A 144,179-nucleotide genomic window follows, 5' to 3' on the forward strand; every position below is an offset into this window, starting at 1 on the left:
CTGTAGTCTAAGAATCTTGCTATAAAAATACAATTGTTTGATTAATCAAAAGAAAGCCAACTGTCTTAAATAGGCCTAATTATGTAACTGCTATTTTATCTAATTGCAGAGATATCTACGTCTCTGCCAATTGCTATCAGAATAAAAGTGTAACTACCGGGTAGAGATAGGAGAAATAGCATTGGCTAACCGGTAGTATATAAATAGGACAGAGATAATAATGACGTCAGGGATTTCCCCGTAATTTAAAATAGCTTTCTTCCGGAATGCCAAACAATATGTCATAATGGCTAAAATGTCTATCGATTTCACAGTTTGCAATGAAAACGTGGATTTTATGGGAAGTTTTGATAGAAGAATCATGTGGGCCGTTACTTATATCACAACATAATAAGGTTAATAAGTGTGCAAAATAAAGGTTTCAATTAAAAGGAACTTAAGTGTGTCAAGTGCGTGGGTGAACAATTAACAACTCATGTTAAGTAGAACTAGATCTTCTTCAGAACTCCAAGTTATCGGAATATAAATCTGAACTAGCACATATACATTGTGTAAATACTTCTTACTCTTGTTAACAGCGCAGTAATACTGATATAAGTATTAGACGTACCGAATAGGTAAGTGAATATTCTTAGTTTTAATGAACATAAAGGGCAGAGTACTGTATTCGCCCCCTTGGCACAAATTTATACGTTGTTACAATTCTCGAACGAATCGATTTTCTCATATAATTAGACAGTTATTATCACCTATCATGGGAATGCACTTGACATAATTATACATGATATTATTAGTTAATCACAACGTGTCTGTCTGTGTTTACTACGGAATACCGTAAGGGCCATCGTGCATGTTCAGCGAGTTTTTTTCCCCAATTGGGAAAAGTACGTGTAACATGCCAGTACCTGTACCATGTCAATTGAGAAAAAATAGCACGAAAAACCATGAAATTTGGAAAATTCGCGTCGTGAAATCTTCCTATTGGGAATTGTGTTTTTTTATTGCTTGGTATCAATAGCACAAATCAACTCAAATAGTGATTTAAATTCATTTTGGCTTTAAATGTTCAGTGTCAGTGCTAGTTTTATTTGTTAACTTGCAGATAATGCACTTTTGGAAAAAATGTATGAAATTTTCCTTTCCTTTGGGAAATTTTTCAGACGGCAATTGGGAATGTTGTAGTTTTTCTTCAATTGGGAAAGTACCTTTTACGGGTACTTTATAAAGAAGGGACAAAATCACCGATGTTACAAATTAAAATCCAGAGGGCGACAATGCGATAGTACGATGGCGACAATGCGATAGTACAACGGCGACAATGCGATAGTACGATGGCGACAATGCGAAAGTACGATGGCGACAACGCGATAGTACGGTGGCGACAATGTGACAGTGCGACAATACGATGGCGACAGTGCGATAGTACGGTGGCGACAATGCGATAATGCGATGACGACAGTACGATAACGCGATAGTACGGTCGCCATCGTACGGTTTTCCGTAGTTTACTGTATGTCGATCTGTCTCCGTCAGTTTATCGCTCTCAGTCCATCCGTCCGTCCGTCTGTCTGTCAATAAACATGTCTTATGTACATGGATACTATGGCTTGCAAGTTAGTATCATATCTATATTTCATTAAGTCAAACCAATTACGACGACTTAGTAATCCTAAAGAAAAAAGGAAATATTTGTGAAGTCAACATTAAAAAGGTCAGGAAACATGTTTGAATACAAGGGCAATACTCTTCCTAGTAGTTGGAAAGGGCAGGGGCCTTTCTTGTGACAAGGGCACTGTACCACGCACGGTCATATGTTCCCTGTGGAATATGTTCAATGTTATTTTTTATAGTATATTTCGTATTACATGTATTTTTATTCAAACTTGGTTTCTCTTATAAATAACAATAAATTCACCTTGTTGTATAAAACTTGTATCAGATAAACAGAGCATGGTGGGGGTCCGTAGGGGCAGGATTGAATTTTGGGGTGGCAGGGTGCTCGCCCTTCCGTTTAGGCCAAACTGAATCACCGCACGGAGCGTATCTCTCATCTAGAGTCCGTGATCACCGAAGGTCATCATATGAATAAAATATCTCGCTCTTCTAAAATCGACCGAGCTTTTCCTCCAAAAGTATAAATTTGGACTAAGAAAAACGAATACCGTAACTAGAATTATTCACAAATCATTCTTAAAATCTTCCTCAATTAGCAACAAGTCATTTTAAAGAGCTACGTTTTAACTTTTACCAGCCACATTTACAACGGTTTCGTCATATTGCTCCTGATAAGGTCGCTCAAATTGAGTGTGTGGTCCATACATATGTGTCTTGTTCTGACAGAACTGGGCATAATGCATGTGCGTAAAATGCCGTCCCAGATTAGCCTGTGCAGTCCGCACAGACTAATCAGGGACGACACTTTCCGCTTAAACTTGATTTTCGGTAAGAAGGGACTTCCTTCAAACTAAAAATACCATACAAGCGGAAAGTGTCGTCCCTGATTAGCCTGTGCGGACTGCACAGGCTAATCTGGGACAACACTTTACGCACAAGCATTAAGCCCAGTTTTCTCAGAACAAGACACAAATAAACAGTGTAGCCCGTCTTAACCGGATCTCCTGGGGCGACGTAAACAATCCAGTAAAGTGACGATTCCGGTAACACACACTAGTTCAGCATATTTTTAAATTCAATAATACTTATTAACCATTTTCATTCCACGGCATCAATGAAATGTGAAGTTATTTATAAATGCGAAAGTTATTGCATTATAAATATTGAAACATTATAATTACGAATAATTGAGTCACTCTGATCACTTATTTTTTTCCACAATAGAATATTAAGTCAAAAAATGTCATTTTGTCAACTCCTTTTAAAGGGGCCTTTTCACAGATTTTGGCATGTTTTGAAGTTTGTCATTAAATGCTTTATATTGATAAATGTTAACAAAGCTCCAGTAAAAAATCAAAAATAACGAAAAAAGGTAACCCTCAGCAGGGTTCGCAGCAGAGTTCGAACCACTCACCCCTGGAGTCCTGGAGTACAAGATCTCCCACATAGACCACTCGGCCATCCTTCCGAATACAATTGCAGGTGTATTTTATACTTCATATTACAGAACTCTCCAAATTATTAATTCGTTGCAACGCTTTATAATTTTCGGGTTTTTAAATCGTCAAAAGATGCATATACTAGTAATGGCTATTTTAGAGTATGGTATATGTTCAGTATTACTGTTTCCTCTCAAATACCATAACTAAAACGAAAATTCACGAATCTGAAACAACTTACTTCAATTTTGTCAATTTACCAAAACGTGAAAAGACCTCTTTAACAGTTGGGTTTATTTTCTCAAACTTTCTGTTTTGAATTACCTCCTTGTGCAGATGAGTATACATTTAGGCTTCGACGACTTTTGAAAAAGTGATGACCCTTTGTCTGTTGTTTTTTCACTATATAATATGGGACATGCTCTGTTAAAAGGGGATTTAATCCATGGTTGTCCGCACAGGCTAATCAGGGACGACACTTTCCGCTTTTATGATATTTTTCATTTACAGAGAGTATCTTTTTAGCAAAAATCAAGTTTAGGCGGAAAGTGTCGTCCCAGGTTAATCTGGGACGACACTTAACGCACATGCATTAAACCCCATTTTTCACAGTGCACGTCTCAAATATAGTCCTATGGCGCGAGTCTCACTCTTAACCTATTTATGCCTAGCGTCTACAAAAAAGGTCTTGGCAAACAGCGTAGACCCAGATGAGACGCCGCATGATGCGGCGTCTCATCAGGGTCTTCGCTGTTTGCTTAAATTAATTTCTTTAAAAAATATTTTAAATATAGAAATAACTATACCAGACATCCCTAATTTTGGAAATAAATTGATCCAATTTAGAAGAATGGGACAGTCCACTAGGCAAAAATGGGTTACGGAAGAAATTCGGCTACATAATTATTAACTGTTGTCTGTCTTCAAATACAAAATATACAGTTCCAAAATTATTATTTTTCAACTCCTCGTTAATTATACAATGGATCTTGCTTAAACTTTCACAGTTGAATAACGCCAATGTGTCTAGAACCGTTCAGAAATGGAGTTTTTCCTGCGATGAGTTCTGGAAGAATTATGGTCTTTAAAGTTTAATCTGTGTTTCCATAATCGAGTACATGTTCCTAATTGTTTAACTCGTCCGGTTTAGAGATGATACGGTTTAGAGGGTTTCCGTCGTATGTAGAAAATAAGAATGGCTGTTAATAACATTTGAAATCGTGTCCTTGTGGCAAGCAAGTTCGATGTACATGCACACTCCTCAATCGGGACTCCTCGGACAATTCCGCCATAACGGCGACGGTGTGGTGTAGCCCACTGTCCGATGCGTTCAGATTGGCACACTCCTGTTTTCTTGTCGCGATAATGTTTGTCAAAATTTGACAGCTAGCTCCAAAAGACGCCGTAAGTGGTATGCCGGATAGTAAATAATGAAGTAAAGAGAAGTTTACTATATGAGCCTCGTTTTGGTACTACTAGGCTTAATGCATGTGTGTAGAGTGTCGTCCGGATTAGCCGGTGCAGATCGGGTACGACTTTTTTTGGTTTCATGTTATTTGTTCGTGTAAAGGAAGTCTCTGCCAAACGATAATCCAGTCTGGGCCAAAAGTGTCGTTCCTGATAAGCCTGTGTGGCCTGCACAGGCTTATCTTGGACAACACTTTACGCACGTGCATTAAGCCCAGTTTTTCAAGAACAGGCTCAAATGATAAAATCAAATTATTTCATATTTAAAACGCCTTCATGATTTCAAGCTTGCATTAGCAACAAAATTACTCGTATTTATTATTGTTTTACAATACCATAGTGTAATTTAGACATATTTCAATGATAGTTATATTCACGCTCTTGCACATATTAAAAAACTAATAAATTAAAAAAATCTATAAAAAAACACCAACATTAAACGATATAATATTTAAAAGGATCTTTTCGCGGTTTGGGAAATTGACAAAATATAAAATGTTGTTTCAGATTCGCACATTTTCTGTTTAGTTATGATATTTGTGAGGAAACAGTATTACTGAACATTTGCCATGCTCTAATATAGCCAATATATGCATCTTTTGATGATTGATGATTTAAAAACCTAAAAATTATAAAGCGTTGCAATGCGAAACGATTGAATAATTTGCTGTCGTTTAAATTTGTAAAACTACGAAGATTGCTTATATAACGTATACAATACGCTTCTTATGTATGCTTGGCAGGATAGCTCGCTCGGCTAATGCGTTTTTACTTATGGATTCTGGGGGACACTGGTTCGAGCCCTGCTGCGGGCTACTATGTTTCCTTTTTTAAATTGTATTTTTGATTTTTACTGGAGCTTTTAAAATTTAATGTTTACATTTATCAATATAAAGCATTTAATGACAAACTTCAAAACATGCCAAAATCTGTGAAAAATCCCCTTTAATGTGGCTAGTACTAGTATTTCACTAAATGACCGCTGACTGTTAAAAATGGCTGACGGTTGTTTCTGTAACCTTTTAACGTAATTAATGAACTTAATTCTGAATCGCCAGAGTAAAGATTACAAAGCCTTGCAGGTCTGGAACTGAAAGATTATTGCATCTATTTAGACAGTCGATATTTTCAAACACGGCGTTTGATAGAAGTATTTTAATACAAATATTTACAAATCAGTTGCCAAAATTTCGCATATACATGTATTCAATATTGAACGGCTGCTAGACAACAAGAGCTCAACTGTTGTGATTATGTGTTTTGTATTAAAGCTTGGTCTTTCCTTATGATTTTGTGTATAAAGTTCAATATACGATAAACCATTAACTCGTCACTTGTCGATCACTTCATATCCTACGGCCACTTGTTTGTCCTGCCGTTAGCAAAAGCCGTGTACGTGAGAATTCAATTAACGACTGTCTTCCTTAAATTATTTTCTGTATGTAATTAGACGACGTGAATTCGTTACTGTACATATGTATATTGATGTTTATAATAATATTATTGTTACACTTTTTTTTATAATTTTATGTTTTTGTTTAAGTTGAAGACAATACGTAAACCGATATGTAAATTTAAGTGGTTTGTATGGAAACGGAATATAATCGGTGACAGAAATAGAAAATATCGCAAGGGATTTCTAGGAATAAGAAATTCCATTGGTTGCTTACGAAGATTATTCTACAGTCACGTTCTAAAATCTTAGTGCATCGAACTTGATAAATCATATGTGAATTTTAAAATAAAACCAGTAATGGCAACAATGGCGGAAGTGGACATGTCAGATTTTTTTATCTTTGATGAAAGTTTCATAAAGAAAGGTAAGATACGCCATATCGAAATTCTACATTCTAATATTTAGTAAGATTCGTGTTTTAGAATGTTGTTGAGCATAAAATATACACATTTGAAGTGTTTTATTATTATAAAAGAGTTAAAGGAATATTAAGGTAAGTATTGCCTAAAATGTCAAAAGTAGAACAAAAATTACGACTTTTACATATACATAATGAACTTACAAAACGTTCATGTTAAAAGAACATTCTAATACAGTAATTAGAAATGAACTTACTAACTTACATAATATGACATTGGTGGGTAAACAACACAGAATAATCGCTAGCACTTATGTGACAGAGTGGCTATCAGCTATAATGCTGTTATTATTTATTGAAAATAAACTAAAATGGCAATAGATTATCTTACGTACGCCATGTGGATTATTATGCTATAATAATAAAAAGATATAGTCCACATACTTTTTGAATGGATTAAATATGCAAATTTAACAATCAGACGCGTCTGTTTTACATCTGTTTACAGATACACAACTATTTTAAGTTGGGTAAAATAAATGTGGGCTATGGTTCATCTAACAATAAAAATAAGAGTCATTATGCTAATTATATTAGCATATATTCTGAACAAATGCATTATAATTATATATAAATAAGATATAATGAATTAAATAAATACAATTAAACAAAGAATTAAATAAATAAAGAATTTATTAAACCCGCGGAACATAACGATTCGGCTGGCCGTATTCTTATTCTGAACAACATGAAATATGGACTTTCTTATTAAAAGAGTTTCTTTAACAAAAAAAAGATAACTTCATAACTTTTTTAGTACATGTTCTCATAAGGCTTAGGAATTTATATATGTCGTGTTCTGAGAAAACTGGGCATAATGCATGTGCGTAAAGTGTCGTTCCAGATTAGCCTGTGCAGTCCTCAAAGGATCATCTGGAACGACTCTTTCTGCCTAAATTGAATTTTTGCTAAGACGAGGCTTCATTTAAACGAAAAATGTCATAAAGGCGGAAAGTGTCGTCCCTGATTAACCTGTGCGGACAGCACTGGCTAATCTGGGACGACACTTTACGCACATGCATTATGCCCAGTTTTTTTCTCAGAACACGACTCATAAGATTTTACGTATTTTTTTTTATATCGTCGTAACAATGATGGATTAGCATACACTAGTATTCGTCTTCTATGTCACGTGAGTTACTACATAAACCATACATATTTCTTCCCTAGCTATGCGATTGTTACTACCCGTTTGAAATTTTAATGGATGACATGACATTCTTTATCCACAGAAGTAAAATCTGAAACTTTAAGGTAAGGCATCTAAATATTTATGCCCCCCTTCGAAGAAGAGGGGGTATATTGCTTTGCTTATGTCGGTCGGTCTGTCGGTCGGTCCGTCCACCAGGTGGTTGTCAGACGATAACTCAAGAACGCTTGGGCCTAGGATCATGAAACTTCATAGGTACATTGATCATGACTCGCAGATGACCCCTATTGATTTTGAGGTCACTAGGTCAAAGGTCAAGGTCACGGTGACCAGAAATAGTAAAATGGTTTTTGAATGATAACTCAAGAACGCATACGCTAGGATCATGAAACTTCATGGGTAGATTGATCTTGACTTGCAGATGACTCCTATTGATTTTGAGGTCACTAGGTCAAAGGTCAAGGTCACGGTGACCCGACAAAGTAAAATGGTTTCCGGATGATAACTCAAGAACGCATACGCCTAGGATCATGAAACTTCATGGGTAGATTGATCATGACTCGCAGATGACCCCTATTGATTTTGAGGTCACTAGGTCAAAGGTCAAGGTCACGGTGACCCGAAATAGTAAAATGGCTTTCGGATGATAACTCAAGAACGCATACGCCTAGGATCATGAAACATTATAGGTAGATTGATCATGACTTGCAGATTACCCCTATTGATTTTGAGGTCACAAGATCAAAGGTCAAGGTCACGGTGACCAGAAATAGTAAAATGATTTTCGGATGATAACTCAAGAACGCTTTTGCCTAGGATCATGACACTTCATAGGTACATTAACGTGACCCGCAGATGACCCCTATTGATTTTCAGGTCACTAGGTCAAAGGTCAAGGTCACAGTGACAAAAATCGTATTCACACAATGGCTGCCACTACAACGGACAGCCCATATGGGGGGCATGCATGTTTTACAAACAGCCCTTGTTTAATATTTGAATTGCATTTAAATTCAGTGAGAAATGCATTTTTTTACCATACTTCAGTACACGTTCCCAAGCCCATTATCATTTTTGGATATAACAAACTGTGTTACCCGATTTTTCTTCCCATTAATACAGTCTCTATTAGCATCTTTATAAACAACACTTAATATAATAGTATCGCTGTCTTAAATTGTAAACAATACGTAATTATTTTAGTGTATCTGTGGAATATAAAGTGGAGATCTGCCGAGTTCACCATAAACTGCAGCTGGACACATATTGCTTATTACTGTTAATAATCTTTTACACAAGTTAAGATGATTTACTTCTAGTTCCTTTGATTTTGGTATAAACCCAAACGTTGCACGAATAATTATAATATTTTATTAAGTATTGGTGTTACACAGGCATCGAATAGTTGACAAAATATTTTGGGCGGAATATCACAGTCGTAACATTTAAAAATAGAACATTCACGGAATTTAAGGATTACCATTGAAGTGTTCAATGTCTTAAATTGATACTTCGATTGGTTGGCTTTTGTAGGTCCATTTTTCGTTTGTTAATAACGCCCCACGTTTTCGGAAACCATTATTTTCGTTTTTGTTGTATTAACGGTTAGACCCCATGTACAACAATATGAAAACAAAAGATCTAAATTCATCTTAGTTTCTTCAGGAGTTTTACCAATAATAGCCATATCAACAGCGAACAACAACAAAATCACAATTATATCATCAATACTTAAGCCTGATCTATGTTACACTGTAAGTAAAGCTCTAAATCGTCAATAAATAATGAAAACAAATCAGGTGACATCACAACCCCTTGTTGTAAACCTCACAACGTAATTGAAATATTCAGAATTAGAAGAGAATACCATAACACGTTTTGGTACATGTCCACATATATATATATATATATATATATATATATATATATATATATATATATTGCAGTTTATACTTTGTTGCACTTTAAATCAATCACATTAGGTTTTAGGCGCAGCCAATGTTTTGAATAGTAAGGGATTTTTGCTGCCGCGACAATTCTATTACATTCAATTGAAAGCATACATTGGTGACTTATTTAGTTCTGTAAGGACCGTTTAGGCACCCTCTAAATGTGGATTCGACGAGGCGCATTATTTCTTTAATGATATTAAGACAATATATGCAACTGATTGCAGATTTGCACGAATTCTTACTTCCTTATTGCAATGCAGTTCTTCTGCGTAACTGTGACGACTGTCTGTACGTATATTGGTAGAGGTCAATTGCTACTTAAATCAAAATAAGATCGTTTATGCTACTATGACGAATATCGGGCCGCATATTAGTAGGGAGTCATTACTCAAGAAATGCAAGTACAACATAAAATCTCCCTTTTAAAAAATTTGGTCGTCGTAATAGGGACAAATAACTCTTTTTTAACCCAAGTGAAATCAGCCGTAAAATAAACATGGGAAAGCATGTTCCCTGTCAATCTGCACTCATATAATTGTCCAAGATTCATTTTTTGTTTGAATATACATCTCAATGATGGATTACGGAAAATAACCGAAATGTTACGATGTGTTTTCCGAGTTAACAATCGTCTAGAAAGTGTGCTTGACTAGTTCGCGGCTTCTAACTTCTAACTTCGAAAGTTTAATTGTATTAAAGTGATCGTAGTTATTTAAATAACACATACGTATTGAACACAAGTTAATTAGCTGTTTACCTTTTTCTACTGTTAATAATTTTTGTTTTAATCTTTAACGTCGTTTTTGAAAATCATTTAAATGCCAGACCAGTAAGTAATTTTTGGTATCTTTGTTATAAAAGAGTCAACAAGGATGAGCAGTGCAGTATTCAATTTCAAATGGATTTAATTCAAAATGTAAAAAAAGTACGAATGAACAGAATCTTATGACAGGATAAGCAATTAAATATTGACTAATTTTCTTGGAAATTTGGTGATTTGTTGTCGCGTAACGAGCGAAAATGAGTTAAATATATGTTGAAATGCAACTACCATCTTGGTAACGCGGGCATGCCGTTTTAAGTGTCCTTTAATCAATATAACAAACGCGAATGACCAAATTATTTAAATGAAATGTCCTTTTATAAATATCATTTTTTTAGTCCCCTACCGGTGAAACCGTATGGGACTTATGGTTTTCGCTCTGTGTGTCTGTAACACTTTTCTGGATCCTGCGATGACTTCAAAAGTTCTTAAAGATTGTTCATGAAACTTGGAACATGGATTGATGGCAATATGGACATTATGCACGTCATTTTATTTTGTTCCTACGTCAAGAATTCTGGTTGCTATGGCAACAAATAGTCTATAAATACTGCTGAAATGGTGTTTTTTTCTGGATCCTGCGATAACTTAAAACGTTCTTCATATTTTGTCATGAAACTTTAAATATGGATAGATGGCAATATGGACATTATGCACGTCATTTCATTTTGTTTCTACGTCAAAAATTATGGTTGCTATGGCAACAAATAGACTAGAAATACTGCTGAAAATGGTGTGTTTTTTCTTGATCCTGCGATAACTTTAAAAGTTTTTATTATTTTTTCATGAAACTTGAAACATGGATAAATGGCAATATGGACATCATGCAGGTCATTTCATTTTGTTCAAACGTCAAAATTTCTGGTTGTTATGGCAACAAATAGACTTGAATTACTGCTAAAAAATGGTGTTTTTTCTGGATACTGCGATAACTTAAATTCTTAATATTTGTTCGTGAAACTTGAAACATTGATAGATGGCAATATGGACATTATGCACGTCATTTCAGTTTGTTCCTACGTCAAAAATTCTGGTTGCTATGACAACAAATATAAAAAAAGAAAAAAAGATAATAGTGGAGCCGGTAGGGGACAAATATTGCCTGGCAATAGTCTTGTTTCTTATATATTCAAAATAAATATTTTATGCCGTTTTGTGCACCTACATTTCCCAACAGTTTCTTATAATGAAAGTGTACGTTACATCTTTAATTTCACCGTACAAGAAGATTAAACAATATGTTGACTGTTGATTGATTGCGTATTATGAAACATATCTTACGAAATATTTTTATGCATCTCTATATCATTACGATTTGTTCATAGACGATAAGCTTTAATAAATATTTTAGGGGCATTTTGACAGTTGTTACAGTATTTAATAAAATGATATCATTTTTTAATGGTGTTTAAATGTTTTATTGACACATATTTCTCGTTTTTAAAACGCTCAATAAAATATATACTTTCATAAAAATTTTAGCGTGCGCGGGAGGGAAAAAAAGTTACTGTAGCAGTAATAAAGTTATGACAGAAATATACCGCTTTATGCTTGCGCACTATCCATAAGGGGAGTGAAGTGTAGCTGAAATTTCGCGTCAGTCCTCTGCTTAGGTAAAGCGCGTGCTATTTTAATATCAGAGGGTGGGGATTTTTTTTTTTCGTTTTTTTTTTCATTTTTTCTCTCATTAAACATGATTTTATATATTTATTTGAATATACTATCCAGGGTACAATACTTCCACCTGTGTGAAGAATCAGGGGGATCGAAAACACAATTTTTTTGGCATTTTATATTATTTTCTGGCACGATTTTCATAAATATAACATTGTTACTAGGTACCTAATTGCAAACCAATATATTGATGGATCTTTATATGAAGGTGGAAATACCGTCGATAGTCACCGAAGTTTATTAACAGTTTTTTTTCGCCATGCTAAATAACACATGATTTTATCCAATGCCAATTTACTAATCTTTTTCGTTTCCTTTTATAACTAAATTACACGAGTTTATGAGCAAGTTAAATGTATATTCACTCGGATTGTTGTAAGCAAACGGCGCATGCAACTACTCATCGTTTTTTCAAACCTCCGCAACAATCTAACCTAATTAGATAAGGATTTATATCTCTGCGATTCACTGGCAGCGAATAAAGTTTGTTCACAGACCCACAGTGGAGTTTGTTTTTAAAATCGTGACAAACGCCGGTGCAGTCCCGTGAGTCACTGCGCAAATATCTGAGACACGGGCTTAAAGTACGATAAGCATCATGTTTACGATGAAATACTGTGAAGTTTCACGCGTGCACAAGTATTTTATTGAAAAAGAGGCTTTTTAAGGGCGGCAGGTCACAGATTTGAGACGATTCGTCTGTTGTAAAATATACAAAAAGCTATTTTTATTTAGGTCTAGACGCATGTATTTTAGAAACATGCAAGTCGTACTAATGTCAGCCATATCATTTGGTGGGGGTGTTTAAAAAAAAAATAAACATGTCCCGTTCGCATCTTTGAAATAGTATTGTTCATTGAAATTACTTTAAATGGCGATTGAACTATATTTTTCAATGTTATGAATCGCATATGTGGCATTGAACAATTTGTTACAGGGTTTAAAATAGATTACATTTAAGCTCACCCTAGTACAAAGTGTTAAATGGTAAGCTATTCTGGTCAATCATCATACGTCGTCGTCGTCCGCTGTCGTAGTCATCAACAATTTGCTTCAAACAATGTTCTTATCTGAGCGCGCTTGGAATATATTAACAAAATTGGGCACTAATGGTCTTTGGGTACACATCTACCAAAATGTCTCTATATCTACTTATTTTGATTTGATAAAAGATTGCCGACAAGGACCTGGCCTTATTTCCCGATATGACTTATTAGAAATAGTTGAAAATTTCATTTGAACAACAGAACCAGTTTGCAAGAATCACCAATGGATGGTCCTCCTCCAAATACACTATATGTTTTAGGTGTTATAATATGGCCGAAATTGAACTAATTTTCCTTTAATAATTATATTGATAGCAATTCGGAAACTTTCTAGTAACAACTCAACGGTCCGATTTTTAAATTATTATTATTTAACGGAGATTCAGATTTTATCAACCTGTTGATTTAATAGACTTTGCTAATTTTGTCCATCTAAAGAATGTACGTTGTATACTGACCATGCAGATCCAGCATATGTTAACAAGCCATTTCATTCTAACATTTAATCTTGATACCATAAACTCTGGGAGAAACCTAATGCCATATCGTCCCACTTTAGAAAAAAACCTGCTTACAATGTGTTTTTTGTTTCAATGACGGTTTATTACATTGAATGATATTTATTCAAGAATTAATGTCACCCTTTGAAACACCATCCACTCAGTTTGGCTTAGTAAAAACTATTTCAGTTTAATAAACCACAAGAATGGCACGGCGTCTCTTTGGCCTGTTTCAAGTGCAAAGCGCTCAAGTGAGCAAGATTGTCAAGCAACTTGGATCACAAAGTATACTCGGTAACGACATTTCATGCATTATTATCTATAAAGTGGCTGATGGTATCACTTACACATAATGGGACACACTTAAACCAAACATACATGCGTATACGTCATTATTGTGGCTCTTGTGTTCAAGGATACCCATCAAAGATCACACGTTTCCCCGTTTAAAGTGTTTTGCTGTCCTATAGTTTGCTACATAAGCAACATGCTTAATGTGCTTAAATTGATTTTACTTGCCGTTACACTCTGCAGTGTGTGCTACAAAATATTACTATTACTTTTGTATTAGTTTGTTTACATAAGTTAAGCTTAACATTGTTTTCTGCACTTAATTTAGATGATTAGTTTGCATCGCACTGCATTCTGTCCTACAAAATCTTACTGTTAGTAGGTTTACGTAAGTTAAGCATAACCTTGATTTCTGCACTTAAGCAGAGACGTTATCTACGTCTCTGACTTAAGTTAGATGATTAGTTTGCATTTAATGGCTGTCGTGTCGGTTTTAATCAGGTACCAGGTTGAAGCTAGTCAGATAATACTTAACACACAAATTAAATCTCAATTCGACAATTGCAATTTACGCGCCCTCTGGATCTCTTAGTTACATCTTTCTTGGTAGTTAAAGTTTAGCGGTATTACCCTTATGTACAACATTAAATGATATTTGTTAATTACCTAAACTCCAGAATGCACATGAGTGTTTATGCAGTCTTAGTAAAAACTTAACTTTTGATTGGCTTTTCGAGACTACTCAGAACCAATCGAATCTTTTGTATTCAGATTCCAATGAAAGCTTATCTTGGATAAGCCAATCGTTGTCAACGTCTTTCACAAAGAACGCTGGTAATAATAAAACTTGCCCTGGATGACTGCTGTTATCGTAAACAGCTGGTTTTCAGTTTATTTTCTTCTGCAGTGGGTCCCACACTTCTGACAGATCCACGTAACCAGAGACACTGACTCTTAAGACTGGAGGCATTTCGTCTCAAAATGTGTTTTCAAGTACGCGTGTATTTTTAATGAAATACGAATTAATGACGGTTGTTTATTGAAGAAAGATTTTCCCCTTGTGACACTTGAATTTTACAGTGCCGTTTTATTTGAGTATGGCATTTTCCATTATTTCAATATTTTTTGCGAAGCAATTTTCATCATCAGTCTTCAATGTTAGTTAGATAATTATACTAGTAAGAACGGGAATGTTGTATTTAAATGGCCTTTGTCCATCGCGTTTTTGCTTCAAGCCCCTGTCATGCAGCATCAAACTAGTAATACATTACTAGTTGTAACAAAGAATATATCAATTAGTTTATATCTGTCTGAATTACCATTTTTGGCTGGTCAAACGAAAATTCAGCCATTGACTACACATAATTATACTATTCTTTTAAACTTACCAAGTTGCAGTACCGCATTTCAAAACATGCAAACAGCAGACAATACATTTATAAGTTCATAAAGAGGTACACACAAACTGAATGAGAAATGAAAGGCAACTGTACCGATATTTAATATAGTACTGCCATGTAAACTGAGATCTATAAAATTATGGGGCTCTTAGTATTAATATTTATATGAATCAAGCTTAATTAAGAGCAGTTTTTAAATTTAAATTTGTTAATACTCCTTTCACAATTAAATAGCTATATCATGTAAAATGATAAAACTTATTTTGTGTCAGTTTTAACACAATTTCTTAATTCATCAAAATGATGAGATCCCTTCAAGTACAAAGCATGTACGACATTTGTACAGCAATATCAAAACACTCAAAGAGCGACCGCCCTAATTCCATGCCAAAGTGTACTTACATCATTTGGAATTAATCGTTCGCCAGACGAAGCATGTTTTGGGCGATATTTTTTACGCTGATACGTTAACTGCAAAACGTATCAAGAATGTGGCTCCACGAGCTATTTTAGTCGCTGTGGTTACACTTGCTTACTACGACGTCTGGAAACATATTACTCAGGCGCTCTTTGTTTACGAAGATTTTGTGTGAAAACTGTTTCTTTTTATAAAACTCAGAACATTTTGACATGTTCGTGTCGCGTTGCTTGGGGCGCTGTAATGTTTGGGCTGGAAGTGTCATGTCATAATATTGTTTTGTTTTTATTTCAAGCGCTTTATTTCTTTGTCGTGTTTGTTATGGGAATGAACAAATAATACTCACGATATTACTACATAATAGACATTTGTGTCATTATTTTCAACTTAACTGGATCTGTACAAATTGTTGCAACCGTTTAAGGATGATATTAAAACTGTTTTCGAGATTAAATGTGGCGAAACTACAAAGTTAGAGACTCGGAGCTTAACATTTAGATTTAAATATAAGTGTGTCAAAAGGTAGCCGCCTTCAGCCCTGGCGATGATTCCGCTTTCCCCGGGCATCGAGGGGCTGAGTCCCCCGCCATACTGCCGATGTCATCGCTTTATATTCTATCCGTTCCTTGCAGAACCCTCGTTCTGTCACGTGACGTCAACTTACCCGGATCTGACGTCATCAGTGGACTATGAGACTGGACTTGCCACATTGGTGGAGTCATCTGTGGATTCATCGCAATTTCGATGTAAGTGTTAGTTGATTTTTGGTCTCTGATATTATCTAGTTTTACATAAATTAACATAATTATTTGCCAGGAGCAATGTTGTTAAGCTCATGTTTGCAAGAAATCACTTGTTTTGGTTTCATGTATGAGGCATTAGAAAACTTAATGTTAACATGCATTTTTCGAAAATGCAAATTTCAGCCAGGTAATATGTGAGTCGTGATCAATGTCCGCGCTTTTACAACTAAAGTGTTATATTGCTTAGAATGTGTTTACTCCTCCGATGACAAACGCATCAGTGATAGCGTACGAAGAGTCAATAAAAGTAAATTATCAAAGTAAATGTCCACATGTGTAAGTCCAATCCAGATGTGGAACTTGCTGGATGTTGTTTTAGATAGTCTTAAACGCTAACCATATTCAAAAGTGCTAATAAAGTTATTTAAACAGGGTTTTATTGTCAACTCAAAGTTGGGACACTAAAATCGTGCTTGTGCGTACACATATTCTGTACGCAACGTCTCTTTTTACTTCTGTGTGGATTCCTCTTAAACGTTGATTACCCAATGGTATTATTGTGAAAGTGATCGTTAAGGAGGACATATATGCTGAGACCGTTTTGATTTTTTGTCTCTTTGTCTGTTTTCTTCTAAAATATATTGAGCCTGGCTCGGGGAAAACGGGGCTTCATGCCTGCGTGTATAGTGTCGTCCCATATCAGCCTGTGCAGTCCGCACATGCCAATTACATGTAGGGGCAAAACTTTATGGTATTTTTCGTGTTAAGGAAGTATCTTTTTAGCGAAAATCGAGTTTAGGCGGTAGGTGCAGTCCATTATAAGCCTGTGCGGACGGCACATGCTAATCGGACGGCACTTTACCCACATGCTTAAGCCCCCTTTTTAGAGCGACACTCTATTAAAAAATGAAATTGTAGTCATTATTCCTCTGTACCTGGTTGATGAATTAGGTCATTACTTCACTGCTAAACACCATAAAAATAATAGAAAATGAAGAAATTGCAGTGCCAACGAATTTTAAGGACTTATATTTATTTCCCGAGTAGACTATATATCGAAAATATGTTGGTGGTCGTGACCGCAAGCCATTCATAAGGATGGATGAGTCTGCGTCCAAACCAGGGTAATGTGGGCATCGATGTCTATGACACATATAATTTTTGTTAGTTTGCGCGTCAAAACAAGTTTCATATTGTTGACGATAGAAAGTTGTTGATGGCGTCACTTCAATTTAAGCAAAAGCAAAACCATTTGGTTTGTCAATTAATATAAGTTGATAGTATTTAATTCAACGCGTTTGGATTTTATATTATTTTAGATATACGTTGAATGGGCTAAACTTTACGTGTATCATGTTTTTACCTTTGCATAATAGTGTAACACAATTTTTTGTTGTTACATGTTTTAGTAATGGAATCGAACGTATTTTGTGTCATATTTCAGTAATGGATTTGGACATAAAGCTTTGTGTCATGTTTCAATCATGGATTCGAACACAACGCGTTGTGTCATGTTTCAGTAATGGATTCGAATATAACGTTTTATGACATGTTTCAGTAATAGATTCGAACATAACGCTTCGTGTCATATTTCATTCATGGATTTGAACAACATGTTTCAGTAATGGATTCAATCATAACGCGTTGTGACATATTTTAGTCATTGATTCGAACCATACATTTTGTGTCATGTTTGAGTAATGGATTCGAATCTAACGCTTTATGAAATGTTTCAGGAATGGATTCGAAAATAACGCTTTGTTCCATGTTAAAGTAATGGATTCGAATATTGCGCTTTGTTTCATGTTTGAGTAATTGATTCGAACGTAACGCTTTTGTCATGTTTGAGTAATGGATTCGAATCTAACGATTAAATGGATTCGAACATTACGCCTTTTGTCATGTTTCAGTCGTGGATTAGAACATAACGATTTGTGTCATGTTTTAGTAATGGATTCGAACATACCGCTCTGTGTCATGTTTAAGTAATGGATTCAAATATAACGGTCTGTTTCATGTTTCAGTAATGGATTCAAACATAACGTTGTGGCAGTTTTTACTGGACCTGTTGGTAAGCAACAAGCACAAAGAGCTTATACAGTGGACGAACAATGAGGGCGAATTCAAACTGCTCAACCCGGAGGAGGTTGCCCATCTCTGGGGACAGCGCAAGAACAAACAAAATATGAACTATGACAAGCTTAGCAGAGCGTTGCGATATTATTATGACAAGAACATCATCAAGAAAGTGATGGGACAAAAGTTCATGTACAAATTCGTGTCTTTTCCCGAAATTGTGAAAACTGAAACAAAAGTGCCTTTCAAGCAGAAAATGGAGACTCTGGCCCAAGAGTACGGGCAGCAGACGTACCCGCACCTAGCGTCATACAATTCGGCCGCCGTGAAGTCGTCTGCACAGAACGCCATGAGCGGCTATATAAAAACTGAGGACTCCTCCTCGAACGAAAGTGACTCGTTTTTGAAGACCTCCGCGCGAAAACCACATTCATATAATGGGTATTTAAAACAAGAACAGCTCACAGTGAATCAATCTCAGGCTGCTCAGGATTTCTCGTCGGCCTCGATGCCTGTGCTGCCTATTTCAGTGGTATCCACTCATTGTTCTGTGATAGCCAGTTCATCGCAATCTTTTAACAATTATACCGAAGCAAAATTTACATCGGTTGCATCGCCACAAAATAATCAAAACATTTCGAAATCCAGTACAAAACCTAAACCAGGACCGCTAACATTAAATGTGTCCGCGAATCCTACACCGCCTCCCCCGCCTCATCCTGTAGTGCAGACGACAATTACCGAGCCTTCGCCTGGACCAATACTCAGTCCGAAATTTTTCCCGGTGCATACGCCGTTTGCGCTGTTTCCCCCTAGAACGCCGCTACCGTTACATTTCTGGAGCTCCCTAAGTCCTATCATTACCATCAGCCCTAGAATGCCGTCGTCGTCATCGGCGTTTCAATTTCCGAACGGAAGTGGAGCGCAGTTGACTCTCCCAAATTTCAGCGCCATAGAGGGCTTGCATTCGCCGGTTGTGTCTACTCCGAGCAAGAAAATACCCCTTCAGTCGTAACGCCTGTAGAACTGCTGCACTATTGACAGAGGCTCGTCCTGGGAAAACTGGGCTTAACCCATTTATGCCTAGTGGACTCTCCTATCCATCTAAATTGGATCAATTTATCTCCAAATTTAGTGATGTCTAGTATATTTATTTCTATATTTAGAATATTTCTTACATAAATTCCTTTAAGCAAACAGCGCAGACCCTGATGAGACGCCGCATCATGCGGCGTCTCTTCAGGGTCTACGCTGTTTGCCAATGCCTTTTTTCTAGACGCTAGGCATAAATGGGTTAATGCATGTGCGTTAAGTGGCGTCCCAGATTAGCGTGCTCAGTTCGCACTGTCTAATCAGCTACGACACTTTCTGTCCGAACTGGAGTTTCGCTAAGAAGAGACATCGTTTAAAGGAAACATTCAATCATATCTGAAGTTTTCGTCCCTGATTAGCCTGTGCGGACTTCACTTGCTTATATATGTGGCGACACTGGACGCACATGCTTGAAGCCTAGTTTTCTCGGAGCGTGGCTAAATAAGTAATATGTGATTGAAATGCTTTAACATTCAGGTCAGTCATTTTATATGAGTTAGCGGTTTGTGTTGTTGGCGCAATCTAGCCCTTAAAGTGCTAATACCTACATGAAACAAGTGATACAAAAGCATGCCCGATATCTTGTGAATTGTAAATTTGTACTTGCACATTAAACATATTGCCCACATATGAAATGCACAACCGTACGCCCGATATAACATACTACTTTGTAGCGCAATGTGTGGATTGTCAATATAACGTGGGAAGAGTTTGAGATGTTCACTGTCATATGTACAAATTTAACTACATGTATACATTGGGGCGAAAGGCTGTGACGGCTTTGACCAGTACACAAACCGTTGTCCATTTGTAATTAAATAGAGGCTTTTATGATGTCATTGCGCTTTCATGTTTACCTTTTGTCATAACTGTTCAAATAATTTTGTGGAAACCCGTTCATCATTTTGTAAAACACATTTGAGACACAGTTTAAATATATTTATACCATGATTATTTGTTTTCGATCAAATGTCAATTTTTTTTTTGAAACTCAAACAATTTTATTTAAGTAAATACAGGCCACCGGCCCCAAAATGCACAATATACACATGTTATATAAAATATGAATCGCGTCATGCGAAAAAATGGTCTAATGATTCCATCTGCGGCCAATGTAGATGCAGACCAGCCTGCGCATGCGCGAAGTCTGTTCTGAAGCCACCCTGTCAACTGTCACGCAATGTTTTTAAGTCTCACAAGATCACAAGTCGAAGGTCAAAGGTAAAAAACATGTAAAAGTGCAGGGGATGACCCAACTTGTATGGACTGTAACTTCATCAGTGTTCAGGCAATTTGATGTTATGATTTGCCATTAATTTGAAAATATTGATATATTCCTTACAAATAAGTTCTGCTAGGGCAAAGAGTAGGGGCAAGATCTGCCTGGCAGAAAAATGATTCAAATTAATTATAAAAATTATTGTAAACATGCTTAAAACGCTGTCAACTGACATCTGAGGATATTCTTGTGAAGGGTTAGTTAATATGTTTTATTTTTATTTTATTATACATTTTTTATTTTCTAAACACATGTATTTGCTTATATAATATACATGCAGCAATTGTGTATGTTATTTTATAAAAATGTTGACATATTTTAAACAACACTTATATTTTGAGGTATGGAATCTAGATTAAACTTAAAAAAGTGTGAATATAAGACCACCGCCAAATACTACATTAATTTGAGTTTAATTTGAGTTTCACTATACCGATGTGATGTATTCATGCATATTTATTATGAAGTACTACTATTTTCGTGTGAAAACATAAAAAAAATATCCAAAATATTATCCAATATCTCACAAACTCCATGACTGGGTTACCATGACAATTTATGCATAGTTATAACTTGAAAACTATTGTTGTTTTTTCTTGAAAATTTATCAATATTGTTTTTCTTGATGCAACTGTTCTGTTTTAAGTCATTCATAGCTGGGTTGTTTATTATAAGTCCTAATCAGTTGTATTCTCAGGAATCCACCTTAAGCTTTCATTTTACATGTATCACAGTGTGTATTGTTTTACATATTATTTAGCCTCGCTCAGCGAAAAGGGGCTTTAATGCATGTGTGTAAAGTGTCGTCCCAGATTTACATGTGCAGTCCGCACAGGCTAATCAGGGACGACACTTTCCGGTTTTATTTAAATAATTGTTGAAAGGAAGTGTCTTGTAAACAAGCATCCCGTATCGGCGGAAAGTTTCGCATTGCACAGGCTAAGCTGGGACGCCACTTTTCGCATATGCATTAAGTCCTCTTTTCCTAGAGCGAAACTCCTTATTATCTTAAAGTAGTGTTGTTTTTATGTTGCACATTATCCTGAACGATATTATTAGTGCTATCATGTGATTAAACATCATAAGCGACTCGGGTTCCGAGAACTTCAATATTTATTTAAAATGTATTCTGATAACATTGTATTAGGCGTGTTAAAGATTTCAAGGAAGGAACTAAGAAAGAAAGGAGTTGTATTTCGCCCCCTGAATAATAGCGTTCTCACCTTTGTTGAATATGTGAAAAAAATGGAACATTGTCACCTCGACAATCTGTGAACAAGTCACTTTATGTTCAAGTGATTCTTTGCCTCAATTACCGGAGGGAAATTATTTTATTTTGATGGACATTTGACAACACCCATTCTGTGCAATCTATGCGTTTAAAAATCAGTTTGTACCGATATAAGAGACATTCCGTGTCAAGATGACATAATACATTAGTTTCCTGCTTTCTAGGAAACGCAGACTCGCCAGGTAGCGGAAATCGTACGTAGTGAGTTGTCAATTAACAATCGTCAGATACCTTACTTGTGCCTGATCCTCTTACGTGCGAATGTTAACCCTTTCAGCACTGGAACCGAATGTTTAAGGCCTTTGCAAACAGTTTGGATCCAGATGAGACGCCACAGAACGTGGCGTCTCATCAGAATCCAAACTGTTTGGTATTCTGATAGTAATCTTTGAAAAAAAATCGAAGAAAATGCTAATTTTAGAAATGCATCAGACGACATTTTAGCAGACGACAAATTTCCCAGCATGCAAAGGGTTAAGGCGTTACATCAAAGAAATCGTCTGGCCAATAAGATCTCGATCCATTGTCAATCCAGCTCAAGTTCCTTGTTTATGAAAACCCGGCTCTTGACCCGCAACATTTATTGGTGTTTGCATGCATTCCCGTTTACATGATTCATATACGAATGAAAAGAACATTTTCAGGAATTTAATAAACATCAAACCATAAAGCTGCGATTGTGTCCACGTTTCTGTATTTCACCGCCATTACCGAGCGCGTGCTGAGAGGTAAACGGGCCACGTCTTTTTATTTTTGGCGCACGGGTATCGTCAGGTGCTTTTTGGACACACGGGTAACGTCAGGTGCTTTTCAGACCCCGGGTCACGTCAGGCCTCTCTTGGTTGCCGCTAATCAGCTCCCGTGTTAGGTTGAACATTTACCGGCATTGTCATACGCAAAATTCAGTAATAATTTAGCGAGGTTACAGCATTTGATACTATCCATACAAGTCCCGAAACATTTTAATATGATTAAATTATAATAGAAATGATAATATCGAAATATAATTTGAAGGTACACCCATTTATTGCTGAGGTTTATTTAAAATCTTAAACACGTTATCACAGGGTACTTTGGACTGGAAGAGTATACTTGGGAATGCGGCTGATGATTTGCTTTCCCAAACTCACTTAATAATTTTGGTTCTGATGTTTTCTAAACAATAAGTTCACGCACTGTCCGTCAGTCCGTAAGTAATTAAGCTCCTTTTGGTTTCAGCTCTCAAACTTATTCAGTTTTCATCATTGTCACCAAACTTTCTTAAATTTGTAAGGCATAGAATAGAAGCCAATTTCAATAACAAAGCCAATCCCACTTGGCACTTTTAGGTTGCCCCTAAATGGTTGCCCTTTGCAAGTTTTTTTAATATGCTTTGTTTGGAGGATATCTAAAAAACCTAAAGAGATATGAACTTGAAACTTAAAAGATACACAATGTACATTAATCTTCTCATTGATCTCCACCGATAATTAATTTTTTTTATCAACTTGAAGCTCAATAGGATGGTGATCTCATTTCATTAATGTGCAGTGCTCATGAAGTATACACTTTAACGCGTGTAACCCTTTGTGTAGAGTTATTGCCCTTTGTTAATTTGTGTGAAATTGTGTCCGGAGCATATTTTAAAGCTAACGAACGTGTTTAACTTTAATCGCTCTTTTGAGAGCGGAAACTTTACAAATATATTTACATCATGTGAGATTAGGCACCTGCATATTTCTGTTGCTTTCGAAACAAGCAATTTTAGATCAAAATTCCAGTTTACCTCCCAATTCTTAGCTTATGCGATTGCCCTTTGTCCTTCGTTCGTCGTGCGTCTTTCGTTGTTAACATTTGTCCTGTGAACACTAGAGGCCACTTTTATTTTTTAGTGTTTATCAATTGGGTAAGAACATGTGTACTTATGTTATCTTGGCCGAGTTTGAAACAGTGTCACGGGTTTCAAAAGCTAGGTCGCTAGGTCACATGAAAAAACAACACTTGTCAAAGCTCTAGAGAAGCCCTATCGTCATGGAACATGGTAAGAATATTTGCCCCAACTATATTTCAGCCAAATTTAAAACTGGGTCACGTGAGAACCAAAACTAGTTCACTATGTAAACTAAAATAAACTTATTGTCGACACTGAAGAGGCCGCATGTTTTGCCCAATCTACCGGTACATGGAATTATTTGCCTAAAAATATCTCGTTCGAATTCAAGACTGTGTCCACCGGGGGTCAAAAACTAGGCCACTATGTCAAATTAAAGATAGTTTGCGAAAAATCTAGAGGCAACATTAATTGCCCAATCGTCATTAAACCTGTTAAGGACATGTGTCCCTGTGCTATCTCGAGTCAAGTAGAGTTAAACACTAGGTCTAATTACATATACAGCTTGTGAAAATTATACAAGTAGGATTGGTATTGACAATCTTTTATCAAACTTGCTCTACTCTGAACATTTTTTCTAATCATTTCTCCTTTAAGTGAGATATGGCTCATGCTCACTGAAAGACATTACCTCCGGAAGCGGGGCAATTGTCCATATATGGCTTAACCATGTTGACCCTCTAGAAATCCCCCCTCCCCCCCCCCCCCCACACACACACACTTATCGTGAAACTTGCAGAGACTGAAAACAATTGTTGTTCTGATTTTCAACTTTAGTTCGAAAATAAAAAACATGGCTGCTAGGTGGTTGGGGCGTTTTCCTTATAGTTTTCTCATTCTATTGTGAAATCTTGTGAAAACCACCTGCTCAGATCAGTTCAGTTCTTTGTGAGCGCCTTTGGACATTTGACCCTCTTGTTTTTATGTTGGACGCGTGTCATCTCTGTTTACCTTAATTGCGTTACATTAACTGTGTTATGATAATAGTGCTTTACCACCATAAACGACTCGTTCCGAAAACAGCATATCACTACATATATGTGAATGTGTTATCGCATTGTACTACGTGTGTTGTGTCCCACGAAATCAAAATCAAGTCAAAATTATTTTTATTTTTTTTCTGGACACTTCAACACCAAATCTATGTAATCAGTACGATGTAAAACCGTTTGCCCGATATTTTACCCGCAATATTGATTGGTGTTTGGATGCTTTAACATGTGCATTATTATTGTATGTTATCACAACGAATAAAAGGAAACAGGAATTAATTAAAGATCAAAACAGAACAGCCAATCGCCTCTCGTTTTGGTCCAATATTTACTTGTACTGTCACACGCAATAATTATAATTTAGCAACGGAAGAAAGTTACTAAAGTTCTAAAAAAAAATTATTGAGTTATACCGTCTATTTACCAGTATTTTGAAATACAATTTATATACATGCACATTAATTCAACATGAATCGTCATTAGAATCCCAAATATGTCATCATTTTTACTAGGGGTATTATACCCGGGTATAGAGAAATATTTTGAAATTTAAAACCCGATTAAACCCGTCCAAATACAATAAAAATAGTAAGCATTAATCATTTCTAAATACAGTTTAAAGGTACACACATGTCATAGAATCCCAAACACGTTATAACTAAGTAATTCGAACTTAAAGAAAAAATACGTTATATTTCGGCTGATGATTTACTTGCCCAAACGCATTTAAAAGCTCGTGTGGCAAGAGGCAAAATGTTCACAGGTTTGGGGTTTGTGTCGCCCGAAATGAATGGCGGATTCTTATACTATGTACAGAGAAACAAAATTACCCTTAACGCATGAAAAGCGCCAAATATTGTCGAAATATAGTACAGCGTGGTAAAATATGATGGTAATTTTTATTTCAATTGCGTCTAATTTTTTAAACATTTTGATCAGAGCGAAACTACCGCTTTATCGATGTATATTGGTGTAAAATCAATCTTTTTTGTTCTAATGCATTTTGTTTAATTCAACCGTAAAACTCCAAAACAGTTGTTATTATTTGCTTATACAACGATAATGTATGGTTTTCTTCATCCAGGGCAGAGATGTCGTCAGTTGTTAATCCTTTTGCCGTTTAATATCGTTAAATCATACCTTTTGAAGTCTTTAAAGCAGTTTTGGGTTTTCGGGGGCTTTCCATATTTCACCAATACTTAGTATATCTCTTCCCAAATCGTGACCTGTAGGATTTAAGCTTTCAACGTTGACTGTTGACTGAACGACTCATTTGGTTTTTATTCTGCATAAATACACTCGTATTTTGAGCGTTTAAATCAATACCTAATGTGAGTGTATATATAATGACATAGTCACTTGGTTTCTTAAATTAATGACCTAAATGAATAAAATAGTGACACAACACTCTACTTATAACGACAGGTAGTGATCGAATCCCATACATATCAACTGTTTCCCATACATATCATCTGTTCCCATAACCCTACTTTTAGAAGGGAAAAGGTGGGCAAATAGATTCGCCCGGCCTGTTGTCGGATTTTTGCGTTGCGTGTAACTCGATAAGTAATGCTTCCAGATAGCCGAAACTTAACAAACTTATTAACCCTATGTTTACTTGCGTAACTTTATAGTTTGGTTAGGATGTAACCCTATGTTAACTTTCGCACCTTAATTCATAGTTTGATTAGGATGTAACCCTGTGTAAACTTGAGCAACTTCACACTCTGGATCAGCAGACGATTTATTTCATAAATCAATCTCTGGGTTAATGGTCGCCATCTTTCGAACTACTTTCAAAAGTACAACAACAACAATAACAGTAGAAGACAATTTTAATTGCGAAAAGTTGAAAAATTGAGTACATGTGTCACGGTTGTTGAGTGAAATAGTGTTATTTTCAACTGTGTATGAAGCATGTGAACTGGTAGTGGAATAACCGAATTGTTGGTGGAAATGGAATTTAGAAATATATCTAATAATTGAATTCATCATCGTGTAGAATAATCATCAGCATCATTTCTGTGGAACATTGCACAATTCAAAAAAACAAGTGTTTCATAGCTATGGTGCTTTTGACATAGTTCACTTACCATCAAGACTGAAATGATTCATGCACACAGGTAAAGTAAATAATTGAATTTGTGCAGAATGTTTATTTTTTACAAATTATTATTTAATTTGACCAATTTATTTTAGTTTGATTGCACTGAAACTCAAAGTCTAAAGCTTAGTAAGACACGTAAGCCAGTTTTCTGAGAAGAAACAATACTTGTTCAGAGTATAGCAGGATCATGCAGCCTCTGGTTTATTTATTTGGCCTCGGCCTTTAACCTGGGTCGCTTTGATTTCAGGTGTTTAGCCCCCATATCAACAAGGCTCTCGACCCTATATGTAGTTATTCATATTGTTTAAAGATTTTGAGAACCCTCACTCGGTGCCAGTGGGAATAAAAACAGGGACCTTCTTATAGCTAGATGAATGCATCAAATATGCCAGCAACACTTTATAATCAATAACTTTATAATTGATGATTCTGTTCTTTTAACTACATTACTAATTTACCAAAACAATGTGAAACACATTTTTATGACCCCAAAGGAGGGCATATAGTGATCGCACTGTCCGTCTGTCTATCCATCACACTTTGCATTTAGGTTTCGAAAAAATGCTCATAACTTCTATGTCGCTTCAGATGTAACATTCATATTTGGTATGCATGTGTATATGGACAAGGCCTTCCCATACACACACAAATTTTGACCCCTTTGACCTTGAACTTAGGGTCGGCTTTTAGGTTTTGAAAAATGCTCATAACTTCTATTAAAGCGTTTATCGGGGGCGTATGTCATCCTACGGAGACAGCTCTTGTTTTTGCTACTGTCCTCTGCACAAACCATGATATATCTGCATATATGCCTCCAACCAAATCAGTAAAACTATTTGTCACTTAATTACAGTAAACTTATTGCATGTTAACTTTTCAACAATATATATATACATGTATATATAATTATATATAACAGATCTTGAAAAAAACTCACATGAATTTTACAGGTAATTTTCATACAACAAATGATATTATGTAGTGTAATGATAAAGCATTATGAGCACAAATTATATCTCTTACTAGTGGTGCAAAAATCATTTAAGTGTCACATTTCAAAAGAAAATTTATATAAAAAGGTATTATTAATTGTTAAAACGTTATAAAAGGTTATTTCAATACACAAAAGCATTTAATTACAAGAACAAGTGCATTTTATGTCCATTACAATACATGTAACAGTATTGGCATTGTATTTATCTGCATTTGATGTGCATTTAATACACTTAAAAATGCAGACAAGACACACTTCTAACAGAAACAAATGTATTTTTTTCTGCATTTTTCCAGCATTAATACTCTTCAAGTGTATTTTTTATCATCCCAAATACACTTTACCAGGAAAAAGGTATGTTAAAATGCATTTTTAGTTTGTTTTAAGTATATTTTCAAATGCATTAAGACACTCTTTTCTTTTGCAAAAAATGTTGAACAAAAACTTGAAAATATTTAATATACTAAAGTGTAGTAATAATTAAAGTTTTGTATGAGCATCAAAAACAGTGTCAAATTCATACCAGTGCCTATTTAGTAGCAGTAGGCCTTATATGGTCTACTTGTGGTAGAAATAATGCATTTTGTATAATACAACATACATAAATTAAAAAATATAGCTGCCCATACAGTTCAATACAATGTTCAATTAACTACACTATGCAAAGTTGAAATATGACATCAAGCTTGGAATAATCTTTTCAATAATGAATAATATGCTGTTTTAATTTATAAGTGAAATAGACACTTGCATATAAAAACTGATTTTAAATCAAAACTAAATGTTTAATTTGATTTTTAGCTCCACTGGCCAAAGGTCCTGTGTCCATCGTGCATCCATGCATAAACTTTTCCTTTAAACATCTTCTCCTAAACTACTGGTCCAATTCTGATGAAATTTCTTAGGAATGTTCCTGGGGTGTACCTCTTTCAAATTTGTTCAAATTATGCCCCTGGGGTCAAATTTGACTCTGCCTTGGGGGTCACAAAATTGAAAATTTGCTTAAATAAGGCCTATTTTGTGAAAACTTTCAAAATCTCCCGTCCATAACCATTGGGCCTAGGGCTATCAAATTTGGTATGTAGAGACATCTAATAGTCCTCTACCAAATTTGTTCAAATTATACCCCTGGGGTCAAATTTGACCCTGCCGCGGGGTCACAAAATTGAACATATGCTTATATAGGGTATATTTTGTGAAAACTTTACAAATCTTCTCGTCCATAACCATTGGGCCTAGGGCTACCAAATTTGGTATGTAGTGGCATCTTATAGTCCTCTACCAAATTTGTTCAAATTATGCCCCTGGGGTCAAGTTTGACCCTGCCCCGAGGGTCACAAAATTGAACATATGCTTACATGTATATAAGGCCTATTTTGTGAAAACTTCAAAAAAATTCTTGTCAATAACAATCCGGCCTAGGGCTATCAAATTTGGTATATAGTGACATCTAATAGTCCTCTACCAAATTTGTTCAAATTTAATCCCTAGGGTCAAATTTGACCCTGCCCCGGGGGTCACAAAATGGAACATATGCTTATATAATGCCTATTTTGTGATAACTTAAAAAAAAATCTTGTCCATAACCATTAGGCCTAGGGCTACACAATTTGGTATGTAGTGACATTGTATAGTCCTCTACTTAGTTTGTTCAAATTATGCCCCAGGGGTCAAATTTGACCCTGCCCTGGGGGCCACAAAATCAATTATATGCTTATATAGTGCCTATTTTGTGAAAATTTTAAAACTCTTCTTGTCCTTAACCATAAGGCATAGGGCTACCAAATTTGGTATGTAGTGACATGTTATAGTTCTCTACCAAGTTTGTTCAAATTATGCCCCTTGGGTCAAATTTGACCCTGCCCAGGGTCACAAAACTGAACATACGCTTATATGGGGCCTATTTTGTGAAAACTTTAAAAATCTTGTTGTCCATAACCATTGGGCCTAGGGCTACCAAATTTGGTATGTAGTGACATCTAATCAACCTCTTCCAAATTTGTTCAAATAATGCCTCTGGGGTCAACTTTGATCCTGCCCCGGGGGGTCACAAAATTGAATAAACGCTTTTAAAGCGCCTATTTTGTGAAATCTTTACAAATCTTCTTGTCGAAAACCATTTGGACTATGGCTACCAAATTTGGTATGCAGTAACATCTTATAGTCCTCTACCAAGTTTGTTCAAATTATGCCCTTTGGGTCAAATTTGATCCTGACCCGCATGTCACAAAATTGAACATTATATACGCTTATATCTTTCTTATTTTGTGAAAACTTTAAAAATATTCTTGTCCTTAACTCTAGGACCTAGGGCTACCACATTTTGTATGTAGTGAGATATAGTAGTCCTCTACAAAGTTTTCTCAAATTATGCCCCTGGGGTTAAATTTGACCCAGCCCAGAAGGTCACAAAAGTGTACATGTGCTTAAATAGGGCCTATATTTAAGTATTTGCACATGCAGAGAAATTTGTTTCAGCCTTTTTTTCAGCAGTGGAGTGATACAGGGCCATCATGGCCCTCTTGTTTAAATACTCAAAAAATGAAACCGTGTTCATGCTTGCATGAACACAGTTTATAAATGCTGTCAGAATTATAAAATATGCAATTACTATAAATACAAATGCCAGGGAAAAGTGCTTTTTGTACTAAAAAATTCGAATAAATATTACAATAATACATTTTGAATACTTTAGTATGTAATTAACAGTTTTTGTCTGAGAAAATCACTAAATTTTATATATTTATTCAAATTCACATACCGGTAAATCATATTTCAAAAACACATCATTACTTCAAATCCTTTCACACAATACTGAAAAAAAAGCACAGTTTCTGATTGTTATTGATTCTTTATTAATTAATACATGTACCATTTTTTAATCTTGATGCATCCTCAATTGTATAATGCACATCTTAATCTGTTTTAACAATTATAATATAAAGATTAAGGCTGACTCAGTAAAATAATAATCCATGATTTCTGCAGTACTTGCAGACAAAATAGAAATACTGCTGTGATATTATCTATCTATCTAATGGGATATTAATTTGGCTTCAATAGAAAAAAATCAAAGCATACACATGTATAAAATGTGTATGTATATACCGGTAATAGTTAAACTTAAATTGATTGACCATCGATAAAAGATATTATAATATATGTATGTATATATATATCCTTGTAAAACTAAAAATTAAATATTTATGTTTCGATTACATCATAAAGGACTTTTATTTTCAGACAAAGTACAGTGAAGCTTAAAACAGTATCCAATTGTAACAGTCAATTTTGGGAAAATCAACCTTATAATTATTTTCTGTGTTGGCCAATGTCATAATTGGTATAAAATGTATATTGAACTGGAAGTTCTCTTTATTTTAAATGATAACATTTGCTTGGTCAGCCATAATTGTCACAATCAAGTGGTCTTTTTACACTGTAGTTTTCTCACTGACTATGGGTTTGTTCTGAGAATGAGCCACACAAAGTATCGTTGGGGAGATGAGTTGTCAATTTTATGTTTATCAGTCTTTCATAATCCAGTATACTTGTAAAAAGGGAATTTGTAACTAATAATCACACAATATACACAATTAAAATTGTATGCATTTAGATTTATTTAGTACTGCACATTAATCATTTTCCAAAAATATGTAGCAACATTACATTATATAATGCTGCAATACTAAAGTAATTTACTAATTAAAGGTCGCTGATGTGTAATGGATGTGGTGTCCACCTAATGATCTGGAGGTCACTGGTTTTATCCCCAGTGTGGGAGCATTCTTAAGAAATCTCCAAGAGACACCCAAGTACTGGTTCTAGGCCCAGGAAACGAACTCAAGAGCATTTCACATACATGTACGTAGTTAGTACTTTAAATTTTATCGAACTAAAAAAGGGTTAAAACTAACAACTGAAACCCTTATTAATACATTTTATTTTGAATCAAGCAAATGTGGAAATTCATTAAAAATAATGAGTAAAATTTAAAAATTCTACTTTAAAGTAATCATGATAATTTAGATCATTTTCAGAATATTTAATGATGATAATGATACAATTATATATTCCCTAAATGATAAAAATAAAACATGTAATGTTAATTTATGAAAAAAAAAACGTTTTAATTTTATCAATATCATGGTAATTACAACTAGATACAGGCAATTAGATCAGAAACGTGCATTAATTATATTAACCCATTCATGCCTAGCGTCCTGAAAAAAAGGACATTGCAAACAGCGAAGACCCAGATGAGACGCCGCATAATGCGGCGTCTCATCTGGGTCTGCGCTGTTTGCTTAAAGAAATTTCTGTAAGAAATATTCTAAATATAAAAAATAGACACCCCTACTTTTGGAAATAAATTGATCCAATTTAGAAGGATGGGTGAGTCCACTGGGCATAAATGGGTTAATGAACAACCCAGACATTTGTAGTGATTTATGGTCACTATTTCATTTGATTAACGTTCTATACATGACCTGTCATAAAAGGTATATTTTAGCCAGTACTACAATCGGCAATGATAGTCTGTATTGCATACATATTCCAACGTCTATTATCGATTCGCTTCCTCAAACTGAACAAATATTTAATGTTTACATCGTGAAACGTAATGCATCCAGTTTCACTTTCGGTTTGGTTGGTTTTGTAAACACCGTAATTTCATCTTAAAAATTGGATGATAGGGTGATTAAATAATAATGGAAAAGTAAATCACTTGGATAATAGGTCAAAATGCAACACAAATGAACGTTAATAGTGCTCTTAATATCAAAGTTTCGGTAAAAAGTTTGGCGCTAGTTCAACGCGCATGTATACAGCCTCATAACAATAGACTGACAACCTTTTGGGTAGTAAAGTAGTAATACAAGGCAATATGGCGACCGTTAGCCACGAGGCCTATCTTACGGAGGAATCCGAGATAGCCGATGTATCACGATTGGCAACTTCATAGTTTGGTTAGGATGTAACCCTAATGTCAACTTGCGCACCTGTATAGTTTGGTTAGGATGAAATCCTATGTTAACTTGCGCACCTGTATAGTTTGGTTAGGATGCAATCTTTTGTTAACTTGCGCACCATTATAGTTTGGTTAGGATGTAACCATAATGTTGACTTGTGCACCATTATAGCTTGGTTAGGATATTTTCGTCCCAACCGGAATTATGGCCTTAAAAAAAACATTTTGTACTGTGGTTCGCTTGTAACTCAAAAAGTATTGCTGATTAAGAGCTTTATTCGTGTGAACATTCACACAACCAGTTTTTGATTTGGAGATTCTCTAAACAACCAAACTAATGGCCCTAAACCACTTTGATACTTGGCGAACATATTAACTTACCATGTATGCTCTCCTGTCTCTTATGGTTCGTTTTTCTCGACATAAGTGAAGTTTGCAGAAAAAGTCAGGGTGTGGTTGCACTCGTGTTCTACGTGTTCGGATGTCTAACAATTAAAATACATAAAATATGTTAACCCTCGTATTTTTCAAATGAGTGCAACATAAAATACCAGTTGAACTAAGTTTCTAATTTAATGTGAATATGAAGAGTTATAAGATGCAATTGGCGGACTCAGTTTTGACGTCAGAAATATCAAATCGCTACTTGACTTAATTCTGCACAATAATCATTTCCTTGCGTAGTTTCGTTCATTGTCGCGCGTGACCTGTCCAATGCAGGTAGTTCCATTTAATAAAATGACGACATCTGCTATTTTGAAGTCCGTTAGTTTTCAATCATGTCGCGTACGGTATTCTGTGCGCGGGTTGGGGTGGAGGTGGGCGTGAATGATTTCTGAAAAAAATATTTAAGCGGATGCGCAAAATCATAAGTGTAATTGAAAGGATCTTGAAAAGACCATCAGTTTATTTGTATCGGCCGACAAAACGTTTAAAACAATACCAAGAACGCGTGACCTTTTGTGAAAGAGTAAGTGTCACTTAACAAATAAGGACGCTCAATGCGCACGCTCTAGTTGCAGTTGAAATAACGCGTTGATCTATCTGTGCACTGAATGCCCCGCTTTGATGTTTTAAGTGTGTTTTGTCATTCGAAAGGGACAAATTACATCAAGGTCTACATGTATCATTAAATTAAAAGAAACTTACGAACTTTCCAAACCTCATTTGCGTATGTTCATTCTCAATAAGGGAGAGACGTCAACATCATTGGATTCTACACATATCAAGACAGTTAACCGAGAATTGTTTCGTCATCAGAAATTTTCGAAATAGTAGCAAAGACAGTTATAATATTTACATGGTATTTTACCGTAATTAACGGCGACAAATATTCCGAAAAATAACCCATTTAGCATTATAATAAAGGCGGTCAGATCTTTAAAAAGAACGGAAAACATTACATCAAGGTCTACACGTATCACTGTAAAAAAAAAAACTTGCGAACTTTCCAAACCACATTTGCATAAGTTCATTCTCAATGAGGTAGAGACTTCAAAATTATCGGAGTTAAAGGGGTCTTTTCACGTTTAGGTTAATTGATAAAATAAAAAAATAATCTTGTTTCAGATTCGCAAATGTTCGTTGTAGTTATGATATTTGTGAGGTAAAATTAATACTGTACATTTACCATGCTCTAAAATATCCACTATATGCATCTTGTTACGATTTAAAAAACTGAAAATTATAAAGCGTTGCAACGCGAAACGATTGAATAGTTTGGAGAGTTCTGTTGTTGTCGTTATAGTTTGTGAAATTACTAGGATGTCTTACATAAGGTATAAAATACATCAGTCATCGTAAGAGCACGGACGGCCGAGTGGTCTAAGCGGCAGACTCCATGGGTCCGTGGCGTGAGTCCTGTTGAGGGTATCTTTTTTTCTTTTTTAATTTTATTCTTGATGTTTTACTGGAGCTTTTTAGATCCAATGTTTACATTTATCAATATAGAGCATTTAATGACAAACTTCATTACAGGCCAGAATCTGTGAAAAGGCCCCTTTTAAACATGTCAATACAGATAATAGAGAATTGTTATTTTTTTTTCATCAGAAATTTTCGAATACAGTAGAAAAGTCAGTAATCTTATTTACGAGGTATTTAAAGTCGGCCAGGTCTTTAAAATGAACGGAAAACGCATAGAAAACGCAAAAATAGTCTGTTTCATTTCGATGACGGATAAGTCGTATCTTACTTAGAAATCTCTAGTGGCCTTTTAAGACCAAAAATTAAATAAAACGAAAAGCGGAAATTATGACATTTATTAAAGGTTGCGAGTTCGTGTGGTTTGTTTAAATCGTTCTACATTTCTTTAAATACCGGTAGTCATGAAGATGTGTGACCGACTTTCTGAGTGGTTACTGCGGTATTCATGTATATTGTGATCGTACACAACAATACAACATTTGGTCCATTCATTGTTGTTCATATAAAACAGTAAGCACTTAATAATAAAGTGGAAACGTGCGTATTTCGGATCAATGTCATTGGTTGGCAATCCGAATGTGAAAGGTCGACATTCAGTTGACTATTGTAACAGTTTACGAACTTGTTCTCTAACCGACTTTTGCACTAAGGTTCCGGAAGTAAAAAAAGTTGCAAATCACTAGCGTAAACATATCATAATTGACCCGCTGTGACCTACTTAAAGATTTTCTGTGAATTAGGAATGACAAACGCGAATCATTTTGGTTTCGTATGAAACTCACCTTCTCGGTATGTTTGTACAAAATGTTACACGCAATCAACATAGGCATCACAATTGTTATGTGCTGCTTTCTAAATGTTGATATATAAATATGATTATTTTTCAGTCAGATTAGAATCGTGACTGTATACCAACAAACTTTATGTTATCCAGAGATAAACAGATGTTCTTAGTGTCAGTGCCATAAGGCCCATATATAATACCCCCGTCACACCGGACTGGCGTCCTTACTGCGTCCTTACGGCGACCCAGGTCGCAGTGAGGACACCATAGACGCCGGAGGAACGCAGTAAGGACGCAAGATGACGCAGTGAAGACGCCGAAAAATGTTCAAAGTGGTCGCCGAAGTCCGGCGTTTTTACAGCGTTCTGTTAAGGACGCAATAGTCGTAGTAGGGACGTGGTAGGGTCGCTGTAAGATCCCATAGACGTCGTGTGGTCGCCGCTCAAAAAAAACCAACAGACAATGATAATTGACTGCAAGGCGACCGTTCGGCGACCTTATTGCCACTTTAGTACGTTTATTGCGTCCTCAGAACGACTATGGCGTCCTTACTGCGACTTCATTGCGTCCTTACGGCGTCTGTCGGACCGTATTTGGTACAAAAACGAATATGGTACATTTGTACCATATTCGGCCGAATATGGTACAAATGTACCATACTCGGACCGAAGATGGTACAATTTTCGACCGAATATGGTACAAACATTGTACCATATTCGGTTGGAATAAGTTTTTCTATGCTCGCCAAAACGTATTTGGTACATACCAAAAAAACTCATAAAAATGAAAATGGCCTACGTATATGGTACATAAATTATGTATTTCTTAATAAATGAAATAGTCTGCCGATGTGTAAATTTTTTTTCAAACTCAAATACATTGTATTAACCTAATATTGGAAGTGACAAAAGTATCATCATCATCATCATCATCATCATCATCATCATCATCATCATCATCATCATCATCATCATCGTCGTCGTCGTCGTCGTCGTCGTCGTCGTCGTCGTCGTAACTAGCAGTAACAGAAACAGCTAACCTAACCACAGTTTACATGGATTTTAATGGTTGTGTAACTGTTTCGCCGGCGAGCTCAGTCGGTTGCGCGTCAGATTGGCACGCAGGGTTCGATTCCCGGGCGGGCCAGATACTTTCGTGGAGATCATTAATAGCAATTTTCAAATTTTCAAAACTTTTTTTTTCGAAAGTGTATTTTCACCAAAATCCGATTTAAGAGATTTTGAGCTCTTTTAAATGAATATATCTCTCCAAAAATAAGGATGTTTGACTGGCTGCTTTAGACAGGTGTGACTGTATTCCTAAACATTACTTTGTAAAGTTGATTTGTCGTTCCGACGTCATATTGCTGAGAAGCCGACAAAGCTTTGAAGTTTCCGATATTTTCTTTGATAACGTGCCGCTTTAAAAAGGCGGGAATTTTGCACACGAGTCTTACTCAGAAGTCAGTAACCATATTTGACTTGGCGGTCGGCAAGAAAAGTTGTGATTTTCGACTAGAAAGAATTGAAATCCAAACTTTCTTCAAACTTCAAAAGAATTCTTGACAGTAAGTACTGTACATAATTTTAATTTTCAGTTGTCTTAATATGCATTGATGTTTTAACATGCATTGATTTTTATGTTTTATGCCCCCCCCCCCTCAGAGTGCATTTGCAGTTGTCCGTCCGTCTATCCAATTGTCCGTGGCATTCCTTCCGGGTGCGTAACTCCTAAACTGCTAAAATATTTAAGCTACAGTCATTTTTTCGAAAGTGTATTTTCCACCAAAATCAGATCGAGCTCCTGTAATCTGTAGATTTGAACATTTTAAATTTTATGGAGTTTATAGGTCTTTGACCTTCGAACCCTGCCTAGTCGTGACTTCTGGTGAGCGACCTAGGCCCCCAGGGCCCCTTCTTTATATCCCTTCCATCCACGTAGCATTGGTTTCTACAGACCGTTTGTCCGTTGACCGCCATACGTTTGCCCGCTATTTTTCCCCTGAATTTGAATTCGGTTGGATTTCAATGAAACTTTACATGAAGTACTTGCTACTTTCATTGCGCATATTGCCCGGAAGTTCGGATTGTAAATTTTAGCGGAGCTATCAGACGAGTGATTTTAGCTCAGCTCATGTCGTGAGACATTCGTTTTCGACACGCGGTGTTCAATACAAGCTCTATTAACTAATGAAGTATAAATGTATAATAACTTATTATATTATTTCAGATGAAGGAAGCAATTAGGAGAAAAAGGAAGCAATAAGGGTGCTTGCCCAGGTCGAAGTACGACATTATTGTCAGATGTTTAAACGGATCGTTCGATGTCCCTGTGAAGAAACGGACACCTGAAGAGAATAATTGTTTGGCCATGATTAGAAAACGTAAGGACTTCGAGCTTGGTGACCGGGGTTCTTTATTGTGTGGCGGAAAGCAAGTCCTTGTGAAAGAAGATCTTCCTAGATTTGTTGAGAAGATGTTCATGGAAAACAAAGGATGTGGAGCAAGGGTTATTTACAACAAACTGAAAGTAAATTACACGGGGTTCTCGGAACAAGCTATCCTTGAAATACTGTACAATAGCAAGTATTACCATGAGAAGTATCCGAGATTTACAAACAAGCCAAAGCCAAGACAATTACAGAAGATGAACCAGGCAAAATATGGCAGATTGACATAATTAACATGAAAAATCAAAGTGTTAGCTACAAGGGGTCCACATACAGTTATATTCTACAAGTCGTGGTCGTTTATTCTAGGTACGTTATGCCAAAACCCCTGAAAACGAAGAGTTCGCGTGAAGTTGCAAAGGCATTAGAGGACGTGTTGATGGTTAACCTTGCCCCTGACATCATCCAATGTGACAACGGACTGGAATTTAAAGGCCCTAGTATGAAACTTTTGTTGAACAAGTACAACATCAAAATGATCAATAGTAGGCCGTATCATCCTCAATCACAGGGCAAGTGTGAAAGGTCAAACAGTGTTATAAAGGCCAAGATTCTATTTGCCATAAGTTTGCCCGCTATTTTTCCCCTGAATTTGAATTCGGTTGGATTTCAATGAAACTTTACATGAAGTACTTGCTACTTTCATTGCGCATATTGCCCGGAAGTTCGGATTGTAAATTTTAGCGGAGCTATCAGACGAGTGATTTTAGCTCAGCTCATGTCGTGAGACATTCGTTTTCGACACGCGGTGTTCAATACAAGCTCTATTAACTAATGAAGTATAAATGTATAATAACTTATTATATTATTTCAGATGAAGGAAGCAATTAGGAGAAAAAGGAAGCAATAAGGGTGCTTGCCCAGGTCGAAGTACGACATTATTGTCAGATGTTTAAACGGATCGTTCGATGTCCCTGTGAAGAAACGGACACCTGAAGAGAATAATTGTTTGGCCATGATTAGAAAACGTAAGGACTTCGAGCTTGGTGACCGGGGTTCTTTATTGTGTGGCGGAAAGCAAGTCCTTGTGAAAGAAGATCTTCCTAGATTTGTTGAGAAGATGTTCATGGAAAACAAAGGATGTGGAGCAAGGGTTATTTACAACAAACTGAAAGTAAATTACACGGGGTTCTCGGAACAAGCTATCCTTGAAATACTGTACTATAGCAAGTATTACCATGAGAAGTATCCGAGATTTACAAACAAGCCAAAGCCAAGACAATTACAGAAGAGGAACCAGGCAAAATATGGCAGATTGACATAATTAACATGAAAAATCAAAGTGTTAGCTACAAGGGGTCCACATACAGTTATATTCTACAAGTCGTGGTCGTTTATTCTAGGTACGTTATGCCAAAACCCCTGAAAACGAAGAGTTCGCGTGAAGTTGCAAAGGCATTAGAGGACGTGTTGATGGTTAACCTTGCCCCTGACATCATCCAATGTGACAACGGACTGGAATTTAAAGGCCCTAGTATGAAACTTTTGTTGAACAAGTACAACATCAAAATGATCAATAGTAGGCCGTATCATCCTCAATCACAGGGCAAGTGTGAAAGGTCAAACAGTGTTATAAAGGCCAAGATTCTATTTGCAACAAAAAGTAAACGTGGATTTAACTGGGTCGAAGGGCTTCAAGATTTAGCCTATGCCATAAACACAAGTTTCAAACGAGTTCTTGGGGGTCTCACGCCCTTTGAAGCCTACTACGGAAGAAGTCATGTTTTTACCAAAGAACGTCATAGTTCTCGTGAAATAAAGAAAACCATACGGCGAGCAAATAAAAAGGCTTACAGGTCGCTGTTGAAAAACGCAACTTCCCCAAGCAAGTACAAAGTAGGAGAGACAGTATTAATTCGCTATCCCTTTCGAAAATCCAGGGTGCCAACCAAAAGATATGTTATCGAAGGCAAGGTAGAAAAAGTAAAACGAAATGGTGTTTATATCGTGTCATTTCAAGTACCGAACAAACCCGAACTTGGATTCGTAAGCAAATCGGTTGGGGTCGAAAACATGACTAGCCTAACTGTTGCGTTAGAGAAACAACGAAAAATTAAAAAACATTCATTGAAACAGAACCGCTCAGAGAAACAAAATCACAGAACTAAGTACTATCATGTTTTAACACACCATGAAAATCTGCAGTTGTTGGATGGGGTGAATATTGCCATGGACCCAAATCCGGATGGAAATTGTCAATTTGCTGCTATATCGCATCAACTTGGTAAAATTGGTATATACAAAGACGTAGATGCTTTACGTAAGGAAGCAGTCCATCACATTGTAGAAAACAGATATTTCTATGAAACTTTTGTCTATGATGAAACATTTGATGAATACGTTAAGAATATGTCTAAGAATGGGACATACGGCGACAACCTCACGCTCATTGCACTTATGAGAGAATATAATTTGCAGTGCCTGGTAGTTTCTACCCGAGGACTAGAACACTCATCAATTGTGTCAGCAGATGGAAAGTTCGATGGTGATGTTGGAACAATTGCATTGGGGTATTTCCCAGAAGGATTTGGCATGCATTACGTTAGTATCCGTATCAATCAACGCGTGTACAAGGACATAATATCACGCTTAGAACAGTCGTATGACAACGGTGACTCTGGCGACAGCGCTGCGTCTGGCGACAACGCTGCGTCAGGCGACAACGCTGCGTCTGGCGACAACGGTGACTCTGGCGACAACGGTGACTCCGGCGACACCGCTGCGTCTGGCGACAACACTGCATCTGGCGACAACGCTGCGTCTGGCGACAACGGTGACTCTTGCGACAACGGTGACTCCGGCGACAACGGTGACTCCAGCGACAACGGTGACTCCGGCGACAACGGTGACTCCGGCGACAACGCTGCGTCTGGCGACAACGGTGACTCCGGCGACAACGCTGCGTCTGGCGACAACACTGCATCTGGCGACAACGCTGCGTCTGGCGACAACGGTGACTCTTGCGACAACGGTGACTCCGGCGACAACGGTGACTCCAGCGACAACGGTGACTCCGGCGACAACGGTGACTCCGGCGACAACGCTGCGTCTGGCGACAACGGTGACTCCGGCGACAACGGTGACTCTGGCGACAACGGTGACGTCTCTGTGTGTTCAGCCCTGAAAGAGCTTCAAGATATGATAAACAATAGGAGGGCACAGAAGCGAACGACTTTTCCATTTCTGATGTTACCACTTCACATTCAAGTTGAAATTTTTAAGTTCTGCATACAATCAAACCCGTCAATCCAGTTTGTGTTGGCGAAGGTCGGCAAACCCTTTAGAGATTTAATAAGGTCAATGAGTTTGCAAACACCTAGAATTTACATTCGGCCGGATATTGGACTAGATACTAGTAACAGGAATCCTGTTAGCGTTCGTTTCCTATCAACAAGAGCGGGCAGAAACAGCGGTCTTATTTCGGCAATAAAAGAAATCATCAAGGGGCCAAAATGGGCAAACGCATGGCTGCGTTTGCGTGTTAGTGGAATCGGTTGGTATGATATCATAGATGTCATGTACAGACATTACAGGTGAAATATACATGTATATCGGTGTTTGGAAACCTGTTATGTTATTTTTGTGATTGATGATTATGTTCTTCTACCGGAAATTTGTTGTCATTTGCTCATTTACTGGTAACTTTTTACGAAGCACATTTGGGATATTTTGGCTGCTACTAAAATGAATGTATATATGTATATTATGTCTTGTCAAAATGCTACAGTTGGATTAAAATTTAAATGCTGTTCTATGTTCTTCAATATTACTTTGAAAAATCCTGTCAGTATACCAATAAATGAAAAAAGTACAAGTTTGTTGAATCTCTTGAATGAAACAAATTATAAAATACAAAATGTAAAATGAATATGTGATGATGATGATGACAAAACATTTGTGATGATGATGATGGTAAAAAAATTGTGATGATGATGGTGGTGGTGATGATGATGACAGTGGTTATGATGATTGGGGTTTGATGATTGTGGTGATGATGATGATGATGATGATAATGATGATGATGATGATGATAACAAACGTTTTGGGATGATGATGACAGCGATGTTTATCGGACGATGATGATGGTTATAATGATGATGATAAGTTTTTAGATGATGATGACGGCGATGTTTATCGGCCGACGATGATGATAATGATGATGATGATAACAAAATATTTGTGATGATGATGATGGCGATGTTTATTGGCCGATGATGATGATGATATTCTCATCGTCGTCATCATCATCACAACATCCTCATTATCGACCGAAAACATCGCTGTCATTATCATCACAAAAAAAACTTTTGTGATCACCATTACGATCATGATAATGGATATGATGATGTTGGTTTTGATGGTGATGATGATGGTGGTGTTGGTAAAGATAACAACGATGATGATCATTGGGGTGTTGATAATTGATGTGATGATGATGATGATGATGATGATGATGATGAGATAACGATGATGATGATGATGATGATGATGATGAGATAACGATGATGATGATGATGATGATTACGATGATGAGTGTGTATCATATTCGGAACGAATGTGGTACATTTTTCATCCGAATATGGTACAAGTTTGTACCATATTCGGTCAGGCATTTTACCCCAAAACTGCAGATACGTATATGGTACAATTAGACAGTTGTACCATATTCGGCCGAATATGGTACAAACTTGTACCATATTCGTTTTTGTACCAAATACGGTCCGACAGCGTCTATTGCGACCCTGATACGACTATGGCGTTCCTACTGCGACCCTGGGACGTATTAAGGACGCCGTGAGGACGCACAGAACGCCATAAACCAGGACGCTGGTGTGACGGGAAGGCGAAAAACAGCATTTTTACATTGGCGCCCTTACTGCGCCCTTACTACGACAATCAGAAATTTACAGAAACGCAGTTTTAGGTCGCCGTAAGGACGCCAGTCTGGTTTGACGGGGCTATTAGATCGAACATCGCAAGTTCTTTAAATTCCTGGCTATTTGATCGAACATCGCAGCTCGAAGGTAATTCCTGGCCGCGAATGTTTCGGCCATAAGGCCATATACTAGTATTAGATCGAACATCGCAAGTCGAAGGCAATTCCTGGCCGCTAAATGTTCGGACATAAAGCCCATATATTTGATCGAACATTTCAAGTCGAAGGAAATTCCTGGCCGCGAAATGTTCGGTCACAAGGCCATATATTAGATCGAACATTGCAAGTCGAAGGCAATTCCTGGCCGCGAAATGTTCGGCCATAAATTAGATCGAACATCGCAGATCGAAGAAAATTCCTGGCCGCGAAATGTTCGGCCATATATTAGATCGAACATCGCAAGTCTAAGGCAATTCCTGGCCGCGAAATGTTCGGCCATAAGGCCCATATATTTGATCGAACATCGCAGATCGAATGCAATTCCTGGCCGCGAAATGTTCGGACATTATGCTGGTACACCATTGGGTCCTTGCTTAAAGGGACCCTTTTTTTTACAGATTTTGGCATGTATTAAGTTTGTCATTAAATGCTTTATAAATAAATGTAAACATTGGATCGAAAAAGTTCCAGTAAAAACAAGAATAAAATTAAAGAAAGCTCAAAAGCAACGATCAACTGGGCTCGAACCACTGACCCTTGGAGTAAGTCTAACGCTTAAACCACCCGGCCATCCGTACTCTTACAATTAGTGATGTATTTATACTCTATAAAAGCAATCCTCGTAGTGTCAAAAAATTTAACGACAACGACAGAACTCTCCAAATTCTTCAATTGTTTCGCGTTTCAACGCTTTATAATGTTCAGGTTTTTAAATCGTCAAAAGATGCATATTATGGATATTTTAGAGCATGGTAAATGTTCAGTTTTACTGTTTCCTCACAAATATCATAACCTCAACGAAAATTTGCGAATCTGATTTTTTTTTTAATTTTGTCAATTTACCAAAACGTGAAAAGGCTCCTTTAAGAATCCCAGTCGTGATAAATAGGTTTCTAACATATTCAATTACTGTATGCGAACCACATTGGCCGCGCTCTTGGAAAACGTGGCTTAATTCATATGCTTAAAGTATCATCCCAGGTTACCATGTGCAGTCCACAGACACAGACTAGGCAGTCCACAGACACAGACTAGGCAGTCCACAGACACAGACTAGGCAGTGACGACACTTCGCCAAAATTGGATTTTTGATAAAAGGATACTTTCTTTAAAGGAAAAAAACCCATAAACAACGGAACGTGTCGTCACTGATTAGTCGGTGCGGACCTCACATGCTAATCTGGGACCACACTTTAGCACATGTATTAAAGCCGGGTTTCCAATTGCGCGGCTTATTTTTTTTTTTTGTATAAATACATTTTTGGTCACACATAAATATCATGCGTGGGACCCTCCCTTTCACATCAATATGGTAACTCTTTCAGTGCTGGAACCGAATTTTGAAGGCCTTTGCAAACAGTTTCGATCCAGATGAGACGCCAAAGAACGTGGCGTCTCATCAGGATCCAAACTGTTTGCTATTCTGATAGTATTCTTTGAAACAAATCGAAGAAAATGCTAATTTTAGAACTTCAGCAGACGACATTTTAGCAGACGACAGATTTCCCAGCATGCAAAGGGTTAAAATCATAAACGAACAGAAATATTATAGTTCCGAGTTTGATTGCATTTTGTTTAATGTGCACACATGTTCTTTTACACAACATAGTGTACACTTATCACGAATCATTTTTATATACATCTAAAGAATGCATTGGATCTTTGTAATATTTTGGACATTATATATCGTTTCTTACATAGTTAAAGTTTTTGTTTATTGTTTTCAATATATTTGTGCATTTCATAATACTTTCAGAGCAAATTAAAAAAGCGATTTTATTGACATTTTCTATAAATTACAATGCATCACACATTGGTGTACAAAAAACAAACACGTCAACGTAATTTATAAACCTAATTATATTTCCCTAAATACCATTAAAAAAGACAAAACATGAACCACATAACAAAAGAAATAGATACTCTGTAACAAAACATTATTTTATAATGAACAACATTATAACAGTCGTATGCGTTGATTTAGAAAATTAATTAGCAAAATAGTAGAAATGATGTAGGTAACATGATAGGTTATGAATGCAGTATATAAGGTATGGATAGTACAGTACTGACCGAGTAGTAAACATACATCAGTCAAGAACTGGAACTCAGGTATATAAAAAGCATTTGAGTTACTCCCCTTTATGTTAGAAAGAAAAATGTTTAAAGAAACATTTCCATCATGTCGTAAAAACAACAAAACTCCACATCTTTCAAGTGTATGACACAAAAGAAGAAAAAAAGATGATTATTAAATAGATGAAAAATAAGTGCTAGTAGAAACCAAATATTCCTAATAAAACTTTAACACTTGGTCACTTGAAAAAATTATTAAATATTGAAATATCCACACCCAATAGGTCAATCACAACAAAATATGCAGCACTATTTGGCATTATATCATCATACCAATGTAAACAAAGTTTTTCTGTGAACATTTTCCATGAAATGAGATCACATGTTACCTTGATATCACAGACTGCTAAAATGGCATTATATAAATTATGTAATAAACTCGGACTAAAGAGAAATCTTTAAAAGGAAGTTCATCGGTGCATTGAAATAAAAACCTTACAGTATTGACTGTAAAGAGTTGGCAATGTCAGTGCAAACCCTGCAGGCTAATCAGGGACAACACTTTCCACTTTAATAATGTAACACTTCTTCTAAAAGAAGTCTCTTATAGCTGAAAATCAAGTTTACTGGTTGGTGGAAAGTGTCTTTCCTGATAAGCCTGTGCAGACTTCACAGAATAATCTAGGGTGACATTACACTCATGCATTAAGCCCCGTTTTCCCATAATCTAGGATGACATTACACTCATGAATTAAGCCCCGTTTTCCCATAATTGAGGATGACATTACACTCATGCATTAAGCCCCGTTTTCCCATAATCTAGGATGACATTACACTCATGCATTAAGCCCCGTTTTCCCATAATCTAGGATGACATTACACTCATGCATTAAGCCCCGTTTTCCCAGAGCAAGGCTTATATTATAATAGTGCGTGTTCAAAGTTCAAACCATACCCAAAAGGGTTGCTGCAATATAAACCTTAACCCTTTGCATGCTGGGAAATTTGTCGTCTGCTAAAATGTCGTCTGCTAAATTTCTAAAATTAGTATTTTCTTCATTTTTTTCAAAGAATACTATCAGAATAGCAAACAGTTTGGATCCTGATGAGACGCCTCGTTCTGCTGCGTCTCATCTGGATTCCAACTGTTTGCACAGGCCTTAAAAATTCGGTTCCCGCACTGAAAGGGTAAAAGCGTGACAGAATCTGAAATGCTGTATTATTTGGCATGAAAGGCATTTGTTTGGTAATTTGATTTTTTGTTAGTAATTTTATGAAATAAAAATGATAAACATAATAACTTAACAGCATCTGGTAAAATGATGCATATAATTTCAAAATGAATTTCTGGTTTGTAATCACCAAGCTTTTGTATATGTTATGATGTTGCTTAAGGCAATATAAATCGTAATATAATTTTTGTAAGCGTACTGAAATACTCACTTCTTCATGAAAAAATGTCTTGCTGATTGAGAAGAGAAGTTTAAATTGCTTGTCAACAAATAATGATTCATAATAAATCACTTAAATATGTTGTTAAAAATTGGTGGAACTTAAAGTACAGCATAACAAGTGCCCATATAAAATTCTTATAAAAATATAAACAAAACTTCTCACTGCATAGTTATTTTCCACAACACAACAGCTATAAAACAGTACACATTTTGGCACTAATTAATGTATATATATATATATAAATATCTTCATACAGCTAATTCTTATGATAAGCTAAACTAAAAAATATACCTGATATATAGTTGATATTTACAAAATGTAAACAGCCATGCAATAACAGTAAGCTGCATATATAACAGAACCTGAATGAAATAAAATAATTGAGACAGAGACAAATTAAAGACAGATGTAATGTACGCTGTTTGATTAACAAACTCATTTAAAAGAATGTGAACATGAAATGGCAGTTAAATTTATAATCGTTTAGCATCCTGATCGGTAACAAAACCCAATTAAACAAACAAACAATGACGCATAACTGCATTTTTTGCAAAGAAAACAAATACATCAAACAGTTGTCATAATAACTTTTTCAAATTAACCAGTTAAAAAGTCAAGTATATTAAATTCCTAGAAACTAGGAAGATATTTTTTATATTTTGTGTTTTTTTTTTCTTTTCCTCTTCTTTTTTAAAATTATTTTATAGGTTGTTGTACAAATGATATAATGAATATAGAATGTACTCAATACTAACCATTTTTGAATGGAGTAAAATGATTCATGAATTTATCAAGTAACTTCATATGGAAAGTGGAATTCCAAACACAAATTCATTAACAAGAAAATGATGAAGTTTTAGTTAAATGGATTTCAATGGATTTTTACATACATGTACAAGTTAAGGAAAGCAGCATCACAAATTCTATGGTTGCGGTAGTAAGTGTGGTCACAGACACGCAGAGTTTCTTGCTCACATGCACAAGCTTCAAAGCCTAATTTCCTTATGAATCAGCGAATCAAGTTGACTTAATAAAAAAAAAAATTTGAAGTTTTTATTATTTTTTATGAACAAAGTTTTTTTATATTATAGATATTAGATAGAAAAGATAATTAATTTCAAAAAGACATATAAATTGCTCAAGTGAAATCAAAATAATTTAACATTTGTTAAGATGATTTTTAATTGTATCCGAATTGAAAAGCAGTAAATAGCATTTGATATAAGAGCAGTTTACACATAATTTATAAATGTATATCAAAAAGGTACAATAACAATTTAACATGCTTGTCAGATTATGTCATGGTATCATGTTGCATATTCAAGTAATTATCATAAAATAAAATATCTTACACACAAACAAAGTTAAGAAACCCATACCCAACAATTAACTATAATCAAAGATTATCAACAAAAAAAATCCAAATCACAGATATAAAGGTAATGCTGGCAGTTATTGTGGAATCATATGATTTTTTTGGGCAACAGACTCATCAGCAGTATCATGTCCTTCAGTCACACTCCATATCTTCAACAAACAACTTCCGAAATCACACACTCTTAAAAAACCGCAGGCAGTCCAAAAATGATCACTGTCGTCCCATAAACACCAACAATGGTGACAAACACCAATCTGCATTGCAATTTCACACAAAACAATCTGGCAGAGCTGGCAAAAATGGATCTCTTGCAGACTAATGACCAGGCACTAGAGGTTACAGGATGGTGAGGTTAGCAGACTTAAAATGTCTAAACACATTTGCTCATCATTTCTTCTTCTTTTTCTTTTTTCCGCCTTTCTTGCCCTTTTTACCCTTCTTGCCTCCCCCTCCCCCAGACTCCCATCCAAAGCCCCTCATCTCTAGGGCCTGTGGCGCGTCATGTGCAATATAATACAGGTTCTCCATTGCTGCCTGACTCATAATGTCCACCTCAGTTTTCTCCCCTTTCACTGCCTTCGCTGACCCCTTTGCTGATTTCTTCCCTCCCTTCTTTCCAGACTTCTTGCCGGATTTCTTGCCGGACTTCTTTCCCTTCTTTCCGCTTTTCTTTGGCTGCCAACAGGAAATTACATTTCAGTTACAGTTTTTGATAATCCTTTTGGGAGTATGACCTATAACCTTGAACATTGGAATTTTAGAGTCAATTAAATCTAAATTGGATTTGTTAAAATTGTTTTATTATACATTTGAACAATTTGTACTAAAACTGTAAACCAGTTAATTCCAAACATAAATCTGTAAAATGGATATTACAGCTACAAAACTCATGATTTCTATATTTATCATCGTAATTACTTATCATTAACAATTCTAACAATCAATTTGGATCAATTTGGAATTTTTGGATTTGGGGAAAAACAGTTACTTTCTGCTATCAGGAATACGACCCAATTGAATAACAGCAATGCTATGTGGCATAAAAAGCCCTTCAGTTACTGAATAGTTGTGATGAACAATGAAAACTCAAGTGTATCAAAGTCTGTACAGGGGATACTAAAAAATTAACACGTATTCAACCAATTAGATTTTTTTTTATAAGACCCCATACAATAAATGCTGTAATTTCAAAAGCCCCAGTAACAAAGTTGAGGAATTTATGTAACACTTCAGTGTATAGACAACATGTCTGATATTTGTCACTTCAGTGGATACTGTAGAACTATAACTGAAAGAATTCCTACGTGAATAATCTTTCTATTCTACTTTTGATAAAGAATGTGATTAACAAAAAATAACAACTCATGTTGTAAATTCTTAAGCATTTTAGTTACCCTTTATACTGTCATATTATCAACATTTTAATAAATTATAATCTTATCACAAGAAATGTATAGGCCACTTATTGTACTGTTTTACATTTTTAAACATTAAATGATTTACAAGAACCTTTGAAATTTTTATTAACAGAATGACAAATATTGGAAAATGTTACTGAAGCAAGGAATTATAAATTTAGCCAAATGGGACCACTGCCATCAGGGCTTTTCAAACATTTCGGTAAAGGGCCCAATGGCCACCCAATTAGTGAAAAATAAGTCACACATTTTTCGAAAAGTGAAAGCATGAGTCATTAACTGTTTGAAATTGTGTAGAAATTAGTAGGGACTTTTTTTAGTTGTGATTGCTTTGGAAACTTCTAACAATTGTTACAATTTGAGTGTATTAGTTCTCAAAATTGTTAAAAATGACCATTATCTAAGAAGGAAAAAAGCCACGAAAAGGTTTGGAAGCATCATGACATACCATGTTGGCGTTATGACCTGGTCGAGTGTTGAACTCATCAAGTGTCAAAGCCATAGAGCCGTCTACATGAACACCAAGCACACCACAAGGGGGAACAACTCCCCTGCAGCCGCTTGCACAGTTGTCTTCCTTGTCCCGAGCACAAAGGTGACAGCTAACATCATTAAAGGCACAACTGCAACCAAAAACAAGAGCACTGCATAACGGGTGCCACGCTCGACTGCGAAAGCTTGTCAGAATTTTTTTTTTTAAAGGTCACAGTGACCTTGACCTTTGACCTAGTGACCCGAAATGGGTGTGGTGTGTAGAACTCATCAAGGTGCATCTACCTATGAAGTTTCAAAGTTGTAGGTGGAAGCACTTTGATTTTAGAGGCAATGTTAAGTTTTTTTTAAAGTTTTATATTAGAGGTCACATTGACCTTGACCTTTGACCTAGTGACCCAAAAATGGGTGTGGCATGTAGAACTCATCGAGGTGCAACTACATATGAAGTTTAAAAGTTGTAGGTGGAAGCACTTTGATTTTAGAGCCTATGTTAAAGTTTGATATTAGAGGTCACAGTGACCTTGACCTTTGACTTAGTGACCCAAAACTGGGTGTGGCGTGTAGAACTCATCAAGGTGCATCTACATATAAAGTTTCAAAGTTGTAGGTGGAAGCACTTTGATTTTAGAGCCAATGTTATGGTTTTAGCACGATGCCTACGGCGGACGGCAGACGTCGGACGAGCTGGCTATGACAATAGCTCGGGTTTTCTCCGAAAAAAGCCTCGCTAAAAATGAATTGCATACTTAACGTGCAGGACCTGACACGTGTTTGTATTTGATGCCCTAAAATTAATTAAATTTATTCATGAATTTTGTTTTACCTTTCCCACAAAGATACGTGTTTTTACGCATTTGTAGTCCCTTCGAAAGTTAAATTTAATTAAAGACCTTTCTTTCTTGATTTAAGTGTTAAAAGCTTCATTTCCAACTTAAGATACTGATGACCAGCAAACAGCATAAAACCTGAACAGACTGCGAGTTGCTAGCAGGCTGTTCTGGTTTTATGCTGTTTGCACATACATGTAGCCATTTTCACTTTGCTTCTGAGTGGAAAAGAGTTGAGATTAAAGTTGCAGGTCATGCTCATTAGTTTCCTTAATCCTTTATTTACAACCAGAAATGTGAATAGTGTACAAAATATAGAGTTGTAGGATATAAGCTTAATTTTGACTCCAAGAATGTCCAATACATGTCAGGGCCTAAATTTTATGATGACTTTACAAATATTGACACAGTCAGTGAAGTGTCAGATACCTATAAAATAGTCGCTGATAAGGCAAATATAGCTCACTGTTGATACCTCATAATTTATTGACTTAACCATCTATAGTAAGTGTTGTGATACAGAAATGCTTGTTGTTCAAATATTCACATGTCTTTATGTGAGTTTATGAAAAGAAATGCAAATGATGAACAAAACCATTGCTGGTGCTGTAAATTTGCACAACTTTGCACCTTTACACTGATTTTAGTCAAGTGACAGTTAATATTAACTTTTTTTATCTCAGTTTTATATTTGTTTACATAGATTAGATGACTACTTTTTCATAACAATATTGCATGATTATAAGGTCATTAGGTGTTTATATGCCAATAACATCTGTATAAGGTTTGTGATCATAAAATAAGTACTTCCAGAACAGCATTCTCAACTGTTACTTTGGCTTGCACAAATACATATTGACAATTCTTTAGGTGAGCATACATAATTTCCAAAAACCATTGGGTCTCTTGTCTGCATTAATAAATTGGTGTGGCAAGTGCAATATAAAATATCATGCAGATTGCAGTATCCCAAAAGGAAAGTCCTTAGAAGCATATCATGTTAAGGAAACAGAAAAAAAGGCATAAAAATAAGTGAAACAAGGATATCAGTGAAACTGATGGATGCTCCCCAATGATGCCCTTTGTCAATCTATGTGTTAATAACCACCTAAAAAAATCTTTTATTAGCCTCTGTGACCTTGACCCCAGTGACCTCATCAAAAGGTAGAGGCCCATGCAAGGTACCTACATGCCAAATATGAAAGAGATCAGTACAGTATTGAAGATGCTATGAGAAACTGTTACAAAAGTGTGATGGAAAAATCTATTATTACTTTTATTAGCCTCGGTGACCTTGACCCCAGTGACGTCATACCTCATAAAAAGGTAGAGGTCCATGCAAGGTACCTACATGCCAAATATGAAAGAGATCGGTAAAGTATTGAAGGTGTTATGAGAAACTGTAACAAAAGTGTGACAGAAAAATCTATTTTTAGCCTCGGTGACCATGACCTTAACCCCAGTGACCTCAAACCTCATCAAAAGGTAGAGGTCCATGCAAGGTACCTACATGCCAAATATGAAAGAGATCTGTAAAGTATTGAAGGTGCTATGAGAAACTGTAACAAAAGTGTTACGGAAGTAAGGAAAGACAAACTGGCAACTACTACTAAATGGTAATAGAGTTTTTAAGAATAAAATACAGAAAAAAGTTCTTACTGATGGCCCAAGTATTGGCTTTCAAATGTAGATTTTAATACATACAATAGCAATATGGTTATCATAAAAACAGCACATTTTATTACAGGAGGCTTTCATAACAAGGTCATTACAAGGTCTTTCTTTATGGTATCTTCAGGACTATGAACTGTTTATTTGTACTAAACACCAGTCATTTTAATGGAAACCAATAATACGATGGACCTACTTTTCTTCTTTAGTGAAGTATTCCAATTAATTAAATAAATAATCATTTACATTAATTTAAATACATATTAGGCTCAAATCGCCCTATATTGATTGACTTTTGGATTTCTAAATGAATACACAAGTTTGGGTCTTCATTTTAAATTCAGTGTATTATATAAATTGATTATCAGTCTGTATATTAATATCTGAGATACATGTACAGTGCCTAAATTTCCAAATATTATCTTATCGTGATTCATTAAGCTTTGAAGTCATGTAGACAGTCATTAATACAGGACACACAAATTTAACAATAACTGCTAACTTGGAGTCTTCCGGGATATGCCTTGAAAAAAAACATTGGACAAGTCCTGATTTTATCTACTTGCATGAAAACATTACCGGTTACCAAATTTTTTAAAAGAGACATAATTTTACTAAAATGCTTGTCACATTTATGGAACTTTTTCACTGAATTAACATTAGGACCCAAAGGCAGGTATACAAGTTTAACAGCATATGTTAGGCATAATATAGAGATATGGTACATACTAGGGAAAATAAAGTATCTTAAAAAGATAATTATAAATTTCTATTACCGGGCATGTAAATTTATAACTTAAAACAATTAGAAACAAAGGTTAAAAAATGCATTGCAAATGCAAGTGACTCACATCATAACACAATTCATGACAAGTGTTTTTTTTCCCCCATAGGACCAAGGTCTGTGAACTTTGCAGGGAAAATGCCCTTTACTCTATGAAGATTTCAGTCTTGCATCAGGTCAAATGGATTCTGAGTATTTCACACAAGTTGTGTATCGTGTTATTTCTTAAAATTTGACCCAGCATTTGAAAAAATATAACAAGATATGTACATTTCCAGAAAGAAAATTCAATTCAGCTTAAATAAGACTGAGTTCGTGGAAACCGCTGCACAATTGATGAAGTTATGGCTGTTCAAAGCAATGCACCTTGTTTTCTGGTCATTTTTAGTTGAATACCTTGTAATATACAATATTTCTTTGACATCTCACTGTCAATACTTTTATTGCACAATATTGTATAAATCTTTTTTTTGCAATGACAGCGCAGGGCTTGAATTTAACTTTTTTTACTACTTGCAAAACATTGCGAGCAGCTTTAATAACAACTCGCAAAATCAAAAACATTCTTGCAAATTTTAGTTTAATATTAAGTTATTTTCTCCAATTTTTACTGTTTTCATAGAAGGATTTAATTTCTGTTTTTTCCTAACTCAAAGGTTAACTTTGCTTTATCTTTCGTATCGTTATTTCCGTCTGTGGGCAAAAAGAAACTAGTTATTTTTTCGCAACTAGTCTGTTTAAATTAAATGAACACTTGTGAATAGTAGACTGTTTCACATTCTTTGTACCAATACCATCCGCGTATCTGTAATATAAGTATACCAGTCTACATACAAAGTGTGTGCTTCCGCATACGGGTATTTGGACATTCTATAAATTGACCTATGGTTTATTGTTCATGACGTGGAGCGCATTTCATTATTACTTGTGTTGTTTTTTTTTTCACTATTTCTTTACTCGCAAAAAAATACTAGAGGCTTAAAAGTTAACTCCTAATCAGTATTTTTCACTCGCATTTTGCGAGTGTGCGAGTGTTAATTTCGAGCCCTGCAGCGGGATCTGTCAATTATACCCAAAAGGGGAGTTCAACAGTATCTGAAGATAGATAGATATTTGATAGTGAATTTTTGTTTTCAGAAAGTTGATTTTTTGTTATAATTTTATTATTTTTCATTCAAAATGATGTTTTTACCAATTAATATCATAGCCACACCGTAACAACCTGTGGTTTGCCCTTGGTCATGTGATAGTGGAATCATTAATTATAAGACAAAGGCAGAAATTGAAGGGTACCTTTGAACATTTTGAATGAAAGTGGCATTTAAATTACAATTTACAAATTAAATACATAACAAATGAAGGTACAAAAAGGATCATTGAATCATACAGACAAACAAAACGTCACACACAACTTGTAACACTAACTGGCTGTGATATTAAATACTGTGATTCAAATTTTGCCGAGAGACAACTGAATCAGAGTATCAAATGTTATAAACATATGAAATGCCATCCTTTAATAAACTTTTAATACTATGTTAAAATATCTAAATGTTGAGAATCTAGCAAGACCTTATGTATATAAAATAAATACGGAATATTGTTAAATGCAAAAGCTTAAGGAGTCCATATTATATGACACTCATAGCATTGCCTTCATTTATAACAACTCGCGAAAATATGTCATAATCGTAGTTCGTAGCATGAATACAGAATTTGAAAAATTAAACGTTGAAAAATATTATAGCTTTAAATATAAATCTCTCAGATTTTAAGAGAAAACGATTAATAGCAAAACAAATGTAGAAAACAAACCATTTTATAACTGCTAATTGTCCACTTCCTGAGAATTTCCAATTAGGAGTCAGGATGTCTCCATGACTACCATTGTTTCCTGTTATACTTTATCGGAGTTATTTAAGTTTATCTTAAATAAACATTTCGATAGTTCATTTTTATAAAACAAGTAATTTATATTTAAGAAAAAAAAATAAGTTTATAAATTAATATTATTTATTCAAGTTTGAAATGCGCATGCCTAGTATTCGTATCCGGAAGAAGACAGAGGGACCATTTCAAATGATCTTTTCATTTTGACAGCTAGGGGTCGACAGATGTAAACAAACTTTATTTTCGACAATTTTACTTTCGTCATAGTGTTTGGTAGTAATTGAAGTTTAACTGCATACTTTAAAGTTTATTAACAAAAACGTACTGTACCTGTGTATTTTTCTCCCCAGGTCAATGGCGTCCATATAATTTTATTAGCATTTGTATTTTATATTATTATTATTGATTGTGTTCATTGATTTCTTTTAAAATTTGATATCACCTGAATATGACAGTGTTTTAAAATGCAGATATAAAGAGCATGAACAAAACTTCAATTTGTTATTGTAACCAACAAAATAATCTGACTTTTTTGTTTCCAATTCCATACACATTTGGCAAACCTTAAACCTTAAATATTTATCTATGACATCACATGTAGATGGTATTGTCAGGAGTTTTTTCCGCTTTATATTTTACAGCATGTGCCTTTTTGATTGGGGAAAAAACACGATAGACCATGAAAATGGGAAAACTAAACATTATTAAATGCTTATAACTATAACAGTATACCAATATGAATTGTTTATAAGTGCATGTTTAAGTCAAACTGCTGGCTAAAATTTATATTATAAAGATCAGGTCAGAAGATTGGTCTCAATGATATCTTGGATGAGTTCGAAATTGATTATGTTTGCTTGAAAAAGTGGCTTCCAAGGGGCATGGGCATTTTTCCTAAAATGGCCATAGTAATATCTTGTTAACACTCCAGAGGCCACATTTACTGTCCGATCTTCATGAAACTTGGTCAGAAGATTCATCCCGATAATATCTTGGACGAGAAAATGGGAAAACTAAACATTATTAAATGCTTATAACTATAACAGTATACCAATATGAATTGTTTATAAGTGCATGTTTAAGTCAAACTGCTGGCTAAAATTTATATTATAAAGATCAGGTCAGAAGATTGGTCTCAATGATATCTTGGATGAGTTCGAAATTGATTATGTTTGCTTGAAAAAGTGGCTTCCAAGGGGCATGGGCATTTTTCCTAAAATGGCCATAGTAATATCTTGTTAACACTCCAGAGGCCACATTTACTGTCCGATCTTCATGAAACTTGGTCAGAAGATTCATCCCGATAATATCTTGGACGAGTTCAAAAATGATGCTGGTTGGTATTGCTGCCAGGGGGAGGGGCATTTTTCCTTATATGGCTATGGTAAAACCTTGTTAACACTCTAGAGGTCACATTTATTTTCCGATCTTCATGAAACTTGGTCAGAAGATTTGTCCCAATAATATCTTGTTATGTCAGGTGAGCGACTTTGGGCCTTTCAGGCCCTCTTGTTTAATTTTTTCAATTGGGAAACAGCCTGTACTAGGCTGTATTTTTGGGCGAAAAATCACTTATTGCACAATAACAACATCTAATAGAATAAAGATAATAAATTAATGTACAACTAAATAATATTAAAGAATTGATTCTGAATAACCATTTGACAAACATAACTTATAATATATAAAGTTCAAGGTGGTCATTGATGACTAAGAAACATGTTTTTTTAGTAATATCATTATGATCAAATAAAATGCACACAATGTTGTGTTGGTCGTATGCATGCCATTATTGAAATATTGCAAGTTAATATTTAACTTTGCATACAGTTGTTGATTATTAAACCATCAGTAAATGCCTTAGAAACATTCACCAGGAAACCTGCATGTCCTGTCACACGATATTTAGTTTTCCAGTTTGCTAGTTCTAGATTAACCCCCCCCCCCCTAAACAAAACCTACAATGACTTGAGAAAATACACTAGATGCTTTATTGTTATCCAAGCAAAGTATGGGAATGTACAAAATTAGTGGTAAATATACCAAAATGTACTTTTTATCTCTCGCCATAGGCGGAGGGATATTGTTTTTGCGTTGTCTGTCCGTCCAGCACTTTTGTGTCCGGAGCCATATCTTGGAAGTGCTTTGGTGGATTTCATTGAAACTTGGTATGAGTATATATATGGATAAGAGGATGATGCATGCCAAATGGCATTGTACACCATCTGTTAATAATAGAGTTATGGCCTTTTGTATCTTAAAAAAAAAGCTTTTTTACCTGAGTGTCAAATGTAACTCTTTTGTGTCCAGAAGCATATTGGTGGGGGATATCAATTCAACGAATTTGCTTGTTTATTAGGAATTCTTGATGTAATAACAAGGTTCTAAGATTAATAAGATACAACATCTCATCATTGCTAAGTCCAGATAATACACTATTATAATGAGTCAGCTTATATTGCACTCGATTCTTGTCACCCTAGGAAGACTTCAAGCCGATTCATGTTACCCTGGGGTGACTTGAAGCCATTTCAGATCGACAATGACCCAATGAGCGCTAGTATAGTGCTTTGTTAAATACAGTTGCTTTGTCAAGGTAATACACTTTTATTATAAGATTCTATTACACAAATATCAGCATAAATATGTCTCTAAAGTTTAATAGAACCTTGTTAAATTTCAGGCGATATTCACAATGACTTCATATGGTCTCCTAGATGATGCTGCAAGCCCTAATCTGCCTATTCTTTCACCTGAACCAGATCGGCCTTCACTCCATCAGGGCAGTTCCCTGGAGAAGAAATCAGACTTCAACATTCTAGAGAAATTGAAGCATTTGAGAGATGAAAAGAAATTTTGCGATGTGGTCCTGGAGGTGCGAGGTGTGAAATTTGTTGCTCATAAAAATGTCTTGGCATCTTGGAGCCCAAAGTTTGCTGCAAAATTGTTCAGCGATAATCCAAATGTTTATAAAGACTACATTCTTGTGTGCTATGACAACAGTGAAGTGTTCTCGGACTTGTTAGACTTCATGTACAATGGATATGTTGCTCCGAGAGAAACTAACTTCCTCCAGCTGCTTCACTTAGCCGTGAGCTTCCAAATTGAAACACTGAAAAATTATTGTGAAGAGTTCCTTCGGTGCAACTTACACTTGGGTAATTTTGTCAGCACATATTTCTTAAGTCGCAAATTCAAACTGGACACATTAGAAGAGTACATTGTGGGCTTTTTGCAGTTAAATCTTTCAGATACGGTCAAACAGCCAGAGTTTCTGTCTCTGAAGGCTGAAAAATTCAACACTTTCCTGTCCGAAGGATGTATGAAGAAGATCAAGCCAGAAATCAAACTTTTCCTCATTATCAGTTGGGTAGGTTATGATGTTCAGGAAAGGGAGAAATACCTTGTGGTTCTACTTGGTCACATCAACTGGTGCACTGTTGCCAATGACTTCCTTCTTGAAATCAACCGCACTGAAAACTTTTTCACCTCTCACGAGTCAAGCCTCTACTTGCTGCTACAGACCTTGTACAGTGCTGGAATTCCTTTAGGGCCCTACAAAAATGTGTTCCCTAGGTTACGGGATACTCATTCAGCCATTCTTAAAGAAGTTGTTCATACTAGCCTTTTAAAGCTTGACACAGAAACCTTCTGCCCAGTTACAATAACTGTTAAAGAAAGGCCACATCATAGGGATGCATGTGTCAGTACTAATGTAAGATCGCTGCCTTGTGTTTTTAGAGATGCTGCAATAAACACAAATGTAAACAGTCTGCATTTCCAGGAGTCTGAATGTCATGGTTCTGAGGAAAATCAGACATTTACAAACAGAAATCAAGAAGTACCTGTCTACACACAAGAAGCCAAATATGATCAATTTGAAACTCTAGGAGAATTCATTGAAGCAGAAATCCATGAAATTAAACTGAGAGAGTCGCAGGCAAAAATGTCCTTTGAAAATCACCTAGAGACAAAAAAACCGAGTGTAATCTCCACAATAGAAGCCAGCAAACCAAAACAGCCTCTCAAAAAACATAGATCAGTTAGTCAGGATCATGCTTTTTTTAAACGGGTTAAAATGGACGAAATTAGTGGACAATTCAATATGGAAACAAGAAAAAGTCAAAGAACAATTGTACAAGAGAAACAATCTATAGTAGTTGAAAATTTTGAAGTACTTCATGAGCAAGACACTAATCCCAAAGATAATTATGACATTAATAGTGACCAAACTCACCTAACTCATTTTAATGCTGAAGTAAGTGAGGCTGTAAATAAAGAAGATGCACTAGATGAAGAAATTCAAGATAATACTGGAAATAAAGTCAAACCAAATCAAACAGTGGCGAAAAATAACTCAAGGGAGTGCAAGAAAGAGGTTTCTGAAAAAGAGGTTAAACAGCTGATATGCCAGTATGAAAACTGTGCTTATATCACCAAGTACGCACAGAGAATGGAGAAGCATATCAAGACAGTGCATGAAACCACGTTTGAGCTGCAATGCAACCTGTGTCAATTTGAAACGAAAGAAGTGAGGAAGTACAATGCGCACATGAAAACCCATTTTCCAGGACCGCCATTCAAGTGCGACTATCCGCGATGTACGTACAGCCACGAGAAGATCCAGACCATGCTTATTCACAGACTCGTACATACAGATGATAGGCCCTTCACCTGTGACTGTGGAATGAGGTTTAGAACCAATAACACTCTCATTGCTCACAAGAAAACACATTTAGGTATGTTATTAGTTAAACCTATATATTTAAGCTCGAAAACATGGAAATTCTGAGACTTATTGAAAAGCTCTTGATTCCGTTCACTGTGTGGAACTAGTACTGTCTTGGTGTCTTTATGGCAGATCTAAAGAATGCCCCGACAGCTGGGCTCAAACCTGTGATCCCGCAATGCCAACACAATATCAACTATGCCATATTAACCTTAGTAGGATATGATGAGACCTATGCTAGGCTCTCCATGGACAACCCTTTTATATACCAAATTTGTTAATCATAGAAATATCTTAAAAGAAATATCAGAAATGTCTTGAGCAATATATTGTAGCAGTATTCTGCAACCATGTTGCTCCCTTTTATTAAGCGACTCGCAGCTTTTCTGGACTGGTAACACAAAAATGTTGCACATCTTTTGAATGTAAATTTCTTACTGCAGAAGAGGTGATTAAAGTATGCTTCAAAGATACCACATGTATCATCATTCAACTTCTTATTAACACTCGAAAAGCACATTATCTGATTTTGTCACCAGACTGGTCCGTCTTTCCACTCTGCTCCTTGTTAGCAACACCCTGTACCTTTTTTTGATCTTAGATACCGGTATTCCTTTACTTGACTCAGATTTTGTCGAAATTCTGTTTTCTTTAGTTATTATCCCCCGCCAAAAGCGTAGGGATACAGAAATGCATGGTGTTTTCTGTCCGTTCTTCTGTCACAAAATTTATTTTGGGCGGGGGATATCAATTAAACAAATTTGCTTGTTTTTTTATAAAGTATATACTGGCCAATTGATATACAATGTACCAGTAAGCAATTTAATTTTATTAATTTTGTTATAAAACATTAAATATGAAACATTTTTCTCGTGAAAGAACTTATTACCTATGCTTAAAATTTTGTGTTGTGTATTGATGAACTGGCAGGTGGTTGGGTTGGGCTTTCACTATAGTAAGTCGTACAGCTTTCATTGAAAGTTTACCAAACTTTCTGGAAAGCTATGTTGACATAAAATAGGGGCTTAGTTTGATTACCAGCCACTTCGCACCATACATTAAAGAGTTATTGTCCTTATATGCCCTTTTATGTGTGTAACAATTGGATGGATGGGTGTGCGGTTGGCAGATGGCTTTTTGCTCTCTTAGTCATATTTAAACAAATAAATATTTTCACCCAACTTCTTTTTCGGAAATGTTTGTGGACATAAAATGTTGGTCAAGATAGATAACCAGCTCATACCAGAGTTATTGCTCATTTTTGTGCTTGCAAAGTTCATCATTTCTGCTTTCTTACTTATATTCTTTTAATCAAATCTTCACCAAAGTTTCTGCAAATGTTTGTTGATATAAAATGATGGCCTATTTTGTTAAACAGCCATATTGCGCCAAGCACTTCAGAGTTATTGCACTATGTTTATACAAAATTTGATGTTTCAGTTTTATTCACTCATTCACTTTTCACTGAATATACACCAAAGTTTTCCAAACTTTTCAGGTATGTTGTAATTGTTTGATGCTGGCAATTACATGTACATCTGTCAATTACCTTGTCCATTACCTTGTTAATTTTAGATAAACACGAATTGATGAAACTTTGATAAGGAGTAAAAGACCTTGATTGAAAGTAATTAGAGTGGTGATCCTGTTATAATTCCTTTTGTATTATAGGTGTGAAGGCATACAAATGCCCGGAGTGTGATGTCTCGTTTGCCACACGGAATACCCTGAACCAACACATGGTCACCCATAGCGATGTGCGCCCCTACCTCTGTGACCTGTGTGGGTTTTCAACCAAGTTTCAGTCGCACCTGATTGCACATAAACGTATACATACTGGTAAGGTTCAGTCACACCTGATTGCACATAAGTGTATGCATACTGGTAAGTTTCAGTCACACCTGATTGCACATAAGTGTATGCATACTGGTAAGTTTCAGTCACACCTGATCGCACATAAACGTATGCATACTGGTAAGTTTCAGTCACACCTGATTGAACATAAACATGCACACTGGTAAGTTTCAGTCATGCCTGATAGCACATAAGTGTATGCATACTGGTAAGTTTCAGTCACACCTGATTGCACATAAGTGTATGCACACTTGTAAGTTTCAGTCACACCTGATTGCACATAAGTGTATGCATACTGGTAAGTTTCAGTCACACCTGATTGCACATTTGTGTATGCATACTGGTAAGTTTCAGTCACACCTGATTGCACATAAGGGTATGCATACTGGTAAGTTTCAGTCACACCTGATTGCACATAAGTGTATGCATACTGGTAAGTTTCAGTCACACCTGATTGCACATAAGTGTATGCATACTGATAAGTTTCAGTCACACCTGATTGCACATTTGTGTATGCATACTGGTAAGTTTCAGTCACACCTGATAGCACATAAGTGTATGTCATACTGGTAAGTATGTATGCATACTGGTAAGTTTCAGTCACACCTGATTGCATATAAACATATAAATATTGGTAAGACATTTTAACCAAAATATCGTTGAACATTTTGGAATTAGAAGTAGAAGTATTAACTATGAACTTTATGAACATGAATACTAGGCGATAAATCAATGCCAACACATGTGATGGACCAATGCAAGTAGACAATATTTAATAAATAACAGTATACATGTAGTTCATGATAAACACATGTTGTGCTTTGTTTTTAATTGCAAACATTTTATCACATACAGTTATGGAATGCTTCCATCTACCTACCTACCTAGTCCTTGTTGAGCCCGGAGGCACATAGGGCAAGATGCTTCCATCTACTGAACTAAAACATAAACTTTGTATTATTGTAAAACATAATGATTTGCAGTCTGTTCAGGTTTTATGCTGTTTGCTGCTCATCAGTGTCTAAGAGTTGGAAACAAGGCTTTACAACTTGAATCTGAGTGGTAAAAGGTTAAATATGACTGAAATAAACAGCTTGCATCTTGATCTATTTCAGGGGAGGTGTTCACCTGTACGGTAATGAACTGCAAATATTCCTCACCTAAGCGCAGTCAGTTGAAGTCTCACCTGCGATCACATTACGGCATACGGTCCAACATCTGCGAAATCTGCAGCAAGAGCTTCATAGAACGCAGCCATCTCCTGCGCCACCAGAAACTCCACACAAACGAGCGAATAAACTGTGAGCAGTGCGACTATTCAACAACCAGAAAAGATAAGCTGAAGGAACACATGAGGAAACATCACAGTGGGGAAGGGGCATCCCCGCCTAAAGCTAAGAAGGGCAAGTCCGGTACCATGTCTAAAAATAAAAACATGAAAAAGGTCCAGCCAAATCTGACTGCTTTAGCGATCAGCTCGTCAGTTACTGTGGATACTAGCGCTCCAATCACTGTAAAGTGGGACCATGCAGGATATTCCGTATCACATGATTATACGGACCAATCAACTCACGGGGACGGGTTACTGCCGGAGGACGCCGCATTTGGGGTGCTTCGTGACTCATTGTCGAACAACGAACCAATACAGCCTTTGTTGAGGATCGATCAGATAAATACTCATATGAATATATCCAAGACTTCCCTCGACTCTGGGGTTATTGTTAGTCAGAATGGCATACTGACGGGAAGTATGGACGGAACAATAATGAATTCTTCTATGCCAGTTCTGAACATTTTGACGAATGTGGATCCTATGTCGGTCAGTCAGGCTGTCCACTCCAGAATGGACACAGCTGACCATGCGCATGCTTACTCAATAATCAATTCCACTGCCCCTGTGAATATGCAGCAACAGGAGTTTACAGGGCTCAATGCATTTATGCCTTTTATTTAACCCTTTGCATGCTAGGAAATTTTTCATCTGCTAAAATGTTGTCTGCTGAATTTCTAAAATTAGTATTTTCTTGGATTTTTTTCAAAGAATACTATCAGAATATCAAACAGTTTGGATCCTGATGAGACGCCACGTTCTGTGGCGTCTCATCTGGATCCAAACTGTTTGCAAAGGCCTTCAAAATTCGGTTCCTGCACTGAAAGGGCTAAACTAGGAGTTCTACCATTACAATATTGAGGAATTGTGGAAATAGAATATCAAATGACATAATTATTTAATATCATGAGACTGAAACATTGTATAATATTAATTTCATATCATGTCAACAGAATTATTGTGATAAGTTTAAAATAAATGTCTTTAGTTTATATTGTGTATATTCTATTATTGTATGACATAACTTAAAATTAATGTAAATTATGAATTTTTCCCTTAATGAATTGATATACACGTAAACAATATTATTTTATGTTAAATATTAAAGATATTGTTTTTTTTGCCCTTCATTTTTATTTTGTTTTAGTTGTTAAAGCTTCTGCAAATTAAATATATAGGCATCAGATGTTTTTTTAGCACACCTGAGCACAATGTGCTCATGGCGAGCTTTTGTGATCACCTTTTGTCGGTAGTCCATTGTGCGACGTCAACATTTGCCTTGTTAACACAATATATTGTTCAATCCTCCTGAAATTTGTTCAGAAGATATGTGTCAATGATATCATGGACATGTTTGAAAATGGTTCTGGTTGGCCAAAAAACATGGCCGTCAGCTTGCAGGGCATTTTTCCTTATATGGCTTATTATGCTATAGAAAAACCTTGTTAACACTCTAGTGGCCACATTTATTGTCCGATCATCATGAAACTTGGTCAGAAGAATTGTCCCAATGATATCGTGGACGAGTTCGAAAATGGTTGGGGTTGCTTGAAAAACTTCGCTGCCAGGGGGCGGGGCATTTTTCCTTATATTTCTATAAATCGCTTAAGTTAAACCTTGTTAACACTACTCTAGAGTCCACATTTGTTGTCTGATAATATGAAGCATGGTCAGAAGATTTGTCCCAATGATATCTTGGACGAGTTAAAAAATGGTACTGGTTGGTTGAAAAACATGGCCGCCAGGGGGTGGGGAATTTTTCCTCTAAAAGTACACTCTTAAAGTACATTTAATGTCCAATCATCATGAAACATGGTAAGCACATTTGTTTTAATGATATCTGGAATGAGTTCGAAAATAGATCCGGTCTGTTGAAAAACATGGCCGCCAGGGGACGGGGAAAGATATCCTTATATGGCTATTGTAAAACCTTGTTAGCCCTCTAAAAGTTACATTTATAGTTTAGTCTGTATGAAACTTGGTGAGAACATTTGTTCTAATGATATCTTGGGCTGCACAGAACAGGTAAATTCCTTTGTATCTCAGGTGAGCGACTTTGGGACTTTCAGGCCCTCTTGTTTTTTAAATGTAACATTTTTTTTTATGTTCTTTTTTCAAACAATGGAATAATTAAATTGTCTAATTAATTTTAATAAAAGTAAGTATTTTGTCTTATGAGATAGGTAATTGATTTATAGAATAATTAGCAATTAAGTAAACAAAGCTATGTATTTTTTATGCATCTGGTACATATGTATTTAAGTCAATCTTATACCAACAGTTGACTTAATTATATCCAATTCACACGTTATGAATAAAAAATTGAACTATTTATAGCATGTCTTTTTAATAAATTGTATTAATAAAAAATAGACAGCATTATAACAATCTTTATGAATTTTAAGTGTTAAGGATAAGTAGGCATATTAAAGTTTAAAGGTACAAAACATGTCTTTATCCCCACGCTTTTTGAAAAAAAGGTGGGGATATTGTGGTTATCTCCGCCGTCCGTCCGTCCGTCCGTCTGTCCGTCCGTCCGTCCTGGCCACTATCTCCTCCTACACTAAAAGCACTAGAACCTTGAAACTTACACACATGGTAGCTATGAGCATATGTGCGACCCTGCACTATTTGGAATTTTGATCTGACCCCTGGGTCAAAAGTTATAGCAGTTGGGGTGGGGCCGCGTCAGAAATTATCACTCATTTTTTTAGGTTATTTTACATTTACTTCTTTATTTCTACACCGATTCACTTCAAATTGATACTGGACCTCTCTTATCATGTATATCATGGAGCTGCACATTTTGAGTGGTGAAAGGTCAAGGTCAAGGTCATCCTTCAAGGTCAAAGGTATTTTTATTTTATTTTTTATAGTAAAAATTGCCTTTTACTATAATTTCTTTATTTCTACACCGATTCACTTCAAATTGATACTGAACCTCTCTTATGACAATACGGTCAATCTCAACTATGCATGGCCCCATAACCAACCCTGGGACCCCGCCCACATAGACCACACCCGCCCAAAATTGCCTTTTACTATAATTTCTTCATTTCTACACAGATTCACTTCAAATTGATACTGAACTTCTCTTATGACAATACGGTCAATCTCAACTATGCATGGCACAATTACCAACCCTGGGGCGCCCTACCCACATATGTCACACCCACCCAAAATTGCCTTTTACTATAACTTCTTCATTTCTACACCAATTCACTTCTAATTGATGATGAACTTCTGTTATGACAATACGGTCAATCTCAGCTATGCATGGCCCCATTACCAACCCTGGGGCACACCTAGGTCAAACATTCGGCGTGGGGATACGCGTCGGCCTCTGCCGCGCCATTTCTAGTTTTCAATTTGATTAAAACATTAGTACAAAAAACATTAAGATAATAAATCAATTAAATATATGTTATGTTAATGTTCATTTAATTGATGATGCTTATGTTCAATCAAGATTTCATTCAGTGTAATTGTTGACAGAGGTTGACTCTGCAACTTGTGATGCACTTTTGTTATGAAATTTAATAAGCAAAGAATAAAAAAAACACTATATCAATCACTTGTGTTGATTTCCATTCATGATTTTTTAATGACTCACTGCGTACAAATGATTTACCCTTTCATGAAAGGATCAATGTTGAGCTTCCTTGGTGAGTCTGTTGTCTTTTATCTATCAAACTAACTTTGAAAAATGATCTTTGCTAGTAAGTGGCAAGACATTTTAATTGCGGATTTCCATAATTTCCCTATTTTAACTCGCTGAGGTGCCAACTTTATCGTTATTTGACGGTCTTAAGAACTCCCGTTACGTTTAAACCGACTAACTCATTTGTTATGAAGGTTAATTAATTAATTAGTATCATGTAACCTGTATTTGATCTCGATTTTGAAACTAATATTATGAGGTACCACACGTGCACAGATTTACTTCCGGATATAAACATCATTGTGTAAAATGTCGTTTTTCATCAAAGGAAAGTCAAAACAAACCGGAGTATGTGATTTATAGTCAAAATAATGTATATTCATATGATTCTCGCATGATCTACGTTTTCAAAAAATAGTTTAAATTCACATTACAAACATTTATTGTATGTGTTAGGTTATCCGGATAAACATTTCGGACATAACGCGCATGTCTGTTTCACAAAAAGAAAACTTATCCTATTCCAATTGTTATAATTATAAAAACGGCATTGCATTCGCTATATTCTTTTTGCTATGGAAATATCATGTCCTGTTGCGACTGGTTCATTAGTTGAGCAACTACTGAATAACTTGGAGACATTCTCTGATCTGCTAATGTCACCAATGTAGTTTGTGGACAACATTAAGCTTATACCCCACAATACATTCATCCCCCATTTAAAGGGCATATCCACATTAACAATTATAATTCTACTAATATAACAGTGGTTAATTTAGACTGTAAGTTCAGTTAAAATCTGAAGTCAACTAGAATTTGTGACTGTCACACTGTGAAGATTTTTTTTAAGAAACTCAACAAAACTCATACAAATGTTACAGTCAGAGCTACAGATAAGCTGTGTATTTGCGTAAATACGCAATCAAAAATAGGTGGATACGCATTTTTTCAACATCTGTGCGTACAGGTACGCAAAACAAATCGCCGATACCCAATTTGAGCCGCCTTCGATGTGTAATAAAAAAAACACGTTTTGTTTTGGCCGTTTTTACTCGAGTCATAATCTACAAGCGCTTGTTTTACCTGGTAATGTACTTACCAATCGTTTATATGATAACACATGCGAGTCAAACAAAATGGCGTCTCGAGACAGATGAAAAGTTCCGCAACCCCCCCCCAAAAAAAACGTATAGATTCCTTTCCGTGGTAAATAAATCTAAGTAAATCTAAAACAATTGCAAAGGACATAGTTAATGACATTATTAACTCCATGTTTTGTTCCGTGGACATCTGCGGAAGTATTTAAGATGAACTTGTTGATGGGGTGCACAGGGGGCTGGAACAGTGTTGGGATAGTATAATAATGTATGTTAAGACCGAAAATACCAAAACATCATTTTTAATATAATAATAGTAACCCTAACCCTAGTTCTCCAAAATAAGATTTTCAGTGTCTTGTGCTAAAAGTTGTTATTGTTTATTGATAGAGCTATGTTTTAGCTAAGTCTAAATGCCAAAGTGGTTTATTTGTATTATTTTTTGGCAATGCAACCGGACTCTGATTGATGGATGTCAGAAAATATAAAAAAATGAGTTGAAACCCGTGTTACTATTATTATATTTAATTTTGGTTTTGGGCATTTTCGGTCAAAATACACTATATTATACTATCCAGACACCATTCCAGCCTCCTATGATAGGGTGTGTTGTGTTTCCAAAACGAAAGTACTGGCCCATATTGGAACAAAAACAAGTAGAAACACATTCGATGAGTGGGTTGAGAAATTCCATTGGCTTCAGATTGTTGAATCTGGTAACAGAAAGATGGAACAACCTATACTGCAATTGAATACAAACCAGTGACTTTATGTAGGTACGGTTTTGAGAAGCTTAAATTCATGTTTTATTGCAATTTATACCCAATTCACTTGTTTGTTTTGGTACAAATACCCAATTATTTTTTATATGAGCGGGTATCATACTTTTGGATACCCAATCGCGTTTTGTAATTTCCATTACCCAATTCATTCTTATTTTGATGAGTATTACCCAATTACCAGTCCCTAAAAAGCTTATCTGTAGCTCTGGTTACAGTAGTTGTTAACAATATAATGTTTATGAATGCCTTAAAAAAATTAGTATAAAAAGTGAATTGACATGCAGTGTGTTACTTTAAGTTAATGCTTTACAGCAGAATATTGGCTGCACAACACAGCCAGGGAAACCTCACCATTAATTTCTGACACGATTAACAGTTCAACATTATAAGAAAAGAAAAGTTGTATAATCCTGCAATAGATTTAGTACTGTTAATAAACATGTATTTGCATTGTTCATGATAACATGAAGGTGGCATCAATCAATAAGAAAAAATATAATCAAATGTTTATTATATTAGCACTCTCAACCAAGGGTATCACGTTTAAACATTTAAACGGTCATGTTTCGTGTTTTGCTAAAAAACGTTTACCAAAACAGTAAAAGTTCAAAGACAGTCAATATCAATATAATATTAAGATTGGGGTGCAAATAGCATAGCAGACTAGCCGTACGAAGTATATCGATGGCAAACTGCGAAATCCAGGTATTTGCGGTAAATCCTGGCTACCAAATTCGGCAGTAATTTATTTTTGATTGGTTAGCGAATGGCACAGACATGAATGGAGACTAACGGAAAATCTTCGCTACTTTCCGAAAATTTTACAACTTGGCAATTATACAGTGCATTTGCCGCTTCTTGAAATATTTTAAGTGATTGATTAGCAAAGTAAAACACTGCGATAGCATGTTGAAAAGCAATATTTTAACCAAATAATTATATATTGATTACATTATTGCTAGTCAACTGGTTTTTCATTTTCTGCTGTCAAAGATATGCACATTGTATTTCATGTGGAAAATACACACAGTTTATTTGGAGTGTCGTTTTCGGATACATTTTTTTCATCGATTTTACAACGTTCTTTAAATTGTTTTTATAGAATAACTAATACACATGCGATGATACTGATGGTCTGGTTTATAATATTTTATGGTTTTAATATGACGTCATTTTTTACGTGAATGGGATATGCACTGAATATTACCTCCTGAAATAATTACTATTTTCAGTTTGGAAATGCGATGGTACTGATGCTTTTTAAACGGACATAGGGAAACGGTATCATACCGTTTAAATATTAACATTTTGTTTATTTCATTTCGTTTAAACGTTTAGACATTCTGTTAACGTGATACCTTTACTCTCAACACTGCCCTTTTCAAATCCTGGCTAGATTACTCTCGTTACATGTATGAAAACTGACTTCAGGGATTTCAATTGAAGGCAAGTCATGCTTTTTGATGCAAACAAATTGCTATATAATCAGTTTTGACACCTACAAGTTATCATTTTCATGATTTTGATGCGAATCTTACTGGCGAAGCCTTATCCAAAATGTGTTTTTAAATTGGTTGCATTTCATAGTATTTGACTAAAATGAATACCAAGAATCATTTCAGAGAATTTTACTTGCATGCATAAGCAAAATAACTTCATGCTAAAAGCAGCTGAAATAGGCCTTGGAAAATTTGCTATATGGAAAAATATCAGTTTTTTAGCTGGCACACAAAAATGACTAAAATGCTGTTTTAAATAGTGAAAAATATAAACAAGACGCAAAGATAATATACAATCATGGATCGTTTGAAATTTATTCAATTTATGAATGTCTATTAAAGAAACCAAAATTGCTCGGGGGAAAAAGGAAGTCCACAGAACCATCAAAGTTTGCCGGCAAGAAACAGCGGTTCAGAGGAGCCGACGAAGAGATTGATAGCGACTCGGATGGGGGGGAAGTGAAGTAGGTGTCTTTTAATGTGATAGTAATTAAGATAATTTCACACTCTCAAGTCTGTTTCCTGAGTAGAACCAGTTTCTTAGGGGGGATTTACAGAACGCTCCCACAGTGGGGATTCAACCTGTGACCTCCTGGCTGCCTGGTTGTTAGGCGGCACCATATCCAGAACGCTACGGCAATCTTCATTTCACATTTATGTGAAGTTTGAATTATGTATACACAATTATTAACCAGGTTTTCCGAAGGAAAAAACTGGTTATTAGATTGGCGAATGCGGGCTGGCTGGCTGGCGGGCTGGCTGGCTGGCGGTCTGGCGGAATAAGCTTGTCCGGGCCATAACTATGTCGTTCATTGTCAGATTTTAAAATCATTTGGCACATTTGTTCACCATCATTGGACGGTGTGTCGCGCGAAATAATTACGTCGATATCTCCAAGGTCAAGGTCACACTTTGAGTTCAAAGGTCAAAAATGGCCATAAATGAGCTTGTCCGAGCCATAACTATGTCGTTCATAGTCAGATTTTAAAATCATTTGGCACATTTGTTCACCATCATTGGACGGTGTGTCGTGCGAAATAATTACGTCGATATCTCCAAGGTCAAGGTCACACTTTGAGTTCAAAGGTCAAAAATGGCCATAAATGAGCTTGTCCTGGCCATAACTATGTCATTCATTGTGAGATTTTAAAATCATTTGGCACATTTGTTCACCATCATGGGACGGTGTGTCCCACGAAAGAATCACGTCAATATCTCCAATGTCAAGGTCGCCACGACTAAAAATAGATTTAAAAAAAAAAAAAACTTACAAAGGGGGTTAATTTTTTTTGGTCATTTCAAAAGTTCAGTTTGAGTTTTCTCCCTTTATCAGATTTTTTTTTCACAATGAAAACCTGGTTTTGTGACAATTTTGTCCCTTGTTAGTTTTATAAAATCAGTATTTAAGATTCAGATATTTTTTTATATTCAGGTAACTGTGTCATAATATATAAACATTGTTTTATATTCAGGTAAGTGTGTCTTAATATATAAAAATGGTCTATTTACTAACAAATGTTACAAACACCAATACAAGACACTCTTTATCTCAAGCCACTTATTTAACGGGTGAAAGCATGAACAACCACTAATCTATGTTAATATCAATCAACATTATTTTGAAATTTCACGCATTCGATTTTAACAAAATGTAACAAAACAAAAACAGCGCTCAATTATTTATTGATGTTCTCTGGAATTGACACTGCATAACCATAGAAGGGCCTGTCAAACACATTTTATGATTACGTTAGAATCTTTTCAGAAATGTGGTGAATATGTCGGACGTGTATGTTTGTTTGCTGCTCGCTTAAAAGTTTTCATTCTTTCATTTAATACTTACCACACTTGCGCCACCAGACTTCATTTTCACATTGACATTGACATTCACATACTTTTGGAGCTACAATTTATCAATACTGAAACTTCTTCCCCCGAGGAGTGTCTGCATTTATTTATCTTTATTTTTTTAATGGGTTTCACACATCATCTTTTGTTTAGCAGTTACAATGTATAAGAAAAATTAATGCTACTTTGTAAGAACTTTTCTACAGTTTGAGAATAGAACATACATGTGCGATAGGGCAAGAACAATAGTTGTTTTAAATATTTGATTTAATACTAATGCAAAATAGAATGTTGTATAGGGTGTCATTTGTTTTATTGTACATAACGACTGATACAATTAAAAAAATTGAATGCTTTTTAACGTAAAAACAGCTTTGTGCTCTTAAGTCATGCCAAGACCCTCGTGTTTGTTTCTTGTTCATGCCCTTAATGTTTGGTGTGTGATTCCAGTGATCATCGCCATGACGACAAAGGCTACTCGTCATCTGAGGAGGAACAGGAGACTGCCCAGGAGAAGAAGCTGCGTCTGGCCAAGCAGTACCTCTCCCAGATTGAGGCTGAAGGTAACCATGGCAACTTAGATAGACTACAAGTTTTTCCTTGTAAATTTAGTGCCCATAAAAAGCACTTTCCCAATTTAGGAAAAATTACCAGTCACAATTGCCGTCCAAACAATTCTCCCAAAATAGAAATATTGCATCAATTTCATTTCAAAAGCAAATAATCTGCAATATTAACAAATAAAGTTAGCACTGAAACTGTACATTTAAACCAAAAAGGTATGTAAAAGAATATTTAAATGGGTTTGGGCAATTAATTACAAACCTATGAAAAGACCCCTGACTCCCAATCTGAAGATTTCATGATTTGAATCTCAATTTTTCCAAATTTTTAGAGTTAACGTTAATTTTTCGGCGTTGGCCTTGTAAGAGGATGCTGTTAGAGGAAGTCAGGCGGTATTGTGTACAGTGTGGTACTATTTTTGCATGGAGTGAATTTTGTCAATATTTGGCAGTGACTTACTTAGGCACCAGTGAAAATGATTGCAATGAATGTGGCCCTTTTAAAGACTAAAAACTGATTTTATTTAAAAATAAGTATCTTTATGACGAAGATTAGCTAGAAAGCTTATAGTGACTGAAACAATGTGTACACACTTAGGGAAAATTAAACAACAGCAATTAAATCTTTGATATTTCCTGATAAAAAGACTCTTATATGCAAATATTTTGCACTAGAAAGTAGTCTAAATCGATAGAACATCCTAATATTAATAATGCTATGTATTAATCTTCTTGCCATATAGTAACTTTTATGTGCTGTGTAAAGTAATTATGAATCATTGAATTTAATATAATGGTTTTAAAGATTGAAAAATAAATGTAATTCGAGCTCGACTATTATATATGAAATATATATATAGTGGAGCTATCCTACTCACCCCGGCGTCGGCATGACCGTCTGCGTTAGCGTCTGCGTTAGCATGCAAATGTTAAAGTTTTCGTACTTCCCCATTTATTTTCATTGTCCCTTGACATATTGCTTTTATATTTTGCATACTTGTTTACCAACATCACCCCAACCTATAAACAAGAGCAGACCACTGTATCAAGCATAATTATGGCCCCTTTTACACTTACATAATTGAACATTTTGCTTAATATGCCATAACTTCTTTATTTATGATCACATTTTATTATTACTTTGACAAAACAACACTTACCAGAATACCACAATGTATTCCACCCAAACAATACCCCACGCCCCTACCCAGAATCCCCCCCCCCAACCTCCCCCCCCCCAATTTTTTTTTAAACATCATCTAATACATTACCCCACCCCACATTATACCCCCCTCTCACCCCCACCCCCCCTACCCCCCTACCCCCCTATTTTTTTTAAACATCATCTAATAAATTACCCCACCCCACATTATACCCCTCTCACCCCCCCCCCCCTTCCACCCCCCTACCCCCCATTTATTTTTTAATTTTTTATAAACATCATCTAATAAATTACTACACCTCACATTATACCCCCTCTTACCCCCCCTCCCCCCCCCCAATTTTTTTTTTCCTTTTTTAATTTTGGAAAGATTGTCTAATAAATGACCACAACCCACATTATACCCCCTCTCAACCCCCCCCCCCCCCCCAATTTTTTTTTTTCCTTTTTTTATTTTTTAAAGATCGTCTAATAAATTATTGAATATGAACAATTTCCCCATGATGGCTTACGTTATAATGTCAAGCACTCGAATAGTTGAGCGCGCTGTCCTCTGACAGCTCTTGTTATGTCCCCCACCATTATAGTGGGGGATATATTTTTTGCCCTGTCAGTTGGTTGGTTAGTGGGTTGGTTTGCTTGATTGTTTGCTCCAACTTTAACATTTTGCCATAACTTTTGCAATATTGAAGATAGCAAGTTAAAATTTGGCATGCATGTGTATCTCATGGAGCTGCACATTTTGAGTGGTGAAAAGTCAAGGTCAAGGTCATCCTTCAAGGTCAAAGGTCAAATATATAGCTTCAAAGTGGCGCATGAGGGGACATAGTGTTTCTGACAAACACATATCTTTTTTTTCTGAAAAAATGACTTAATTTTTTGCTTACATTGGCAAAAGCTTTACCAGTTGTTTAAGCCTATGAAAGTCTACTTCTCTTCAAGAATCAGCAATATTGAACTCCAATCTTTTATTAGTAAAAAAATAGTAAATTCATGCAATTAAATAGCAATACATACAAGTTGTATGATACAACATACTTCAATGTTTCTTCCTATTCAAAACAGGGATAAATTTAGAAGATACATCAGCCGCACTCTGGGAAAATGGGGCTTAATGCATGTGTGTTGAGTATCGTCCCTGATAACCATGTGCAGTGTGCACAGGCTAATCAGGGACGCCACTTTACGCTTTTATGGAATTTTTTGTATGAAGGAAGTCTCCTCTGAATGAAAATCCAGTCTAGACAGGAAGTTGTTATTGATAAGCCTGTGCCCACTGCACAAGCTAATCTGGGACGACACTTTACGGACATGCATTTAGCCCAGTGGTCACATGTTGAGGCTCTTGCTGAGCGGTGCACTCCATCTTCTCCTTCTTGTTTCAGAGAGGGATAGTCGTGTGGACGAGGAAGTGAACAAGGACCTGATTTCACAAAGGCTGAAACATGACATGGTAAGCTCTCAGTCCAGGCTATCTGTATCACGAGGACTTCACATATATGAGCGAAATGGGGTTTAACGCATGTGCATAAAGTGGCGTCCCAGATTAGCCTGTTTAGTCTGCACAGGCTAATCAGGTACAAAACTTTCCATTTTTAGCTCACCTGTCACGAAATGACATGGTGGGCTTATGCGACCGTGTGATGCCCGGCGTCCGTATGTGCCTGTGTGCGTGTGTCCGTCAACAATTTGTTTGTGTAGACAGTAGAGGTCACAGTTTTCATCCAATCTTTATTAAATTTGGTCAGAACATTTATCTTGATAAAATCTGGGTTGGGATTGTATTTGGGTCATCTGGGGTCAAAAACTAGGTCACTATGTCAAAAACTAGGTTACATAATAGGTCAAATAATAGAAAACCTTGTGTTGACAAGAGAGGTGGCAGTTTTCATCCAATCTTTATGAAATTTGGTCAGAATGTTAATCTTCATGAAATCTGGGTTGGGATTGTATTTGGGCCATCTTGGGTCAAAAACTAGGTCACTAGGTCAAAAACTAGGTCACTAGGTCAAATCATAGAAAAACCTTGTGTAGACAGTAGAGGTCACAGTTTTCATCCAATCTTTATGAAATTTTGGTCACCTGAGGTCAAAAACTAGGTCACTAGGTCAAATAATAGAAAAAACGTCAACAATTTGTTTGTGTAGACAGAAGAGGTCACAGTTTTCATCCAATCTTTATGAAATTTTGGTCACCTGAGGTCAAAAACTAGGTCACTAGGTCAAATAATAGAAAAAACGTCAACAATTTGTTTGTGTAGACAGAAGAGGTCACAGTTTTCATCCAATCTTTATGAAATTTGGTCAATGTTTATCTTGATGAAATCTGGGTTGGGATTGAATTTGGGTCATCTGGGGTAAAAAACTATGTCACTAGGTCAAAAACTAGGTCACTAGGTCAAATAATAGAAAAACATTGTATAGACAATAGAGGTCACAGTTTTCATCCAATCTTTATGAAATTTGGTCAGAATGTTTATCTTGATTTAATCTGGGTTGGGATTGTATTTGGGTCATCTGGGGTCAAAAACTAGGTCACAAGGTCAAGTAATAGGGAAACCTTGTGTAGACAATAGAGGTAACAGTTTTCATCCAATCTTTATAAAATTTGATCTGAATGTTTATCTTGATAAAATCTGGTGTGGGATTGTATTCGGGTCACCTGGGGTCAAAAACTAGGTCAAATAATAGAAAAACCTTGTGTAGACAATAGAGGTCACAGTTTTTATCTAATCTTTATGAAAGTTTGTCAGAATGATTATCTTGATGAAATCTGGGTTGGGATTGTATTTGGTAAGTCAGGTGAGCGATTCAGGGCCATTATGGCCCTCTTGTTTAATAGAATTTTCCTTTTAAAGGAAGCCTCTTTCATGTATTTACAAAAAGTGATTGCGCAGGCTAATCTTGGACGACACTTAACGCACATTCATAAATTCACATTATTCAAAGCAATTCATACATACAAAATGCAAGAATAAAGTCACATAATAATGGAGACAAAGATAAATGCTGCACCAAATAAATAGTATTCATATTGTTCAATAACACTTAAAAGTGCATGCATATCAATTTGTGTCCGATAACATTGAAAATTGGTTGGTTGAAATCTTATTAAAAATATACTTATCATGTTCTTGATCAGAAACTTTGGTTGGTTAACTGTTTCCATCACAATAAGCATAAGTGATTGAAGAACAACATGTTATTTTTACATAATTATATTTATTTATAAGTTTCTTATTAATTTTTATGTGATGCAGCTGAAGGTTTTTATCTCATAATGTGCGTTTCATGATAACAAATTCATGATGTTCATTTCAGCTGGAACTGACAGGGAAACTCCAAAAGCAAGTGGCTGCAGACGTATGTCCTAACAATTATTTTCTATGTACTTAACACTTTCCCCATTAGAGGCGAAGTGAACATTGCTTTTGCAACCAGCATAAAACCAGATCAGCCTGCGAGTAACTTGCAGTCTGTTCAGGTTTTATGCTGTTTGCTGCTTATTAGTATCTAAGGGTTGGAAATGAAGCCTTTAAAACTTGAATACAGTAAGAAATGTCTTTAATTAAATTTAGCTTTCTAAGTGACTACAAATGTATCAAAATACGTATCTCAAGTGGAAAAGGGTAAAATATACACCCACAGAGTGGGGGTTAATTGGAAGCACTTTGTTGGTCTGTCAATCCATCTGTCAGTTTGACTGCAAGTTTGTTGAGCAAACTGGTTCCACATTCATCTGGTAATCAAATTGAAACTTAAAATAAGTCAACACCATGAAGTGTAGATCTGCAAGATTCTTTTATAATGTAATATAAGCATATATTAAAGGTCTAGTTTAAACCTGCTCCAAATTTTTTTTATTCTAATATCAGGCTAAAGGCGGTAGGGATATATTTATAGTAGGTGTTAACCTGTTCATGCGTGCATCTAGTGGGTGTGCATGCTTAAGTCTGTAACAATATTCTATGCTCAACGCTTTCTACATTTTGTTTTTAGCTCATCTATTTTTTGAAAAAAAATTATGAGCTATTGTCATCACCTTGGCGTCGGCGTCGGCGTTGGCGTCCGGTTAAGTTTTGCGTTTAGGTCCACTTTTCTCAGAAAGTATCAATGCTGTTGCATTCAAACTTGGTACACTTACTTTCTATCATGAGGGGACTGGGCAGGCAAAGTTAGATAACTCTGGCGTGCATTTTGACAAAATTATGTGCCCTTTTTATACTTAGAAAATTGAAAATTTTGGTTAAGTTTTATGTTTAGGTCCATTTTATTCCTTAAGTATCAAAGCTATTGCTTTCATACTTGCAACACTTACTAACTATCATAAGGGGACTGTGCAGGCAAAGTAATGTAACTCTGACTGGCATTTTGACAGAATTATGTGCCCTTTTTATACTTGGAAAATTGAAAATTTGTTTTTATCATCTCACAAATGACCACCACACCCTCACACTATACCCCCCTCCCTACCCCACCCCCCCCATTTTTTTTTATCTGGGCTTAACCCTTTCAGTGCGGGAACCAAATTTTGAAGGCCTTTGCAAACAGTTTGGATCCAGATGAGACGCCACAAAACGTGGCGTCTCATCAGGATCCAAACTGTTTGCTTTTCTGATAATATTCTTTGAAAAAAATCGAAGAAAATGCTAATTTTAGAAATTAAGCAGACAACATTTTAGCAGACGACAAATTTCCCAGCATGCAAAGGGTTAATGTATGTGCAAAACTTTCTTCTCAGATTGGCCTGTGCAGTTCGCAATGGCTAATCAGGGACAGCACTTTCTGTCGATTCAGGATATCCGTTTAGATGAATCTCCCTTCAAATAAAAAAATTCCATGAAAGTGGAAAGTTTGGTACCTGATTAGCCTGTTCAGACTGCACAGGCTAATGGGGGATGACACCTTACGCACATGCCTTATGCACAGTGTTTCCAGAAAGAGGGACATATTACCCCTGTGTTGTTGTTGTTGTGTTCAGCTGGAAGTGCCGTCCACGGAGAGTCTGATCCTGTTCCGTGGTCACCAACTGTCCGTCACGTGTGTGGTCATCTCTGCGGATTCCCAGTGGCTCTACAGCGCCAGCAAGGACTGCAGCATCATCAAATGTGAGAACGCGTTTTGTGTATTTATCATTTCATATTTGTACAATTTTTTTATCGCCCCGGTACATGTATACCGTTAAACATACATCCTATCATCATATGTCCACAATTGCATTCTTCAATCATCACTGCGCCTTCTAGACAGGTTATTGTACTTGAATTGATTAACTCTTAAACACCATTGGCCTGTCTTATTAAATATCCTATGACAAGGTTATGATACAATATGTGAGGACAAAGTTAACAGTAAGCCTATCTCAATGAAACGTATATGTCTATGTATGTTTTTATGCCCCCAAAGGAGGGCATATAGTGATCGCACTGTCCGTCCGTCCGTCTGTCTGTCCGTCCGTCTGTCCATCCGTCTGTCCGTCACACTTTGCTCATAAATTCTATGTCCCTTGAGATATAACCTTCATATTTAGTATGCATGTGCATATGCACAAGACCTTTCCATATGCACACAAATTTGACCCCTGTGACCTTGGCCATGAACTTAGGGTCCGCCTTTAGGTTACGAAATCTGCGTTTTGGTTTCGAAAAATGCTCATAGCTTCTATCAAAGCCTTTAATAGGGGCATATGTCATCCTTTGGTGACAGCTCTTGTTTCAATATTGCACACGTGTCTTATTTGAGGATTATTCTGATCATCATTTGTAAAGTTTTGTACTAAAAATGTAGTCATAACTTAAGTTTGTTGTAAGGTTATTGAAATGGCAGTAATAAGGTCTAACGTAGGTAGCATGCCTGTGATTTTTTTACCCAAAAATGACAGCCTCTTACAGGCTGCTTCCCCAATTGCAAATCAGTATGTATCCGTAGCACTTTATAACATAAATATTAAAATGCAGTTAAACATGCACTTATAAATAAATTGGATTATTAAAATGTATAATCATATTAATGATGTTTATTTTTCCGAATTTCCTGGTTTATTTCGTTATTTTTCCCAATCCGAAAGGCACTGGCTGTAAAATTTAAAATAAAATAAAAATATCACTGCTTGAGATTGCCTCTTGTCCCTGCAGGGTCCCTAGCAGAGCGTCGCAAGGTGAAGATGATACACGGGGGTAGGAAGGGTACAGAGAAGAAACACGTTGGGCATACTGCACACATTCTGGCCATGGCACTGTCTTCAGACGGCAAATATCTGGTAAAAACATTCATTATACTTTACCAGGGCCCTGATTCACCAACACATTTTTAGACTTCAGAAGAAAGAATAGACTTAGAACCATGAAAGCTTACTTCAGACATGGAAGAGATCCAGATTACTTATGATGCTCGTGTAATTATTAAATTATTCTTTTTAAAGAATTTTGTTATTTTAGTAATTTAAAGACAAGTAGGATGTAAAGGCACATGTTTATAGAACATTATTGTTTAAGAATTTTTTTCTTAGACTTAAGCCCGGTAATTGTTGATGAATATGGGCTTAAACATAATTTAATCAATATTCTTACTTAACTTTAAGTTTTTTCTCAATTTTATACATGAGGTTGAGCCTCGTGCTCATCTTGGTGTTAACAAATGTGATTTTGAACGTTGAGCCTGGTTTAATAATGAGTATGAGCAAAAATAAGTAAATATTCTTATAGCTGAGATTTGATATTGTTCCTGATCTGACTGACATTCTCAAGTGAAAACTCAAACCTCATCTGAGTTGAGCTAAAAATTTTAACCATGTTTTTCGAAGGAAAAAACTGGTTATTAGATTGGCGAATGTTGGCGTTGGCAGGCAGGCTAGCGGGCGGAACAAGCTTGTCCGGGCCATAACTTTGTTGTCCATTGAGAGATTTTTAAATCATTTGGCACATTAATTTTGTTCACCATCATTGGACTGTGTGTGGCGCGCAAGAATTGTGTTGATATCTCCAAGGTCAAGGTCACACTTTGAGTTTAAATGTCAAAAATGGCCATAAATGAGCTTGTCCAGGCCATAACTATGTGGTTCATTGTGAGATTTTAAAGTCATTTGGCACATTTGTTCACCATCATTGGACAGTGTGTTGCGCGAAAGAATTACGTTGATATCTCCAAGGTCAAGGTCGACATGACTTAAATATTAATTTTGAAACAAGGGGGGGTAACTATGAACAATCAGTAACAATTCACATTTTGAGTTGTCTCCCTTTATCAGACTTTTTTTAAAATTGTAATCAAGGTTGTCACGGGTAAAATAGATTGAATTTGAAACAATGGGGGAATTAATGCACATTTTGAATTGTCTCCCTTATCAGACTCCAAGGTCAAAGGTCAAATATATGGCTTCAAAGCGTCGCAGTAGGGGTCATTGTGTTTCACAAACAGAGCTATTGTTCAATTATATTCAATTGGAAAACAACAATATCATAATTTCAGCATTCATTTCTAGAGGTGGCTTCTAATATTTATGCAGTCAAAATCCTTTGCCAAAATGTGTAGGGATACTGAAATGGTAGGGGTCAGTGTGTGCCTGTCTGTGCCCCTTCTGTGGTCCACTAATACATTTTGCATGTTATTTTTGTCAAACTTAATTTTGTTATCCTAAAGCGCTACAGTGGATATTGTCACGGTTTTGCAATCTTGTCATTTGTAAAGGAGTTATTAACCTTATTTGAATGACATATATAAGCTTATATGCACTTGTCTCTATTATGACCATAGAACTTTGGCATGTATGAATTGATATGCCTCATAAGAAGAGACTGTACTTTTAAACAAGCAAAACATCTCAGTATATTAAAGAGTTATTTTGGTCTATTTATTTTACCCTATTTGAAATTTGGAAATAGCTATTGGTTGGTGAAATAGAATTTTCATGCGTACCTTGTGTAAAGCTTTTCCTTAGTGGAGTAAAATCTCCATTAGACCTTTTTTCAATATGCTTAATATTTTAAGACTTTTTAACACAACAAATTCTGCAATATTCTACAGTATATAATGATACAGTTATTCTACTTTCACATGAGTAACAAAGCACATAAGTTAAACAGATAACAAGATGTTTTTTATTTGTAATTCCAACAAAGGGAGGAAACAAGTCCTTGTGCACACAGTCACAATTATAGGTCTGTGGGAACAGTGTTCTAGTAGTGAGATGCTTGTCTAGGAATTGTCAAGTCAATGGTTTGAATCCTTCTCAGACCACTTAAATTATTTCTGAGCCACAATTTATCCCAGGCTTGCTTCTCTCCACCCAGATTCATAAATAGGTGCCTGTGACGGACAAAAAGCCAATGGGATTGGGGGTCGACTGATGATGTACCATGGTTAATATATCCGACTATAAACCCCAAACTTACAGTGTGTGAAAGTTCCCTTATTGTATTACAGGCTACTGGAGATGCTAACAAACTGATTCATATCTGGGACGCCGGCCCTATGGAGTTCCTGCACACATTCAAGGGTCATAGAGGCTCTGTTACCGTATGTATTGGGAATCTTGTTATATTCTGTCAATTGGTTCAATATCCATAAATGCTTAGAGAACACACAGGCTCAAGGGCCATGGAGACTCTGTTACTGTATTTGTTGGCATCTTGCAATATCCTGTGTGTTGGATAAATGTCCATTTAACTTGGTCTCAATTTTTATGCCTCCAGTAGGGTGGCATATAGAAGTTGAACTGTCGGTCAGTCTGTCTGTGCGTCCGTCCGAAAACTTTAACATTGGCCATAACTTTTGCAATATTGAAGATAGCAACTTGATATTTGGCATGCAGGTGTTTCTAATGGAGCTGCACATTTTGAGTGGTGAAAGGTCAAGGTCATCCTTCAAGGTAAAAAAAAATAATCCAAACACATCTCTTGTTGTATCATATTTTTGTACCGCTGCCATGTTTGATTATGAGCCAGGTAGCCTTTAACATTTCTTAATTATGGCCCTTGTATTATAAAAATGATAGAAAGATGCCTTAAGATTGAGTCAAATCTGGGACGTTTGAAATCAAAATCAAACTTGCATAAAATCTTGGGCTTGTTACACAATAAATGGGGCTTAATGCATGTGCGTAAAATGTAATCCTAGTAGTGTTTTTCCCAGGCCATTTTAGCGTGGCGAAAAGCCACGCCGCCCTCCCGGATCGCCACGCTGCCCTTTTAAAGGCAAATTTCGCCACGCGCCCTTTTTTCAAAGGCAAATTTCGCCACGCGCCCTTATCGATAACATCTTTATTGCCTTACGATCTTACTTGGTCCGCAAAATCAGCTTCCTTGATTGTCTGTGACGCTCCGACTGTGCTTGATTTACTCGAGAGACGTCAACGTCTAATTGACTATATTAATTGAGCAGATTCAATCTATAACAGTGCTCGATTTAAAGGTAGGTCTTACTGACTGCTCCAAAGCTGTGAATTAGTCATGCGTGAATAACCTCGTGTCAGTATCAATAATGCCGGAGGCTATGTTATACCAAGCGCACTTTTCGCTCGGCAATGTATTACTTCGGAGACTTTTGATGAAAAACTCGATGTTATTCTCGTGGAAATTGTGCATTGCATGCATTATTCAGTTATATATATATTTTTGCGCATAATTACATTTAAAATCACAAACAAATTTATTCTTTATCGTTTTCGTCTTTAAGATAATTAGATCTAATTATTGAAATAATTACTGAGACGTATACTAATTTAACAAAATGCGAATCGCGTATACGATTTAACGTTGCTATGCGCACCTGTCGCTTACATCATTTGACATTTTATCAACTTTACAGAATTAAATTGTGACTCGGCAAAAATGGCAAATAGCGTAGTAAACGATCGAATTAACGATGGAGATTATACATTTAGAAGGAATTAATGAAATGTCTGTGATAATCAACGATGCATAAAAATGTTTTAGATAGCAACAACATTATTTATTTATTTGCAATCTACTCGGTGGATGTATGTCACGGAAACCAGTGTTTGCATATTGTTAGCGATCAATTTACTCACAATGTTATTTTAAACATCTGTCGAGATTATTGTTAGGAAATGGGATAAGACAAACATGGTTTTATTTATATGTTAGTGGATCTGTGTATAATCAGATTCATATGCATATATTGCTTTATTATGTTTGTCGTGATGTACAGTTTATTGAAACAGCATGAAACTTAAATGTACATTGCAAGGTAAATATATTAATATAAATCATTGTAAGTTAAATACATCTATTACCATTAAATGTGCTTGTTTATATGTTATTTTTTCCACAACTGCTTCTGATGCGATTACATGTTTTCCCGTAATTCAGGTATTGAGGGAACGTTTTTGCCCTTTTTTGCCTAAACTGCGCGCTAAAATGTCCTTTTTGAAAGTAATGCGATACGCCCCTTTGCCCTCCTGGGAAAAACACTACCTAGATTAGCCTGTGCAGTCAACACAGGCTTATAAGGGATGATACTTTCCGCTTGAATGGAATTCTTTTTAGTAAACAATGTCACCTCTAAACAACAATCCAGAATTAACGATTCTGCGCAGGCTAATCAGCGTCAATAGTTTACGCCGTTTTCACTGTTAAGCGTCTCATATATGTTTTGGCTAGCTTTGCAAAGCTGCTGACTATTGCAGGGCCTGACATTTAGGAAGGACACTCATGATCTGTACAGCTGTAGCCAGGACCGCTCAGTCAAGATATGGAACGTGGATGAGAGAGCCTATGTGGAAACACTGTATGGGGGATAAACCTAAACCTTTGTTTTTAAAGCTCAATTGCAGTGAAAGCCTTAGGCTTATTTAAATTTTCTTGAGAAAATTAACTATGGATTTTATTCAAAGGCGAAATTCACATTTAGCTTACATGTAGCTCACTCTCTCAGAATGATATTTGCATTCTTGTTTGAAATTTTTCTTGTCCACAAACAATTGAGAATTCCGGCTTGTTTAACCAAACAACTAACTTTGATGATTCAGCTGAACCATTGAAAAAGCTGCGAAGAGTCGACTAAAGAGGAGTCCAGTATCAATATCAGACTATAAACCCATGCCTATACCTTTTCAATGATTCGTGTACAGGTTTGGCCACCAGGACAAGATCACAGCTATAGACAGCCTGTCACGGGAGAGGGCGGTGACAGCAGGGGGCCGGGACGCAACAGTCAGGGTGTGGAAGATTCTAGAGGAGTCCCAGCTCGTATTCAACGCACACAGTCTGTAAGTAGAGGCATACTTTAGACTGGTTTATAATGTTGTAAGCATGGTCTCAAAATAAAGTAATGCAGATAGTCACTGAGGGATGTGATGGATAAAAACATTCTTATTATTAAACTCACAAGAATGTTGGATTATTATAAAAGTTAATATATTAAAATCCATTTGAAAAAATCTTATCAAGTTATTGTATTGATTGTCAATTGTTCTTGGCTGTTATGGGTCTGTTAATTAACCTGACAGAAACCTGTTTTGATATAGCAGTTACATTGATCATATTCCTTTAACTTTTCAGCTGATCTATTTAAATACATTTTTATAAATAGATAATTGTCATTAGTTTTGGGTTTGTATGCTGAAGGGTACTGTGAAAAAGTAGAGATGTTTAAATTAAACGTTGTGCTTAGATATCTTGTATCAAACTGGCTTGGGTTTGTATGGGGGATGGATAGGGTCAAGGTCACAGAAAGTCAAAATAATGTATAATTATTTCCTGAGATAAGTATAAAGAAACACATTCTGATATTGTTATGAAACTTCATATATAGATACATTGATCAAAATCTTATTGTGATTGAATATTGGGGGATGGGGTGAAGATCAAAGTAAGTGAAATTATGAAAAATCCTATCAGCTCAATAACCCTAAATAAATTGAGCTTTTGTATTAAAACTTTGTAATTTTTACAAATTTCTCACTTGGTATTGAATGTAAGGTAGTGGTTTCAATCATCATTACTAATTTACTACACAAATAAATATTTAAGTACAAGTAGTGTTTCGGCTCCATAATTAAAAAAGAAAATAATCAAATGTTACAAAAAATGTGTATTTTGATGAAATGTTTATGTTTTTGTTTAGAACCTGCAACAAATCATTAGGGACTTCAGTTGCTTTATTAAGTGTTGTATATTATAACTGTGTATTTCAGAGTGTCTGTGGATTGCATTGCTTTGATAAATGAGACCAACTTCATCACAGGTGCTGATGACAAGTAAGTGCATAGAACCGCTCTTACATGCAGCCTTTTTATATTGTTTTGGTGTTGTCCGATTTTCTGTCCTTTCAGCACTTTTGTGTCCAGAGCCATATCTTGGGAAGTGCTGTGGCGGATTTCATTAAAACTTGGTATGAGTATATATATGGATAAGAGGATGATGCACGCCAAATGGCATTGTACACCATTGGATAATAACAGAGTTATGACCCTTTGTATCTTGAAAAAATGCTTTTTTTGTATGTCCAGAGCCATATCTTGGAAGTGCTTTGACTTTTGTGTCCAGAAGTATATTGGCAGGGGATATCAATTCAACGAATTTGCTTGTTTCTGATTGATTTTAATGCCTTTGTCCTATCATATTCCTATTGGCGAATAGTATCTTTTTTCCCTAAATTCAGTCCCAAAATTACCAACAGATGGTTTGCTTTCAGATGTTTAAAATAGAGCTTTTAGGTATAGAAATAAAGAGTTTTAAATTGTAATATCCTTTATTGTTTGGGTATTTATTATCACTGTAGAATATTTAGTCCCAAAATTGTGTGTTATCAACTCCTCTTAAACAACTGGATTGATCTTGCTCGAAACTTTCTAATTTGATACAAGAAATATCTTTAAAAAAGATATACTGCGTTGATTGTGGTTGGGGTTTGTGAAAGGTAAAGAGTTCTATGAATGAGATCAAGGATATCGAATGTCTTTTTCTGTGCAGTTCTTAGCTGCATCACACGCAGTACGGGATGTAACGCGGAATTTTCGCGGCTTATTTTACATTATTACATATTGCTGGTTGTAAACCTATAGATACAAAACAGAAAACCAAAAGAAGAATTAAAGTGAAATTAAAACATAATCATAAATGAGTCAACCCGCCACACGCGAAGTATCCGTAAATATTTTAAATATTTATACACGCGTTCTTCAAACAAACCTGTTTTAGTGGTTTGTCTGGCATTTCTATTTGATTCGAGTATTGACAGTATCGAGAATCATCGCGCTCATGCTTTATAATTTAATATTTATCCTTGTATTGTTGAAAACACATTAAGAATCTACTATTGACATACCATAATTATATTGCTGAATATCTTCATTTAACATATGTCTGGTCTAAAGAAAATTCCAGTTCACCTAGTTCACGCGATAGCGTCTATATTACTGTAAAACCATTAAATTTCGTGTGGTACGAATGTTCGTGGATTTTGTTGGTCCGCTGAACCATGAATTCAAGTACCAACGATTATTTATACATTTTAAATCCGAAATCGGACATTTCGGAATGTCATGTTGGGCAATCGTGCTATAGTAGGAGTACGTGTCTGAACTGTTCCCGTTTTCAACCATTTTGAAAGAGACATTGTTTGATTGAGCTATACTAGTTAATACCATATGTTGTTTTCTTGTGTTTGGGTAATAATACTTTTTTTTAATCAAGCACGGTATTTAAACTGTACATCAACGATAGTTCTCTTTTACGTGACGATGTCAAATTAACAGTTTGCAGATGTATCACATGTGTCAATTAGTGCCAATCTAAGTTAAAAGAGACAACGGTTTTCACACGTTATTTTGGAGACCTTATTACTCAATTGTTACTACTAGGTGATCGATTGCGCTGAGAATTGCAAATATTGTCAAAACAACATTGATGGCAATTATAGAGCGGGGAAAAACAAATGCGCCGCTTTATCGCTTTTATTGACAATTATGGGAACACTTTCATGCTTCAGTGCACATTAACCTCAAGTCTTGCTGTCAACACAGATAAACAGATTATGCTTCGTTATTACTCTTGTTGTTTTAATAAAAGTTAAATTATAATGACGGTCAGTCCCCCAAAAAAATGAAATCCACGAAATTACGTGTCAATGAATTAGTTGTTTTTATTAAACCACGAAATTTCATACCGACGAATTACTATACGTTTACAGTATATACCGATTATTTTACTGGCCGCCAACTCAGGTCAGCACATAAGGTAGTCGTGAAGATGCAGCGACTGTAAATAAACTCTGACATTCACACACACTGGCCGCGAACTGACCCTGATACTTTGCGGGTTGAAATGCAATGCATTAAATTCTTTATACTTTTACATGTTAACATGTTGACAGGAATATGGAAGTCAGTACTGAATATGAGAACATAGCCTTTAAGTACAAACACTATTTTGCTAGCAATCCTCTGAAAATTAAAGGTGCACGCACAAACTGTATTGATGTGGAGATTGAGTGTAAAACTGTTCTATCTATTAAGCCTTTTCATTAGTAGCCTTTTATGGTAATGTCTGAAAAAATAATACATTGACATACACAAAATTCGGGTGAAAGACTGAAATACAGTATATGGTTTTATTATAAAACCGATTTCGGTATTTTTGTTTATAATTACATAAATATATGCCAATGTGAAAGTTTTTGGATTCCTTATATTGGGCATCATGAGATAACTCTCTCTTTCATGGGTTTCCCATGGTGAAAAAAGGTGTCACCACTAAATTTCCCTTGTGGCTGTTTTGTGCAAAATGTGGTAACACAATATTTTACCATAATGTACCAAACAAGATTTCATGTTATACAGATAAGCACAGTATACAATTATGGTGTCAGTAGTGAGATTCCATATTTTGAAAAAATTGTCACCACTTCTTGCAAATTTGTCACAATTGTCAATTATTTCGATAAGCAGTGAAACCCCTGCCTATCATACATGTGAATACTCCCAGCTCCCTGTCCCTGTGGGGAGCCATGAAAAAGAAGCCCCTGTGTACTGTGAAGGGGGCCCATGGAAACCGGGCGCCAGACATGAACGGGAACTCCCCTGCAACATCGCCAGGGGACAATTGGATCACCTCTGTGGCGGCCCTACACAACACAGACCTCCTGGCCTCAGGTAGGTCAGGTAGCTGGGAACCAGCATGTGTGGACTTATTGGCCTGTTACCGTGAACATACTTTAGGACTAAATTATTCTGACTTAACTTTGAGATTTTCTCTCAATTTTTAAGATGATGTTGACCATCATGCTCAATTTGGAGCTCACAGAAGGTTTTTTTTTAAGTTTCGAATCTGTCTCAACCCTGAGTTTGATGAAGAATATATTCTCTTAGCTGTGATTAAAATTGCTTGTGAGCTGACCCACATTCTCAATACTTGGCTGAGTTGGAACTCAAATCTCATATTTTGAATTGAGCTAAAAAATTTAGAATGTTCATTTTACTGGACCATGGTTAAGAATATTATTTGAACTTATTATATATTTATATTCCTTAGTCTTATAGGTGTGTATAAATGTATTTAGGATAATAATTGTATCTAAACTGTTTTTGAGATACAAATTGAAACATGTTAAAAGGACAAAAACACATGTTTTTTTACCTTTTTTAGCTCACCTGAGCACAATGTGCTCATGGTGAGCTATTGTGATCGCCTTTTGTCCGTCGTGCGTCGTCAACATTTACTGTGTTAACACTCTAGAGGCCACATTTATTGTCCAATCTTCATGAAACTTACTCAGAACATGTGTCCCAATAATATCTTGGACGAGTTTGAAAATGGTTTCTGTTGATTGAAAAACATGGCTGCCAGGGGGCGTGGCAGTTTTATATATAGCAAACCTTGTTAACACTCTAGAAGTCATATTTATTGTCCGATCTTCATGAAACTTTGTCAGTACATGTGTCCCAATAATATCTTGGACGAGTTCCAAAATGGTTCCGGTTGGTTGAAAAACATGGCCGCCAGGGGGCGTGGCAGTTTTCCTTATATGGCTATAGTAAAACCTTGTTAACACTCTAGAAGTCACATTTTTAGTCCAATCTTCATGAAACTTTGTCAGAACATGTGTGCCAATAATATCTTGGACGAGTTTGAAAATTGTTCCGGTTGGTTGAAAAACATGGCTGCCAGGGGGCGTGGCAGTTTTCCTTATATGGCCATAGTAAAACCTTGTTAACACTCTAGAAGTCACATTTTTAGTCCAATCTTCATGAAACTTGGTCCAAATATGTGTCCCAATAATATCTTTGACGAGTTTGAAAATGGTTCCAGTTGAATGAAAAACATGGCCGCCATGGGGCGGGGAAGTTTTCCTTATATGGCTTTACTGTATGATAAAACCTTGTTAACACTCTAGAAGTCACATTTGTGGTCCAATGCTCATGAAACTTGGTCAGAATATTTGAACTAATAATATCTGGGCTAAGTTAAAAAATGGTTGAGATCAGTTAAAAAACATGGCCACAAGGGGGCGTGGCATTTTTCCTTAAATGGCTATTTACTACAAAACCTTGTTAACACTCTAGAAGTCATATTTATTATCCAATCTTTATGAAACTTGAGTGAGTTTGAAAATTGTTATGGTTTGTTGAAAAACATGGCCGCCAGGGGGGGTGGGGGGTGGGGCAGTTGTCCTTATAAGGCTTTAGTGAAAACTTGTTGACACTATATTAGCCACATTTATTGGCCAATCTTCATGAAACTTGGTCAGAACATTTGTCCCAATGAAATTTTGCCAGAAATGAAGCTGGGTCATATGAGCTCAAAAACTAGGTCACAAGGTCAAATATAAAAAAACATGTTAAAAGTCACTTTTTAGGGCCAAAATAATCTTCATGAATTAACTTGCATTTTTTCAGAATAGTTTAGTTCCTTTGGCTTTCAGGTTAGCGCCTTAGGGCTGATGGCCCTCTTGTTTCATTGATATAGTCATTTTTTTCATACAATGTTTAATTTTTCACCCAAAAACTTATTTGATTAATAAGAATAATATGTTCTCAATGGCTTTAATTAAAAGGCTTACCAGAATCATGGAAAATATATGTTGTTTGTGTCATTTGCGAAAAAACGGCATTTCCTATGTTTTTGGTCGGCCATCTTGGTGGCCATCTTGGATTAAGACCCCGTAGCCATGAAATTTTTCTTTGGAACAAACATTTCCTTTTACCCAAGACAATGTAGAACATCATCATCATTTAAAAAAATGGTTCCAATCATGCTCCGTGTACCTCCGTTCCTACTAGACTATTTCCTTAGGTATAAGAATGATTGGTCACTTCAGACCTACAACTCTTCATTATTCATAGTATTGGCGTAGTCCATCACAAAATTTATTTTTGAAGGGGGATACTTTGCTTGTTCAACCTGAATTTTCAAAGTACATAAAACATGAAATGATGTTACTCTTTGCACTGTGTAACTATGCATTTCTAGGATTAAATCAGATAAGGTCGCGTTACAGTTGAATTTATGTTGACTTAAGGTTAATGTGCAACTGTCAAAGTCATATATCAGAGGCTGTTAATGTGCCAATGTCAAAGTCATATATCAGAGGCTATTAATGTGCCACTGTCAAAGTCATATATCAGAGGCTGTTAATATGCCACTGTCAAAGTCATATATTAGAGGCTGTTAATGTGCCACTATCAAAGTCATATATCAGAGGCTGTTATTGTGCCACTGTCAAAGTCATATATCAGAGGCTGTTAATGTGCCACTGTCAAAGTCATATATCAGAGGCTGATAATGTGCCACTGTCAAAATCATATTTCAGAGGCTGTTAATGTGCCACTGTCAAAGTCATATATCAGAGGCTGTTAATGTGCCACTGTCAAAGTCATATATCAGAGGCTGTTAATGTGCCACTGTCAAAGTCATATATCAGAGGCTGTTAATGTGCCACTGTCAAAGTCATATATCAGAGGCTGTTAATGTGCCACTGTCAAAGTCATATATCAGAGGCTGTTAATGTGCCACTGTCAAAGTCATATATCAGAGGCTGTTAATGTGCCACTGTCAAAGTCATATATCAGAGGCTGTTAATGTGCCACTGTCAAAGTCATATATCAGAGGCTGTTAATGTGCCACTGTCAAAGTCATATATCAGAGGCTGTTAATGTGCCACTGTCAGTCATATATCAGAGGCTGTTAATGTGCCACTGTCAAAGTCATATATCAGAGGCTGTTAATGTGCCACTGTCAAAGTCATATATCAGAGGCTGTTAATGTGCCACTGTCAAAGTCATATATCAGAGGCTGTTAATGTGCCGCTGTCAAAGTCATATATCAGAGGCTGTTAATGTGCCGCTGTCAAAGTCATATATCAGAGGATGTTAATGTGCCACTGTCAAAGTCATATATCAGGCTGTTAATGTGCCACTGTCAAAGTCATATATCAGAGACTGTTAATGTGCCACTGTCAAAGTCATATATCAGAGACTGTTAATGTGCCACTGTCAAAGTCATATATCAGAGGCTATAATGTGCCACTGTCAAAGTCATATATCAGTGGCTGTTAATGTGCCACTGTCAAAGTCATATATCAGAGGCTGTTAATGTGCCACTGTCAAAGTCATATATCAGAGGCTGTTAATGTGCCGCTGTCAAAGTCATATATCAGAGGCTGTTAATGTGCCACTGTCAAAGTCATATATCAGAAGCTGTTAATGTGCCACTGTCAAAGTCATATATCAGAGGCTGTTAATGTGCCACTGTCAAAGTCATATATCAGAGGCTGTTAATGTGCCACTGTCAAAGTCATATATCAGAGGCTGTTAATGTGCCACTGTCAAAGTCATATATCAGATGCTGTTAATGTGCCACTGTCAAAGTCATATATCAGAGGCTGTTAATGTGCCACTGTCAAAGTCATATATCAGAGGCTGTTAATGTGCCACTGTCAAAGTCATATATCAGAGGCTGTTAATGTGCCACTGTCAAAGTCATATATCAGAGGCTGTAAATGTGCCACTGTCAAAGTCATATATCAGAGTCTGTTAATGTGCCACTGTCAAAGTCATATATAAGAGGCTGTTAATGTGCCACTGTCAAAGTCATATATCAGAGGCTGTTAATGTGCCACTGTCAAAGTCATATATCAGAGGCTGTTAATGTGCCACTGTCAAAGTCATATATCATAGGCTGTTAATGTGCCACTGTCAAAGTCATATATCAGAGGCTGTTAATGTGCCACTGTCAAAGTCATATATCAGAGGCTGTTAATGTGCCACTGTCAAAGTCATATATCAGAGGCTGTTAATGTGCCACTGTCAAAGTCATATATCAGAGGCTGTTAATGTGCCACTGTCAAAGTCATATATCAGAGGCTGTTAATGTGCCACTGTCAAAGTCATATATCAGAGGCTGTTAATGTGCCACTGTCAAAGTCATATATCAGAGGCTGTTAATGTGCCACTGTCAAAGTCATATATCAGAGGCTGTTAATGTGCCACTGTCAAAGTCATATATCAGAGGCTGTTAATGTGCCACTGTCAAAGTCATATATCAGAGGCTGTTAATGTGCCACTGTCAAAGTCATATATCAGAGGCTGTTAATGTGCCACTGTCAAAGTCATATATCAGAGGCTGTTAATGTGCCGCTGTCAAAGTCATATATCAGAGGCTGTTAATGTGCCACTGTCAAAGTCATATATCAGAGGCTGTTAATGTGCCACTGTCAAAGTCATATATCAGAGGCTGTTGATGTGCCACTGTCAAAGTCATATATCAGAGGCTGTTAATGTGCCACTGTCAAAGTCATATATCAGAGGCTGTTAATGTGCCACTGTCACAGTCATATATCAGAGGCTGTTAATGTGCCACTGTCAAAGTCATATATCAGAGGCTGTTAATGTGCCACTGTCAAAGTCATATATCAGAGGCTGTTAATGTGCCACTGTCAAAGTCATATATCAGAGGCTGTTAATGTGCCACTGTTAAAGTCATATATCAGAGGCTGTTAATGTGCCACTGTCAAAGTCATATATCAGTGGCTGTTAATGTGCCACTGTCAAAGTCATATATCAGAGGCTGTTAATGTGCCACTGTCAAAGTCATATATCAGAGGCTGTTAATGTGCCAGCCACTGTCAAAGTCATATATCAGAGGCTGTTAATGTGCCACTGTCAAAGTCATATATCAGAGGCTGTTAATGTGCCACTGTCAAAGTCATATATCAGAGGCTGTTAATGTGCCACTGTCAAAGTCATATATCAGAGGCTGTTAATGTGCCACTGTCAAAGTCATATATCAGAGGCTGTTAATGTGCCACTGTCAAAGTCATATATCAGAGGCTGTTAATGTGCCACTGTCAAAGTCATATATCAGAGACTGTTAATGTGCCACTGTCAAAGTCATATATCAGAGGCTGTTAATGTGCCACTGTCAAAGTCGTATATCAAAGGCTGTTAATGTGCCACTGTCAAAGTCATATATCAGAGGCTGTTAATGGGCCACTGTCAAAGTCATATATCAGAGGCTGTTAATGTGCCACTGTCAAAGTCGTATATCAGAGGCTGTTAATGTGCCACTGTCAAAGTCATATATCAGAGGCTGTTAATGTGCCACTGTCAAAGTCGTATATCAAAGGCTGATAATGTGCCACTGTCAAAGTCGTATATCAAAGGCTGTTAATGTGCCACTGTCAAAGTCGTATATCAAAGGCTGTTAATGTGCCACTGTCAAAGTCATATATCAGAGGCTGTTAATGTGCCACTGTCAAAGTCATATATCAGAGGCTGTTAATGTGCCACTGTCAAAGTCATATATCAGAGGCTGTTAATGTGCCACTGTCAAAGTCATATATCAGAGGCTGTTAATGTGCCACTGTCAAAGTCATATATCAGAGGCTACTAATGTGCCACTGTCAAAGTCATATATCAGAGGCTGTTAATGTGCCACTGTCAAAGTCGTATATCAGAGGCTGTTAATGTGCCACTGTCAAAGTCGTATATCAAAGGCTGTTAATGTGCCACTGTCAAAGTCATATATCAGAGGCTGTTAATGTGCCGCTGTCAAAGTCATATATCAGAGGCTGTTAATGTGCCACTGTCAAAGTCATATATCAGAGGCTGTTAATGTGCCACTGTCAAAGTCATATATCAGAGGCTGTTAATGTGCCACTGTCAAAGTCATATATCAAAGGCTGTTAATGTGCCACTGTCAAAGTCATATATCAAAGGCTGTTAATTATTCAATATGAGCCTCCCTCTGGGAACACAGGGTTTATTCATGTGTTAAAAGTGTTGTCCCAGATAAGCCTGTGCAGTCTTCACAGGCTAATCAAGAACATATTCCACTTTGATGGCATTTTTTGTTTAAAAGAAGCCTCTTAAAAATACAGTTTAAGCAGAAAGTGTTGTCTTTAATGAGCCTGTGCAAACAGCTAATTTGTGATGACACTGTTCACACATGCATTAAACCCCGTTTTCCCAGAGCTAGGCTCATATTCACATGTTCTCTTCAAGCAGGATCCAAGGACGGCAGTATCCGACTGTGGAGGTGTGTCAATGACTGCCACAAGTTAGAGGCCCTGTGTGCAGTCCCTGTGGTGAGTGAGGCACTTCTGTCAGCTTATATTGGGTGTATGGGTATAGTGTTCAGGTTGTGGGTAAACATCACAGAATAAGTATGGAAGCAGATAATGTTAGGCCGCACATCTCCTCATGTCGTTAAAATTCTTATATGTGCCACGTTCTAGGAAGACCAAGATGGTCTGTTGTATTAGCATGCTTGACTAGTCCATTCAAGCTACAATTCTTCCAAGATTAAGGTCAGTGGGGGTCAAATGTTTAAGTTTGGCATATACAGCTTGTCTGGAATGAAACTTAATGTTTTTTTTGTCCGGAAAGTGCCTTGGTTGTTAATGCCCCGCTGCAAAGCTGTTAGGAGATTGTAAGAATGCCCATTTGTTTGTCAGTCTGTCACTAACACGTTTGTGTCTTCTCCATATTATAACCTTTTATCCTTTAGCACATTTTCATGAAACATTTCCTCTTATGTTTAGGGCATTCAGTGAATTCCTTTGTAAAACCATGGTATTAAAACTCGTCAATATTATTTTCATTTACCATTAAATGTTTACAAAAAAGAACATTAATTTCAAATGTTTAACTATAGACTCTGTTTCCTGGGTAGAACCAGCTACTAAAGATCTGTTTTTGATGACCTTTTTTTCATTTCAGACTGGTATTGTTTACAGCCTGCAAGATCTGTTTTTATGACCTGTTTATATTTCAGACTGTTTTTTTAAACAGCTTGCAAGGTATATTTTTGGTGACCTGTATTTATTAACCAGGTTTTTTGAAGAAAAAAACTGGTTATTAGATTGGCGAATGTCGGCGGGCGGATGGCTGGCGGGTGGAACAAGCTTGTGCGGGCCATAAATCTGTCGTTCATTGTCAGATTTAAAAATCACTTGGCACATTTGTTCACCATCATTAGACGGTGTGTCGCGCGAAAGAATTACCTCGATATCTCCAAGGTCAAGGTCACAATTTGAGTTTGAAGGTCAAAAACGGCTAAAATGAGCTTGTCCAGGCCATAACTTTGTCGTTCATCGTCAGATTTTAAAATCATTTGGCACATTTGTTCACAATCATTAGAGGGTGTGTCGTGTGAAAGAATTACGTTGATATCTCCAAGGTCAAGGTCACAATTTGAGTTTGAAGGTCAAAAATGGCCATAAATGAGCTTGTCCAGGCCATTACTTTGTCGTTCATTGTCAGATTTTAAAATCATTTGGCACATTTGTTCACCATCATTAGACGGTGTGTCGTGTGAAAGAATCATGTCCATATCTCCAAGGTCAAGGTCACAATTTAAGTTTGAAGGTCAAAAATTGCCATAAATGAGCTTGTCTGGGCCATAACTATGTCATTCATTGTGACATTTTATAATCATTTAGCATATTTGTTCACCATTATTAGACGGTGGGTCGCACAAAAGAATTACGTCAATATCTCCAAGGTCAAACCACAACTAAAAATAGATTGATTTTGAAACAACTATGTAACAAGGAACAATCAGTAACAATGCACATTTTGATTTTGAGTTGTCTCTCTTTATCATACTTTTTTTATGCCCCCCTTGGAAGAAGAGGGGGTATATTGTTTTGCACGTGTCGGTTGGTCCGTCAGTCCGTCCGTCCACCAGATGGTTTCAGGATGATAGCTCAAGAACGCTTAGGCCTAGGATCATGAAACTTCATAGGTACATTGCTCATGACTGGCAGATGACCCCTATTGATTGTCATGTCACTAGGTCAAAGGTCAAGGTCACAGTGACTTGAAATAGTAAAATGGTTTCCGGATGATAACTCAAGAACGCTTAGGCCTAGGATCATGAAACTTCATTGGTACATTGATCATGTCTATCAGATGACCCCTATTGATTTTCAGGTCACTTGGTCAAAAGTCAAGGTCACAGTGACTCCAAACAGTAACATGATTTCCCGAAGATACCTCAAGAATGCTTACACCTAGGATCATGAAACTTCATAGGAACATCGATCATGACTGGCAGATGACCCCTATTGATTTTCAGGTCACTAGGTCAAAGGTCAAGGTCACAGTGACTCGAAACAGTAAAATGGTTTCCCGATGATAACTCAAGAATGTTTACGTCTAGGATCATGAAACTTCATAGGAACTTTGATCATGACTGGCAGATGACCCCTATTGATTTTCAGGTCACTAGGTCAAAGGTCAAGGTCACAGTGACTTGAAACAGTAAAATGGTTTCCGGATGATAACTCAAGAATTCTTACGCCTAGGATCATAAAACTTCATATGTACATTGATCATGACTGGCAGATGACCCGTTTCAATTTTCAGGTCACTAGGTCAAAGGTCAAGGTCACAGTGACTTGAAACAGTGAAATGATTTCTGGATGATAACTAAAGAATAATTCGGCCTAGGATCATGAAACTGCACAGGTACATTGATCATGACTGGCAGATGACCCCTATCGATTTTCAGGTCACTAGGTCAAAGGTCAAGGTCACGGTGACAAAAAACGTATTCAAACAATGGATTCCACTACAACTGACAGCCCATATGGGGGGGGGGGGCATGCATGTTTTACAAACAGCCCTTGTTTTCTAATTGAAATCAATTTTACACAAGGGGGTTAACAATACACATTTTGAATTGTCTCCCTTTATCAGACTTTTTTTCAACTGAAAACCTGGTTTTGTGACAATTTTGTTCCTTGTTTCAGACTGGATTTGTGAATAGCCTTGAGTTTTCCTGAATACATTTCAAACTTGATTTGTGAACAGCCTGCAGTTTTACCGAATTCTTTTCAGACTGGTTTTGTGAACAGCCTGCAGTTTTCCTTGGATGGTCGCTTTCTGGTGGCAGGGGTTGGCCAGGAACACAGACTGGGGCGCTGGTGGTCAAACAAAGAGGCCAAAAACTCCATTGTTGTTATCCAACTTAAATACACTGTCAGATAGGAGCACAAATAAATACATCTTTGTAAATACTTAGTGTTGTTGTATTTCCTTAACATTTCTTACAGAATACAAAAACTTTGAACTCTTTCCAATTTCCGCCAACCCTAATCCGTATTCAACAACATTTTAAAACAAGAAGGCCAAAAGACCCAGCAGAAATTGTGTTCATGAATGGATGCAGAACAACTCTGCTATTTAAAGTTGAAATTTGTGTGACCTTGACCGTGGTCATACGGATATGGGGATTTCATGTGCCTTACTAGGAATATTGTTCTTGTATGTGCTTCACTGGCTGACAATGATGAATAAATACTTAATGGCATTTAAAAATCCCTTATGTAATGTAAAATCCTTACAAAACAAAGGGCAATAACTCTTTTAAGACATTGTAGGGTTATGGTTCTTGTGCATTGCACTTCACCTCATTGATATCTAAACACCCATAAAGTTGTATGATGTAATCTTACATAGTTTCTGAAAATATAGTTTTGAAAAATGTGTGAAGACGGAAGGACAACGCCAACAATATATCCCTTCGCCTTAAGCGGATGATAAGTAATCTGTTTTTAAGTAATCAGCTTTCATGAAAAAAAATGAGGAAAAACTTCCCCACTCACTGGTGTCCATTTGTTCAAAAGCCCCAAAAAATTTCAAACATCCATAATAAACATTTGAAGTGTCAAGATAATTAGGCAAAACTGTGATGTCAAGAGTGTTCAAAAGGTTACCTATACTGATACAAGGAAAAAAAGAAAATCTGCACCAACCACCCCTATGTATTTCAATGAACCAAAGCCATTTTCGAACTTTACTGCGATATTAAAAATATTCTTTGGAAGTTCATGATGATAAAGTGACTTGAAGAGTGTCCACAATAACTGTTTAAGTCCATATTAGGAAAACTGCCCCATCCCCCTGCAGTCGAATGTTTCTACCATTTTTGACCTACAGGTAGTAACCTATTTAAAGCTCTTGTGACCAAGTTTTTATCATAGCTCAGATATCATAAAGGCAAATATTTTACCAAGTTTCATGAGGATCTGTGAATGAATGTGGCCTTTAAGTGTTCACAAGATAAATTTAAATCATGACTGACAACAATCAATGGCTCTCACAAACTCAACATGAGTTCATGTATACTTTGCTCAGGTCAGCTGAAAAAAGATATGGCATGTGATTTATAATTATTGTTTACAAATGATTTTTAGCTTGGCTGTTTTCGGACAAAAACCGAGGTATTGTCATAGCCAGCTCGTTGGCCAGCATCCACCGTCCTAGTCGTGCTAAAACCTTAATATTGGCTCCAAAATCAAAGTGCTTCCATCTACAACTTTGAAACTTCATATGAAGCTGCACCTTGATGAGTTCCACACGCCACGCCCATTTTTGGGTCAATAGGTCAAGGTCACTGTGACCTCTACTATAAAACTTTAACATAGGCTCTTAAATAAAAAAGAGTCCACCTACAACTGTGAAACTTCATATGTAGCTTCACCTTGATGAGTTCTACACGCCACACCCATTTTTGGGTCACTAGGTCAAATGTCAAGGTCAATGTGACCCCTTATATAAAACTTTTACAGGTTCTAAAATCAAAGTGCTTCCACGTACAACTTTGAAACTTCATATGTAAATGTACCTTGATGAGTTATACATGCCACACCCATTTGTTGGTCACTAGGTTGAAGGTCAATGCCACTGCACTCTAATATAAAACTTCTGACAAGCTTTCATTGATTCAAAACTGCACTCACAGCCGAGCGTTGGCACCCACTATGCGGTGCTCTTGTTACTTTGTGAGTAATAAAGTAATGAAAATAATAAAGTTATATGCAAGCCCTTGCTTGATGAGAAATCCCTCAGAACAGTGACACAAACTTGTCTATCACAAACATGACATGATTTCAGTTGACAAAATTTCTAGACTCACACTACAGCTTGAATCACAATAATCATATATTTTATAAAATAGTTAAACAGTTGAGTAGTAAGTAGTAATAAAGTTAAGCAGTCAGTTTAAACACAAGCCATTACATTACATGATTTTGTCCAATTCACAGAAAATGAGAGCTGACTGAAAAACACTTGGAGACAGTTATACCCATCTCAAGGAATAATATATTTGTTAAAATTTTAAGTTTGAGTGAAATCTTTCAACTGAAAGTTCAGAGACAGTGTTTAAGTCCTATTCAAGACTGTTCAAGGGATTTAACTCTACAATTCCTGGGTTGATTGAGCTTATTGTTGAACTCAGACGAGATAACATGTCAACAAACATTTTTATTAAGTTTGGTTCAAATTGGGTTCACATGACCACTGAAAAACTGTTGGACTTTTAGAGACTGTGATTTGCTAATAGGGCAATTTTGACATATTACAGAGTCGACATAACTCCTAAATTTCTAGGGCGATTTCAACGTTTATTATAACGCCAACCAATTTTGAACAGAGATTTTCTTATAACAAACTTTGGTCAAAACTGAATAAAAAATATTTGGAGCTTAAACAGTAAAGGACAATTTAAGATCATTAAAGAGCCATAACAACACAATTCATGTCGCCATTATTTAGTTACAATACTAACTTTGGTGATGATGGATGAAAACTTGTTTATAATCAACTTGATGAATTTCAGATAACAACCATAGGGCTATTTGAGCGGATAACGGCAAACGATCCCAAATGTCAACGATATAAGTGCCAAAATAACTCAGGTGATTTGCGCCATTTTAAGACTGACCACAGTTGTATAATCCCACAGTTTTATGAATATTGGTTAAAATCCGAATTTGTATCAGGAAAATTTGACAAATGGACACGAAACTGTACAATCTGACAAACACGTCGACATAAGCAAACCAATGTGTCAGTAACATTTCACTAGCATGAACAAATATGTAACAAATTGGCCAGACACCAATAATACAATTTATCTAGGAATACATGTAATATGTACTTGAACGATTGTTTAACAGAGACAAGAGGGCCTCAAAAGCCCAAAGTCGCTCACCTGAGAAACAAAGGAACTGATCAGTTATGTGCAGCCCAAGATGTCATTAGAACAAATGTTCTAACCAAGTTTCATGAATAGTGAACACGAAATGTAATTTTTTTAGAGTTCTAACAAGGTTTTATTATAGCCATGTCCTCGCTCCCTGGCGGCCACGTTTTTCAACAGATCGGAACCATTTGTGTACACATTCAAGATATCATTAAAACAACTATTCTGACCAAGTTTCATGCAGATCAGACAATAAATGTGACTAAGAGTGTAAATAAGTCTTTACTTTAGCCATATAAGGACAAATGCCCCACCCCCTGGCCGCCATGTTTTCAACCGAAATGAACCATTTTTGAACTTGTCCAAGATATCATTGGGACAAATCTTTTGACCAAATTTTATGAAGATCACACACATGTGGACTCTAAAATGTTAACAATGTTTTACAACAGCTATACAAGGAAAACGCCCCGCCCCAGGCGGCAATGTTTTTAAACACTCATCCAAGATATCATTGGGACAAATCTTTTGATCATGTTTCCTGATGACCGGACAATAAATATGGCCTCTGGAGTGTTAACAAGGTTTTACTATAGCCATATAAGGAAAATGCCCTGCCCCCTCGAGGCCACGTTTTTCAAGAAACTGGAACAATTGTTGATCTCATGTAAGATATCATACAAACAAATCTTTTGACCAAGTTTCATGATCATCAGACAATAAATGTGGCCTCTAGAGTGTTAACAAGTTTTTACTCAAGCCATATCACGAAAATGCCCCGCCTTCTGGTGGCCATGTTCCTTAACCAAGCGGAATAATTTTCAAACTTGTCCAAGATATAATTTGTACAAATATTCTGACAAAATTTTATGAAGATCGGACAAAAATGTGGCCTCTAGGTTGTGAACAAAGTTTTACTATCGTCATATATAGCCAATAAGGAAAAATTCCCCGCCTTCTGGCGGCAATGTTTTTCAAGCAACCGGAACCATTTTCGAACTCGTCCAATATATTATAGGCACAAATCTTCTGACCAGGTTTTATGATGATCGGACAATGCATGTAGCCTCTAGAGTGTATACAGGGTTTTACTATAGCCATAAAAGGAAAAATGCCCCGCCTCCTGGCGGCACTGTTTTACAACCAACCAGAACCATTTTCAAACTCGTCCAAGATATCATTGGCACAAATCTTCTTACCAGATTGCTTGAAGATCGGATAAACAATGTAGTCTCTAGACTGTTAACAAGGCAAATGTTGACGCTGTACAACGCACGATGGACAAAAGGCGATCACAAAGGCGTACCATTTTACTCAGGTGAGCTTAAAAGTATTGCTTGTATGAGATAAATTATATTGCTTTATTTATCACGTTTTCAATGAAGCTGAAAGTCCTTGTTATTAGCTCGATATAGCAGTCAATGTCTGTGTCACTCAAAAAAAAATAAATATATATATATTCCTAACAGTAAGTTTAGATGGAGTGTATGTTTGTGTGCAGGAAGCTTTCACATAGAACTTCAGGTAGCATTAACACAAATTTAAGTTTCTCATTTGCATAGAATGACTTTTAACGTCAACATCGTCAGGTCAAGGAAAGACAGAGAACTTTTGACCCACTTTGTCATGTGACGTCAGACGCCAACGCCAAGTTTGGTTTTCCTTGCCAGCTCACTGGGAACAACAGTTATTATTACGTGAGCGTGCTTTGATATTTATGCCACCACAGCCTTTAAAAGTCACCGTTGGTAGGTTGGTTTGTCCATCTGTCAGTTTGCAGTTTGGTCGGTCTGTCAGTCTGTTGGATGGTTGGTTTATCGACATCGAATATAGTTAAATTGTGCAGCACTTCTTCTAGATTTCTCTTGTGATGAAAATGATTAAATATGGTTTCAACATAAAGTATAGATATATAGGAACATCTTTTGCTTGCCAAGTGATCTACACATTTCCCAAGTAATTTTCTCTTGATAATAGCTCTTTAAGTGGTGCGGGGCAATGGCAAGTGGTACGCCATTAAAATTACCCAACAACATAGTAAGCACATAATGCCTTAGTGAATACACCATGCAATTAAGAAAGATAATGCGTGTTTTCCCGGCTGTTTTTATAGAAATAATTTACGACAAAGTGTTGGTAATTGCAGAAATTACCATTGATTTGAGTTCCGATGAGTATAGGCACGAGAGAGATTGCCCGAGTTGTTTGATGACAAGAATCGGAACGACAACCCCTTGAATAATATCCAAATAAACAAAACTTTGTCGTGCAGTATTTCGATTCTACCGAGACTATTTAAAATTCGTCTCTAAAATGGTACAACTGTTTTAGTAATACATTATAAAATACATATACATACGCATGCATTTCCGGAACGTCAACACACTAAAACAAATGAAATTGACGCCATATTCATGGATAAAATCTGAGTGAATAAAAATTAAATTGACTCCATGGATATTGTTAACCACGATAAAGCTATTGTGGTAAAAAATGCAAAGTGCCAAGTTTATTGAAACATTCGTTTTGACTTGAAACTAAGGGCTTAACAATGTAGTAACTATTTGTCAAAATCTTACCAGATCACGCGTTTAAGCATGTGCATTTTACTGAGCAATGTCTGAGAATTCCCTAAACTATGTTACAATAGCAAGCACTGCCAATGGTTAATTGCAGAACAACCCACGTCTTTTTCTGCCTTTTTAAACAAAGTCGCCGATCGCGGTAGTATATAACTTAACACACAGTTTTTCTATCGTCTGTATATAGAATACTATAAGCCGGCTATATGTTAGAATCTCAAAATTAATGTCTTATTTGTATTTGCTTATTGGTAATTTAACAACGAAATACTTCAAAAACGTAATATCTCATTGATTGAATTTACTGGATTTTTTTTTCATTTTACATAAAACTAAAAATATTTACAAATACTGGTGCAAATGCCTTTTAACATGAAATGATACTGGGCCGACCGAACGTGTCATATACCTGTCCGAAATTCAGTATTCCGGATAAACGCATGTGATCATGAAATAAACAATCGGCGTCACGCGTCATTGTGGGTACTTTGTTAAATGTATTTCCATTATTTTCGCCATTTGTAGCGTTGTCTAATACAAAAATTACGTCATTGTGGTGTAATAATAGTTATACGGGCAAAAGCCCGCGAAGCGGGCGTTGACCGTTCATACATATGGGAATTTAGACATAAAATTACATAAGAATACCACATATGGATACGTCTCAAAAAAATTTGCCACGCGACATATATTTTCGCGATGCTATTTATGAACTTGAACAAATCAAAAACACGTTGACATATGCTAAATCACATGTAAATACATACCTCAGAAAAAGTTATATCAATGACATCATAATTGTGTAGCGAATCGCACTAAATATTCTCGCAGTATTTGTTTTTCTTCGCAACCGTTCCAGAATTAGGTCATTACTCAATTATCTCCCCTAAATGCTCTTCTTCAGTGGGTATAAGCCGAAGACTGGTTCACTACATATAGTAACAGTCTTCACCGAACACAATTTAGGGGAACATAACCCGTCTTTAATATATTGCCGAATCTCCGATTTCTGTCGAATTTATTTGCTTTGATCTTTTCGATATCTTATTGTTATTATTATCCTGACAAATCACAAACGCTTGTTAAAAAATTATTTGTTTTAAACACTATAGTTGGCATCTCTATTCTTTAAGTATTCTCGCGGTATTTCAATAACGACACCCTACTGTTTATGTATCAGAATTTGTGACGCATTTTCCATTCGCTCCCAGAAAGAAGTTTTACGTTTGATCATGAGCAATATTTTGGTAAGTTGTCGTTGTAACCCACCAGAAACACATTTATTCACAAATTTTTAAGATATTCAGATCTAACTTTTTAGTTTTTTAGCTTTAATTTTTAAAGTATTTTCTCCTCGTCTGCTCGCACTTTACCGATATCCCAAAAGGTTACATATCACTATAAATAGTTTAGGCCTAAAACCACAAAATCCGATACCGTTGGAATTTTCGTACCACAATCTTACGTAAAAAATCTTCCAGATTCGAAATCAACAAAAAACAAGACATTTATAAATTGTCTGCATTATTGATCAAATTTTAAGATATTTGTTGGTTTTCCGTTTTTAGAAGCTGTTCTGCCAAGGCAAGAGCTGGGCATTATACAAGCCATTATATCCAGCAAAACTGACAGTTTTGGTTTACAGAAATCAACAAAGGAGGGATTCCCGAACTATCAAAATGTCCAAGCTATACACACAGTTATTATCTGTGGTGATCTTTATTGGTTCTGTTTGTTTACTTGGATGGAACATGTGTGAACTTTTATAGAACTTTTAAAAGTCTATATATGTCTATCTATAAACAAAAATCAGCTATGGTATAATAAGATCAGATGTGCAAACAATGTCAAAGGGTTGTTAAATTAACAATTTGAAGGCAATTATGCTGAAAAAATATGAAAAGTTTCCATGCAAATTTTGTCTGTATTTCGACAAGTGTCTGCCGATTATTGTCAAACTAGTAATACAAAACTTACCACAAGTATGTAAAAGCACTAAGTACCAGTGATCATTTTTAGTAAGATAGTGTAATTCTAAACAGTAGCAAATAGCTTGTTTAGTAAATGCATAATGCAATTAATATGATTTCCGTTCTATTGTGTAATTAATAAATTGGTTGTTACTTGCTAATCCATGATAAATGTTTTATGGCTAGTGCAAAACCAGCAATGTTAATTTTGTAAAAGGTAATACAATAACACCACTTTGTAATTTCATATACGTAAATATTCTTAAAATGTAGGTGGATGAGTTTTACTTATTTTGTAACTATTATTTTATGTGCAAATAAATGATGTGAAGTGTTTTGTATATCCACACAATACCACATATCTTTTTATATATGTACTGTATTATGTGTTATTTGAATGTTTAAATAAAAAAATATGGATGATATAACATGATGCATTCTAATATTTGCATTCAAATTGTAACTGTAGAGCTAAGTGTATGCAGTTTAGACTGTGATTTTAGAATTGCTACAAAATGGCTAGTTTTTTAGTGGCGACACAATTTAAACTATTCAACAAAAGTTTGCGAAAGAAAATTAGAAACCTGCAAGATACCTGTATTTATTAAATATTTTAATTGCGAAACAAGTATGTTGTTATGCTGTTACACATAATTATACATTGATAATAAATAAGAAGACAATTAGTGGTGTTAACGTTTCCCAACAGTAGAAATCACTCTTCTGATGAAGTCAGTGGTATACAGACGAAAGCTCCAGGTATGGCTTTCAATACGTAGTGTGTGTTATTTGGCAGTCTAAAACTTATTGGATTAAAAAAAATCCTGTCAAATTTGTCAATCAAAATTGATTTGACACATCACATGTACTGTATGCTAAATGCAACTGCTTTAGCAAGCTGTCAAGTTGAATTGAGACATTTGATGAAACAAACTGGTTCCTGGGTAGGACCAGTTCTTAGTGTCTATATGACGTACCATGACGTCGAAAGTCTACAAGACCTACTAGGTAGAACGAGAAATATACTTTGACGTACAGTTTTCACCGACCCTTGAGTGTTAGCCAATCAGAAGACACCTTACATCTGTTGCTTTTAGAGATATTTGACATTGAACATAAGTATTATTATTATTTATACCAAATTATGCGACTATCGACCGCTTACTCAAAGATATTGTGTGTATTTATTAAACATTATTATTATTATAATTTATACCAAATTATGCGACTATCGACCGCTAACTCATAGATATTGTGCGTATTTATTGACCTGGCGTGGCGGAATTAACCTCTGACTTATGCAAGTTATGGTTATCACAAAATACCACCATACATTATTTATCCTGTTAATGCTTGGTAACTGTTTGGTTACCGTTGGGAATTTCCTACACAGTAATGCACTGGACGGTCGTAGTACTCCGCCCCGCATGATCAATAAATACTCACAATATGCTGAATAATTTTAATTTTAAAAAGGTAACAATTGAATCTTCTTCAAATTTGTATATAATCTATTTCAATGCATTAAATACTTGAAACTTCTATGTGTTGTTTTTTTGCCATTCTGATATTTTTTATTCATTTTGTCCTCAATTAAAAGAGATTTTAAACATTTACCGGAATTATGAATAAATCTGAAGGAAAAGCGGCTCAAGAGACTAGTGTTTTGATTGGCTGTTCAAAAAATGTGTATGTCGAAGTACAAACATGTATGTCGAAGTACAAATTGTACTTTGACGTTCAAATATATACTTCGAAGTGTATTTTATATTTATGTCGACGTACAATTATTGTACTTTGACGTACATTTCTCTTTTTAACTTGTAGGTCTTCTTGACTTTCAACCCAAATGGTACGCCATAGTATGTCTTAAGGGTTATCTAAAGAATGCTCCCACTTAAGAGATCAATACAGAGACCTCCCAGTGACTAAGCCAGTTAGCAGACAACCCATCCACTATACCACAGACACCGAACCAGCTATAAATTCCTGTGGCTAGAAAACAAAAAAATATAAGATGCTAGATCTTTAAGCTTGGAACATGTAACTTGTTTTAAGATTGATTTTTTTTGGATGCATTACTTAATTATTGCAACAATTATAATATTTTGAACACAATCATGTCAATATATTTATTAAAAATACATAGTTATCAAAAAAACTTAAAAAGCTTTTGCCCGTAAATTAGGTAGCACCTATAATCATATTAATCACATGCTATACCTTGTTTCCCATGTAATTCAACCATTACATTTTTTTTATATAACATATGTGTAATACAACATTTTTAAGCGTTTTCATTGGCTTAGTTTTCGTTAAATGACCAATCGCATTTTTTTATTTTGCTGAAATGACGTTGCAACGTCAAATGACGTCACGAAATGTAAACAACATTCGGGATTTATCATTATGTTTGCGTAAATATTTATTTAATTTGCTCATTTAAAAGCATGTGATAAAAATATCTGACACTCGTTGTCATATCATACCATATTTTATTAAACTCGTCCAGGAAATTCGTTAGTAAGCTCGCCAAAGGCTCGCTTACTAACAAAATTCCCGAACTCGTTTAATAAAATATGGTATGATATGACAACTCGTGCCAGATCCTATATTTATGACCATAGGTTCTTCCTTATTTACGGGCAAAAACTTTTTAAAATACCTTTATAGGGTACCGAATTTACAGAATATAAGTCATGTATTACACATAATATAATTTATTTGCATCTTGATTTAGTTGCATCGTCATAGAATTCCTTAGTTCATCCCAAACCTTGTGCATCTAAACAGTACTTCAACACGGTAGTCTCGCGGATTATTCATTTGCGTGTTGAAACCATATTCATATCTGAGCTAAATGATTTAAAAGACAAACATGTTTGTCTTTACGTTTTTGGATATTTTCCTTTGAATGACTAAAATCCGTCAATGTTAACTTCGGAAGCAACCAAAACAACACCGCTGTCCGCCATTGTGTTTTTAATTGTCGTGTTATCTGCGGTAAAAAAGTTAATCTGAACTATTATTAACTTTATCCTGAATAGAGAAAGATCTGACATACCATTTAAAGGAACAATAAATTACGTATATAAAAATTCATTACAATGAAACTTCTTAGTAAATTATTCAGACTGCTTTATAGTTTCTCGATTTATGTTTAATGGATTACCTCTGTCTTAGCAAACATTGGCTACCATTAAAGCCTGAGTTTGATATTTACCCATTAATGCCTAGTGGACTCTCCAATCCTTCTCTATTGGATCAATTTATTTCCAAAATTAGGGATGTCTAGTATATATATGTATATTTATATATTTAGAAGATTTCTTACAGAAATTCCTTTAAGCAAACAGGGCAGACCCTGATGAGACCCTGCATCATGCGGCGTCTCATCTGGGTCTACGCTGTTTGCCAAGGTATTTTTTCTAGACGCTAGGCATTAATGGGTTAATGTTTGTTTTTTTAAATACCCTTTTTCCTATTGTGTGTGCATTATAAATTTTTATTAGTAATTAATCATATGAAATGGTTGAAGTAACGTTGAAATCTTATTATTATTAAACACATTTATGTGTTCTCTTAAACTGCATATATCAAACCATGATAAACGCCCTTTGTAGATTTTTTTAAAATTTAAGACGTGTTAAGTAAACTATGATTAACAATGTTTTACGTAGGTTTGTAGATCTGTTACTGACCTCACTTATTCACTGCTTCCCTTTGCTTTTGTGATGCGTATAAATGTTAGGAAAATGTTTAAGTGCCTACTAAACCCAGGTGCTTTAGTAATGTTACAGCTGAAATGTAAACGTGTTAATATTTATATGTATAATAGGTTTTGTAAAATCACGTGTGTAAGGGTTGGCATACCAGAATGACATTTATTTAAACTAATTGTTTACCTCGACAGGTTTTCACTTATTCTACTCCGTCTAATAAGCAGTCAGTTGAGTGCAAAACAAACTGAACTTATTTCTACAACAGAGTCGGTATGGTAAACAATTACTATTGACACCCTTCCATGAAATCGATTGCATTTTCCTTTCAAATGCGGTTTTACTAGTTTCTTTATTGTTTTTAATTATTAAAACAGTTGAACCAAAGACTAGCAGATTGTTTCAAGGATTTTTGTTCGTGGTATTGTGTCTGAATGTATGTAAGTAACAATTACTTACATACATAAACTAAAACTTTAGTAATTGCCGAAATAATCGGTCAAACGCGATGATGCTCCTTAAGATAACGTTATCTAAAAAATTAAATACACTCATGACAGAAACACATACATTTGATCTCATCTTCGCATGTGGTGCCATCTAGTTTATAGGTGACCAGATTTGTCCACAGCTGTCTCCACGTCTTGCGCATGACCTAGGCATCTGTATCCTCGGCTCGGCGCAAGGTGTTTCTAGGCAGCCCTGGGGATCCACGTTAATGATTACCTTGTCTTATTGGCTGCAGACTCGCACCGTAACACATTAATATTTTTCAACAAAACACACTAGTAAATATCGGTTTTTTACTACTGTGAAATACTGATGCCATTGGCTATTTAGCAGTTATATACGCCTATGGTATTATTAGGTACACTGTTGGTAACTGATGGTGTATGGGATATACACCCTCAGTAATTTCGCCAGAATTAAACACGGACGCTACAGTGTGTTAATTTGTTTGTAAATGGCACATAGTATGTGCGATGTACACTTATTTTCAGTTTCTAATTTGGAGTCAGGATGTACCAGGTTCTTTATCAGCATTGGACATCGTAAAATGTTGAGTATAAATAGTGTTTTATCTGAACTAACACTTTAACGAAATCAATGTTTAATCCGATTTACATTAATAGCAACACAATAAAAAGGTTAAATAGTACAGGTTTACAATAAGTGAAAATACTTCAAAACTGAGATTGTATACTTAATTATTATTATGGTGTAAACAGGATATAGAAGTATACATTTTTATGTATAAAATATGAAACACATGAATCAAAACTGGTGAACTGTCAAGTACATGCAAATATAGTTTGAATATAAAATATAATATTGTGACAGTATCCGCTAAGTGCTATGGAGACAGATGAAGAAATTCTAGCGAGACTTAACCACGAGGAGGCGAAGCAGTACGTGGGTGGAGTAGTATTCGTGGCGCTGCTCATGACGGCGGGGATATTCGGCAACCTGCATGTGCTGTATGTGTACGTGTTCCGCATGCAGTCCTCCAACTATCGAGTGTTCGTCCTAAGCTTAGCGACACTCGACTTCATTACGTGCGTGGTGGGAATGCCGTTCATCCTCGTGGACCTCCGCAATCCGCTCACATTCACCCTGGTGGCCGCATGCAAGATCCTCCGCTTCGTCAACTACTTTATCTGCTTGGCTTCCGCCTTCCTGCTGATCGTCATCGCCGTTGATAGGTCCGCTATGGCGACTAAGGCTCGATTGGTCATTGTCGGCTCTGGTACTACTTAAAAGTACCCATGATACCCATAAGTATACAACATAGCCCTGGAATACAAAAAAATATGGCCGTGTGCCTCTAAGCGTATTGTCCGTACCTGGGCACATTGTTGAGTATCGGTATCCGAATACTTTTAAGTACTATCTGAGCCGACAACCGCCAATTAAGCGCGTCTTAGAACTAGCCCATTCATTTTTTAACCGCCGGAGTACGGTTGCTTGATCGGAACATCGGAAATATGTATTTTATTGAGTGGTAATTTTAAAGCGAGGTTTTACGAGTTTTGTCAAATATTAATGAATTTATATTACATGTGTAAAAAACTAATTATAGATATATTTCAATATAAATAAAAAAAGTTATGAAGAACATGTGTCGAAAAATATGAAAAAATCCAGATATTTAATTCTAAAATGGAAATGTCTATACAGTCGACTTCGCCAGCATGTATATCATGCATGTACGATGTGACTCTAAATTTAGTTTAACGGTTCATTTTAAATTCCTGCAACGATATATACGACACACGAACACTTACTTTGATCCTAATGAAAAGACGAATGTTTCGGATATTGTAAGAAAATATGTACGACATATCTTCATCACAATCGGCACGTGACGCTAATTTGTCTTAGCTGCATTTTATGAAATTCGTCTTCAATATATCATTTTTCTTGCCTTTTTTTATTGTAACATATTTTAATCAATGAATTACAATTAAACACATATAAAAATCGTATAATCTCGCTTTAACGTTCGCATGAAAAAACTATGTCGTGTGTACGTAATACTTGATGATCAATGATCTGATGCGTATTAATTAGGCAGCTATATCTAATTACTATTAAATATAATGATCGTGCCAATATAAAATGACATATCTCCCCTTTAATACGGGTAAGTTATCGTGAGTAACACTACATTAAAGGGACCTTTTCACAGATTTTGGCATGTTTTGAAGTTTGTCATTAAATGCTTTATATTGATAAATGTAAATATTGGATACAAAAAGCTCCTGTAAAAATCCAGAATAAAATTTAAAAAAAAAGAGAAAAAAATGTAACATTCAGCACTGACCCCTGGAGATCTGGAGTAAAAAGTCTACCATTTAGACCACTCGGCCATTCATACGAATACAATGTCAGGCGTATTTTATCCTTTATATAAGCAATCCTCGTAGTTTCACAAAATATGAGGACAACAACAGAACTCTCAAAATTATTAATTCGTGTCGCATTGCAACGCTTTATACTTTTCGGTTTCTTAAATCGTCAAAAGATGCATACAATGGCTATTTTAGAGCTTGATAAATGTTCAGTATTACTGTTTCCTTACAAATATCATAACTTTAACGAACATTTACGAATCAGAAACAACTTTTTTCAATTTTGTCAATTGACCCAAACGTGAAAAGGCCCCTTTAATACATAGTTACATTTACTGTAAGACCGATTTGACACAGGTATAGACTAGACTTTCGTCATCTAGGTTAAACTTGATTGTAAAGAGAAATTTGCATGCGCGTATCATAAACCATCAATAAAATACAACGCATGTTATATTAACAGCAAATAAAGCGATCAAAATAAAAACGACAACTACAAGGTAATTGTAAATTAGATTGTGTTTTTTTTAATCTTAGCTAATTAATAATAGAAAAAATATTTACAAATGGGATAAAAGGGAGCTCTTTTATCACTTGTTTCAAGACATTTGTGATTAAGTCTGATTTTGTATAGCAACAACATGGTTTTTACTCATGAAAATAAAAGCGTATTTTGTTAATACGAAAGTTAATTTGTAACCCATCAACATTTGTTCACATTGCATGTCATATAATAGAACTGGTAATGTAGGAATTGTCCGTTCTGTCTGTCTTAACAAACGAATATATTCATATGTGTCTTAAAACGTCACATACGTGTACATCGGTGAAAAAAAAAAATTAGTTGGCTAAATTTGCATATTAAGGGTAAGAAATGAAGAAATTTCTTGAGTATAATTCGTGAGGAGGTCAGTCCGTCCCGGTTCCTGATGTACGTGAAATCGAATATAATCGATTAAATACAATCATGTTCATGATTGCTGTTGCTGTTATGTAATGATAAAGTTCTTTACTGTCTGAAGCAGGAAACACAAATTAAACATATAAGTCGAAATGTATACATCGTCGTTAACTGCTTACAAGGGTCGGCCTTAACAAGCAACCAACAAAACAAACGATGTTGGAAGTTATTGCTTCCAAGAATAAGGATAACCGTAACATTTCTGGTTTCACATGTCAAGTGTTTATTAAACTGTAAGTCTGCGGAAAATAATTACCCGGTGTATCCGCAGGAATCTGCGCTTCTGTTTTTTTTTCAGATACCGGAAGATTTGTGTTCCTTTTGGCAAACAGATGTCCCGAATGGTTGCGAAAGTATCGTGCCTTGTGGTTATCGGCTTCTCCCTACTGCTATCCTGGCCCGCCCCCGTGCTGTATGGGCAGGACATCGTTATGACGTCACACGAGAACATCACGGGCACGCGCTGTTATGAAGAGAACAAATATCGGGGAACACAATACATGGCGTACTTTAACGAGCTTCTTATACTCGTGTTTTTCGTGGCGTTCGTCGTTCTCGTGGTTCTTTACTCGCTGAGTTGGAGGGTCATACGGAAACAAAGCTTGAAACGCGCGGAACGTGAAGGCCATAGGAAGACAGCAACGAAAATGTCGAACGTGACGTCATCAGTGGACCACCCCGCCGCTCAATCGGTAGACAGTGACGACGCAACAAATAAACAGTGCGACAAAAATGTCAAGAACGAACAACCTACTATCAGCCAGTCTGAATTGTCGCGGCGTGGAGACGCCGAAAAAAACAACCATGATCACGCCAAACGGACGACAGTGATATTCGCTTTAATCACAGCAGTCTTCGTATTGAGCTACTTCCCACAACTGTCGTTGAAGATCATCACTTTCCTGAATCCAAACTTCGTGCCCAACATGAGTTTCACTGGCCGTGTGCTCTACAACACTTTCATCTGGTGTTTCTTCATCAACAACATGGCTAATGCTTACATTAACGGTTTCCTGGACCGGCGATTCAGAGCGGAAATAAGACTCCTTTACGGACACCTAATGTTTTGTAGGCGGACATAGATGTGTATCGCTTTAGTATGTCCTAGCAGAAATGAAGGTTAAACATACAAAAGAGTATTTGTAATGGTTTCGTAAATTGCAAATGTCATATTAATGCAAAAATTTTAACATCTGCATGGGCTAACAACACACAAAGAAAATATAATAAGAAAACAATAATACTATAAATATCCAAAATGAAACATTTGCCTTTGACGGGACTCGAACCTGATCATTTTTTAAATCAAAACAAACTGGCATATTCATCAGTTTTAAGCCGACGAGGGAATTTTAAATACATTCATAACGTTCTATGACACACGAATTTTTGAAAAAGAAGCTATTTAATTGTATATATAGTTCAATTGATACATATCTCTTGCTCATGACTGGTATTACTCTTGAATAGACACAGAATGTTGAACTCGTGCCCCTTCTGTTTGTAATGTGGGACCAAGAATTAACATCGCCAAACGGAGTACAAGTTTAACGGCTGAAATGATTTGCCCGAAGTAATGTGGGACCAAGAATCAATATCGCCAAACGGTGTACAAGTTTAACGGCTGAAATGATTTGCCCGAAGTAATGTGGGACCAAGAATTAACATCGCCAAACGGAGTACAAGCTTTGCGGCTGAAATGATTAGCCCGAAGTAATGTGGGACCAAGAATTAACATCGCACAACGGAGTACAAGTTTAACGGCTGAAATGATTAGCCCGAAGTAATTATTGTTTTATTCTCATACTTGAACATGGCTTAAAAATTGCTAGGCTTTGTTAAGGTTTCTGACCATCACTAAAATTACTGGCGACGGATGAAGCTCGTGGTACACTTGCCAATGTTAAGTAGGCCTCTTAAATGTCGCCTCTTAAATATAATATTTATAGCATACTCACTCAACACAATCATGACAAATCTACCATTCTTTTAACTCAAAGAATAAGTGATTTAGGGTCAGGTGAATCGCACTTCGAGCTTACGTTATCATAGTGCAAAGTAATTAAGTGCTCCCCATAAGCGGCGTTCAAGATAAAGGGAGTTTTCAATTCTCTTACTAATTTTGTGGCTTCGCATTAGTATCGTTTTAATGATGCGATTTTAATGAGCACCAACGACATAGGACATTATGAAGATGAAAGGTGTATTTGCCTCGTAAAGACCCCTTCGATCCCGTTATTTAGAGCGCTGCTATAAGTAAAATTAAACACGCTCGTGTTGATCCACATAATCCGTTGTATTTTCATATCTCTTAATCTCAAGTTACCACTAAAAACATGTTCATTATGTAGACAATTGTTTCCGATCGTCACTTTCTATATATATTTTATATAAATATATTTCTTCAGAAATAAGCATTTTAATGTCACATCAAAATTACAAGTATAATATTAATAGTAATAGCAATTTGATTTTTTTGAAAACGAGCAACGCCATCGGTTATATTTCACATGTGTTTGTAGTAAAGGTATGCATAGATTCCCAATGTGTCGCGCTTGACTATGCACATTGCTTCGTACTTCAAAATGTTTGGTAAAAATAACCATAATATACATAAATGCATTTTAGGTAGAAGGAAAAACTCGGTCATCGGAGTGCCCAATTTGTTGAAAGTCTCTGTTATCCGAAGTGTCCTTTATCGGGAATCAAAGTGTCAGCAAGTTCATGAATACTTCCTATAAAAACACGGCCTATCTTCGTTTATATTTCATTGAATACTATCTAAATTTCCGTATCTGAAGCACAGTGATTACTTTTCATGCTGGAATATCAAACAATTTGTGCAATATTTTTAAGTAGTTTTATTTTGTTGAAATGTTTACTGTTCATCCAGTTCATGCTGTTTTCCGACCGAATTTTGTATTTCATATATTCCATTTATGAACTCGACCATGTGCCTTGTCTAAAAAACTAATCTGTGCTGTATGATATTACTTTAACAAAAACAGGAACTTACATTTCGCGCGTGGCTTTTGTTGTTTTCTGTTATCGAAGTGACATCTGTTATCACAGTATCCGCAATAACCAGCGTGTTTTTTACTATTTAAAAAGAGAAAAATCTAAAATATATTTTGGAAATTCGGTGGTTGGTTTGAGCTTGGAACAAGTGCCTGTTTGTAAGTGTATGTATTATACAGCTCGTACTTTATTTCAACAAACAAAAGACGGACCTTAAAAGTATATTCATATAAATGTTTTGCTGTTTATAAGTTTTATAAAAACTTAATATGGCTACTTGGTTATGTTCGAGATAACGACCTTACAAATCATGGGTACTTCTTTATCAAGTTGGAATTTACATTTAAGTTCAAATGAGTGCGGATGAAAATTCCCTCGACTGTTTTTACATCGGTTAGTTTGCAATCAATTGAATCGGAACATTAGGAAGATATTTTCACATCAAAACGTGTTTCACTTGGCGTTGAAATTGTATCATCCAAGATATCTGTAGTGTAGAAATGATATTAAATCGGTCAGAGTTCAACTTTATCATTAATTGTACTACAGATACAAACGTTACAGCATTACTTTATGGTACAATTACAAGACTGAAGTCCGTTTTCAGTTGTTTTTTCTAAAAAAGACGTGTACTCCTCCTGTTTAACTTTTAAATGTGATGTTTAGTACATGTTCACTAAATGTATTATTATAAATATTATACTAATAATAATTTACATTAAATATCGAGTTCGAACGAAAGTCCACATTACATTGAGTTTAAACGTTGAATGTATTCATACATATGATCTACCTAATCGTTTACCCCGTTAATATAATTTGGCAATACGGCTTTGTTCTTGATATTAACATAGATGTCTTTCGTCGTCGACATTGTGCACATAAGCCAAAATGTCCCCGACAATTAATACGCCGATAAAATATCAGGGTAGAATCGAGATTTCCGGTTAAAGGAAAGGGCATAAACGTTGAATATTTCAAACTATAACTGTATGTACCTATTATTTCTTCTGTATGCCTTTTTATCTGTTGTAATAATGTACGTATTCTTTGTTGTCTTTTCAAACTGAAAGATATTTTTTCTCTTTATGTATTTTGTATATGTTTTTCTTTTCAACACACAACATCATATAATTGTAAAGTTTTCAAGACACTTCACTAACTTATATGATTTGTCTGTTGTTGACTACTACTTTATATAACTTAAGATACGAGTTGGTTGCATTACATGCTTGTTTTTTGTTGTGTTGGAATGCAAATCATTATTGTTACAATTTATATTGTATGTGTACTTGTTTGTGATTTCGAAATAAAATGTGTCGGAAAAAATCTATGATCTGTTTTGAAGAAAAATATGCTGAGCCACGTCATGCGAAAAACGGCCTTATGAGTTATGCAGCAAGCGTAGCTTCTGACTAGCCTGGACAATCGCGCAGTCTGGTCAGAGGTTTACCTATCCGGTAATGAAACCACGAAAATATGCATGACATTAAGCGGACATGGTAACTCCTGACTAGAGAGCGCGGATGCAAAGCTGGCCGTATTTGGCTTACTTGTTAGTGAGAAAACACATTAAACAACCTTCTTGAACAGACATTATTATTACCAATACAGTAATACATAATAAATTTATACAAATATTTGTAAAGGTTAAGACCTTCAAAAATAATAAAATATAATTTAAAAGGGATATAATACGGCGATAATTTGATAGAAATCACTGCAATTGTAACAAATAAACATACTTATATTTTTTTAGAAAAAAAAACAACGTTGGTTGCAGATCGAACCAGAACAATATATCTATTTACTAGGGATGTGTCACTAGCTATGCATACAAATTATTTAAAAAATCGGTATTATTTTACTGATTTCATGGTATGTGTTTATTTTGGTTAGTAAAATGTCTATTTGCAACGCTTTCAATATTTAAGAAAAATGTAAATGGACTAATCATTAACAGCTTTGTAAAGTCACTTTACAACAAAAAATTGTTATTGTACATTCTTCATTTTGTATAACACGTTAAAGTTATATATCAAATAAAAACCAGCGAATGAAACTCGTTATATTAGATAGTTATTACTCTATAATTGATTGATTACCGATCGTCGAGTCATAATACGTAAATTTGCTTCAATTCATATTTTATTGCAATTATTATATAAAAAAATGATATAAATAAATCATGTCCAATTTGCTATTAATTACAATGGCACAAACTAAGCCACGCATACTATTCACGTTTCATTTAAAACTGTTAATGAATTTTTTCTACTTGGCACAACTTTTTTCCTTTTATCAAAGTTTCTAAATCAGAATATAATTGAGAACTCAAGAACATTACAAAAGATATAACATGCGATGCGTGTTGATACTCGAGAAAGTATTTTAAAACATAATAACACTTAATTTTCGAATACCCTTAATATTCGGACAACCCCGTTTTGAGAATACATATGTATTCACTCGTTCCCTTATATACAGGTGCACGATGATACTATTGGTTTATTTTAATGTTTATTCCTAATGCATTTTGTTTTCTGTTAAAAACGCTAAAAATGACTTCGAGTTAAATAAAAATCAAGACAACAAATTAAGAATAACTTACGCAAGTAAACAATATAAGCGCACAATGAATTATTACATTAAAGAAAGCACACGAAACTTTGCAAACAAACTTCGTGCCATAAACGACAAAAACCCTAAACAATACTGTTCTTTTTTAACTAAACTTAAGCCCAAAACTAAGATTAACAACACACCAAAACTACAAAAGTTTTACAATCATGTTAAAGAAATTAACAACAATACCATCACTGACCACCGATCGAATCACACAACTCAAATGCCCAACCAACACAAGCAATAGACTAAACAACCAAATAACCAACACAGAAATAGATACATGCATTCAGAACTTCAAAAACCTTAAAAACCCCAAGCCCATTGACGATATCCTTTATGAATTTATTAAGTCTACCAAACACCTTTTAATGCCAGTTTAAATTAAACAATTGTGTCCTCAGGCTTTCCAGTAGCACCATTGAAAAAACTAGGTGAAAACTATGAAAGTTTTTTTTACAAAAAACTAAGAAAAAACTAGGAAAATGTAGGAAGGTTAAAACAAAAACTAGGAGTTATTATTAAGAAATTTATTACCTTTTTGACTTTTCCCTACCTGATTACCACAGTAAACGTACACATTTCATACAACAAGGCAGTTAAGCTGACTAAGTTTTCAGTTTTCTTTTGTAGTTATCACAGAGCACAGTCCAACCTGATTTTTTTTAATTATTATTAAGCCATGAACATAACCAAAAATACAATTTATGCATGAGTTAAAATGAGCATTTAAGAAGTTAGCAGTCCAATTTTAAGTAAAAAAGTAAGTTACATTTCTAGAAAATTGGTAATATGCCTCTACCTATACATGCATGTATATCTAACAAGCAATGCCGTCAGTTCTGTTTACTAAACGTATCTTAAATTAGCAATTGATAATAAGTGCAATATCTATTAATGATTGTGATATTACATTTTAAAAAGCACAGACACACCAAAGCTAGAACATAAATAATTATAAACTACAGGTATTTAAACTATGAAAAGCGGTTAATAACATTTATACATGTCGGTAGTATGCAAGGAATTGTTTAAGGCCATCAACACTATGGGGTTAGCAAGGATAGGCATCTAATCAATAACATAGGTACAAGCATGCTAGTAATGGTATGCTATTTAATTGTGTTCGTTGACCCATCTACCCTTGACACATACAGTAGTTCACTTGTTGTCTTTATTTTTCTTCTTAAAGAAAGAATCAGTCATTCGCATTCTCTTCTTTCCAATGTCATTCCTCTCATGCATGCATCTATCCATGGCAACATTTATTTCGTCGAGGTTTGACTTCGCCACATCTAGTAGACCTTGAGCGATGTTCATTTCCTTAAATTCCTTGTTTTTTTTATGGCCATGACTAACCTTCCATTTGCTTCATCGAAGATTTGTCTTGCCTTTCAATATCAATTTTCAATTCTGATTCATTTTTCTTCACTTCCCGTTCCTTATCATCTAGCTTCCTTTTGCTGAGCTGCTTTTTTCAAGTTCTTCTTTCTCCATCTGTTGCAGTTTAGAGGCCTCTTTTCTTTTTGTCTCAAGCAATAGAGCCTCTGACTTTTCAGCGTTTACTCTCTCTTTGTATTTCTTGTGGGAAAGTCTTACATGACTCAAAAGGTCCATGAAAATATTGATGTCTGAAATGTTCTTGTACATAGAGATTGCATCCCTAGTTAATCTCAATCCATTTACTGATTCTTCAGATAATATACTCCTTTCTGGTGTCAACAGCTTCTTTTTTATTGAGAGACTTCTTTCTACATCAGCATTTCCATATGGTAGACAGAGAAAGGCTAGGACCAATTTCCAAAGATGAGGGTACTTTAGCTCACCACTAGCACTCTTAATACTCAGAACATGGCTCCCCTAATAATCAATTATGATAAGCCCTCCTTCCTTATCATACATTTCGTCCCCTTTATGGTTGTTTCTGACCTGTACAGCTTCCATTCATATGTCACCTTGGACACTTTTACGTTTTCAATTGTGGGCAGTACTGTGCATAATTCTCTTAGCAGCTTTTGTGCCTTCTCCTGGAAGCGCACTTCTGGATGAATGCACTGAACAGATCGTATAACATCATCACTGAGAGGAAGTTTGGTTTGCAAATAGCTAGCAACTGCTTGGGAAAACTTCTCATATCATACAAATGAGTCTTCTGTTTCCCAGAATCAAGACCAGATAACGTTTTCTCAGTGTCTGCACCTATTTCCATGTTAGTTCTCTCCCAGTCTTATTACCAACAGCATATTGCTTAACAAATCTCAACATTACAGGCTTCAATAGACTTGATGTCTCCTGATATAGAAGATAAATCAAGGGCTCTTGTTTTTGGAACTCTTAGATGAAAAGTTCAAACAGAGGACCAACACAAACAAGTAAATGGATTTGTGTAAGATATTCTTTCCCAGACAATGACGGACAAATTCTTTGCTACCTTGTGTTGTTCTTAAGTTGAGCATAAGTGAGATCAGTCTTGCTCCTTTGAGGAAGGTCAGTAAGAAAGTATTTGCGAAGAGCTTTCCAGTGATTGTTAATTTGTTCAAGTGCTGGAATTAGTGTAAGCCAACGACACTGAACATCCCCCAGAGTAAAGCCATAGTCTTCTTTTTGACTTATATGTGTCTTGAACCATTGAAAAACATCAACAGCCATCTGCTCAGCATTTTCTCCATATGAATTTAGTCCCTTGCGAAATGAGTTGTGTACAACATGTAGAGTACAGGGACCAAAGGGTGTTAGTCCTGGTAGCCCTAGGGACATTTTATGGTCATTTATTAACTTCAATATTGTTTAATTTACATTTGGTCCATCACTTCCCAATGACACAAGCAGTTGCAATGGTTGTTCATAGCCCTTCTCTGAAAGTGTTTCTAATATTCCCTCACTCACTATTTCCCCTCTTGCATGTCCGAACATTAAACTTGTAAGATGCAATGTATTTATCTCTCCTTTCCTATCATTCCAGAACCTTACGAGTAAATCACACTGTTTTTTATCTTGGGCGTTTCCAGTTTCATCAAACTGGATTGTGTAAGGGCATCTTGATGTTTGAATTTGCTTTGCAATTTCTTTTCTGAAGAAGGGACCAAGGCCGTCTGATATCAAGTAAGACACATTTGACTCATTGAGAACTGTTCTGTGATTGTTCCTGGAAACATGGCTTTAAAAAGTTCCCCAATAGAATCACAGGAATTGTGAGTAACCACATGATGCAACCTGCAATGCCCATAATGTCTCTGCTTTTGAAACTTGGTCACTTACAAATTTTTTTTGCAGAAAACATTTTGGTTTTCAGAATCGCCACCTCCTTGCTTAGAGGTACTTGTACTGGGTACTGGTGACTAAAACAACAGTTTGTGAGTGTTATGTTTTCGCTGTTTAATTGCATCCCTGTGTTTCTGGAAATTAGCACGGCCAAAGAGCTGTGTTACTCCAGTGTTTGAGCAAGATATACTCTTGGTACATACTAAGCAATAAGCAGCGTAGCAATTAGAAGGATCAGGCTTGCACCATTCAGCTTACTTTTATGAATGCGGAGGCGGAATGGAGGTACGATAATATTTCTAGCAACTTTCTGCTTACAGCGTTCTCTAAGACTGAGAGAAGGGCGCTTTGCTTTGTCTGCGAAAGGACGCTATGCGCGTGGTCACGTGACTCGGACTTCGGAGCCCGATTGGCTGAGCGCTATGCAACATTAGGCAACCTATTGGCACAATTCCAATCCGCCCCGCGTCTTTACATAACTTAGAACCAAGCTCGATTCATAAAACCTTTTATGTGTGAGGCTACAGAGGCGACATAGCCGGCAGAAAACGATATAAAATTGAAATCGCTGCAAGTAACCGCAGATTTTAGTGAATAGAACATAATTAAAATGCTGTTATACAACTTTAACAACAATGTGCAAAACCCGGTGTTTAGGGTTAGAAAATTAAATCCTTGTTGGAACAAGATAAGACCCCTGCTTAATCACAGTGGGGCTTTTGACCAACAAGGACATGAACATAAACAGCATATGAAAGTCCTGTTGGAACAAAAGTAGACCCCTGCTTAATCACAGTGGGGCTTTTGTCCAACAGGGACATGAACATAACAGCATATGAAACTCCCACTGGAACAAAAGTAGACCCCTGCTTAATTACAGTGGGACTTTTGTCTAACGAGGGCTTGAACATGAACAGCATATATGAAATTCTTGCAGGAACAAAAGTAGACCCCTGCTTAATCACAATGGGGGTTTTGTCTAACAAAGACATGAACATAAACAGCATATATGAAACTCCTGTTGGAACATAAGTAGACCCCTGCTTAATCACAGTGGGGCTTTTGTCCAACAGGGACATGAACATAGACAGCATATGAAACTCCTGTTGGAACATAAGTAGACCCCTGCTTAATCACAGTGGGGCTTTTGTCCAACAGGGACATGAACATAAACAGCATAGGAAACTCCTGTTGGGACAAAAGTAGACCCCTGCTTAATCACAGTGGGGCTTTTGTCCAACAAGAACATGAACATAAACAAATGAATTTGCCATCTGCTTCATCACAGTATGGCATTAATGAAAAACTATTTACATGTATAAGTATCGGCACACCATATGTCTTGGACAGAATGCCTGGGAGCCAGGAGCAATGCCTCAAACGGCCAAAGGTTTAACTCTTATGTATTTTTTGTACGCGTTGGAGCGCCAACGACCTAGTTGACGAATTTGAGAGTGCGGCATATTTGAAAGATGAGCGTGCGTGGCGCCTCCTATCCTGAGTGAATGACAGGTGTACTTGTTGCAATCCAAGTGTGCTGCTTTAACTGATTTCCTTAAAATGGAACGGAATTCTACTGTCATGACTGGAGTACCGTCAGGGTGGTGGAATAGAGGACCTTGATGACCTGTTGACTTGCTTAGATACTTTACTAAAGCTCTAACGGGACAAATAACTTGAGGTTGTTGCCTGCACAAGGGAATTGTTGCTGCACGTCATGCGGAATGTTTAAAGGCCCTTGTTTTGATTGTAACAGAAGATACTTTACCCCCATCATGGTTTAACTGTAAACCCTCTTTATGTAAGACGTTGTTCAAACCAGTGTTAGACAGCGAAACTTCTCCTGCGCGAAACAAACCAAAAAATGATACTAAAAACATAGCAGAGTAAAGGACTATATAGTAGCGGCTTTTGCAATTTTCGGGTAAACAGGAAATCACCAGCTGAAGTTCATTTAGATTAAACGGACAGCGTTTATCTTCACAGAATCCTCTACGAAGGCCATATAGTAGCTTTTTAATTAGGAAAGAGTCAGCTGGGTCAGGGAGGTTGCGTATTTTGTGGACATAGGCTATTCCTAAGATTCAAGGATGAAATAAATTGGGCCAGCCTTTCGGTTGGGACTGGCAGCAAGACATGGCCCGTTATAATGAAGCTGGTGGAATGACTGATAGTGCCTCCACGCATTCTTATAGGAAGTAAACGTTGATGGTGCTAAGGACTTATTTAGTAATGAGAGCACAATTTAGTGGATTGCCACATTTCAATTGAAAGGATTTTCTTAGTTTTAACCGAAGGTTGGATAGAGATGTGTGAGTTCTTTGATACTTGCAGGGAGAGGGAGTCCGAATCAGAAGTAAATGGGGAAGGAAGTAGTAAGGACATGTCAACAAACTTATTTGCCCATATTGATTTTTTCAAAGGGGCCTTAATTTGATCTAAAATGGAAGTGCTTATCGGTTCGACATATGGTGTGCCAATACCTGTAATCAAGTTAGTATGGGTAATGTCTGGATCCATCGACTCGGGCTCCGTGTCAAAATTGGAATCGTCGACCAAAAGAGGCCTCGGTGACTGAGTAGAGGGAATGTTGACCGTTGTCACCTTGGAACGCACTAACATTGAGCTCCTTTCTGAAGTGGTTGTGGCATCGTCAGATTCGTCGCCCGAACTCTCGTGAACAAAGGACACAACATTCCCTGCTGACACTGTGTGTCTATGCAGTCTGTTGATTCCAGAGGAACTAGCTCTCACTCCAGGATTAACTGCGGACGACGCCGGGACAGCTGTCTCAGTAGACTGGGTGTTTTGGTGCGCCAAATGTAAGGCGGGAGAAACCAGCGTACGCGGCGTTGGTGATGGTTTCGCTTGTTTAGCTGGCGAAGGGAACACCTCGCAGCAAGAGCAGCTAGACGCTGTTGCCGGCTTCCGTTTGTTCCGAGGCATCTGGAAGTTAATTGAAATTGCATTAATAAACTGAAGTGATACCAAGTAAGGCATGCCTGTGGTGTGCACCGCAAGACGCTAAAGGCCTTACTATTTATGATAGGGTGTTACTGCATGGCAGCTCCCCTAACTAAGATACTCACATAGAAAAAAGGGGAAATCTGCACCATAGCTCCCTTAAATACCATTGCAAACAAATTGGGATAACTGCACCGCAGGTCCCATAAATAATAGCCATTGGCAAACAAATTGGTATTCTGCACCGCAGGATCCATAAATAATAGCCACTGGCAAACAAATGGGGATATCTGCACCGCAGGTCCCCTAAATGATAACCGCAAGCAAACATATTTGGGTAACTGCACTGCAGGTCCCATAAATAATAGCCACCGGCAAACAAATGGGGATAACTGCACCGCAGGTCCCCTAGCTGATAGCCGCAAGCAAACAATAGGGGTAACTGCATCGCAGGTCCCGTAAATAATAGCCACCGGCAAACAAATGGGGATATCTGCACCGCAGGTCCCCGTAATGATAGCCATAGGCAAACAAATTGGGGTATCTGCACCGCATCTCCCATAAATAATAGCCACTTGCAAACAAAACGGAATATCTGCACCGCAGGTCCCGTAAATGATAGCCATAAGCAAACGAATTGGGGTAACTGCACAGCAGGTCCCATAAATAATAGCCATTGGCAAACAAATCGGAATATCTGCACCGCAGGTCCCGACAATGATAGCCATAAGCCAACAAATTGGGATTACTAAACCATAGTTCCCAGAAATAAAAGCCACTTGCAAACAAAAGGGAATAACTGCCCCTACGCCCTTAAATCAATTTAATAGACAAGACGCCCAAATTAATAAGCAGTGGCAAACAACGATGATAAACAAGGGTCAATCCGTCACCTTAAAACGACAGGCAAAAAATACTTAGCTTCTATTTGAGAGATTGACGGTGAGCAGCTATAATAGCTGCCCGGATATTCGACAGTAGCTTGAATTGCCCGTCATCAGAAAGGTGGCAGCCATCTGACGCAAAATTCTTGTTCTTCGTTTCCGGAGACCAGAATCCCTTCATCCTCCATAGAAAAGCCCTGTTGGGAAAGCGGGACTTAAGTGTTGTGTCCGATGATGCATTTAACTTGTCCACTCTGGCATTGAACCAATGCAAATCCACTGGGAACCTAGTCCTGATTTTAGGTTCGCAACGATGAAGTACTTGGCAAACAATGACCTTTGCAACTTTAATGTTTGATAACGCTTCATACACAATGTCACAAATTTGTTCTTCGATGGATTCCACCGAAACGTCCTTGTACAAATCGTTAGTACCCACCAGCAGGACCAAAATCTCTGGAGTATAATCAGCAACGAAATCCATTTTCCCGATTAATGACCTAGCTCGAGCTCCTGGAAAACCGTTGAACTGCACCATTGTCCCGAGTTGTAGGCCCAGACGGTAATTAAGTTCATCTTTATGCCGAATGAAATCTTTCAAACGTGAAACAAACGAATGTCCAAACAATTGCGCCTTTATGGGCGCCGCCATCTTGATATTCCGAACAAAGGAATTCGCACGAAACACTAAAATGCTCCCAAAGTCAGGCTGCCACCGATCATAAACCAACGCAAGCAAGTGAAGCGTTGTTATTAAACAAACGATAACATAAACGATATACCTCGAGTATTTCCACACAAACACACTCACAAAAAAAATTCTTTGTTTATATATATATATAATTGTATTAAGCGGAGGCGGAATGGAGGTACGATACTTTTTCTAGCAACTTTCTGCTTACAGCGTTCTCTAAGACTGAGAGAAGGGCGCTTTGCTTTGTCTGCGAAAGGACGCTATGCGCGTGGTCACGTGACTCGGACTTCGGAGCCCGATTGGCTGAGCGCTATGCAACATTAGGCAACCTATTGGCACAATTCCAATCCGCCCCGCGTCTTTACATAACTTAGAACCAAGCTCGATTCATAAAACCTTTTATGTGTGCATAAAATTTCATTTATCTAGCTTTCTAAGTCATGCAGAAGTAAATTTAGTCTTTTCACCAGGCATGTTTATAATGTTTATTATTTACTGCAAACTGCTAGACTTTTCTAGACCAGAAAAGAGATGATTGAAATTATTTAGACCAGACAGATGATCAAATTCTGAGATGTTTGTATTATTGTACTATCAGTATTATTATTTTTATTCTTAATTGATACTTGTAAGTTTGTTCATTGCATCGTGCCTCATAAAATTATTGCTGTGGTTTCCTCTTAGCATTGAGTAATTAAACCGTACTTAAATTAAGAATTTGTAGTTCTCTTGTATTGCCTTTTAATGTGTGTTAAATCCTATGAGATTATTTACACTTATGTGTGTTTTGAATATCGCTGGGTCATACCCTAGTCCTACAGAAATGATATGCAGAAAAAAATGTGTTTTATGATAGTACTAAAAGAATGCAAAACATCTCAAATTTTATCTTTATTTTGATCATATTATCAGCCCATATAACCTTTTAAAGAACATACATAGGATAAGTATAAATACTCATGCTTTGCTACAGCAACATTGCAACATCTATAAACTACTTGTGCAGGGTCCCAGCTTTTTGTAAGAACGAAATTCCATGATTTTTTCCTGATGGAAAATACAAATTCCAGGATAATAATTTATTTTCCTTTTTCTTGATTTAGACACCCTCAATAAATAGCAGTAACATGTTTTATATTTATGTAATTTTATAGCAATGGCCTCCTATCTCCCCTCACAGCCATCCTTTCCTCACCTTTTCATTTATTTTAATTTAATGTTTGTTTTGCAACAATAATTGGAACATATTGTTGGTAATAAATAAGTGATATTATAACATATAAAAAATAAGTGTTATAGATAGATAGATTAGATAGATTTATTTCGGTATAGGAAGCATATACACAGGTCACTACATAACAAAGAATAAAATAATAAGCAATTATTAAAAACCATATCATGTACAATAAACTATGACATGCTCACCAAACCAAGGATAACACAAAAAAGAGCAAGCCCTTATTTCCATTGTGGTCCTTATTACTGGTGGCATGACAAAAAGAGGCAGACCTTAAACATAACTATGTTGACCTTAAACATAACTATGTTCATAGTAAAATAATTATTTAATGAAATAAAAAATATATATCACCGTTCAAAAGAGATCAAACTAATTATCACAGTAGTGCTCAGAAAATATGACAGGAGCTGGAAACTAAGATCAATTGATAATGTTATCAATTATTGCAACACATAGATATTTTGACAGTTGTAATTTGATGATATGAGGTATCATGAATTATCTAAATTAAATATATTGCTAAAATGTATGTTATGAAGTATGAACTAATAATTATTAAAAATAAAAACCTAAGACGAAGTTAATATCTGCTTATTAAAAGTGAAAAGATACACATATATAAAAAATTAAATATTATTCATTAAATGAATTTTAATGGCAACCTTAAAGCCTTCTAACCTGTTGACCTCTGTGAGTGACTCAGGTAAAGAGTTCCAGAGTTTAATGCTGTTAAAAGAAAAGGATTTGGAACCATGACATTTGACCTTGGGTAAACAATACCCACCCTTTTTACTAAGCCTAGTGCTGTAATTATGCATAGAATCTTGGGAAACAAAGTGTTCACTCAAGTAATCTGGAAAAAGGCCATTTCTTATTTTGAAGAAATGACATAACATTATTTGATTTACTCTCATGTGAACTTGTAACCAGTTGAGGGACTTAAAGTGAGATTGGTCAATATGAACTCTAGAATCAAGGTCAAGAACAAACCTAATTAACTTATTTTGACAGGTTTGTAACTTATTTCTTAAAGACTGAGTTATACTATTATACCAAACAGAACAAGCATAATCATAATGACACTGAATCAGTGACATTACAAGAAGTTTCTTCGTATGCAAAGTAAGGAAATCTTTCTTACGATAAAGTAATTTTAACCTAGAATTGGCCTTTTTCAAAAGAGACTCAGCCATTGAGCAGAAAGAAAGGTTTTGGTAAAGGGTAATTCCAAGATACTTAACGGATGATGTAGAAGCAATGGGTGTTCCATTACAAGATATATCAATGCTAGATTGTGACCTAAGTTTTTGCTTGGACCCAAACACAATTGACTCAGTTTTACCTAAGTGCAATGACAACTTATTGTCGATCAACCATTGGCTAACCAAGTTCATATCATCTGTTAGTGCCTTTTCAACATCAAGTACACTTTTACCAGAAACAAGGATTCCAGAATCATCAGCATATAATAACAATTTATTTTTAACCACAGCTGACATATCATTCACGTAAATTAGAAAAAGAAGGGGTCCAAGGATTGAGCCTTGGGGTACACCACAGGTTATACTGGCCTTAGAAGAAAAGGTACCGGAGACATCAACAAGCTGGTTTCTTTCCGACAAGTATGATTTGAACCAGTTTAAAACGCTATCACTAAGACCGGATGCACGAAGCTTCATGAGAAGAAATGAGTGGTCGACTGTATCAAACGCCTTCTGTAAATCTAACATAACCATGCCAACAATTTTACCTTTATCATTTTCATACCTGATAAAATCTGTTAGGTGAATTAAACAAGTATTCGTGGAGAAGCCACTTCTAAAATCTGACTGAAATTTATACAATAATTTATTATCTTTAAAATAAGATTTAACCTGGTCATAAACTACCTTTTCAAGGATTTTAGAAATAACATTTAAAATGGACACAGGCCGGTAATTACCTACAGACAATTTTTCATCCTTTTTATAGAGGGGAACAACTCTTGCCGTCTTAAGATCATCGGGGACTTGACCTTGTATGAGGGACAAATTAATGATGTGAGTTAAGGGACTAACAATAACAGAGGACCCTTCTTTGACAAAACGCGAAGGTATGCCATCTAAGCCAGTAGCTTTCTTTGTACCAAGTGAAGTTAAATATTTAAGAACTTAACTCTCAGTTACAATGGAAAAAGAATAACTATTAGCATAAACACCCTTATTTGCATAAAAAGAATTAACAAAATTAACACCAAATTTGTGTACACTTTCAGGTAATTTTGCAACAAGTTTACATGCAATAGTTGTATAGAATTCATTAAATGTTTCAGCAATAAGTTTCTTTTCAAAACAAATATTATTATCAATGTTAAAACACATGTTGGAGCCAGATGTTGCTGAACCTTTCTTTGAAGGCAAACCAAGATTTTTAAGAGTTTTCCATAAGGATGATGAATCATTTTTATTTTGATCAAGTACATTGTTAAAATAATCTTTTTTAGCATTGTGAACAAGTAACTGAACTTTATTTCTAAGAGTCTTAAATATGTTATAATTATCTACACTTATATCCTTTTTATAATTGTAAAAGGCTTTGTCTCTTTCATTCATAGCACTGAGAATGTCTGAGTCTATCCAAGGTTCTGTTCTCTGCTTAATTCTAGTCTGTTTTAAAGGAGCTATGTTGTCTATCACAGATAAAAAAGATGTTTAAAAATACACCAAGCTTCATTAACACTATCACATAACAGAACAGGAGTCCAGTCAATGGCTAAAAGACTTGCCTGAAAATCTTCTGTATTATAATTTTTTAAAGATCTTAAAGTAACGTTGTTATGAGAACTAATAGGAATTTTACTAACTTTCCTAGTACAAAATATTAAACTATGATCACTAAAAGAAGTGTAAATTACACCTGACTGAGTAATGTTGTCAATATTAGAAACCAATATCAAATCAATTATGGTTTCAATGGTTGAACAAGTTCTAGTTGGTTCTGAAATCAGTTGTTTGTAATGAAACATATTAATAAATGATTTGAAACACTTTAAAAGAGTATTACATTTGTTCATGGACACATCAGTGTTAAAATCACCCAGTAAAATAGATTCATGTTCTAAAAAATCATTGCATGAAGAGCACAAAGATTCTAGACTGGTATAAAAGTTCTGTTGTAAAGGAGGTCTATACAAAGCACCACATAAAATAGGTTTAGATTTTGGTAATAAAATGTCAATCCAAATAGCTTCAAGATCATCGCGATTCAAATCGGAACGAATATTATAGGATAAGTCCTTCCTGACGTATATACAAACACCACCGCCATGTCTGTTTCGATCCCTTCGCTGAATAGAGTAGTTGTTGATATTTACTTCCGAATCTGGAACAGAGTCATCTAGCCAGGTTTCAGAGACACAAATACATGCAGCCTTGGAACGTCGAGCTACAGAATCAATTTCATGTAATTTTGGTAGTAGACTTCTTGAATTTATGTGAAGAATATGAAGTCCACGTTTATTAAACACTTCATAGCCGCTTGTGGTAGAATCATTTTCAGTGGGGCCGGGACATGGATGGACATCTCCACACAGCAATAAACATATAGGATAAAAACTGTCTCTTCGTTCTATTGCTAACGATGGTTGTTTTCTGTTAGACACGGAACAGTTGATGAATGTGTAAAATACAGATGTTGTCCATAGTTGACAGGTAGAATGTTGACACAGTCCGAAATATAACTAGCTAAAGAAACTTCAGCGTACAGTTTATATAGTATTGACATACCTGTACGCTGAAGCTAACCCCGTATCGAAAGTCAACCAGAGTCGTAACATATTTATGTCACGCTATAAATCAAAGAAAGCTCATTTTCTTGGATACATTTCTACATATATTGGTGAATGAATATAAATTACTGCATCGATGAATATTTAAAGGTTCAAATGTTTCAAATGCATCTTACAATAGATGAAAACAAGGGACAAAATTGTCACAAAACCAGGTTTTCATTGTGAAAAAAAATCTGATAAAGGGAGACAACTCAAACTGAACTTTTGAAATGAACAAACAAAATTAACCCCCTTTGTAAGTTTGTTTGAAAATTAATCTATTTTAGTCGTGGCAACCTTGACATTGGAGATATTGACGTGATTCTTTCATGCGACGCACCGTCCCATGATGGTGAACAAATGTGCCAAATGATTTTAAAATCTCACAATAAATGACATAGTTATGGCCCAGACAAGCTCATTTATGGTCATTTTTGACCTTTGAACTCAAAGTGTGACCTTGACCTTGGAGATATCGACGTAATTATTTCGCGCGACACACCGTCCAATGATGGTGAACAAATGTGCCAAATGATTTTAAAATCTGACAATGAACGACATAGTTATGGCCCGGACAAGCTTGTTCCGCCCGCCCGCCAGCCAGCCAGCCTGCCCGCATTCGCCAATCTAATAACCAGGTTTTCCTTCGGAAAACCTGGTTAATAACTCTCATCAGTCTGAAATTCACACTTTTGACGCCATTGTCGCTTTGTCACGTGACGAGTTTTCATTTGGATACTTTTGGATCGACCTTGACATTTTATGCTGAAATTGTAAACATTACTTTCGTTTTCTGAAATCTATTATTTGTGATTAACAACTTACGTCTGCAGTGATTTTTTTTGCTTTTTTTTGTTACAGCCTTCGGCATTTGGATTGGGAAAATATGCGCGATAAACCATGAAATTGGGAAAAATAGCGCGATAAACCATGAAATTGGGAAACATTATAAATATGATTATAAGAACAGAATAAAAATTGCTAAGTTCATGTTTTACAGCATTTTTTATATTATTATGTGTAAAAACAGGCGTTAACAATCGGGATACATCAACTATCGTCGGTATCCTCAGCAATATAGAGAGAGATGTGTGGATAGCAACGTAAAATGGTATTCGGCTAAATTCGCGAACATTCGTAAGTCAGTTGTCATTCGGCGAAGACTCGACAAGCTCGATCGGCACTTGTTCTACGAAATTAACGCTAAATAACATTGTAATCTTATTGGCTTAATTGGGAAAATTTGGTCAATTTTGGGGAAATTTTGGTCAGATTTTTGGGAAAAAACGTCATTTTTTTGCAATTGGGAAGCAGCCGAATATCGGCGGTAATTTTGGGCAAAAAAAATCACTGGTCTGGTGGATTATAAGACTGATTTCATTGTAAATCAGGTAGTTTTATATAATATTTACTTTGACTTTGTATTGACACTACAATTTGTTTACAAAATAAGCCAGAATAATTAAAATACCGGGAAATGTCATTCTGAATTTGAAAACACTTGAGCACATGGTTTGTTACTAAAAATAGAAATAACGTCATATGACCGTGAAATCTCGGGAGATTCGCATTTCAAGAAAGTCTGTCACATTGCTCTTTTTCTCGATATGTAAGAGCAGAATAGATACATTTTAAATGTTTAAGATAGTATTTTGTGAAAGAATACATCAGTTAAAAGTGAAAAATGTCAATCTTTCCAATCAAGTGGTTGATTTGGGCCAACAACTGCATTTAAAAGCTGTTTTGGACCGGGCTTTGTTAACTGTCAACTTTTCGGGAATTTCTGGTTGACTTTCCTAATGGGGTTGGTCCATAACTATCGCGCCTGTCAAAAATCATTAAAAGCGACATTTAAAGTTATGGTAGCCAGAACTAAAATATAACCAGCCGGGTACTGGTGCACTTGAAAGTCATAAGAATCGTATTCAACAATGAAGCGACATGAATAAAATATAAACATAAATGCTATCTTCACAGTGTTCATGATTGCGTTTTGTCGTTGCCTTATAACTCAAAAACCATAAATATAAAGAAGTGAAACACTTGACTGACCGACATCAGACGATTGTCCGAAGAAAACACTAATGTAAATAAACAATGCCTCTTTAGGTCACAGACCACCAATTCAATTCTCGCTTCTGTAGATTTATTTGTCGATTACGCCGAGGTATGTGTTATTTTATGTGATATCATTGTGATACACTTTTTGAATGCAGAGACAAAAGGCATGCAGATCTACTCGATACTTGAGCCATTTTCCTCTTGTGACGCAATGTTGTTAGTCTGGGAGGAATACGGGGTAACAGGGGGCAAATGCTAGCTCTGGAGGCAAGGGGCGCTAGTCCCTTTTGGCTTTATAGTTTGTTACATATTACAAGGTTATATATATATATATATATATATATATATATATATATATATATATATATATATATATAAATAGGTAGGTATTTACTATTTACTTTACACTTAGCTCCATGTAAACTACAAAGCCACCATAGCCATGCAGCGGAATCAACTTGCTGTTTTAATTGAATGGACTTTTCGACACAAGTCGGGAAAGTCTGACCAAACGAAATTCCCTGATTTTCCCTTGATTTCAGGAACTTTTCGCAAATTCACAGACTTTGCCCTGACTGGAAAAAGTGAAAGTATTTTTCCAGATTTTTAGATATTTGTAAGAATCAGTTTCTTTGTTATATATATCAGTATTATTTTCAGTATTGTTTGTATAATCAATATATGAAGAAATGTAACTCAAGTGTGCTTGTTTGCATTGTAAACTTGATATACGAATGTAAGATGTTTAGAATAGTATAAAAGCTTTGAAGTTCGTGGGGGAATTTTATCCAGAAAATAAAGCAATCGTCTAAATATATTTTCCAAAATGTTTTAATAAAAGAAAGAAATTCGTCATTATAAATTGATACAATTTGTGCATATAGTTTTTTATCTAAAAATCCCATCACCAATGTAGCAAATTTAATACCCATTGCAGTTCCTTTAGATTGGTTGTAGTACTTGTCATTAAAATTGAAGTTATTATCTTCAAGTATTATTTTTATGCTTTTATTTTATAATCCAGTGTGATAACCTTTCATTAACCGGATCAGGATATTTTGAAGCCAATAATTATTAGCTTCTAAACCAAGAGTATGCGGTACATTAGAATAAAAATTAATTACATCAAATGGTACTTATGTACTTGACTCTGGGACTTGTGAAGGTATATGTTTTAGGAAATCTATGTTGTTTGTTATATTGCTTTTGACATATTTTACAAACGGTTTCAACAAGATATCCAATAAAGAACTTAAACGACTCGTTTCACAGTTAGTTCCAGCGACTATTGGGCGAAAGCTTAAATCGTCGGATCCATTAACTCGATATATGCTGAATTACTATTTTTAATTGCATCCTGAATGATTTTACTTTTATGAAGTTTTGGAAGACCATTAAATAGACTTGTTTTCAATTTAAATTTTAATAAGAAATCGTGTTCCTCTTTAGTTTGTTTATTATTTTCCTTTAGTAAATTGCGTATTTTTGAAAGTGTTATTTGACTACCATTTTCAGGGATTTGTTTATAATATTCAACGTCATTTTGCATTGCTAACAATTTTCTTTTAAGCTCAGTTGAATTATCCGAAGGGATATTAAATAATTATAACTCTCTGATTATACTCCTTTAATTGACGTTTCGGCATAATGCCTTTATCAAAACATTGGAAATTCTATGTTAACTACATTTTTACGTCTTTTAACTGCACAATTTAAATAACAAAGAAAAATGTTTTTAAACGTCAAATGGCCTTGTACATGATGACGTCATAAATTGCTGGATAGTTTCCCGTAGCAGGACATCAAGTTGGTTTTTTGTATTTAGTCCATTTGGTGATTGCGTTTGAAACTTCTTTATGAAATCCAATTCTTTAATAAGTCTGTAATAATGGGAACTGTCTCTTATTTGTGTTAACACTTACACACCCATATCCTACACTCTTTGGCCAGCACCATTGAAATGTTCTGAGATTGGTTTCTCTCTTCGTAGCCGCACGTCAGCCTCGTGTTCTTTGGCACGTTCCTTTAATGATCAGCTTGTCTCTCCGACGTATACCATCTTTTGGCATTTAATACAAAATATACCGTACACCAAGTTATAAATGTTACAGTTCTGTTTTATTGTTTCGTTTGGAATTTCACTTTTTGGGTTGTTATGAAAACCTCTTTTCAACATTTTACAGACTATACAATTAGTCTTACACGATTGTGGTATTAGTTGAAAACGTTTGTTTATTTCTTTATTTGTTTTTCCGTGAACTAAAATGTCACCGATATTCCTATCTCGTCTATATGCAACTATTGGTACGTCTGGGAATACATTTTTCATTCTGTCTGATTTATATAGTTTGTCGGTATGTTTTCGAATTATTGAGTGGATATTTGGAAGGTTGTTAGAATAAGTTATAGCTAGTGGTAATCTCTTGTTGGCTGTTTTATTTGTTTCTTTCTTCTTAAGTAAGTCTTTCCTATTTAAATTATCAACTCGGGATAATTCATGGTTTACAAATTTATTTGGATATCCTCTTTTCTGTAGATTCTGTTTTAGTTCTTTTTTCCGATGTCTGTATTTGTTTTCGTCAGAACATATTCTTTTTAAACGTATTCCTAATCCATAGGGTATTGCTTTCTTCACATTTGTTGGATGGTCTGAGTCATATTGGACATATTGATGCTTATCAGTTGGCTTTGAGTATAAATCAGTTGTTATTTTATTATCTTCTAGTTGAATTTTTGTTTCTAAGAAGTCTATCTGTGTTGTGTTCCATCTTATTTCTACTTTGATGTTTTCATGAAGTTTGTTAGCATAGTCGAAAAATTGTATGGGTTCGTCAATTCCATGTGTCCATAGTCCAAACCCATCATCTATGAAACGTTTATAGAATATTGGTTGTTTATTATATTCAGATAATTGTTCATCCCTTTTTCTCATGTAACAACAGGCATCATTTCTCCCAAGTTTCGATCCAATAGCTACTCCCTCTTTTTGTCTGTATTCTTGTCCACAAAATTCGATCACATTATTTTCTAAAGCAGTTTCAATCATTTCAATCACCGCTTCAGTGTTGATGGTCTTAGTACAGCGTTCATTTAAAGCTTGTTTGCACGCCTCAAGGCCCTCTTTCTTTGGAATCGATGGGTATAACTTGATAACATCAAAACAGTATAAGATAATTCCTTCTGGTAATGGTGTAGTTATTTCCCTCTCTATAGCGTTTAAAAATGCCGTGGTGTCTCTTATATAGCTTGGTGTTTCTATAACATAGGTTTCTAGCTCCTTTTCTGCTACTTCTGCCATTCTCTCAGTACATGTTCCAATGCCATTTACGATTGTTCTATACGGGTTGCCTTTTTTATGTATTTTTGGATTTCCTTTGAGTTTCCCGCTTGATGGTTATTTGGGTATCAAGTATTGCTGTAGGTTCTTTGAGATAATGTCGTTTTAAAATAGTTTATTTGCTAGTTGCTTCACCTTTTTGTTTGCATTTTCAAGTCCATTCCCATTAGTTTTTTCATATGATGTACTGTCATTATGTTCATTCCGGAGTTTTTCTACATATTCATTTGCGTCTGTTACCACTATTCCAGAACCTTTGTCTGCAGGCCTTATTATTATACTTGAATCATTTAGTAACGTGTGCAATGCTTGTTTTTCTTGTCTTGTGATATTTGACTGTCCATTTTCATTTATGCCATTTAGAATATCATTTTTAACTGCTTCTATATAAGCATCTAGCCACTTTTCTCTACCAGGTTCAGGAGTAAAACGGCTTTCTTTTTTATTTCGATGTTATATAATTTTCTTTTATATAATATTAAGATATATCGTTTAAGCTCTAAGCATACTATGTTTAAATCGTTCATGTTTGGATTTATATTATCAAGGACTATATTCTGACATGTGATATGATTAGGTATATTTGGTATACTTCTAAGAATAATCACAGAAATACTAATTTCTTTGGTAAATGGACAATGCCAGATCAAGTGTATTATATTTTCAACTTAAATATTACAAAATGTACATATATTATTTGCAACAATTTTCATTTTGAACTGAACTATTCTACACTGGAGAAATCTGATAAATATTTCCTTAGTTAGTTTGAATACGAGTGCCTGTACTTTTGATCAGTCAATATTAAAAAATACTGAGTTCCATTTTTTTTTTAATTAATGTTTTTTAAATATGTTTCTCTTCTATTGGGCTGGTTTCTATTTTTTAAATGTAGGTTGGTAATATAGGTCATTGAGTTTTTTGGTCAAAATTTTGGTCAGAATATCATCAAAATTTATTATTGACAGCCTTTCAATATACAATATAAAGCTTTTCAAAACATTCAGCTAGAATTTTTTGTCAAATATAAACATATTTCTGGGTGTCGCAAATTTTTCTATTTATATTGATTGTTTGTTTCTGATGGGTTTTTGGCGCTAAATTAAATAACCACGTAAGATGAATTTCGTTTATGTAACTTTGACGTATTAACAGAATGTAATGTATTTCATGATTCACGTGCTTTTCAATCAGAAAATGTATTTCATGATTCACGTGCTTTTCGTTCAGAAAATGTATTTCATGATTAACGTGCTTTTCGTTTAGAAAATGTATTTCACGATTCACGTGCTTTTCGCTCAGAAATTTTGTTGACGTAAATGTAGATTGTTTACTCTAATACTCCTTTTTGCTCCAAATTATATTGATTTGCGGGAAATATGCTCATTTTTGAATTGTTATCAGGATAATCTTGCTTATCATGTATTTCTTAAGTATTTTCACGCCATTTTTTCTACTATATATTTCGATGTTATCCTGAGCTAGAGAGAATATAAAAAAGTGCAAGTAAAAGTTATTGAAAAAGTGCTGTTTAAAAGTTTGAAAAGAATACGTTTTGTTATAGGGTTATAAAAGTGGTCGAAAAGGGTTTAAAGAATTGTTCTTTGTGTTAATTCAGTGTAGTTACAAACGAAAAGGAAATCCCGCTACACTGAGCATACATTTTACCAGTATTAAATATTTTTTACCAGAATTGAATATTACTATAAAATTTATTAACGATTTTGTCAGTGAATAACAATTTCCTTCGCCCGACACTATTCACTTAATCCATGTTATTTTCATGTTTTTCTCAAAGGAACATATATCAACCATATTTAACCCACCGTCATTAAACTCCTTAACAAATACTGTTCTTTAATTTTGCTTGGTCCTAAACATAGTTTGTCATTCCATTTTAATGTGAATATTTATTCACCTTATTTTATGTTTTATTCAATAAAACGAAAAAAATATTAATTGTGAAAACAGAAAACACGCCCATCGTATACTAAACCGATTCCCACGAATTAAATATGAGCATAGCCTTGAGAAAACCGGGCTTCATGTATTTTCGACAGTAGTTTATAGCTTGGTCCGTAAAGGCGTTGTATGAGGCAGTTTTCCAACAATAACAAAGCCGCCGTCAACAAATATGTTGAAAAATGACATAATAAATAAATAAATAAATAAACAAATAAATATATATATTATATCAATCGTCTTAAAATAAATTCATTATTTAGGCGTTATTAACTCCCATATACAATATTTGAATTATGGTTTTAAGATAAAAATAAAATAAATTTTGTCTGTGAAAAACGATTGCACAAACTATTAAATCGCGTGGACGTGGCCATTACACGTTAAAAAATTGCATCATAAATGGTCATGATTAACGGATTTTTGGTTTATTAAATAATACATTTATTAAAGCTGTGTTTGATGCAAGATAAACGAGAGACTGATCAACAAATATATAATTGTTATCTCCAAGTTTGATCACAATTTTGTTTTACCATACAGTTGTTGTTGGAAATCATCTATGGTCGTTGATACCATTTAAATCGAAATGCCTCATTCAGCTACACAAATTAATTCGTTTATAAACCGTTATGATAAACTTGAATAACTTTCTGGGCTGCTTAGTCGTTGATGTTACTTTTCAGTGTAAGCAGATTTAGCCGAATGGTTAATTTATTACAGACCTTCCATAACTAGTTAAGCCGAAATAAGCGGTTTACAAATTGCATGATTAAATGATTCATTAACGTTGCTTTTACAATTTGTATTAGCGCTGAATATAGGATTAAGAAACCGTGGAGACACACCAAGCCCATTTCGATGTGTTTCCATGGTAATCTTATCATAACTCGAACGTTAATCGGTTTTATTTATAAGAGCATTGAATTCACAAGTCTCAATGGGCGAACGTGATGAATATCAGCTTACGCATCGTATATCTTTTCTAAAGGGAGCTTTTAAATTAATGACGAAATATCTCATCCGCATGGCTTAAATGGTCAGTATAATATTAAAAAAACACATCGACACATTCACAGTATTCATAGCGCAGCACAACAAAAACGCGGTACCTTCCAAATTAAAACATCATGTCCACCCGGATCCCCCTTCATGGAAGTATGTGTGTTTTGTAATGGTTACCATACCGAGTAGGTGAGTTTAACTTCGGATACTCATATCTCCCCATGCGACATAAGAGCACACCAATATTGAACATATTAAAAAAAACTAAGAAGCTGGAAAATGCAGTTGTAACTAACAAGAAATATCTTTTAAAAGATATACGAAATTGATTTGGGTGAGCGTTGTTGAAAGATCAAGAGGCGAGATCAAAGAAAGCGAATGCCTTTTTCTGTGCAGTTCTTAGCTGCATCACACGCAATCGATTACTGGGTGTTGCGTATCATCCGTATATATTTGAAATATTTATACGCGCGTTGTTCGAACAAACTTGTTTTGTCGGATATTGTTATTTGATTCGATTATGAATAGTATTAAGAACTATCGCACTCATGATAAATGCATCTGTCAATATGATAGAATAATTCTTATTAAATTGATCACATATACTATTCATCATTGAATTCTGTAAACACATTAAGAATCTAGTATTGCAATACTATAATTATATCGCTGAACATCATCATTTAAGATATTTCTGGTCAAAATAAAATTCCATACACTTAGTTCAGGCTAGCGTTTAAAAAACGGTTCTTTTGCTGAGCGAGAACTGACCATGATATCTTTTCGGCATTTATTCATTTTTGTTCGAGAAAATCGCAGGAACAACACAACGCAGACATGATCCAAAATTAATTTTACTATTTAATCGGTAATGCAATGTTATTTTGAAATACAAGTTTTAATACATTTTACTTTGTCCGTTAGTTGATGGTGTCTGGCTTTCGTGGTCACCATTGAAACGTCATATGATAAGACGGCTACATACGTCGAACATGGACGTGAGCAAATCCAGCTCCGGCATTCGGAGGCCTGAATTGTTCTGGAGCGAATCATGGTATCAACATGTGCAAGCTTGCAAAATGTCTTAGTGTGTGTATAATTTTATTTCTTTAGACTCATCCAGAAATAGTCATATAATAAATTATATTTAAAACCTAAACAAATACATATCATACTGGTCGATGCAATACAGTAACAGTTAAAAGATGTCAGACACCATTTTATGTCTTATTTTATTTACTGTTTCTTGATATTGAACATTTAAAACAGGAACTGACAGTACAGGTAATGATTACTGTAAATGTGTTCTTTGCTTTGCGGTAACAACTTTACTTTAAATATTACCAAACCAGAAATTCCTATGCGTGCTCTTTAGTATGAATCGTTTAAATGATCAGGTTGGAGAGAATGGTACGGCGAACGCGCTGTGACCTGTGGTTACGGTGCCCTATGGCGTATGAAGATTTGTTCTTCTTCTGATCACGACGTGGGCGCCCTATTGACGGTGTTGTTCTCAACAAAAAATACTTCATGCGACCAAATGTTGCGAAAGGAAATTATTAAAGGGCGAAACACAAACAAAAGCAGTAGAACGCCTGTGTGCTTGCGTTTATTCCTTTGTTCGTGGGGTGTGACATTTAAATGGCACCTTTTTAAAAGTCGGCTCATATTGGAATGTTAACATAAATCTTCTTTGCGTCTTCCTAGACATTAATTGATCGCAAGATTTTTGTCTTGGTCCAAAAGCGCTATTATTATACAATTATTATAAATGTTGTATGTTGTTTTGTATTTCCCATTTGGGAGTATATTTCAAAACATGTATCTTGTAATTGTAGATCTTAGATTCTGTGATGTAAATGTGTGTGGATTGTAACATTTCAAATTGATATCCATATGATAATGACTTATCACTGACACAGGTAATTATTGTTTCTGATTATCGTTTCTTAGAACTATGTGTTACTAGTCAAATAACAGTTATAACAATTATATCATTTCAGTAACTAAGAAAATTGATGAAAAATACAATATGATAGACACCATGTGTAAAATAATAACTCCATATGGAATTTAACACTGTCATGAAAAGCTTTTAACAAGAAAACACGTATTTGTATTTGATGTTTAATATAAAACTGAATGTTGTGTACATGTATATAAATGCATGTGTACACATTAATGTAGCTCTGCAATGCACGTGTATTTCAACTGTTAACTACTCTCTATATAATATGAATGTGTGTTAAATCTTTTGATGGAAAATGAGATGTGCACACACACTCATTGTATAGACAGTAGGTTCTATATTTCTGCCAGATATTTAATTTTTAAAATTGATCGCTAAACATAGCATCAAATTTGTTTTGCCCAATGCATATAGCATATACTTCGTTTCATGTTTACATGTTTCTAGTGACATTGATTAATGAAACACATCAACTCAGATATTGACATCTCAAATAGAAAAATTAAAAATACATGCATTATACTAACATCTTAGACCGACCATCGTTTATCAAATTGTTTATTTGTTGTTGCTGGTATACTTTAATCATTCTATATATTTTATATTTAAACAATTAGTAACTGCGTGTTCTCATTGTTTAATTGCGTAGTTGTAGTGTTAATTAGCAATTCAGATAGTTCCGCGTCGTTAAGCATATCAATCATAATTACGCATGTATTTCATATTGAATCGGTTGAATCATAATTACAAAATATGCGCGTGTCCGGGTTTGAGAAAACAACTTAAAAGCCTCAATTGATAGTACACCAAAATGCACTTGCGAAAAGGAGATGGCTTTCAACCTCATATGGATGTTGGTTGTTTTGCTGGGAACATGTGACATATCCGTAGTTCTGTTAAGTGTCGGCGTCTTCACTGACGCATGAAATGTTCTCTCGGTTCCGTTCCTCGGTGGAAAACTTCACCTACAGGTGGGGCTGTGGTCGGTCAGCAACTGTATAGAAGTTCCTGCCACGGGATTGCAAAGAATATGCCGAAAAACTTCTTTGGACTCGATAACGATCATATTATCATTTGAATATGAGTTATTTAAACTTTCTTTTAAGGGGATGAACATAAACGAAGCACCAGTGAGGTGTTATGGAAATGTTGATGTCTATGTAGTTACAATTATGGATTGTTGTTTATAAGAATTGAGCTAGTAATGGGTATCTCATGAAGGTAGTGTGATATTCATTTATTTTGATTATGATTAGTCGATCACTAGCTTTTTTAAGAAAAATGCCGTGATCACCATGTAATTGAAGGTGTCAGCCTGTGGTCAAAGACATAGTTTAACTGAAGAAAAAACACAGCGTTTTCCATATACACTGTAATATGGTTTTATCTAGTATAAATGTGTCAGAAAAGAAACTATGATCAATTAACAATTTTGTTCGATTTGATTTAACTAGGTTCTGGGTATTTTGAAATATTGCTCGAGAGCTTTTTTGTTTTGTTTATTATTAAGAAGTAATATTTAGTGCATACAAACCATGTGGGAACAAAGAACAATACAGCGCACTCAACGCAAAAAATACCAGAATTTAATAATGTAAACATGTATGATGATGTGAACCAACATTATCGGCAGTAATTGATATTTAAAAAATGTAAAACAATAATACGAACATATAAATACTAGCTATGGCATTAAGATTCCACGCAAAATCAGAAATATGACAGCATAGTATTTTTATATATTATGTGTTGCTTAAACGACCGACAGTTCGTCAATGAAAACACAGATATTATTGATTTTGAATGTGATTGTGAAAGCCTTCTATTCATAATAGTACTTATAATACAGTCGTGCGCACTAGCGCTACTACAAATACTGCAGCAACCAGAACAACGAACTACGACGACAACTAAAACTCACTTAAGTTATCACTTCATTTCAAAATAATGTTAAACAACATGAAATATGTGTAAGGTAA

The 144,179-nt window shown here is 35.8% G+C and overlaps 5 protein-coding genes across 6 annotated transcripts; 4 read left to right on the plus strand and 1 right to left on the minus strand.

The window, feature by feature from the left end:
- Positions 1-274: 274 nt before the first annotated feature.
- Positions 275-21,927, plus strand: LOC127881297 (ETS domain-containing protein Elk-1-like). Its single transcript, XM_052429049.1, has 3 exons — positions 275-617; positions 16,281-16,394; positions 18,416-21,927. Exon 3 carries the CDS (start codon positions 18,418-18,420, stop codon positions 19,480-19,482), a length of 1,065 nt encoding a protein of 354 aa, XP_052285009.1. The 5' UTR covers positions 275-617; positions 16,281-16,394; positions 18,416-18,417; the 3' UTR covers positions 19,483-21,927.
- Positions 21,928-45,080: 23,153 nt separating this feature from the next.
- On the minus strand, positions 45,081-55,382 carry LOC127881299 (small lysine-rich protein 1-like). The gene is made up of 3 exons (XM_052429051.1): positions 55,238-55,382; positions 50,094-50,268; positions 45,081-48,902 (listed from the first exon to the last, which is right to left on the minus strand). Exons 2-3 carry the CDS (start codon positions 50,145-50,147, stop codon positions 48,615-48,617), a joined length of 342 nt encoding a protein of 113 aa, XP_052285011.1. The 5' UTR covers positions 50,148-50,268; positions 55,238-55,382; the 3' UTR covers positions 45,081-48,614.
- Positions 55,383-55,473: 91 nt separating this feature from the next.
- On the plus strand, positions 55,474-66,768 carry LOC127881280 (zinc finger protein 761-like). Its single transcript, XM_052429029.1, has 4 exons — positions 55,474-55,538; positions 57,996-60,051; positions 61,713-61,880; positions 63,011-66,768. The coding sequence occupies exons 2-4, from the start codon at positions 58,008-58,010 to the stop codon at positions 63,847-63,849; spliced, it is 3,051 nt and encodes a 1,016-aa protein (XP_052284989.1). The 5' UTR covers positions 55,474-55,538; positions 57,996-58,007; the 3' UTR covers positions 63,850-66,768.
- A 373-nt stretch (positions 66,769-67,141) lies between these two features.
- LOC127881287 (U3 small nucleolar RNA-interacting protein 2-like) lies at positions 67,142-98,314 on the plus strand. Of its 2 annotated transcripts, none has more exons than XM_052429038.1 (14): positions 67,142-67,234; positions 70,607-70,728; positions 72,563-72,675; positions 75,223-75,290; positions 77,158-77,199; positions 78,818-78,944; positions 79,971-80,095; positions 82,258-82,350; positions 84,482-84,582; positions 84,926-85,063; positions 85,991-86,053; positions 88,782-88,948; positions 95,297-95,379; positions 98,138-98,314. In XM_052429038.1, the coding sequence occupies exons 1-14, from the start codon at positions 67,196-67,198 to the stop codon at positions 98,285-98,287; spliced, it is 1,431 nt and encodes a 476-aa protein (XP_052284998.1). In that variant the 5' UTR covers positions 67,142-67,195; the 3' UTR covers positions 98,288-98,314. The 2 variants fall into 2 exon arrangements, with proteins under 2 accessions (XP_052284998.1, XP_052284999.1); XM_052429039.1 differs by having other exon boundaries at positions 95,300-95,379.
- Positions 98,315-110,915: 12,601 nt separating this feature from the next.
- LOC127831143 (trace amine-associated receptor 4-like) lies at positions 110,916-114,454 on the plus strand. The gene is made up of 2 exons (XM_052356135.1): positions 110,916-111,262; positions 113,671-114,454. Exons 1-2 carry the CDS (start codon positions 110,916-110,918, stop codon positions 114,452-114,454), a joined length of 1,131 nt encoding a protein of 376 aa, XP_052212095.1.
- Positions 114,455-144,179: the final 29,725 nt, after the last annotated feature.

The sequence above is a fragment of the Dreissena polymorpha genome, chromosome 5 (genome assembly GCF_020536995.1).
Source record: "Dreissena polymorpha isolate Duluth1 chromosome 5, UMN_Dpol_1.0, whole genome shotgun sequence".
Taxonomy (NCBI): Eukaryota; Metazoa; Mollusca; class Bivalvia; order Myida; family Dreissenidae; genus Dreissena; species Dreissena polymorpha.

What these genes read in the sequence shown, in the direction of transcription:
- LOC127881297 (XM_052429049.1), top strand. Translation starts at nt 18,418, where the DNA reads ATGGATTCAAACATAACGTTGTGGCAGTTTTTACTGGACCTGTTGGTA.
- LOC127881299 (XM_052429051.1), bottom strand. Translation starts at nt 50,147, where the DNA reads ATGGCTTTGACACTTGATGAGTTCAACACTCGACCAGGTCATAACGCC. An exon ending in CAGGTCATAACGCCAACATG is followed by an intron (nt 48,903 to 50,093) that starts GTATGTCATGAT and finishes TCCTGTTGGCAG; the next exon opens with CCAAAGAAAAGCGGAAAGAA.
- LOC127881280 (XM_052429029.1), top strand. Translation starts at nt 58,008, where the DNA reads ATGACTTCATATGGTCTCCTAGATGATGCTGCAAGCCCTAATCTGCCT. An exon ending in TCACAAGAAAACACATTTAG is followed by an intron (nt 60,052 to 61,712) that starts GTATGTTATTAG and finishes TTTGTATTATAG; the next exon opens with GTGTGAAGGCATACAAATGC. An exon ending in ACATAAACGTATACATACTG is followed by an intron (nt 61,881 to 63,010) that starts GTAAGGTTCAGT and finishes GATCTATTTCAG; the next exon opens with GGGAGGTGTTCACCTGTACG.
- LOC127881287 (XM_052429038.1), top strand. Translation starts at nt 67,196, where the DNA reads ATGTCGTTTTTCATCAAAGGAAAGTCAAAACAAACCGGA. An exon ending in GGACTGCAGCATCATCAAAT is followed by an intron (nt 78,945 to 79,970) that starts GTGAGAACGCGT and finishes TTGTCCCTGCAG; the next exon opens with GGTCCCTAGCAGAGCGTCGC. An exon ending in CCCTGTGTGCAGTCCCTGTG is followed by an intron (nt 95,380 to 98,137) that starts GTGAGTGAGGCA and finishes AATTCTTTTCAG; the next exon opens with ACTGGTTTTGTGAACAGCCT.
- LOC127831143 (XM_052356135.1), top strand. Translation starts at nt 110,916, where the DNA reads ATGGAGACAGATGAAGAAATTCTAGCGAGACTTAACCACGAGGAGGCG. An exon ending in ATCGTCATCGCCGTTGATAG is followed by an intron (nt 111,263 to 113,670) that starts GTCCGCTATGGC and finishes TTTTTTTTTCAG; the next exon opens with ATACCGGAAGATTTGTGTTC.